Source organism: Ictidomys tridecemlineatus, chromosome 15, assembly GCF_052094955.1.
Source record: "Ictidomys tridecemlineatus isolate mIctTri1 chromosome 15, mIctTri1.hap1, whole genome shotgun sequence".
NCBI lineage: Eukaryota > Metazoa > Chordata > Mammalia > Rodentia > Sciuridae > Ictidomys > Ictidomys tridecemlineatus.
The window spans coordinates 54,340,069-54,462,225 of NC_135491.1; the positions used below are offsets into that span (position 1 = coordinate 54,340,069).

At 48.9% G+C, this 122,157-nt stretch overlaps 2 long non-coding RNA genes across 11 annotated transcripts; both read right to left on the reverse strand.

Moving 5' to 3' along the window:
- Positions 1-54,226: 54,226 nt before the first annotated feature.
- On the reverse strand, positions 54,227-62,638 carry LOC144370918 (uncharacterized). Its single transcript, XR_013431017.1, has 2 exons — positions 55,254-62,638; positions 54,227-54,831 (listed from the first exon to the last, which is right to left on the reverse strand). It is a non-coding gene; the product is annotated as an uncharacterized LOC144370918 (long non-coding RNA).
- An 80-nt stretch (positions 62,639-62,718) lies between these two features.
- LOC144370917 (uncharacterized) lies at positions 62,719-119,898 on the reverse strand. 10 transcript variants are annotated; one of them, XR_013431009.1, is made up of 7 exons: positions 114,812-119,898; positions 104,750-104,914; positions 94,954-95,178; positions 94,542-94,772; positions 88,425-88,607; positions 70,869-73,287; positions 62,719-70,199 (listed from the first exon to the last, which is right to left on the reverse strand). It is a non-coding gene; the product is annotated as an uncharacterized LOC144370917 (long non-coding RNA). The 10 variants fall into 10 exon arrangements; XR_013431012.1 differs by lacking the exon at positions 62,719-70,199 and adding an exon at positions 87,873-88,105 and having other exon boundaries at positions 70,431-73,287; positions 114,812-119,875; XR_013431015.1 differs by lacking the exon at positions 62,719-70,199 and adding an exon at positions 114,198-114,297 and having other exon boundaries at positions 70,431-73,287; positions 114,812-119,873.
- Positions 119,899-122,157: the final 2,259 nt, after the last annotated feature.

Below are 122,157 nucleotides of genomic sequence, written 5' to 3' on the forward strand. Positions count from 1 at the left end.
CCGTGGAAGCCCTAGAGTTCTTGTCAACACTGCACCACAGGAAGCAGATATGAGAGGACGGTGTTGGACACCTGAGAGGGAACCCATATTCCCTTTTAGTACAACCCAGAACTCTCCTCTCCTCCCAGTGACGTTGTGGATTGTTCAGTAAAACCCAGCCAGGACTCAGGCCCAGCAAGATAACCCAGGCCTAAAATTCTCTGCTCTGCATTATGCAAGACCACTTTGAAGCTCTTGAACAATACCCAGGTAGAGCACGTAAACTGGGAAACTAGTTAATCTGACTGTAGAGCAAAAAATAAATAAATAAATAATGAGGAGCTAGGTGAGCCCGAGGTGACACAGAACTAGAACCAACATCGTGTAAAGTCCTTTCTCCTTTTCCCTAGGTTGAGATGTGTCGACTGTAAGGGTCTGAGACCCCCAAGAACACCCACTTCTGCTCACCACACGTCATTACCTGTTGCTCCATATCAAACTACCCCAAATTTGGTGGCTTCAAATAAAAGACCAGTTTCTTCTGTTCCCAATTCCACGGATGGGGAATTCGGGATGGGTCAGCCGGTGGCCCACCTCGGATCTGGAGGGCCTCCCACCACCCTGGGCACTCAGTATCACTCCCCGGGGCTCCTTCCCTTACAATCTGGGAGCTCACTGACAGGGCTGCTTGTTGATGCTCCCGGTGACCTGGAGCCGCCCTGGGGTGCTCCACAGACCCCCTGCTCAAGGTCTCTCTGTGTCTTGCTGCTAGAGATCAGGGGCATTCCAAGAGCTCAGAGCTGAATTTGCAAGGCTTCGCACAACCTGACCTTAGGTGTCCCTGAATTCTCTGTCCCTGTCGATCTCTTGCCTTCTCTGGCTAAGCAAGTCTTTACGATCACTCAGCTCCGAGAGCAGGGAACACAGACCACCTCTCCACGGAAGGAACAGCAGAACATCGGCCGTCATCTTCCTTCTACACGACACACCCACGTGTGCCCAGGAATAAGACCATGGAGTCCAAGAAGAGGAGAAGGGGAGACCTCACATCCTGGGAACTGGACTGTGTGGGTTTCTAATGAGCTTTGACAACAGCACAAAAGCTGACAGGTTTATTCAGAAAGTTCCCCAAGGATTAAAACCAACAGAAGTCCCCGGACACTGGATACCTGGAGGCAAAATTTCACCCCAGATAATCGCAGGGCTTTCTCTTTCACCCCCATGTATTGATCGGAAGTAAAAGGGATGGTCAGCTGCCCTGGGTCCACCCACCAAGCCAAGGACAAAGGGTAGAGTTTGCAGGAGTCACTCGCAGGACAGTGAGCCAGAGAGTTCTGGCTACAACGTGGACCTTGAGTACAGAGCACATTTACAGGTTGCTCCATCATCCTGGGAAGAACTCGGGATTAAGAGCACACAGAAAAATACCAGAGGACACCACCATGTGGCTAAGATCACAAAACTCTGAGAGAGAGATCTTTAAAATGCAGTCGGAGAAAATAAACCCTGGGGCCATGTTTTTAAATCTCCTACTTACCCCAAGCAAGGGAAATTGAGGTGCCCAGGTCTTTGGGGCCCTCTAACAATGCCCCCACTGCTTCCTCTTTCCCTTTGCTCCCTGGTTTATAACGTAAGTGGCTTTGCTCCACCACACACTCCCACCACGATGTGCCACATTTCCATGGGCCCAAATCAATGGGTCCAATCAACCACATGCTAGAGTCTCCCAAACCATGAGTCCAAATAACCTTTCCTGTTTATGAGTTTTCTCAGGTGTTTCATTACAGTGATGAAAGCTGACTGACACATTTGGATAAATAAACACCACTGAAAACACACCACACCGAGACCCGGCCTTGCCTCCATAGTGCAGGAAGGAGGGATGGGATGCTGTAGGGTTGTCAAGCCGTCCCCCGCCTGTGGACTCAGCATAATGCCCTCCATGCTAAGCTGCCTCAGAGGAGGGGTCTGCTCTCCGCTTGCCCCCAGCAGTGAAAGAAAAGATACTGATGGCTCCAAGTCCCGCATGTAAGCAAGAGAAAAGGGGAGGGGATAATAACTGTCCCCTGGAAACATAGTCAAATTGGAGGTGACACGTGGGCCACAGGAAGGCTCCAGGCCCTGGCAGATGCGGTGGCACCAAGATGACAAGTTGCAAGACTGAATGATGTTGACAGGGGCAAGCGTCCTCCCTCCATGACCTACGCGAGTGGCCCTCCCGCACTCCCTGCAGCCACCGCCTCTGTCAGCCTCATCCTCACACTTCCACAGGCTTGAGTTAAAACTGTCCACCTCGACAGAACGCAAGAGAGCAGTGTGACTTCCCACCTCGGTGTCCGGTGACATCCAATGGCAGGACTAGGGGATGCCTTTCCTTCTTGTGTTTCATTGCCCTGGATCCTCGGCGTACCTAGTGATAGTTGAAGGAATAGACGAATCCAGCAGCTCGATAGTTAACACAGGAAGACTTCCTCTAAGTCTCCTTCCTTCTCTACCTCCTCCTGCCCGCCCTTCCCTCTTTCCTCCACTCCTTTCTGAGAAAGTTCTTGTTATGACCTTATGGTTAGACACACTGATTTATCCACAGCCCTTCTCAACCATGACCTCTGTGTCAAAGAGTCAGACCCTTGAAGGTCAAAGCCCTTTGCTGCTGGACCGAGAGGGGTCCTGAGTGCTGGGTAAGGAGGCCTGGGGTTCTGCCTTCTGTCCCACTCCTGGCCCAAGGCTCTCCCAGGTGTGTGCACAAGCCAGGATTTCTCAGGAAGGTCGAGGATTGGACAACAGATCCCCCAACACTCTGGAAAGCCCGGTCACGGTTTGGATAGGAGGTCTCCTCCAAAAGCTCCTGTTTGTACAGGAGGTGAAATGATCAGAGTATGAGGCCCGTGGCCCGATTGGTGAGTTGATCCATTTGTGCTTCCTGACTGCCGTGAAGCTGAGCTGCTCTCCTCCCCATGCCCTTCCCCACGACGCGCTGCCCCACTCCCACCCAGAGCAGTGGCGTGGCCCGACCATGGACCGTGGACCTCTAAAACCAAAATAAACATTTCCTCCTCTAAGTCGTTCTTATCAGGTGTTTGATCACAACAATAAAAAACCAGAGTACAGCTTGGGACTCCAAGAAGAAAGTGGAAGAATCTCTGTGTACGTTTAGGCAGTTCTGATTGGCTCAACACATGTCAGAGAAATATAGATCCCGGAGCCCTGTGTTCCAGTCCTGTATTCGTCACTTCCAAGTGTGGACCTAAAGCCCGTGACTTCCCCTGAAGCATGGGGAAGAGAGCAGTTACACTGTGGGGTGGAGGGGGCTTCCTGTGCAGGCTCAGCACATCACTGGACTCAGCAAACACTGTTTCCCATCCCAGTCATTTACACACACAGAGACGTGCCCCTGAGTCATCCAGGCCTGTCTCCCTCTCCAAAAACCCCACAGCCACACAGCAAGCTCCAACGTCCACTCTGCCTGCAACCTGGCTCGTCCCTTCTCTCCACCTCCCCTTCCTCTCTTCGTTCATATCTTCTTTTGTCAGCATCTATCAAACGCCGGTTCCATCCCAAGTCTCACTAAGGGAGGACAAGGGAGAGATCAGGAGCAAACGCTTGTTTTGCTCTTCTGGAGGAATCCGGATCTTCTGAGAGAGAGAGACAAGTGACTGAATTCTGCGGGGGGCGGGGGAGGGGGGTTCCTGGGACTCGCTGTCCCCTGTTATCACATGAGGTATTTGCTACTTTTCCACCATTACCTAACAGAGTTCTATAGTTGTGGCAGCCCGTAATCTGCTCTCACATTTCAGAAAAGCATAGCAAACCAGAGATTAAAGGTCCAACAAAGGGGACATCACAAGCTCATCTTGCTTTGTTTGGGGTCAGTGACCTGCACCAGGGGCAGGACAATAGGGCAGCCACAGGGGCAGTGCATTCTCTCCACAGAGAGCAGGGCAGAGCTTGGTGTTTGCTACAGAGTTCATTTGGGGCTTATGCATTTGCAACTATTTTGAACAGCGGGTTTTAGACTCTGCACCTTTCCCAGCTGGACCCACTAATTCAGCCATGCAAGTTCGGCCAGCCGGACACAAGCTCTGTTAGGTAATGTGCAAAGCTGAGACCTAGATTTTAGGTAGTGCACAGCCTGTATAACTGTACACACTGGCCAGTCCACCCCCACACCCCATCCCAATTCTTGGTTGATATGAACACTCCAAAGCCTAGGAAACAAACTGCTGAGCCCTCATGCCCCTCCATGAACACAGCTGATGTCAGGCATCAGTTTTAATGGGCTTGGTTTTTCTTCAATCAGCTAATCTCTCTATGACTTAGATTTCTCACCTGTAAAAGAGCTAAATATACTCAGTGGGCCTGAGGGGAATCCCCAAGACGGTGCTGGGGTTCAGTACATTGGGCACAAAGCATACCCAAGAGTCTCAGTGGGGCTGGTGAGAATGGAGAGAAAGGACCCTCTCTGAGGACAGAAACCTGCTTTTGAAGCCTTGATCCATTGGTCTGAGCTCTGCAGCCCATGCCTTTGGTTTTCTCATCTGTGAAATAGCTGTGTTACTCTCCTCAAAGGATTTTTGCAACAATTCAGAGCAGACTTAATGGAGACAGGATACAGTGTTGAATCCTACTTCCCTCCCCAACAACAGAAGTTAGAAGCTGGAGCAGGTGTTTGGGTCTTGATCAAAGCTCATGTCAGGTTCACCAACATTTATTGAGGCTCTGCTGTTTTTCAATTTTTTTCATGGGCTTCATGGATCCAAAGATAAAGGAGAAAAGGTTCTTTTGGAACCTGCACTTCCCAAATCACCTGGTAAATGAGCAATTTTCTTCTCTTTTTCCAGTTCATTATATTTCCAATTAATAAAAATTGCTCAAAAAGAATAGATCCAAAACAATGAAACACGAGATACAAATCCCGCTCCTTGCAGACTCCACACACATAAGAAGATGGCTCCAAATGCCAGAAAAGGTCTCTAGACACCTGCTCTCAGTTTCTGTGCTTTTCTGACCATGGGCAATAACCAGCAGTTTGCAGACAGGCACTGCCCAGAGAACCACACCTGCAGTCACTGTCACCAAAAGTTGGCAAGTGTGAGTGCACTGGCCGTCTGGTCTCCACTTGAATTTGAATGCTCACCTCCCTTCTTGTCACTCCCACAGCACGAGATCCCATGGCAGAGGCTGTATAGGCCAGGCCCGCCCAGAACAAATTCTCCTTAAGTTGCTTCCAGCAAATACAATAAAAGTCTGAGCGAAATGTGGGCATTCGAGGAGACAACTCACCCTGAGCCTTGACCCTGCACACTGCAGAGCTCTCTCTGGACAGTTGATATGGACTGAATCCCTCAAGGTGATCAAATGCCCACCCCGCTTCCCTGAACCCTCAGGCCCAGGTGTGCATCCCAGCAGAGGACTGCTACGCTCTTTCCAAAGTTCAGGTTCATCGTAGAGGTGGAGCCACAAGTCAGCATTGCTCAGGACAAAGGCTGTCGCCTGAAAACCAGCCCCTCCACCCGAGTCGGGAGTGCTTCTTTACAAAGAAATAATTGTGCTCTTCTGACTAGGGTGATAACAACCATCTACCTCTTTCTGAAAGGAAGCCGGTCACTGCTTTAATAAACTCTTTGGCTACAAAGATGAAACAGGCAGACAACAACAACAAAGAAGATATTATTAACATAATTTCATGTAATTGGAAACAGAGGTGATATTTATTTTAATATTACAGAGGAAATATCCCACAATGCAGACCCCGGATTAATTCTTTATATCTTTGGACTGCACTTATCAAATAAAATTGTACTTACGGAAAAAGCAAACACATAAATCTTGCCTCATTGTCAGCTGGCAACTCCCAGCAAGGGCTAATTGTATTATATATCTTCTGCAGCCCTGCTTCATGTTTGCCAGGTCCAAATGCATGATTATTTATTACATGAGCAAATGCAATTTTCTTCTTGGAATCTGAGTTTGGAATTCTATAAAGTCCTAAAATGTGCCTCTCTCTCTCTCATGCAGGAGGAAAAAGGAAGACCTCCACCCCAGTGAATCAGTTGCAGGATTCTTCTAGGAAGATAAACATCCATTTACCTTGAGAGACATTGAATTGGACCTAGAAGGAGTAGCCTTGGAAGGGTCCTAGGATGGAAGCCCTGGGAGGAAGAGCTCTTCTGACTTTCCCCTCATTGAAATGCCTCCGTCTTCCAGAAGAACACTTGGCTATGGATCTGCCAGAATATTTGACTTAACCTTGTTTGTTTGGGGCAATGTCACTGTGTACACAAGTTCCCCAATATTATGTACTGTTCCCCCTTATTTTGATTCTGCCTCTCTGCCTCTCCCCTCCACCCCATTTCTTCTGTCCTGCACATAATCCCAGGCTAACTCCCAAACTAAAGGCTGCCTGGCGCCATCTTATTCTTTCTTAGCCATTTGTCAACCTGCAGGCTAGAGCAAGCAGATCCTCTCCTGTTCTCGGTGAACATCCTCTGAGGACTGCTGGGTGTGTTCCATCGTTCTAGAACACGGTTAAGCCTAACCGCATTAGTGGAATGGATTTCTGTATGCTGTGTCTCACCCCTTTTCCCTGCACTGAGATGCAAATACCAGCTAGGATAATTTTGGGTTTCTTTGTTACAATTTCTTTTATACTCCTTCCTTTAGACAATTCACAGGGAGGTGGGAGGCAAGTTGAACAGAATCTGAACAACATTAGTTTCCTGGTTAAAGGACATATGACAAAGAGATAATTAACGTAGAGCTACAGTTCTCATCTGCATTAACTATACACAAATTGGACAGCTCTTGTGCCCTGCAGACTAGGTTGGGCAGTTCCACACCTTTTAGCCCATAGACAGATACCACAGAACCCTGGGATGCACAAACTTTACTCCAGCCCTTCTTGAGGATGGTGACAGTGAGACTCCAAAGTCAAGGGAGATATAGGAATCCTCAGCAAACCCAGAATGGTATTACCCTCAAGAATCCCAAGGCTACAGAACTCTGAGAGCTTCCAAGATCAGCTATTACTAACTTCCACAGAACAGAAGAGTTCCTTGGACTTTGTTCCCTTCCATTCATAAAAACATTATTATCAGTGAATGAGCCTCACCACCCAACGCAATTGTAAATTCCTTGGCACGTTAAGCTAAATAATTGTTCACCACAACTTTCCCCTTTGAACTCTGGGGAATTTTAAGTATCTTCCCAGCCTAGAGAGAGATGTCCATGTTCCTGACCCTTTGAGATGAGGAGGATAGAAAGTCCCATTTATTAACCAGCCACATTTGTTAGGCTAAAGATGTGCAAAGAAGAATGTTCAGAATCTTATCCTGAAATCAGGACCAGCTCTATTATTTGTGCAATCCAGTGCACAGTCAAAATGTGGGACCTCATGGTCAAAGATTATTAATACTTTCCCTGCGAGCACAGGGCCCCTGGCAACTGGTCAAGTCATGCACCCACAGAGCTGGCCCTGCTGAGAGGCATCCATTGATCATTGCCATGGATTTCTGATGACACATAAGAAAATATATGTTCTTTATGATCAGCTGGCTTTTCGGGGTCCTACATTGTTTTGGTTTGGATGTGAGGTTTCCCCAAAAAGCTCATGTGTGAGATAATGCAAGAAGGTTTAGAGGAGAAATAATTAGGTTATGAAAGCCTGAACCCAATTGGTGAATTAATCCCCTAACAGAGTTAACTGAATGGTAACTGAAGGCAGGTCGGGCGTGGCTGGAGAAGGTGGGCTTTGGGGGTGTGCCTTTGGATATATATCTGGTATTTGGCCAGTGGAGTCTCTCTCTACTTCCTGATCATCATGTGAGCTGCTTCCCTCCACCACACTCTCCTACCACGGTGTTTTGTCTCACTTCAAGGACTGAGGAATGGAGCCAGGTGTGTGTGAACTAAGACATCAAAAACCAAGAGCCCCCAAATAAACTTCCCCTCCCCTAAAATTGTTCTTGCCAGGTCTTTTAGACACAGTACAGTTTTAAAAAAAAAAAAAACTGGCTAAAACATGCATGTTTGGAAAGGCACCAGGATGGCCTTTGCAGCAAACAAAACCGGTCTCTCCAGATTCTAGATCATGGCCCTGGGGTTCTTTTTTCTTTCTGAGGTTAAAAGCAAGAAAAGAGTGGCGAGTGAAAGACCTCCAGTCCACAAAAGAAAGAGAGGATGTGTGGGTGGGAATCTGCAGGAACTAGGCAGCCTCCCACAGGGGCAAGAGCAGGCAGGGCTGGGCAGACAGACTGACTGACCAGTGTACCATGGAGACGCAAGGCAGAGGAGTGTAGAAAGAGACCCCTAATTCCACAAGAGGACAGGTCATGATATTAAAAATACCTCGGACATTCACAAGTCACACCGAAGTTCCACCAGCAACCTGGATCCAACACAGTTTGACCAGCACAGAGCCGCAGCAGTAGGGATTAAACCCTTAAGGAAAAAAAAAAAAAGTATGAGAGAAAGTCTAAGACCAAGACCCTGAAATCCACTCTTGCTTTGTGCATTTGGGAAAGACAACCATTCTTCCACTTTATTCACAGATCCATGCAGCAAGGCTGAAGAGGCAGCAAGGCCGGCAGCCCACTTGTGTTCTGACTGCGTCTATTTTTCCCATCTATATTTTATATAACTTTATGGCAAACTTTACGTAATAATAAACTGTCGTTATAAAGAGCAGAGTAATTGTCTCTGGGACTTTAACACCCAGACAAACAGAGCCAAAATGTACAGTTGTAAATACATCAAAGATTTCAAAAATAGCATGTACGATGATAAAAAAAAAAGAAATATCAGAATATTAGGAAATAAGGCTGAGGCACCAAAACAAGGCAGTCCATAACTGAGCCCAAGCCGTCCTTTCTTCTTTCGGGGCCAGATGGTAAAGACAGTGTTTTTCCAGAGGGTTTTCTCAACGGTCCCCTGAAGTTGGACTCCAGACTCAGATGTGCTGATATCCCATTGTCTCTTCTCCCAAGAGGGACATTGAGCTTAGGTACCGTCCACGCGGTTTCAGGCAGACGCTGAATACGATCGCCTTTGCATTTGCTGAGGAATAACAGCTCACCCTTGGATATTTCAAGGGGCCACGGGTGGAAGTGGTATTGCAGAAGCTTTCTTTTTTTCCCCCCCAAAAAATGTATACTTTGACATTTAACCAAATTAACAAACATTAATTGCACATAAAACCCACTTTGCTGAATTGCAATGAGCCATTTAACCCTGTGGACCAATCCACAGGAGGGTTTCTAGGAGGAAGCAGAGTTGGCAGTTCTCAAACATTAAGACACTCAGCTGCCTCCACTCAAGCTCCTTCGAGGTCAGAGAAAGCTATGTTGCAGAAAAAGAACGTGAGGCCAAATTAGCAATTTGGCAGCATTCTTCAAAAAGAAAAATGTAACCTCAGGACTTTCCCAGTACGCTCGATTCAGTCTCCCAGGACGTGCGGATGGATTGCAGTCCTATTTGTACCCAGGGCAAGGGAACTTGCTCCCCGCAGTTTCCCCAGGCCTTGCGTGCATAGAAGAATTAAAGAACTTCCCCCCCCCATCTCCAATTTTTTTGGGGGGTGGGATGGGGCACGTCTTTCTCTGGCTAATTGCTGATTTTCTCTTAGCCCAAGGCTATGACACTTCCTGTCATGTCACTCTCCTCACCAGCAGTTCCTCATCACAAAAATCATCTCTCCCTACTGTCTTCTCCCAGATGTGAGGGAATCCGAGGAATCCATCTCTCCTTCCCCTCCCCACCAAGTGTGTGATTCTTGGAAACACTTGACCGACAACTGCAGCTTTATATTTTTAATCTTCCAGGGGGACAAGCTATCTGTCCCAAGAGGGAGGGCATAGACTGTATCTGTTTTTGCCATCATTCTCATTTTAGGGATGGATTCCTCATCAATCTTATATTAAATGCTCAATAAAAGTTTTGGTGAACGAATAATGAGTGGTGAAGTGGGATGAAATCATTTCTTTTTTTCCAAAAATGTCTTCCAAGACACAGTGGGTTGCAAAGAAGTCACATATGGCCACCAGAGTCAGCTTGAACACATGTTGCCAACGCATTATATGCTTGTGCGGGTATTTTGCAGTATTTCCCTTTGGGTTGTGCACACCCCCGCAGCACAATACAGACCCACAGAATCCGCAGTGTAAGAAACTCCCTTTCAGAAGAGCAGGTACCGGCATTCATATGTCTCAGGAAGGGTTTCCTCAGAGATAATGCAGCAAGAGATGAACAGTCCATCTTGTGAAATACGGAAACCACTGGGGAGAGTTGCCTTGCCCTATTCCTTTGCTCCATTAGAGAGTCTCTAACCCTGGACACGGGGAGTTGGGAAGAGTGAGTGGAAAATCCCTCTCCTCCACCTGCAGGTTAGAGAACAGACGCATACCTGGCATCTTCAGGGAGTGCGGGCCAAGGGGTGAAATTCAATAGCAGAAATGTAGTATGTCATAAAATACAGAAAAAGTAGAATTAAAGACAAATGCACTAAGTTGGGGTGTAGGCAATTGTCTCATTTTGTATAGACAAAGCAATGCCCTAAAAGTAGTATATATAATAGCCATGTAGCTCTAGGAGAAAAGAAATGAATGCAAAATATATAAAATGAAAATTGTTAGAAGTGGAGACAAGAAAACTGGGAGATAAAACTTCACCCCCAATGATATTGGCCAAAACCCTAAAAACCTCCTAGGAACAAATCAAGGAGAATAACCAATTTATCTAATTAAGGACTTACCAAACACCTAACAAAATAAGCAACACAGACTAGGCTCTGGAACACCCAGGGAAGTGAAAATGTAACCAAGATACACAACACTTTAATTTCCATGTGATTGATTTAAAAGGGACATCATATTTCAACTTTCCCCAGCATATCTTTAAAAAAAAAAAAGGTCATCTAAATAAAATTCCAAAATGCAAGTCTGCCAAGCACCAAGATTTAATCAGGAAGTAATGAGATTAGAAACAGAGAGCAAGGGAAAAATAAAATTCACAGTCATTTTGAGTAAGCACACCTTTAAATACCTCATGGGTCAGAGAAAAACCAAAGTTAAATTTTGCACTTCTAAGTAAATAGGGATTATGCAATGTAAAAAAATGAAACGTGACAAATCCATACCCGATGTGTTGGATGTTATAATCAGAATCAAATTTATAGCTTTAAATATTTTACACATTTGTACATAAGTGAGTAAAGCAGTTTGAATATTGGAATTATGAAAACTTTTAAACTTTAAATGTTATATACATTCATACACACACATACAAATATATATTATATGTGTTTATGTGTATGTTATCCTTTTTCACTTAAGTTGAAAAATAAGGCCTATAAAAATCACAGTGAAGGCATGGTTAAAGGAAAATTATGGTAATTTAGTAAATTAAGAAAAAAAATCACATAACTAGTCAATACATTTAAGAGTTGATACTTCTGTGTGGTGGGGCAGAAAATAAAATGGGCTCTGGATAATTAAGTAATTACCCTCCAAAAAATGTGGAGGAAGGAAAGAAACACAAAACACCATGTATGTATAAGAAACAGGGGAGAGTTTGAGGAACAGAATGGTTTATGAAATTCTAGTAATTAATTTGGAAAATCGCAGTGAAATGTTAAAACAATTTCTAGGAGGCTATTAAAATTGATCCATCTGCCTAGATCAATAACTATTTATTTGAATAAGATTGAAAAAAAAAAGTTTCATATGATTACTTATATCAAATGGCCCCAGGTCCAAAGGATTAATAAGCAAGTACTTTCAAGGATTAACTAATGTTTACAAAATATATATCCTCACCCACAACATAAAAAAGGGATGAACAAGTCTCCAATTTGTTTTAAGAAATTAACCTGACCACAACCGAGTAGAAATACCATAAAGCACAAACTACAACTTGCTCTCATTTAGGAATAGAGATGTAAAAATCCTAAATAATGTATTATCAAACTGAATCCAGCAATGTGCTTAAATAATGCTCCACACTAAGGAAAGCTCAATACCATCATGAAAGTGCCATTTAACAACGGGGAAGCCGTGAATAGATGGGCCCTGTTCAATCTGTCAAAGAAGAAAAATACTTTCCATCTCAAAGAAGCCAAAAAGATACTTAATAATACTCAGCCACAAATGCCAATAGCATAAATACTTTCTTAATACCATAAATAATATCCATCTGCATTGGGTAGAATAGCTTCCACCAAAATTTGAAACCAGAAACCCCCACTAGGACCCCAGAATACAATCGTATTTGGAAGTTGGGTCTTTGCAGGTATAATTATGGGGAAAGCAGAGGTGAGATCATGCTGAATTGGGATAGGCCCTAAAGGCAGTGAGTGCATCCTTATAAGAGACAGAGATGGACACAGAGATGCAGAGGACGATCACAGAGATGTGACCACAAGGCAGTGACCGAAATGACACCTCTATAAGAAGTCTGGGAGAGGCCTGGGACAGATTCTCCCTCAGAGCACCAAGAGGGAACCGCCTTCGAGACGTCTGGATTCTGACCCTATGGCTCCAGAACTGTGAGAATGTACATGTGTGTTGTTCTAAGCCACCTTGGTTTGTGGTGCGGCTCATCTAGAAAACACCGTCTTAAATCCCAAGCCAGGGTCACGCTTCTCTGTGAAACACCAGAAGCACTCCGTTAAGCTCAGCAGCAGGACAAGGATTCCCCAAGGATGGCAGTAATGGTGTGGACACCTACTATGGATCAATCCTGGCTGGTGGCCAGGAGCGCCTTTGGTTCCACGAAGCAGCTTGTGCCGTGCCCGGTGCTCTGCACAGGAGAGGGAGGGCATTTAACAGGAAGTCCCCGGCAGCACTACTGCTCTGTGACTGTGGCTGCCTTTCCTGGCCACTCCTTCTGCCCGTGAGCAGACTGAGGCAGAGGGACACTGGGGTCTTCTCATGGTGCGCCTGGCCAGCTGCTGAGAGAGGAGCTAGAATCCAACTCAAGTCTGCCCCACTTGGGTGCCATGGTCTTCCCTCTACCCACAGCTCCCTCCCTCCCCCCCTGATTCAGGCTCTTTCCAAATTACCCATCAATCACTGTTCACTTCACACCCCCTTCAGGAGATGACCAGCTTCTCTCTCTACACCCATAGCACTTATCACAGCAAATGTGTTTTATTCAGCAGTGAAGGAACAGCAGGCTTTTGGAAGGAAAGAACCAAGGAAGGAGGGGAGGGAGGAAAGACAGGAGGAAGGGACACAGGAAGGGTGGGCAGAGCAAATCAGTGCACAAGGCATGTGAACCCACATTCCCAATACAGAGCAGCTCTCTCTTGGACCGGGCTGAAAGCTTTTTCTTTGTGTTGGGTCAGCACGTTCTGGGCTAGGCTGAATGATGATCCCAGTGATGTCCACATCCTGATCCCTGGAGCCTGGGGATGTGCCTACGTACACAGCAAAAGGGACTTTGCTGATGTGTTCAAGAGCCTTGAGGTCAGGAGAGCACCGGATTATCTGGGTGGGCCCAGTGGAACCACAGAAGTCCTTGTAAGAGGGAGGTGGAGGGAGATGTAAACACATAGAAGAGGAGAGGGCACTGTTACCATGGAGGAGAGATTACAGTGATATGGCCACAAGCCAAGGGATGCTGGGCACCACAGGGAGGAACAGGAAGAGGCAAAGAACAGGTATTCCCCAGAGCTTCCAGAGGGAGCTGGCCCTGCCGGCACCTCCGTTTCAGTCCAGTGACACATACTTCAAACATCTGACCTTCAGATCTGAAGACAGTGTATTAAGCCATTAAGTTTGTGGTCCTCTGTTACAGCAGCAATAAGAAACTAATACTTGCCCTAACTAATCAAGAAAAGTTCCAAATCCTAGTTGCAGATTGACTCAGAGCCTCTCAGACTTCTGAGCCACTGAGATTACAGGCATACAACTCTATATACACAAGTTTCTATGATAAATTCCATTTTCCAATTAGTAAATCGAGGCTGAAAAATCAAATTACAAGTTGAGTATTCCCAATGTAAAAGAATCAAAATGCTTCTAGATTTTGGAAATTTCAAAATTTTGGAGTGCTGACATGTATATAACGATATATCTTGGAACTGAGACTGAGTCTTAACCATAAATTTAGCTTTGATTTATGTATGCCTTATACACAGAGCCTGGAGGTAATTGTACACAATATTTTTAGTGCACCTGCATTGTGACTGTGACCTGTCACGTGAAGTCAGGTGTGGAATTTTCCACGTGTGGCCATATTGATGCTCAACAAGCTCCCGTTTCAGATTTTTGGATTGGGATGCTCCACCTGTACCTGCCTGAGATCCCTATCTGGTAACAAACAGGGGCCTCCTAATCACTAGGCCAGACTCATCCAAAAGCTAATGGCTTTGTGAACTGGTCCCAGAGCTGATCTTACCTGTTGATGCTCTTCCTGAAAGAACAGCTATCTCCTGAAGCAAAAAAAAAAAAAAAAAATCAGGCAGATACCAGTTTGAACTCTTGAATCCTGGAACTCCTACTTCTTGTGTAAACCTGGACAGGGTACGTAGCTCTCCGGAGTTGTCTTTCTCCACTCTTGTGATGGAGATAACACGACTTCTGCCACGGGATTAGCATGGAGATCAAATGATCATGGATCATTAGCTCAATATCTGGCACACAGTAGGTGCTCGATAAATATTGGTTTCTTTCTTTTCTGGAAATATTGACATATCATGGGCAAACCTCAGAGATGAGAATTAGATTTGGTCAATTAAGCTATTCATATTCTCCCCACTGTGGTAAAATTATAGATTTAAAAATCTCTTGGTCGATCAGTTCCTCTAAGTCCACTGAATTACACAGAAGCCACTCACCGAGCAAACAGGGAGGAGAATGTGGTGGGTGGGAGTGTTTTTAATTGGCCCATGAGGAAGAGCCATGGAGAGGTGGGCATGGTTTCACCGCCTCTTTCTCCCATTTATAAAGAGAGCTGTGGCCAAATGGAATAAACCCATAGGCACTGAGCGGGTAACTGAGCTTCACACACCAAGAGTGGTGGATCCCACAGGTTGCTCAATGCATAGACAGTTTTTAATTTAATATTTTCCCAGAGGCCTTTAAAAGTATTGGGTGCATTTTGCAAAGTCCAATAGATATTTGTCATTTTATAGAGGGCCATCATTGATTGTTTGTTTGTGGGGTTTCCTTCCCTCTTAGACACGAATCAAGTGAAATATTTAAGGTCTTGAGCCAAGCGCCCAGGAGCTTATTAAAAATGAGTCCCAATGAATTTGCTGGCAAATGCTGGGCGCATGGAGATGAGGCGACACTCAAGAATCCCCAGGGGGCCGGAGTAGGAGGCAGCACTTGATGCCCCTTGGGTGAGCCAGGGCTAGAAACCGAGAGCAGCCCAGGCCAGAGGGGCCTGGGAGAGGGACCCAGGGGCCAAAGGCCAGGGAGTGTAGAAGAGGGAGCAGGTGCCAACCCGGAGCTGGGACTCCAATAGGCACCACCTGTGACAGCTACACAGCAGTCAGGGAGCGCCAGGCCAGGAGCCCCAGTGGAGACTGACTGCTAGGCAAGCTCACTCCCTGGTTCTGCAGCCAGTTGTAGAATATTTATTTGTGCTTGTGATGTTCCCCAAATTAACTCCTACCAACCTTACTTTTCAACAACACAAAAACAGTTCTGTGACTTACTCAGCCTGCATGTGTTTATATGTGTGTGTGTGTGTGTGTGTGTGTGTATAATGCAATCTATCTATCTATCTATACATGTAAATATGTACATATCTATCTTATATATGCATAGAGAGACAGAAAGGGAATAAGAGAGAGCGCAAGTGAGCCGATATCCATCTTTCTAGACCACTATGTGACTAAACTACTATTGGTTCTGGAGAAAATGGTGAGAAAAACTGGCGTCGTCACCCCTGGTGGAACCTGTGTTTCATTGGTGTCTGCCCCCTGCTTCTCACTGCCTTCATCACAACAGAAGTGCTCGTCTCACACACCATCCCAACTCCCCCGGTCTTACTCCTCTCCCCATGACGCCATCCAGCCCCAGGAATGTATCACCGTCCCACTTACCATCAAGTCCCACGTGATCCCCTGCTGCCTACAGAGCAAGGACGCAGCTCTCTGGGGGATGAGGAGGCCGGAGTGTTCACTTGACCCCAGCCTCATCTCGCAGCTCTGCCTATACTTGAACTTCACGTCTGAGCAACTCTGAGTGATGCCCGCTGCCCACATGGGGCCATCCTGGAGAGCGCCCTCCTGCCTTGGTGCTTCCTCATGTTAGATTAGGCCAGATGGTTTTGTCAAACTGTGTTTCTGCCTGTTCCACGGGCCTCTGTCTGGTTGGTCCTACCTGTTGGATTCTCTGTTAGAATGAACTTTAATAGATTATCCCCTGTAGGAAACATTTCAAATGCAATCTGCCTGTCACAAAGTGTATTTTTCATTTGGGTGAATATTTACTGAGACTTGAAACATGACAGATTCTGTGCTCCACTTGGAGGCCACAGAGTCATTGTCCCCCACCAGCCCGAGGTGAACCACACTTCCACGAGGGCTCTCGGGATGCTGGATGAGGTAGGCCACGGGGCTCCTCTCCGTCAACTCACCTGGGAAGGTGAGGATGGTCATCGTCCTCCCCAGGACTAGGCCCCCCCACCCTCTCCTCTCTGCCTTTGCTCTCTTCCTACCTGGCAGTGAGTCCACAGTCTCTGTATGAGGGCCCCATCCAGTCTAGGTCAAGATTAACCCCTTTGTCCCCTTAAGAACTATGGAATTTATCTTTAATAATATTTAAGTGGCCTGCTTCCTGATTCACCTTAATCTCCCTCAGTTCTCTGAAGCTGGGTCTCCTGCCTCACCTTCACCCCAAGAGGCTCATCCTGGCTCACCCCACCCCAGTATTGGAGAGAAGGTGGCCTCAGTCGCTGACTCGTACCTATGGTCCAGGCTTGTCTGTGTCCGTTCTCTTTGCTTCTGGAACCCGGGCACTTCCTTCCTCAGGGACCTGCTCTATGGGGTTTGGGGAAGTGGGATGGAGTTACAACGCCCCATAAAAGAAAGGGTTGAGCAGGTGATTCAGCCTGATCAATAACCAATAATACTCTTTTCTGGTAGCTGAACAATGGGCTCTGAGGTCTGGAAACGGAGCCCAGATCCATGGGGGGCCTGGCCTGGCATTAAGCTAAAGCAAGATGGGTAAAGCATGGAGCAGAATAAGTGCACACTGGTGGTTTCTCTCCCACCACTTTACCCGTTCTCTCTGTGATGGAGTCAGATCTCCGAATGTCAATTCACCCCCGATCATTCTCCAAGCCCAACTGTGTAGACTCACCACCGGTTTTCCTAACATTTGATAGATCGGTATCCTCTGGTCTGCTTGGCTGAACTTTCTCAGGCCTTTGGGGGGCCATTCAACCCCTTGCTGAACCAAACTCCTACCAGCTTCCTCATCCTCCTCCTCAATCCCCAGGATGTGCCAGGCAACAGCTGCTGCCACCTGCCACGAAAGCATTTGTGCCACTATGTGCTAAAGGCACAGCCCACCCGCACCTCTGCACCTCCAGCAGCGTCTGTCCAGGGCCACCAGCAAAGGCAGAGGTAGAATGTGTCATTCACGCTGCGGTTAGTAAATTCCACCATCAGGGCCTCCGCACCACCCAGGAACAAAGGGCCAGTCCCTGCCTGCAGGAGGAGAGAGTCCAAAAGGCGACAACACCATTATGTGTGGAAAAATATAAGCTGCTGAACTCAGTCACGAAAGATCCAAATACCTCTCGTTGAATCTGAGGCGAGTGTATGCACAGTGGGAACAAAGTTATTAAAAATGTGTTTTCCACTGCTTATATATGGCCTATTGTCCAGCTCAGCACTTTATGGGAAAATGGAAGGAAGAGATAACCATGCCCTCTCACTTCCATGGGAGCAAGGAGGCCAAAGAAGGTGGCCGAGGTTCAACAGCACGTCTGCCGTTGACCCTGAAAGAGCCGGGGCCAGAGGCCTCTGGACATGTCCAGTGTGTCCACGGCTTCTGTCTGTCTGCAAGAGCTAGAGACCAGCAAGGGTCTCCATGAGCGGCCAAGTCAGGGCACCACGGCAATTCAGCTACCACGTGATCTGCTTATCAAAAATCGTTCTTTCCTGAATGAAATCACATCCGTCCCGTTAGGAGAGACACTGGCTTAGCGTCACACCTACCTTTGGGTCGTAGTTCTGCCTTGGCCCTGTCCTTGCTGTGTCATTGCAGGTCATTTCCTCAACCGCTCTGAGTGCTGATATCCTTGACTGTAAATCGGGAAGCGTGAGCAGGTGGGGTCCCCGTGAAGACGGCTGAGGGTGGCGCAGGTGAAGACGGCGAGGACAGCCCTCCAGACGGCACTTCCCCTCACTCTGTTTGCACATGACAGCTCCCTGAAACTGTCCCTGGTCAGGTCAGCTGACCAAAGGCCACCTAGGCCCAAGAGTGGGCACCGGGAAGCCTTCCGGTATCGGGGCAGATCTGGAGAAAAATCGACTCCCCCAGCAATGGTGACAAACAGAAGCAAGTGACCCTGGGAAGGGCTGGTGGCTCTCTTGAGCTCCTCAGCAGGAAGAGTGCAGCCGCTGACCTCCCAGACCTGCAAATGCTTCCCTGGGACTGCACATTTGACAGGAAATCCCTTGGGATGCGGCTCCCAGAGGATCTGGGCTTCTTCCTATTGTGGGTGACGCCAGAAATACCCCAGGTGCAGCTGACTTCCAGTAGGATGTCCCGGCAGCGGGCCACCGGTGGCATTAGGTATGGAGAATGGAGGATGGTGAGACCAAAGGGCAGAAACTGGGTGAACTTCTTTAAAGTTCAAACACTTAATTTTGTCCTGATTTTGTTCTGGGCTAAGGGGTCAACTCGTTTCTTATTTTATCCAAATCAGCTCAGCAACCTCCAGAGACAAGACAGGGTGCTGCTGTACTACTTCCAAAGCCTTTAGATAAATCAATGTCTTCACTCTGCCCTGAGATACCCAGAATGTCACCGGAAGTTAGAATCTAAGGAGCTTAAAATAAGAGCATTATAACTCCCTTGTTCAACCACAAACACAGAGGGGGAGACTCGGAGGTACGCGGTACACACGTCAGCCACTCTGATCCTTTTTCTTTGCTTTATGGAAAGATTGGGTTTGATGCAATTTTCCTTGGGACCCAGGATTTTCTGCAATACTTATTTTGACAGAAAAGTTCTGTCTCAAGAGCTTGCTTAGGGTTGTGTGCCTATCGAAGGCCTCCCGAACCTGCTCGGGGTTCTCATGGGTAGTCAGAGCAAGAGGTCTCTCTCTCTGGGAGCTTTCTCCCGTCTCATGAAGCAATGGAAAAGGAGCAAGAAGTCTCCTGAACTCTCAGAGGCTGTTCCTCTGGGACAAGGGTCCAGCTGTAGCTTCTGAGGAAGTGACATTTGAGTGGACATTTACTAGGCAGAGGGGCACACATCCTAGTAAAGAGCAGCAGGTGTTGAAGGACCCAGGAAGAGACCGTGGCAGAGACCTGGGTTCCCGGACTAACCGCGTGCATCTCTGCCAGCTCCGTGCTCAGTGTACTTGTGCCATAGAAGTTGACAAATGATACTAATCAGGCCTTCCCTTAGGCATCAGGACCTCTTCCTTGTGCTCATGTCTCCAGAAGTCTGCGGGTCAGCTGAGAGAAGCTAAGCAGATGTGGATTTTCTGGGAATCAACTTGGAGATGGCCATGAATCCCGTGATCCTCCTCCTCACCCATAGCTGAACCTGCATTGCAGGGAACGGGACAAGCACGGAGCTGATGGCTGGACACCTGTTTTCCTGATTGGTTCTCAGGGAAGCAGATTCCTACCTGCCTGAGGAGCAGCTCTTCGGCCCTAAGACCGTGAGTACCTGCACACCTGGGTCTCACTTCCTTCGCAGCCTTGACAATGGTCCTCAGTTACAAGTTTTGGCTGAAAGCATGCACATGGCTTCCCTTGTCCTGATGCCATCCGGAGACTCAGAGCACGCACAGCGTCACTGCTTTGTCTGCCTGCCCACTGGAAGAAGAGATCATCTATGTCTAGTCTTTTCTCCAGAAGCAATGATGTCTGTGGACGCACGTTATTAACAAGGACTTGCTTTTTAAAGTGAGAGCTCAGGAGTCAGTAACATTTAGATTCAAAATTCAAATCTCAACTTTGTCACTATTTTCCTGGCAGCAGACTTTCCTCTCCCTGCCGAGATGTCCTTATCTGCCAGGATCTTGGTCACACCGACCTCCTAAAATAGGGATAAAGGGTTCCCGAGACAATGCCAGTGCAAGTCCTAGAACAGGTGTTAATAAGCTCCCCAGAAATGGGTGGCAAAGGTTTTGAAACAATAAAATGGGGACCTAGAGATGACTCAGTCAAATGCTCTCATCATAGAGCCACCCGGCATTGGGAACAGCAGTGCTCCCAATTTGCTTTCTGGATGTTGCGGGTCACTTGTTATTTACAGTTCTTAAAGAGCCCTGCAAGCTGCATACGACCACTTTGTTTTCCTGACGAAGCACGTGGGGGTGAGGGTGGCCAGGGACCTGCTTAAGGCCACAGTTAATATGTGGCCCAAATAGAACCTTAACCTAGGTTTGCCTCTGTCTAAAATCTCGGCTATTTCTCCATACCATGGGCAGGAAAACCACAGAGCATGACTCGTTTACCCGCAGTGAAGAGGTAAGTGGGAGCCAGCTGCAATCCCAGCCTGTGTGTCCTGTGCTACAGTGGTTTCCACCAGCATCCCACCTGGACCTTAAAGGTGACATGAACCAGCTCCACTCCAGACACTTGTACGTCCAACAGCATCTTACTTTGGATAATGGGATCTGACATAGAGTCAGGGGACAGTGTATGCTTTTTTTGGCTTATGCAAAGCTGTGAATCGTGACTCTGTTTCCCCCTTGGGCCCCATGCCTGTTTCCCCGCGGCTGTCTGCTGTAACCGCGCCTCACTCTCTGTGTTTGGAGGAGAGTAATCCTAACATTTCCCGATGCCATTGTGAAAGTCAAGTCATCTGAAAGTACTGAGCGTAGTTTCACACGCACGCTGGACGGCCGGCCACATCTAGCTTCCTTCCTTCCCCTAAACACCACGGCTCGCCAAGCCGCATCCTAATCTCAGCCCGGGGAGGGCCTGATGTTCTGCAGGGTATGCCCTGAACTCTGAGTGACCCCAGCCCTTGTTTATGCCAGAAGAGATTCCTCTATCAGGGACTCTCCACCAGGGCTGGGCGGGGGTGACGCGGAATCAAAGTGCAGTCTTGGAACATTTGGCAAACATTAACCACTTCATTAGTGATGATGTCACGTCCAGCTCAACCGTCCTCCGGTTAATCTCTTACACAGCACCGTGGGTCTGGGCGCCAGCTCGGGAGCTTCCAGAGGGAGTGTGGGGCCAGGGGGACAGGGTGGGCACTGCGATCCTGAGATGAGTCTGGGCTCATATCTGGGTCTGTATTTGCTTTCAAAAAGGTACACAGAGATCCCCGAGTATCCACAGGGGGCTAGACCCAGGACTCCCCAAGGATGCCCAAATCCAAGACACTCAAGTCCCTTAGGCAAAATGGCATAGAATCAGCATATAAACCGCACACCTCCTCCCCAGATTTTAAATTCATTTCTAAATTACTGATAATGCTACACAAATAGCTGTTATCCTGCATTGCTTATAGAATGACATGTTCAGGACAGACAGACTTTTTTTTCCAAATATTCTTGATCTGTGCCTGATTGAATCTGTGAGCGTGGAGCCCACAGATACGGAGGGCTAACTGTCTAAGGAGACTGAGAACCAGGTTCCAGCCCAGCTCTGCTGGTAACTAGATGTGTGACCTTGAAAGAAGGTCATTTTGTGCAGAAGCAGGAGGCACATGGTCAGAGAGAACAGGGTCTGGATTCCAGCACGGCTCTTCCCGGCTCGCGGCCTTGGTCTCAAGGGTGGCTTCCCAAGCCATTACAGCCCTGACTGCTCCTCTGCGTTCCGCAGCAGGCTGTGTTTGTTCCAACGTCTATGATGGTATTCTGGTTACTTAGTCTGTCATGCAAGATCATTTGACCAATCCCCTGTACTAACTTTCAACTGCTACTGTAAAAAAAATAAATAAATAAAAGTGGCTTCAAACCTAGTGGCTAAATCCAGCACAAGATCAGCAGCTCAGAACTGAGGGTCTTTCAGCTCCTGAGGTCAGAAGTCCAAAGTGGGTCTTACTGGGCTGAACTTCCCAGTCTACAGGACTGGACTCCTCTGGGAGAATGCATTTCCTGGTCTTTCCCAGCTTCTAGAGGTAGATTTCCTCCATTCCTTGGCTCAGGCCTCTCGTTCTATCATTAATGCTCCCCTCCAATCTCTGCTATGTTGTCACGTCTCCTTCTGTTACTTCTAAAAGGCCCCTGGAGATCACCCTGGGTCCACCCATAAATCCAGCAGTGTCCCCAACTCAGGGTCCCTGGCTCCATCACATCGGCATGTTCCTTTCTGCCCATCAGGGAAGATATTCACAGGTCCTGGGGTTAGAACATGGGCCCCCCTGGGGGCAATTATCTTGCCTACCGCCCTCTTACGTTAGATTAAAATTAACAACCATCACCCAGCAGAAAACGTCTGCTCCCCACTATAGTGCAAAGGAAGGAGTGGAAGAAGCTGGGATCCAACGGGGCTAGCGTCAGCAAACTGAACCAACCTCTGCTCAGTTTCCAGGCACAAAGTAAGCATTATGATGTTACCTATCACGTAGATCTGTGGCGGAGATTACATTAGATACTACGCACAAAGTGTTTGGAACAGAATCCAGAACATCAATGGAGAGAGCCGGTGCACACCCGCTCTGCAATCACTACACCAACCATGCAGGACGAGAAGGACGGGTTGGCAAACACTCACGGGGGTCACTGTGACTTCCTGACATGACAGGCCTCTCCAATTAACTCAGAGAAGAACTTGCAGATTTCTCCTGTCAGACTTAATCATACTCTTCTAAGAGTTTAAAAGCAGTAAATAAGGTGGATGGCAATTTAGAATCCACCAGGCATTTTTCTCTCCTCATCTTTGCCATCTCTCTCTCCACCCAGATGTGTTAATTCTGGCTACTCAGAAGAGGACACGAAGGGTCAGAGTGGCTGAGCCCAAAATCAAGTTGCTAAGAGATGAGTCCTGCTTTTCCAACTGCAAACCCCGTGCCTTCTCCACTGAACCATGCTGTCTGCATATTTTTCACCAGGTGTCCACTCACCTATTATGCCTGGGAAAACAAGGACAAAAGAATACAACAGAAACTAACAAGTGATCCAACTTCAAAATAGCTAAGAATGATAAATATGAAATGACTGAGCATAAATTTTATCGATGACAATTTTTTTTTTCGAGTATGTTCCTTGAGCTCCCAATATTACAGCTGGACTGACTTGGGTTTGAATCCTGGTTCTGACCTTTACAGTGATGTCTGGCCAGTTAACCTTAACCTCTCTGAGTCTCAGTGCCAGCATCTGCTGGCACAAGCCCCCAGGTTACCATCATTTAGACATAGACGTGAAAACGAAGGTGACTGCTGTGTGTCCAGTGAGTAGGGCGAGGCTCTGCTTGTGGAAAGGATCCAAGGAAGGGTTGACTGGATGAATCCTTCTAGAACCCTTGCAACTAAATGGAAACAGTGTTCGAGGTGGCAGGCTTGAGCAGGATGAGCCTGGATTTCCTTCTACCCATCCCACTCACATTTTCTACAGGCACTTATTTAGAGAGATAAATACTTAGGTTTTTAAGAAATCATACTCTGGGCTTTCTCCCTTCAGCTGGGTATGAAAAGATTTAGAGTTGGGAGGTGTACCATAAATCCAGTGACAGCCATTCTGGAACTGATTGGAGATACTTTCCCACCTAATTAAAGTGGTTTCCCTTTTTGACTTTGTTCCAGGTATCCATTTATTGCCCAGGCTAGAAACTAATTTGTAGCAAGATTTGGGACCCAGACCCTTATTCTGGGAGGGTTGTTATATGTGATTAAGTTAAACCATTTAGTTTAATACGGGAGAAGTAATTTGAAATAAAAGAAATTGCATTCCATATTCAAGAGATAAATATGCTTCTAAGTAAAAACAGAATTAAACTGCATGAAATATATTTTCTGAAACCAAGTGCCTATTTCTGTTGCTATCAGAACACGGACTGAGGGATATTTGCCTCGGAATGATTTCTGCAACCGGGAGCCTGATTCCTCAGCACCCCTGCCCCTTTGCCTTTTCATTTCCTCCCCTTTCCAATCTCACGTGGTGGTGTTATGGTGAGGAACAGGGTGACCCAGCACAGCACTGCCACATAGAATCACCCGCAAAATCACAGGCAGCATCACCATCCGCCACCAACACGGTCATTACCGCCATTGTCCTCACCATGGACTTCATTTGTCTGAGAACCTCTTTTCGGATAAGGGAGGGTGGAATAAGGCCACAGTTTACCCAGAGGATGGAGGTTGAGGGATCCAGTCTGCACCTACACAAGCCTCCGTGGAGTTCCCTGCTCAACCTCTGCTATGGAGATCTGGCTACTCCACAGCCGGATGGAGGAACCAGGGCACGTTTCTGACAACGTTGCTCAGAAACCTCTGCTCGACTCTGCAAGCTGACTCATCACTTCCTGGGGGAACTTGCCCTGAACTCTGAAAATCTGGACCTCCCTGCATGTCCTGTCTCAGTGTCAACCTGTCCTCTCCACTGTGGTTCTTCCTCCAGGTTCATCTTTCTTTCTATTCTCATTCGCCCACCACACGCTGCACCCCCTGTGGCTCTGCTCACTGCACGCCCAGTCCCTAGAACACAGGCACACTCAATAATTATCAGGTGCATAAATGAAAGAAGTGAATGAATTGAAAAAGAGCCGCTACAACCAGGGCAGGTGAGGACACAGAGCCCTCCGAGAATTGTAAGGAGATGCAGCTGCTTTGGAAACCAGCTTAGGTGGGTCTTGAAAACATCGAACACAGAGTTACCGTAGGACCCGGCAATTCTACTCCTGGGTACACAGCCAAGACAAATGAAAACGTGTCTCCACAAAAAGTTTGCATGTTCATAGTTTAGCATCGTTGATAATGGCCCCCAAATGCAAATTCAACTAATGAATAGATAAAGAACATGTGTCATAGCCATGTAATGAAATAGCATTTAACAATGAAAAACCACAAAAAAGTGGATACATGCTGTAACATGCGTGAATCTCGAAAACATTATGTGAGATAAGCCAGTCACAAAGCACGCACATTGTGTGATCCCATCTGGATGAAAAGTCCAGGACAGGCAAATCCGTGCCCAGAAGGTAGATTGGCAGCTGTCAGGCATAGTGAGGGGAGAAGAGAGCCACTGCTAAGGGCTGTGGGGTTCTCTTTGGGGTGATAAAAAGCTTCTGGAGTTAGAGGGTGGAGATGGTGGCACAACCTGGCGAATATAAATAGATAGATAGATAGATAGTAGGTAGGTAGGTAGATAGATAGTAGGTAGGTAGATAGATAGGTAGGTAGGTAGATAGAACCACTGAACTGTCTATTTAAAGCAGGAAGCTGAGCACAGAGGGGCTTTAGGGCGGAGGAAATACCCTGCCCGACCACAAGGCAGTGGAAACCCACGCCTACTACCAGGAGTGGGTCTGATGTCCGCTGAGGACTGAGGGACTCTGGGACTGGGGGAGTGGGAGGTTCTTCGCATGTCAGGGCAGTGGGTATTTGGGAAATCTTTGTAGCTTCCACTCAACTTTGCTATGAACCTAAAATCACTGTACAAACAAACAAAAAGTAGTCGACTTTGACAAACGGTGAATTTTACGGTAGGTCAACAATACCTGGATAAAGCTATTATTTTCAAAAGAAAAAACACACCGTGACCTGGAGCTGCCTGCTGCCCCCGGTGGCTGGATTCCCTTCCAACATGGGGCTGCCACTACTAGGCAGTGGGGCCTCCCCGGGGCCACGCGCCCTTGGGGTACTCCCCCAGCCTTTCTCCTGGGATCTGGGAAGTCTGTGGGGACAAAGGGACCCCCCACCAATTCTTTTCACAGATTCACTCCAGGAAGTTCAGCTTGAATGCTTCCGCGATGATGCAGCCTGGGTGCTGGCCCCCGACACCACGGCCACGCACCCCCAGCAAGGCGCACTATAGCGCAGGGCGCTCCACTCACGTTAAATGATGGAGAGTGTCGCCCTAGTGGTCCTTGCCAGCGCCTAGTCTAGGCCAGAAGGCAGAGGCTATTTTCGACGGAAAAGGCCTATGGCCGACTTTGTCCAGCACCTCTGTCCTACCCTAGCCTACCTGCCCAGCGGCTCTGCACACCCAGAAATTCAGGGGCAGAGGACCTGCGACTGTCCGCAGAATCCTATCAAAGATGGGTTGAGGAAACCCGGGTTTGTTGAGAACTCAAGAGGAGGTTTGAGAGAGAGAGAGAGAGAGAGAGAGAGAGAGAGAGAGAGAATTAGCTATTTTTTTAAATTCCCTCTCGGATCTTTCTGTAGAATGTGCCATCAGAAGACAGGAGTCTGACTTTGAAAGCTTGGATGAATAAACTACTGGTTATTTAAGATTTTTTTTTTAAAGATGTGAAATAGACTTTTATAACAAACACAACTTCCTTTTTTCAGGAAAAAAAAAAGAATTCTTCAGATATTTCTACTTCAAGTTTCACAGCCGCCAGAATGTCCTAGGGACCCATCTCTCCACCTCTTGTCCCTGCTCATGTGCCCTCCCTCCATCCATAATCTGCCCTGGGAGATTCGGGAGCCTCCTCCTTTCTGAGCCACTCCCTGGATCAGTCTTTATTATGTATGTTCCTTACTTAACCTTCAGGAAAGATCCGTACTATACATATCACTCAGTTCTGTTCTGCAGACTGTGAAGCTGAACCTGAGAGTGGTGCAGGGCTTGCTGGGGACAGTTAAGAGGGGACAGTGAAGGGGTAGTACTTCCCCTGTGGTCTCCCAGGTCTCCTGGTACAATACTGTGCTTTCTTCTTACCACCCGACTTTGGCCCAAGTTCTTCCTTGTTTCACAGGATGGGGAAACTGGTCCTCCTTGACACTGTCCCAGGTTAAAATCTACAGGGTCACCCTGAAAACCCATGGGGGTAGGACGGACGCAAATCCAGAAACGTCTGTTCTGTAGCTAATGGTGGAAGGTGTTACCAGAGTGAGAGACCTCAACCCCTGGGCAGGAACAAAGGCCTGTTTAATCATTGTGAAATACAGATGACCTTTGCTGCCTGTTGAAAGGTCTGAAAGAGAAAGAGGGGATGTGAGATAGAGCAGCAGAAAACACTTCCAGGGAAGGGCTGCCAGTCTGAGTACTTGGGCTGCCCATGGGTGAACCCAACACTGAGACACCGAACTTTGAAACATCCACCCAGTACGTTTCCTTTCTCGTGGAAACTGTTGGTGGAGAGGTTAGGTTTCTGCTTCTCTCCGAGTAGAAGAGGTGGGCTCTTATGCCACTCTCATCTCCAATGGAGTGGTGTGGACAGAACCCTCTGCCCACCCCTGCCCCATGCTCTTGCCCATGGAGAATGACTTTCTAAGCTGGTTTTCCAGAGTAAAGGATATTCACTGGGCTGATTGCCACCAGGTCATATGTCCCCAAGGCAGGAATCAGGCTCTGTTCTTACAGTCCAACAATGAGGACTATTTTGCCCCCACATGACATTTGGTAATGCCTGGGAACGTTTTGAGTGGTGGCAACTTGTCCAGGGCTTTCTAGTGGCACGGGGTAGATAGAGGGCAGGGCCACTGCTAAGTGTCCTGCAATGTGTAGGACAGTCTCCCACGACAAGACTCTCTGGCCCAAAGAGGTGCTGAGGCTGAGAATCCTGCTCAGAAAGGATGTACTCTCAGTTCCTCCAGGCCAGTCACTATTGGCTGTGTGGGAGGAGAGTCGGCCTTCCTGTTTCTGTGACCCCTTCACCCTATCCCAGTTATCAGCTCAACGATTGACCGACCAAGGAACCTGGACCATCCACGACCAGGCTTCCAAAGCCAACTATCTGTTAGTGTCTGAGAGCACTGTGTTGGCTCTTGTCTTTATGTCCCTTTAGTATTAATTGGTGCACTTGGTTTTGGCTTTTTCTTGAATTATGCTCACAATATTCCTTTGGTCTGGAGACAGAATAAGCAAAGATTAGGGAGGCAGCCGGGAGCGGCCCTGAAGCCCCATCCCAATCCTCCATCATCAAAGAAGTGCATTTGGGGTGTACGAACTTCTGCCCAAGCCCTTCCTCACCGTTCTCCAGTTTTTTTCCCAGAGAACAATAGTAGGTGGGAGGATTTGGGCACCACAGCCTGACACAGAACTCCAAAATGCTAGCGTGGCGTTAAAGTCTGTCTTTCCAGCAAACCCATCACCTGTGAAATTGGGAATTGGGTGTCAGAGGAAATGGGGCAGAGATATGTCATTTGCAGTGAAAATTCCAGATCATCCCAAGCCCAATGGCCGAGACGCGTTTTCAGGAGGAACAGATGGGTGCCTGCGAGCATGGGGGGCCCGGATGCTCAAGGGAGGAAGACATTTTCGCCAAACCTCCTGGGGGAGTCCATCTGGTCCAGGCCATGACAACACACCCCAGGAGGAGGCTAGATGAGGCCTGAAGATGCCTGCCGCTCGGAGGGGGCGGGCTTGTGTCAGGGCCTGCATTCTCATTGGCTGCCTGTCAGTCAGGTCTGGATGATGACCAATGGGGAGAAAGAAGAGAGCCGAAGCTCTGTCTAAGGAGGTGACCCCAGGATTCCGATTCACTCCCAGGGCCGTGGGAGGACAGGGTGCAGTGCTCACCTGGCCAGCCCAGCTGCTGTGTCCTGGGAGGTGGACAGGTCCAGGTTCCATGAGTTCAGGGTGAAGGGCGGGCACGTCCAAGGGCAGCTCTCAGTGGGCATCTGATTCCCACAGCTGGGTGGTGTTATTTTTCACAGCAGGGCTTTCCATGCTGCAAGTCATTAAGCCTCCCAAATCCCAAATCCCCTAGCCTTGCAAAACCTTAGCTAATTGGGTAACATGAGCATACTCTGAAATGCAACCCGCTCTGGGGTGATGAACACCCACTAGGAAACCCAGAGTAGCTCATCTCTCTGAGCAGTGAAAATTGAAAAGTGAAAGATCAAAAAGGTGACATGATGAAGGTCTAGCATGGAGGTTCTCAAACTTTTGGTCTTGGTAACCATATACACTCATGATCTACTGAGAAGCCAAAGAGCTTTGGTAATGTGTGTTATATCTGTTGATATTTATACTGGTAGAAATTCCACCTAACATGAGTTTTAAATACTTATTTATCAGTGCATTGAATGTAACAACACAAAACAACCATTACATTTTGGCATAAATAACATAATTCTATTAAAAATAATCATGGTTTCCAAAACAAAAGCAAACAAACAAAAAAAAGCAATTTAGCACAATAGCAAACATTGTAAATTTTTCCCCCAGGTGCTGTGGATGGGACCCAGAACTTTATAAGTGCTAAGAAAACACTCTACCATTGAGCTACTTCTTCTGCTCTAAATCTTTAATGTCTGGTTTAAAGGAAGATGCCAGAATTCTCACCTCAACTCCTGCATTTAATTTGTCCTAATTTTGTTGTTGTTGTTAAAGGATTTGAAGAAAATCCAGACTCACATAGACTCATGTAGCTAGAAAGGGGGAATGTATTTTAATAGCTTTCTCAGGTAATTGGGGGTAGTATTCTTTGATACTACACCAAAACTCAACAAGGGGTACATTTTCTAAGATTAATTGCAATGTGGAATCTAAAACCATATCAACAGACTTTTGGGTATTCTATTCAATTAAATTTTATTGGTTCAGTTGCACACCGAATGGATCTTTTAATGCACAACACATTGGTCATTAGGGAAATATGGGCTCCTTGGCGTATACAGAATTTTTTCATATGTTTTCCCATTTCATCTATACTTCATTTTAAAAAATCACATTTGTTAATACCACCAATCTCATCTCCAAAGTAGTCAAATACTGGGAAGCTGTCAAGCTCACAATTGCAGATACAAATTTTCCCAAATTCTAATTTTCTCTTGAAAGTTGGACTTTGAGCACTGGCAACACATGCTGTCAGGATTTTTTCCCCCCCTGGAAGTGACAGTCTCATTTTATTCATTTTCAAGAAATTGTCTGCCAAAGGCCCCAGTCTGAATAGTCATAATTTGTCTGACAGTTGTTTTTCCCAGTGAAAATCATGTTCCCTGCAAACGTGGCTGGGTCAGCTCAGCTGGAGCTGGAGCAGGAGCAGGAGCACGGGTGGTCTTCTGGAACCATCCTGTGTGCAAGCGTTTGCATTTCCTGTTTTATGACACCAAACATTAAGAGTTGTAGGCTCAAGGGTTGAGATTTGATGAAATCGATCACTTTCATTATTTCATAGAGGGCATTCTTAAAGAGAATCGGCTCCGTTCTTTCTTTCTTCTTGCCAGCATGTGGGAGAGAGAAACATAGTGATGATGACTCCGTCCCCTGGATTCCCATTAAGCCACCAGCAATTGGATCCACCGCTGTTTCTACACCATGGGGGCAGCTCACAACACAGTATCAGGGTAAGCGGTGTCTTTATGTTACCGAGTTAAGTCATTTGACCTCAAAGACCCCTTGAAACAATCTTGGGAACTCTCTGGCATCCAGGACCACATTTGGAGGACCATAACAATCCAGGGAATGGTGGAGACCTCTCGGAAGCTCAGCGTCCCTCAGTCTGCCCAGTGATCCTCTCCTGCTTGGGAGGGCTGAAGCTGGAGAGGCAGCTGGAATCCAAGTGTTTTTTGTTTTGTTTTGCTTTGTTTTTAAGAAACAGTGTGCTTATTGAGAAAATGAAAGGAGTGTTGTGATAGCAAAACTCTATCTTGTACATAGTAAAATGCATCTATAATCATAGTCAAGATTTTGGATTTTGAAAGAGTTCTCCCAACTTGTTGTCTACGCCCATGAGGTGGTAGACGGACAGAAGGATATGAGACTACATAGATCGTGCATCATGCTGACCTGTTTGGCTGCCCTCATACAGCTGCATCACGTAACAGGCCTCCTAAACCCCAGTTCCTGATGGTACATGCAGTTTTACATATTGTCCTTTGATGGATCCAGAGTCATATTCCATGGGGGCAGAGACACAGATGCATTTGCCACAGTTGCAGCTCTCAAGAGCAGGGTGCTTGCCCCTCATTCCTGTAGGAGTTAGTAGGGAATGGCAGCCAGGCCCTGCTTGGGGTCCCCTCCAACTGCAGCCCGGCAGAGCCTGCTTTAGCACTGTCACTTGCGAGAGCCAGGAAGGAGCCCGAGAGGAGGACTTGCTGGGGGCCAGGGTCAGGAAGAGGAGGTCAGGAAAGGTTTCAGGAGCCAGGATGCTGAAGGTGGTTTTAGGGACCAGAAGAGGCTGGCAGCACAGCAGGGGAGGGGCAGCTGGGGGGCATGGACCAAGTGTGACTGACCGGCTGAGGGGAGGAAGGCAGAAGAGGAGGCAGGAGCTAAGGTGGAACAGGCAACGAGGAGCCATATAACCAAAGGTCACGGCAGCAGTGATAAGGCTTTTAGGCGAGAGCCGTGAGGTGCCATGAAGGTTTCTTCCAGGACGTGGTGATAAGCTGGATTTTGAGGACATGGCACTGGCCACAGCGTAGACAGAACATCAGGACAGTTAGGGGCTCCCCACAGCCACCTGGCTGAGGAGCCCTGAGGGTCTATGGTAGGGTGGGAGTGTGGGGGAGGGAAGGCCTGGGAGACCTGTCAGGGGTGACCACGCTGTGAATCCTCCGTCCAGATCACCATCCCTTCACCAGGCAGGTCATTAGATCTATAAATCACAAATTAATCTTAAGAAATAAAAAGGAGCAAGGGAGGAAGAGTGGTGCACGTGACTTCTCCCTCTGCCCTCCGCGTGTGTATTTGATGACTCGGGGTTTCCTTGGCAAAAGTCAATGAAACAATTAAGTCCCTGCCCATTTTTCCTCATCCTGATCGCAAACAGTGTGGAAAAGGCTTGCACTACACTTTTCACACGCGGGCTTGTTAATAATTCATGCACTCGCCTTTTCCGGGTCTTTTGTCTTGTGCTGCTTCTACCCAGGGCAATGTGGCTCTGCTCCCTTGGCGCTCCAAACGCCCATCCCTACAAACACACAGCTGGCCACCTTCTCAACGTCCATGATCTGGGGCTGGCGACATTCTTTTTATGTCCCATCAAAACCCCAATGGGGGATAAAAATGACCTTTGCATATTTCATCAACTCGCTACGTGACAAACTCTGTCTCGCTTGGATCATTTTGCCCAGGGTCCCTGTGGCCGAGCCACAGAAGGGGGTGTGGCTGCTACTCAGAGTGTGGTCCCTGGACCAGCAGCATCAGCTTCACCCTGGGAAAGGGTTTCTGAACCTCAGCACTATTGACATCTGTGGCCAGGAAACCCTTTGGTGGGAACCACCCCATGTATCAAATGTTGAGTAGCAGCCCAGATTCTGCCCAGCAGAGGCAAGAACGTCCAAACGTCCCTGGGCCCACAATCTCCCCAGTGAACGCCACTGCCTGAGACCTTGGTGGAGACGTGGGCTCCCCAGCCCTACCCAGTGCCAGTGAGTCAGAATCTGCATTTCAACAAGACCTGAGGTGATCCACAGGTGCTGGGTTCGAGGACTAGTTTCCCAATATAGGCTGCACATTGGACTCACCTTGGAGACTAAGAACATCTACTGTCACGGCACCACCTCCAGAGACTCTGGGTCGCTGTGGGTAGAACATGCCCACTAGGGCTGCCGTCAGGTGACTCACATGTAGCAACGTTTAAAGCCATCACTGCTCACGTTGTTTTCCCCTGATCCTCACCTTTTCAGATGAGGAAACGGAGGCACAGAAGGGCCCAGGAACTTCCCCACCTGGAAATCAATCCTACGGAGATTCACAGTGGAAACATCCATAGCGAGTATCCCTGTTAAGGCTCTCCCTGCCCTTTCCAGTGCCTCTGGCCAGGTGACCTTGACCAGGTGTTTTTATTGCTTCATCCCCTTCCTGACCAGAGGGTAAGGTCTCAAGGTCAAGGACGATGTCTACCTGCCTCAGCCAGGATATGTCTGCCAGGCACTTATACCACCACCTTGCCCATAGCAGAGAAGCCAACTGGAGCAAGTGAATGGACGGACAAGATGGACCGACATCAGAGTCCAGAACTGAACATGCTTGGGTGCCAAGGTCCAATCCGCTACACATCCCTGAGGAGTCAGAAATAGGTGGCAGGTGTTCTGGTGGTGGCTCAGTGCAGCCTGACATCATCGTGACCTGCTCACTGGCCAGTCTCTCGGCTCCGTGTCTGCTGGTTGAGGCTGACCGTGGGCAGAGGTCTAGGTCTAGGTCAGGCAGCCACCAGGCATCAGCATCTCCAAGGGCCTCCTTATCTTTCTCAGGAACACCAAACCCAGCACTCCACCTCCGGGCCACCAGACCCACTGTCTTCTTGTAGATAAGGACAACAAAGTTCAGAGCAGCAGGGAGCAACAGGGAGCTACCAGCTCCTAAGTGCTAAGAGTTAGCATCCAGAGGGACCCTTGAACCCAGCCCCACCCAGTCCTGATTTCAGGACTGAAATCAGACACAGCCAGGTGTCTTCAGGCGGAGATGGCGGCTCAGGGCTGCACAGGAAGGGCAGGCCTTCCAGGGCCCCCTTCTCTTCCTCCTATCCCTTCTTGTGGGGATAATTTTTTGAGGTGGAATTACATCACACGGTAGCAGCCATTGTAAAGGGGACGGTCCCGGGGCACTCAGTACTTTCAGAGTGTTAGGCGACTGCCCCTCCATCTAGTTCCAGAATGTTCCCATTGCTCCAAGGTAGAACCCAGTGCCCGTTGAGCCATCTGTCCCCTGTCCCCATGCCGCAGCCCTGGCCATCATTAATCCAATTTCCACCTCCACGGATGTGCTGCTCTGGGTAAAGTGTTTTGTATCAATGGAACTGGGCAACCTGTGGCCTCTGTGACGTCCTGTTTGGTGTCCTACGTCAGTCCTCCATTCCTTTTGTGGCAGATCCACGTGTGGACAACACAACTTGTGTACCTTCTCATCCTCGACGGACACTTGGGCCGTTTCCACCTTCTGACCGCCGTGAGCAGGGCTCCGTGTCGGACACCTGTTTGAGTCCCTGTTTTCAGTTCTTCTGGGTGTACTGCCTGGCCATGTGGTCATTCTAGGTTTCTGTCTGCGGGACACCTCAGTCTGTTTCCCACAGGGGCTGCACCTTTGCACACTGTCCCCAGCCATGCAGGACGGTTTCGATTTCTCCACTGCTGTCTTGTCAACAGCCCTGTCCTTCCCCTTCCTGCTCATCACCGGGCAGTCAGTCTAGGTGACCTTGAACCTGGCACTTGATTTACCCTGATTGGTCCACTGTGCGAATCAGCATTTCCTCTCATCTTGGCCAGCCAAGGCCACAGCCTCCGCTATGTTTTAACATTTTTGCCTTTAATCCCGAGAAACGTGAAACCCCATCACTCCACACACACCCCACCCCAGCCCTGCACCCCAGGAGGCCCCTAACTCCCCTGGACTCTTCTCTTAGATTCACTGGGCTCTCCCTTGTGAGGCTATCAAATAAGTTTCCTCTTATACACCAGGTCTCCCCCGGGGGTCCGGGCTGCCCAGATTCTGGACTGCTTCTGATGCTACAGAATGGTGAACAATTCATATGGATTTTGGAACTGGGAAGCTAGTGCACAGGCCCCACATTGGCGGTCCACGCCCACCTGTCCGTGCTGCTGGCCTGTATGTCTCAGCTCCTACCTGCTACCTGGCCGTCAGCACTCACAGCTCAGGGCTCTCCCTGGGGTCCTCTGCAACCACAGCTCTGTGCAAATTCTCCTCTTGCCTCTTAGAACACTCTTAGAGACTGCAAAATCCCCAAGACTGGCCCAAACTCCTCCTTTAGGGCACGATCTTGGCAAATAACAGCACGAGCTCTCCTGATGGGTACAACAGAATTAAGGACTAAGGCAGAGATGACCACTTGCCTCCCGTATCCTGTCCCCAAGGGTGGCCTCTGTACCGTGACACAGTGAGCAGGAAGAGGTGGCTGCCTGGGTGGAACAGATCCGAGGGGGTACACTGCTTTTCTCTCGATTCCCCGGCGCGTGGCAACCACCAGGCACTGAAATGAGAGGCCGAGTCTCTGGGTCTCGCTGCCTCCTAATTTTTTCCTGACGCAGAACTGTCAAGTGCTCACATTTCAAAAGCAGTCATTGTTTTGAAGGCCAACAATAAACTCTTGCTCTTTGACTCGCTCCGTGAACTCCACAGGGTTTTAGACTCTATTTTTTTTTTCCTTTCAGTTTTTGGGTTTAGAGCTTTTCAAAGCCAGCACTGCCTAAAGCAGAAGTGTGCAAGTGAACTCCCCGACCACAGCTCAGCGCACGGCCCCCCAGGGCTGTGGGGGCTGATTTGACAGTCGCTGGGTGGAACCAGCTGCATGTGGTCAGCGCGGGCTGGAGCTGCCAGGCCTTCCCTCTGCATCCAGCGGGGAGCAGAGGCGGGCTGAGAAGCGGAGCAGAGCTAGGAAGACAGGCAGCTAACATCCCTGCCTCTCCAGCTCCCACTCGGTCGACTCAGGGCCCCCCTCCAGCCCCACGCTGTTCTGCACAGCTCTCCCCATCACCAGCCTGAGGCTTTCCACGACTCCACGCTGCAGCCAGGGCCCTCATCCCCAAAGGGACCAACTGACCCCCTCACTGTCATCCCAAAAGCCTCGATGCGCTGTCTTCTCTGCAGCTGGGGTTAGCCTGGGCTGGGTGCTCTCTAGCCAGAACTGGCCAACTTTTCTATAAAGGGCCAGAAAGTTAACGCTGAGGCTCCTCAGTCCTCCGCACTATCTCTACCACAAACACTCAACTCTGCCCATGGGTAAGAAAGCACCCATAAACCATGTGTCAGCACATGGTTGTAGCTGGGTTTAAATAAAACTTTATTCACACACACACAAATGTGACCTCCAGGCTACATCGTGCTACCGACTCTAAATCTATGCAGAGTGATGCCCAGTTCTGCATTTCAAAACAAGGTTAACAGCTTTGGGAAGGTGGTCGAAAGGCTCTGTGGCTCAGGCATGGTCCCACTCAGCCTTCGGAGCCTTCACTGGGGGTGCTGAGGGGCTTTGGTTATGGATTCTCACTACTTGATTTTTTTTTCCTTATATAAAATGGTATAATACATACATCACATTTCTCTGCATTGCTTGAGAGAGCAAGCACATCAATAGTGTGAACCTTACTACTGGAGATTCCTTTGGTCATAAATCTTCTCATGTCTGTAATGATAGCAACAATGATTTTTTTGTTTGTTGTTTTTTTAAGACAACCAAAGGCCTCTCCCTAGGGCCCAAAAGGCCCTTCCCTAGGGCAGGACTAGTTCTATCTCTGGTAAGATAACTTAGGGTAGGGGCAGTGGACAGGAGGAGAGGCAGATATTTTGCGAGTGGTGGTGACCAAATCTGCTAGTGATGCCTATTCACTTAGTGAGGCATCTTCATGTGAGCCAGAATTAAATATTCTAGATTATTTGCACTTAAAAGGCCCACGATAACTGCATTTGCCCTGCTATGAATGGAGTACAATGAGCTGGCAAGTTATTATCTCTATGTTGAACCACATGGAACCGTCAGTTTTGTAACACAAATACCATCACGCCTGAGGCTCTTCATAGGGTTCAATTTACCCATGTTCAGTGCTGCAAAGGTTTAAACTTAGTTTACCTTGGATGCCCAAGTGATAGATTGAAAGAAGGCCTTTGTGTTGGTGGTATATGCCTGCGTTTAATCTGGGGATCCACTGCTTGGAGAGTCTTGGGACATATGCAAAGATTTTTCACTGAGTTGAATTAAATATGGATATTAGAAGTTAAAATGCTGTTTCCCTGAATCCTTCTCCCTTGACATAGTAGATGGGCTTCTGCAGTCTTAGCCTCAGGGAACATAAACTCCCGGGCACAGACACCCCCACTCTCCACCCCTCACCTGATTCTGTGGCGAATCAGGTGTAAAAATCCCCTGCACTCTCCTCCCACCTGCAGACCTGCTGAGCTGTGGAAACCAGCAGAGTGCGCTACAAGGTTGGAGTCTGTGATCCCATCCAGGCTCCTTGTCTTCTCTGCCCCATAACGCTCTGCAGAACTCAGAGAATGATCTTGGCACTAACAGAGGGAAAATAAACAGCCCTGAGACTGCTTAAGAAAAACAAGCCATTTTCTCAAAAATCAAGACATCAGAAGAACTAAGAAAAGGAAAGGAGAGATTGAAAGAAAAAAACGAAATAATGAAAGTTCAGTCTCAGATTCACCCTTGTTTTGAGTTGCGAGGTCTTGGACGAGTAAGGGACGAGTGCCAGGACTAAGCAAGGCCACTACATGCTTGCTGATGTCCACTGTGGCTTTTTCTTAGGAAATGTCACTGTGCTAACAATTTCCCTAGCCTCCCTTGCAGCTAGATGTAGCCAAAGGATTACTCATTGGAGCTTTAATCAGAAGTAGGATAGCAAATTTCAAAAAAAAAAAAAAAAACCGACCTTTGAGAATGACATGCTTTTCTACTTCTTACTCATGTCCTGGAATGCATCATAAGAACTAGAGCCTGAGCAGCCATCGTGGTCTATGAGGAAGCATGCTAAAATTAGGAGAGCAGTAAGGTAGCTAGAGCCTGTGTCCCTAAGGATTTCCAAAAGCCACCACATCCGCTTAGAATGCCTACCTCTGGTTATTCTTTCACTTGTGAACATAAAACCTAAAGTGTGTCTAAACTGCTATAGAAGAGTTTCTATTATATGAAAACAAACTCCATTATAACGCTACTAGCACCAAATGTCTAGGTTTGCTGTGTGCCTTGCATAGCTAATATGAGTGCTAAGTACCTTAAAGAAAACCAAGAATCTAAGACTCTCCTTGTCTTTAGCTCTTCCCCCACCACACACACACACACAAAACATTATTATCACAGGGAAGGCTTGTCCTGCAGCAGTGCCATTTTAACTAGCATCTAGCGTGAGTTTTCCTTTTTGACCTTGAAGTTACTTGCATAGAAATAGCAAATAGGCTAGAATGGTCTACACCATTCCCATGTGACTTTCTAACACTCATGGCCAAATGAAACTCCCAATTCCTTTTTAACCAGTTTCAGCCTTGGTGATTTTTGTCCCCGGAAGTGGCTTCACCATCTGCACCGTCCAGCATCACCCTGGCCCATCCCCAGGCCTGATTCCCCTGCTTTCCCTCCTGTCATCCGAATCATCAGCAAGTCCCCCAACTTCTCCTAACCCCTCCCACTGCCCCTCCATCTCTGGTGCCTGTGTTTCTCCTCTTGACAGCTGCCCCAGCTTCCCGGCTGGCACCAGGTCTGGCCTCGCTCCTCTAGAGCCAGAATGAGACTCGTGTGGATAAACCTCAGACCGTGCCATGCATCTGACCAACCTTCCAAAGCCTTCCCGGGAAACCCTGTACTAAGTCCTCGGCAGCACCGTCTCCCGGCCTCTCTCCACGGCTCCTTGGCTCAGTCAGGGGCTTCATTTCTGTTCTTTGCATCCACTAAGCTCATCCCTGCTTTGGGACTTCAGCACCTGCGGTCTCCTTTTGTGAAAAGCTCTTCTCTCCTGTCTGCTCATGGGTCGCTCTGAACACTCAGATTGCAGCTGGCTCTCATCCCCCATAACCCCCAGTTCCTACCATCAAAGCGCATGTGACTGTCTCTGGGGACTTGAGTTTGGGGATTTGTCTATTTGTTTGAGACTCCCACTTGACAGGAGCTCCATTAAAGCTCCATAGTGGGCTTACAGCTGTGTCATCTGTGATTGGCCCACAGTAGGTGCTCAAAATGTATTCCTTAAATGGGTGAGTGACTTAGCTATGGCTGGGTTGCTTTGACTTCACTCCTAAAGTTTTCATGACTATTATTAAATTCAAAGCTATTCCACACAGAATTGCCAACATCAACGCTCCATACAGTATGCTTCCGTGGACCCCCCACCTCACCTACTGTCCCCCTCACTGCAGCCCAGCCCACCCAAGGTCTTCCCTGGGAGCACACAGCCAGGCCTTCAGCTACACTAGCTAAGAAGGGGCTAAATTACTACTCGTATTAGGTAGAAGGTTTAGAGACTGATATAAATATTCCTGTTTATAGTCGCATCTTCTCCGTCTCTATTGGCAGATGATAAGGGTTGTTAAGAGATTACTGAACCATTTGAGCCATCTACAGTTTATGGGCAAAGCTTTTCTCTAATTAAACAAATCCTAGAGACACAAGTCAACTAGGGAAGATTTTTCATTTCGAATGTTAAGCCGCTGTAACTGAGATAAGCTGTTTTGCAGCTTTGGGGGGCGGGGGGCAGGGTTTGCCTAGGAAGGGGCCAGGCACACTCAGCCAACATATCTGCAGGGCACCCTGCCTGGAGCACACCACAGGTGCTGGGCCTTTTAAACAAATGGAAGCAGAGGGACAGCCCGACTCCCAGCTTGCCAAGGTAGAATCATCAAAATGTGCTAAGAATTTATTGAACAAGAAACCTGTGAGTTCAAGTGCAATGAAGTGAATAAACTAATTCTTCTTTTCTTCACCAAATCAAATGATCTCAGATTATAATTTTTCACAGGGAACACACTGCTAACTAATGCTTTGATACAAAGCAAGGCAGGCAGTGTGGTTTAGTAACTGGAAGACCTAGGAGCCATACAGATCGGGATTCTAATCTCAACTCAACCTCCTGTAACCCACTTGGCTTGAGGTAAGTAGCCACACTCCTTCACTTTGCATGTTCTCATCCCGGGAATCAACGCTGGCCTCACCTGCTGCTCAAAGTATTAGAATGAGACGTTTTGCTACAAGGGGAAGGTTCATGGCAAATATTATCCCCTTTCCTTTTATACCCAGATTTATTATTACATCACCCCTGAATCAAGCCTTTATGCACGATGATGATCATTTAGTGTAATCGCTACAGGTGTACCTGTGCGACAGTTATAGCCTAACAGTTTCAGATGGTGAGGTTCACCTGTGAATGGTCTGGTTTCTCCAGGTGCAGTTTAACTTGAGTTGTTGCCTCTTAAAATACAAGGGCTTCACACAGCTCATAGAGCCCGAATCATCCGGCTCCTGCCTTTCCAACCTTGACTCTCCCATCAAACCCCCATCACCCCCTCGAGCCCAACATTCCTAACTCAGCGTCCTCTTCCTTTCCATTCCTACAAAGCTTCATGGTCCCCTAGGCTGTGCATGTCTGCCCCTGCACGTCCTCCAGCCTCATCTCGGAGGTCACCAGATCACAGAAGGACACTCCATGACCATCTCATGGCTCTTGGCAAACACCCTGTTTATTTCCAGCAGGGTGCAGAGATCCCATCCAAAGCCATCCTGTTCACATCTGTTTGCTTGTTCAACATCTGTCTGCACACCAGGGCGTGCCCCCTGCAGGTCAGCCTCTTACCTGGCTCTCTCCTTCCAGCTCCAAACAGGTTTCCAACAAGAATAAACAAGCAAACAAACTCAGTGACATAGGGATTGCTTTGACTTGATCTCCTGCCAAAAGACAAAGAGACCAGGATTTGGTGTACCTGTGAGGTGAATTCACGGGGCAAGCAAAAGATAGGAAAATGAGAAGAGAAGGAAACTGGGACATGGGGAACTCTCAAGCTCATTACCACTGTGGGCAACTGGGGCTCTTGCAGGGGTAGGGAGCAGAAAGGAATCACCATGTGGTCATACACACTGCCACCCTGGGAGAGGCGTGCCTTCTCTACCCACCGTTCACGTGAGCTGTTGGCTGAGGGCTGTAATTCCTATAATTCCTAAACACTTCCAGGTCTCTCCAAAACACAGGGGCCAGAGAAAGCACCCGAAAGAATCACAAGGGATGGCAAGATAAAACCGAACTTCAGGCACACCGTCTGGCATTGGAAAGGATGCCCATTTCCTTGTGACCGTGAACCCTGGTGACTCACCTAGTACACAGAGAGGGGCACATACATGACACTGCCCTGGGATAGCTTCTCTCCTCTCCAGTGACCTCTGGAGCAAAGCATGAGCCAAGAAAATGAAACCCTGTGGTCCCTGTTATGAACGCGAGTCATGGCAGCCTTAGCTAAATGCTCCACACGCTAGGACCCTCCAACCACAGTTCTTGCTGGGGATTCGACATGATTTTGAAACAACCAATATCACATTAACAAGGTTTAGGCTGCAAATTATTTTCTACAAAGAGCCATTAAAAGTCAGTGATGAGTGGAAATAGCCTTCAAAATTTCATGTCAACATTGAAGCCCAAGATTGAGTTTCTCCTCTCCAGTTTCATTCAAATAATTACGTTCCCTGGGTTAAATGATTTTTTTTTAATTCGATTGCATCCCATAGCCATATGTTTATTTTATTTGGACGAGGGAGAAAGGTATCTTAATTTCTCATAATAAGAGCTTTCGTGAAAGCCGACGCTTCAGTGGCATGGTGGTAATCAAATCTGAATTCTATACAAGAGGAAAATTATATTGCCTTCCAAATTAATTTGCAAATGGTCACAATACTAATAAAATGCGGGCAAGATTGTGATTTCCCTTCTGCAAAAGTTTAGCTTCTCAATAACAAGCGGCAGCAGACTCGCCGAGGAGCACAATGTCACGAGTGTCTCCCGAGCCAGAAACCCTGAACCAAGCTGGAGCCGAGCAGAGGCGGAGGCAGGCACAGGACAGACTTAGAGGAGGCTTGCTTCTTGTCCTTGTTTTCCACTTGCTTATGGTCTGTGGGTGGTTGAGCCTGGAACCTGCCTGTAGCCAGCCCCGGACACTGGCATGGAGAAGGGACCTCCCAGGACCTGGCCCTACAGCTTTGCAAGCCCCCAGCCCCCTCTTCAGGAAGGGCTCTGGGCTTGACCCTGCTCCACTTGATTCCTAACACCTGCAGCACCAATGTTGCTCTGAAGCTCACTTCAGTGACGGATGGGTCTCTTTCCAGACCACAAGCTGCTTGATGACAAAAACTTAGTAAGTGCTCTGGTTTCCTGTGGCTAATGGAACAAATCGCCACGACCTAAGTTGCTTAAAGCAACACAAATTTATTCCTGGCTGTTCTGGAGGCCCCAAGAGAGCCTTTTCTCTTCCAGCTTCTAGAGGCCACTGCAGTCCTTGGCTTGTGGCCCCATCACGTCCGCTTCTGCTAGCCCATCTCTGTCCTTCTCTGACTTTCTTGCATCCATCTTGAAAGGAACATGGTCCTTGGGCCCATGCAGGTAATCCAAGATCATCTTGCTCTTCCAAGACCCATCATCACATCTGCCAGGTCCTTTGCCATGTAAGGTAAGAGTCATGGTTCTGGAGATGAGGACAAAGGACTCTGGAAGGCCATCTGCTGCCCATCTCACCATTCTGCCCAGGAGCCTAGCCTAGAAAAGTCACAGGCAGGCAGTGTGGCTTCAGGGTGAATGGCAGTATGGTGAGGGCATTTGGAGCAAGAGCTCTGGGTGTGAAACAGGCCCGGGCAGCTGTGAATTCTGGCCCTACAGCCAGCCTGAGCTGCCCCCTGTACCTCTCTGGGTCTGTTTCTTCACCTGTAGGACAGGGAAGGTAGGAGACCACCTAAGCTGTTGCCAGGAGTGTGGATGAGCCCCCTGAGAGTTCTGCTCAGGGCCGTTACACTCAGCTCAATAAGCAGCACCATGATGTGAGACTAAACCAAGAATCAGCAAATGGATTTTGCAAGGGGCCAGGTGGTAAGCATTTCAGCTCTGAAGGCCACATGGGCTCTGTCCTAGCTCTGGGGCTCTGTCAGGGTGGTGCAAAAGCAGCCGTGACGTAGACCACAGAAGAATGAATGAGCCAAGTTGTGTTCCAATACTTTATTTTTGGACATTCAAATTTGATTTTCACGTAGTTTTCATGCGTCATGAAACTTTTTTGCTGGTATTTTTCCCCATTTCAAAATGTGAAAACATTTGTTCTTAGCTTATTGACCACTCTAAAGCTGGTAGTAGGCTAGATTTAGCCCATGGATCATAGGCTTGCTAAACCCTAGACTAGATGACCCCATATTCCCTTCTAGCTAAGGGTCTATGGTCCTATCAACCAGACTATAGTCCTGGAGGGGAAAATGCTCAAACCTAAAGTCAAATATAAATTTCACTTCCTTAACAGCTGGATTATCTCCAGTAGATGGCTTATCCTCTCTAAGCATCTGCTTGCCCAATGACCACTGAGAAAGTCACACCACTTATGGAAATGGGGATTCAAATGAGCCAATCACACAACATTGTGTCAATCTATAGATGCTCAATAAACCATGGATCCCATCCACCACCATCTGTCCTGGAGAAAGGGTGCTTCTTCATTGGAAGATTCTTTCCTAGACCAACCTGCTCTTAAACAGGCAATCCCTAGATCCCTAGTAAAGAGGTAGCGTAGCCAAAGGCTTTCTGCCGTCTTAACAGCAGGTCAGACCTGGTGACTTACCCAAAGTCCTGGTGACTCAGGAACAGCAGGACTCTGGGTGATCTTGCACACTGCACTCCCTCCCCAGAACTGGGCTTGATGGAGGGAAGAACACCTCTGTTGCTGGGTCCCTCTGACGGCTTCCCTCCCCGCTGGAGGTTGAGCCTGGTGGGGAATCCCTCCCGAGTTTGAATCTCGGGATGAACGCAGTGGAATTAAGGGTCAGAAATAATTTCTCAACTCACTGGGAGTGAAAGAAGGAAGCCGGCAAACGTGCTCTGCCTTGCACACGCGACTGGATCTCCGGTCCCCACCCCACCCCGCCCCCACCCGGTATAACAGAACCCTTCTCCCAGCGACGTGACGGCGGGACAGAAGCCCGCAGTGATAAAACACAGCTAAGCGCTTACATCATTTTACAATCAAGCATCTCCAAATCTGTTTATCTGATCAGCCCCAAATTCTGTCAGAGCGTTGACATGTGCATTTCTAAATAATTTCAGGATGTCAACCTGAATAGACCCGCAGAATCGGAAAGTTAATTATCTTTGACAACTTTGCCAGCTAATTTCCTATTTATATGTAGCAAACCGGGGGCCTCTTTCATCCCCTCCTGTCACAAAGGATTTATCAATCAAATCAAGGCCTAAAATTGTCTGCCAAGGCATTCCGGCTTCCCAAAGGGGCGTTTATCTGTTTGAAATCTCGCCGACTATCCAATGACAGCGGGTTGACGGGCGGCAGAGAAGGGGCTGCTGCCTTCCTGCCCAGGCCCGGGCAGCGAGGCCCCGCTGGACACCCCCAGCCCGCGGCCAGCACCCGAACCCTTTCTCCCTCCTCCTGTCTTCATCTGGCTGCACTTGTCTTGCCCCCATTTCCAAGTGACACGAGCTTCACCTCCTGATGTCAGCTGACAGGCCCCATGAACACCAGAGCCCGCCTGTCCAGGCTCATCCGCTGACCTCACCCAGGCCAGCGCGACCTGGGAACCCAACAGGCCAGTGCTGACAGATGGTCTGAGGGTGGCAATCGGGGGCCCCGTCTCTGCCGCTTCCCTCTGACGGGTGGCTGTGTTCAACTTTAGAGGCCATTTCCGCAGCTGGGGTCCCTGGGAAGGGGCTGCCCTTGGCCAGCCTGGGCCGGGAGGTTCCTCGTGTGACACTCCCACCTGCCCGGGAGGCAATGCAGTCGCTGCAAGATGAGAAGGCTGACCAGACCTGCCCGGTCCCTGCCCACCTACCACTTCCTGCCCAGAAGGTTTTCCACCCTTTCGTTCATCTGTTCACCAGCGCCCACCTCGCATGTTCTAGGAGCCAGTGGCCATGTGTGCAAGGTTGTACCTCCCAGGAATTGAAAGCAGTTCATGCATTGCTCTGGTTTGGCAAGCCTCTCTCAGGTACCCATGTGAAGGGTATGTTCTGAGCACTAAGGTCAAAAACAAAACAAAACAAAACAAAATCAAAGGAAGAACAAATAGTCCTGCCTCACGGAGCTTCTAGCTGGGGCAAGGTCAGGACCGGGGCTGGAAGGCAGAACCTGGCCACCTCTTGTTTCCATAAAGTGTAGCTTTGTTGGACTTCAATGGTGTGCACTTGCCCATGTTGTCATCGGCTGCTTTGGTACCACGTAGCAGTGCCACGTTGTTGTAACAGAGACTCTATGGCCCACGGAGTCTACAAGACTTACTACCTGGCCCTTTACAGAACAAGTTTGCTGCCAGAGGTGATTTCAACCCAAGAAGTGGACACAACATAATTTTACCAACTTACGTATGAATATATTACAACAAATTATAATGCACCAGTGAAAATCATAATTAACTTTGAAACAGAGAACTGGAAAGAGAAGTTGGTCGGTCGTCTCCAGGGGAAGTCCCAATGGCAGTGGGCTCTGTGAGTCTGCCTCGTTTGCTGCTGTTGTCCCAAGGCCGGGGACAGTGCCTGGCACAGAACAGGTACTCACTGAAAAGGGCTCATTGGCTACCAAAGCTGAAAGATGAACGTTCTGACTGTGGAACAGGCAGGTGGGAAGGTTCCGGAGGTTGGATAAAGAAGATAACATGCAAGCCTGATGTTGAGAACTAAAAAGTATTCACCCAAAGAGGAAGAGGACAGAAAGGTTTTCTGGGCAAAGGACATTCACTGGTCAACTCCACAGCCCAGAAGCAGGGCAGTGCACTGAGGAGACAGAGATGGGGACCTCAGGGGCCCAGCTCAGGCCCAAGGGAAGAGGGGCACAGAGAAGAGGCCCACCATAGGAAGACCTCTATTCATGATCCTGTTGAGGTCAGGCAGTGCCACCTTTCTTGGAATGGACCTTGGTCCCCGTTTCTCCTCTTGGGAGTGGTCCCTTCTCAGTCCTTGGCCCTGAAGAGCTCCAGGATTCATGCCTGTCGGCTCATCCTAGTGACCCAAGGCTAGGACCCTGTTCAGAAGCCTAACTGAGCAAGCAGACCCCATGGTTGGTATTTATTTCATGGGAACGCATGGCACCGGGGTACCAGAATGTTCCCCATAGGTAAATTTTAGGGTAACTATCAGGTCCAACCATACTGGGATCAGGGCTCTGCTTTTTAGAAGTTCACTGCTGAGCAGGGGCCATGTTGAGTGGGCCCGTGAATCAACTCTCACTTATCCGTGTTCTGAGAGCAATGCCACCTGCAGGACATAGCATCCAAGGACAGCTGGGTGTTGGCAGATGTCCCTTATCCTGTGTTCCTCCCAGTCAGCTGCTGGCATCCAGGCTCCTTGGAGGGTGCACTTGACCATGCACGTCCACTCTGAGAGCCTGACAGTGCCAACTTGCCTGTCTGTCCACGTCCTCTCTTGTCTCTGCTCTTGTGATGACATTTCTGCATGGCCAGGTTAGAGTGAAGCCATGCTGGATGAGAAAGGGACAGTCCCTGGACACACTGACTGCTCCTCTTTCTCCGCCATGGCCCTGGCCTGACTTCCCCCATGCTTCCCCCCTGTGTGGAACTCCGGGTGCCATCAACAGGTGGCGTGCTTGGAGCACAGTGATTAGGACCTCAAGAGTTCAAAAATAGACACGGTCTATATTTCATGCTGATGTAATCAGATTCCAATTGGTAAATGTAACATGGCCAGGAAAACGCATTCTCATATCCATTTTGCTGCACACTCTTGGTAAGACTGCATTTGGGATCGTCATCCACGTAGCACACATTTTGAGAGCCATTGGAAGCCAGTACTCAAAGGTGGTGTGAAGGCCGGTGTATGTTCTGAGTAATGGTGGAAACAGCTCTAAATAAATTGCACTGGGAGCTGCAGAAGCAAGAAGCGCTATACTAGTTCAGTATAAATTGGTTACAAACACCATGGCGTTGTGAGTCATTAGTGCTATTATCTTTTGCCTTTGGTGGAAGATATGAAATGAGCCAAGAATGGTTCCTGGGATTAACAGGGTCTGGACCTCTCAACGGCTCTCGACTGGACAGGAACAGATTTATGTTCTCTGACCATCACTAGACTCATATGGACCTAGGAACTGTGTAATAATATTGTATAATTAAACTATTTTGTGGTGCTGGGGATTGAAGCCAGGGCCTTGTGCATGCGAGGCGGGCACTACCAACTGAGCCATATCCCCAGCCCCCAATTAAATTTTTATTCTCCTGTTAGAGAAAAAGCCAGCGAACAGCCCAAGACCCTTCACCCCCTCCACTTGAAGGACAGCTGGCACTGACCAGAAACTTCTCTTCAGTCTCCTCCCCTTTCCTCCTAGTTCTCCATGCTCTCCAGAACTTTCCATTCCATAAAGGGCCCTCAAAGCATACTTCTCTTCTCTCCCCAGTCTCTTCAGAATTCACTCTCTCCCTCCTGCCCACCACTTTGTTGTTTCTAAGTGACTCAGTTTGACCCATCCCCAGCTTGGCCCAGAACCCAGCCTCTGGAGGCTTCTCCATGCAACTCATTACCTGATTTCCCATCTCAAAAATCTAGAAGTGGCCCCAGAAGAGACAAACTCAGCGCTTTCGAGCACGGCTGCCTCTCCACGTTCCCCTGGGAGGGGATTCCCCCACCACCCTCCCGCCGCTGAGTCGCATTCCTCAAGTTTGCAGGACTCAACGTCCGGGTTTTCCCCAAAGGGCAGAGAAATCAAATAAGAATCAAGACCTAGGCTTGGTGCTTGCAAGAACACTGCTTTCCAGGTAAAATAAAGACTTAGGTGGTTGAGGGGATGATACTAAAGGCTGTGTCAAGCGACTCTTGAAATTATACAACAGGTGGAGAAGGCAGACGCCAAAGGACGGATGTGGCAGAAATGACGACACAGATCGGAACGTTAGCTATGTGATCTGTTATCCATTTCATCTTGGCCCTTTGTCACCTGGGTTTCTGCCTGTGCGATCGATCGGTTCACATGGGTAAAAACTCACATCATGGGAGATGTCAAATGGTGGAAGACGACCGGCAAAGTTGTTCTTGATAGCTTCTCTCTGTAGTCAGTGGAAACTCCTTAGTGTTGTGTGTGTGTGTGTGTGTGTGTGTGTGTGTGTGTGTGTGTGTGTGTCCTTGATCTCAATCCTGGAAAGTAGGTACGTGTCTTCGTTTTATAAAAGATAAAAAAGTGAAATGAGATTTCAGGAATTTTTTCCCTAATGAACAGACTTCAGTTTTTGAAATAATTTTAGGTTTGCAGAGGAGGCCCAGCGAGCTCCCTTACATGGGCCTTCCTCCCTCCTTCCCCCGACACCCCTGCTTTGAACACCGTGCACTAGTGAGATGGGTTTGTTATGACTCAAGGACGGATATTCATACACAAGTATGCATTAAAATCCAGAGTTTCCAGTGGAGTTCACACTTGGTAGTGCTGCTCACGTCTGAGGGTTGTGAGTTGGTTTGGATTTGGGCTTTTTTTTTTTTTTAACCTGTGCTTTCCAGCATCTAAGGGCTCCTTCAATTTTTCTTTACTGCACCAGGGCAACCACCTTTATAAGGCAAGGCAAGCGACTGCGCCTCTCACACTCCGTTTCCCTGACGGATAGGACTGAGCTCTTGGCGGCCGAGCTGGGTGACCCTGTATCGTGGCTGTCAGAGCCCAGTGAAGCCACCTCTGTCACTGTCTCCACTCATCCCGGCCGAAGGCAGCAGGCAGCCATCAAATGCTCCCCAGGACAGACGCTTGGACAGCGAGCCAGCGGGACATCCTGAGGACCATTCCCTCTGACAGTGCCTGCTGGGAGCAGTCTGCAAACAGCCTCCGTGCACACCGCAGTTTGTCAGGGCCGAGGGTGAGGGACGCGGTGATGACATGGCCTAACTCTGAATGGTCCTCCCAACCTTTGGGATTTGGAGGGGTTCACTGAGGGCACCATCCCCTCAGAGGTCACATGGCAAATGCAGATGTGCACCTGTCGCTTGCACTTACTTGGTTCCGTGAGACCATGGCTGTGTCATGCTGGTCGTCACCCACGTGTGGACAGGCGTCTTGACCCCTTAGGAGCTCGGTGAGCTTGGGCTCTGGGGCTCAGTTCACTCTCCTGTGTGAAGGAGCCAGCCCTCCCTGCTCTCCCAGAATGGCTGAGAGGACGCGGGGAAAGGCCTCGGGAAGAGTCAGCTGGAAGTAATCTGGGAGCTTCTTCTCAGGTACAGGCAGCCCCAGGGAAAAGAAACGCAGATCAGAGAACCTGCGGCCCACAGTCCTTTCTGGGCAAGCAGAAAATCAAGGCGCTCCTTAAGAGGCTCCAAGTCCCAAAGGGCAAGAGCCTTGGAAGAGCTACCACCAGATGCTTCCAGCCCAGTCAAGAAGCTGGCTCTAAGAGGTGACGCGAGTCCTGAGCTCCACTGCAGGACAAGCCTCCGACCTGGGCCTTCCGTCTCCGGGTCTCAGTCCTTTTCCCCTACAAGGAGCAGCCTTGTCCTGCTGGATCCTTGGACACCCTTGCCATAGCCATACTGCTGTAAAAACTGCAGGGTCCACCCAGTGGGGGCTGCACATGCCCCTGTCACCTGCTCTTGTTGGGGACCTGTGTTCAAGCCTTGGCATAGCTTTCTCTGTGACTGTTTCCTGGTTCACCACAAGCCCTGGGGCTTCTCCAGTTCCCCAGCAACCTTCACAGATACCCGGTACATCCGGGTTTTTTGTTGTTGTTGTTGTTTTTTCTGAAAATGAGAGCCTTTATAGCAACCCCAAATAGTCTCCCTCAACTAGCGTTCCTCAACCTTGATCCAACAGACTTTGGGGCCTGACATTTTTTGGGGACCCTCACGTGCAGAAAACAGGATGCTTAGTGGTTTCCCTGGGCTCTATGCACCGCATGCCAAGAGCACTCTGCTCTCCCCCTGCTCCAGTTGTGGCAATCACAATGTCCCCGTGTATTGTCTAATGTCACCAGGGAAAAGGACCTTGTCCCCTGGGTTAAGAACCAACCAGGATTGTATAGGTCAGAGTGCAGGAGCCACAGCTTTTCTGGGTAACCATCTCCTCTGTGGCCCACTCTGCCAGTTCTTGGGACTGGGCCTGAGCTCAGGTCCCGGGCCTTTTAGCCACCTCCACTCTGACCTTACTGGCTCAAAAATAAATAAATAGATAGATTCAAACAAGCCGACGTGCTCTGGAATCAACGGCTCCACGCTACTCTTTAGGCCCCATTCTGGCCGGCAGCTCTACAGGGTGTTCCTTTTTTCCCTTCCGAGTCACCAAAAGCAAGTTTGACATATGTTCTAGAATCTTCTCTGAACAACTTCCAAGTCATTTTTCCATTTTTGAACATTTATTTTTTAAATGATTCTTTCAAAAACAGAGGTATGGAAGACGGGGAGAGCAGGGCGAGTACCACTCAACCACGACTTGCTGGAAATGTTACTGATCCTTGTCACCATCACCATCATTTCTGTTTCCAGGCTGAATCAAGAGGCAATTCTCAGAAGCCTCAGAGCCGACGGCATCTAATGAGATGCCACCAGGATAGGCACCTCTCAGGACTTCATTCCTGGTTGTCAATCCAGTGGAAACGCCAAGATACCACTGAATAAAGGATTCTCAGCTCCACGCTGAAGAGCAAATCAAGATTTCCATTAAAAGAAAGAAAAGAACGCGGCGTGTTCCCGGGCTTTTTATTCATTTGTATACCTATAAGCAGCAGCTGCAACTTTGCATACAAGTGATTTCTTTTTACATAAATAAAATGTAGGGGTTTTTTGCCATTTTTAGTCACTGGAGCATTAAAAAAATAAATAAATAAAATGGAAGTCATTGAAAAGAACTGCTTTAAAAAAAAAAAAACAACTTTGTCGGCTTCCTGGATGACTCGCTCCAGGTTTTTTGAAAAGTTTGTCGTGCTTCCCGCCCCCAATTCAATTTACTCACACCCCTGTAGACCTCTGTGCTTTAAATTGCTGCTCCGATTTCTGATGCCAAGATTCCTTTCTCCTAAAGATGTGCTGCTGCCTAAGATAAATGATGTTCGTGGTTTTAAAAGTGCATTTAAGCACGGCGACGAGAAACCCAAACATGAAGACGGAACGTCGGAGGGAAAGGTGTCTGCAAGTCGCTGCCCGAGGAGGCTGGTCCCTCTACGGATGAGCCGCTTGTTACAAAAATGTGGAGCATAGCCTCAGGCTGTGGCTCGCGCCCACTCGGGACTCAGGACTCCATCCAGACCTTGAGCTGACCTTAGCCCGTCCGCCCAAGACATTCTCCGGTGGGACGCCACAATCCCCCCCCTTCCACGCTGTGCTCACCGGCTCTTCTTCCAGAGGTCGGAAAGGCTGGGGCCCCAATAAGTTCACAAAGTCCTGTTGAATGGGCTGAGGACCGACACCTATTCCGTTTGCCCTTCCTCGCTATTCAGTAATAGGTAAGCAGTGACAAGATGTCTCATGATGAGTGACCATCACCCTGACCTAGAAGATCAGAGCAATTGGTTCCACATACTGTCCACAGGGCTTTCCTTCTCATGGTCCTGTGGGTTGGTGGTATGTAATTGACCCAGGAGGGATGGTCTAGGGTGCCCTCATTCATGTGGCCAGTGGTGGGCTCCTTGTCAGATGGGGCGATAGAATGGGTAATGACTTAGCCATACGTGTCACCTCTCAGCAGGCTAGGCTGGGACCACTTGTGTGGTGGCTACAGGATTCCACAAACCACCAAGAGAACGAGCTCACCGCATACGTGTTTGGTAAACCCCCAGCTGCTTTACATTGGCTGATTGGCCAAAGCCTGCCCTGAGGCCAGCCAGCTCAACTCAGCATGAGAGGCCACTCCCGGGCCACACTCCAAAGAGGAGAATAAGGTATGGTCATTTGAATAACCTATCACATCTGTGCAAATACAATTGATCTCCATTATTGGCAGAGTCTGCATTTGCAAATTGACCTCCTTGCCCATTAATTTGTCACCCAAACCCCAACTCAGCTAGCACCCCGGTGGTCATCTGCAGACATGCAGAGAATGGTGGAAAAATCAAGGATCCCGGCCAGCATGCTCCCCACTGAGGTGGCACAAGAGAGGCTCTGTCTCCTGTTCAGCTAGGACCCTTCTCGCAGCCTCAGTGCTGCAGCAGTTGTCTCTGTGCTTTGTGCTGGTGATTTTGCTATTTGAAATGGCCCTGGAGAGGGGTGCTGAAGCACAGCGCGTGTTCATGGGCACAAGGGGCCTCATGCCAAGGTGGCTTGACCCAGGCACAGGTCACCGTGCTGCTGTCTGTGGGCTCCGTGCTATGGAATCAGTAATTAGATGAAATAAAAAAAAACACATGGAAATGAAACGCATAAACCAAGCGATGCACTGGTCACTTGGCCAAAGTGTTGTGACCAGGGCCTCCCGAGAGCAAAGCCCTGTGATCCCTGGGACTCGACCTCCGCGGCCATGTTGTGGATATGGTGGCGATATTCCAGGAAGTGCCGTGAACGATGAAACTGTGTCTAGTGAGCACCGTCTTCGTGCCCAGCATTAGGCCGCAGCTGGGTACTCAGTGAGGATGCTGCTTTCAAAGAGCTTCAGATTCGAGCGCAGGGAGATGCAGGACTCACCACGTTCATGACTGACGCTAATGTGGGCACAGTTCCAGGGAGTCAGAGAAGGTGCCCGAGGATGCCAAGCACGAGCAGGGACCTAACGGGGGACAGGAGGGCATCGCCTGGGTCCAGAGAAGTCCCTTCTGCCTGCAGAGCTTGTGTAGGGGTGCGCCATGGGGCCCTCCCAGGGGCACTATCTGAGTGAGGGAAGCCCTATCAGAGGACGCAAAGGAGCCGCCAAGGACTCGGGCAAGCCCACAGGCAGCCCTGGAGACGGCAAAAGTGTCCCCAGTGGAGGCCTGAGGCTCTCTCTCCCCCATCAACCAGTCATAACTCTGCAGGGAGCAACTCCCTTAGCAGAAGACAATGTGCAGGAAAGAGCTCTCCGCAGGCGACAGTCAAGGCGAGGAGGGGAAGGCAGCTTTAGATGGGCAACAGGAGCCACGCTCCCCAGTACTCCTAAGAGGAGGAAAGGAGGAAAAGGAGCCTGACAAACAGGAGACGGCACATGCAAAGACCCTGTGGCAGGAGGAGTGAACACCACCGTAAATCAGACCCAGGTAGGGCTAGAGCACGGCAGCAAGCGCGAGCATGCAGTGAGAGGCGGCTGGAGAGCAGGACAGCCTGAGAGCACCAGGGCCTCCTTTTGTCCTCATGCTGAGAGCAACGTGAAGTCACAGAGGCTTTGGAGCAAAGAAAGCAATAAGCTTCAGTGACAAGAACAGGCGAGGTCCAGTGGATGGGGAGACCAGACGTGTATGAAGCAGGAGCTAAGGAGAGCCTGAGAAGCGGTGGCGCTGGGCTGTCCAGGAGGACCTCAAGAGCACGTGATCCCCATACAGCTGTAGGGAGCCGGGGGGAGGAGCGCCGTGGAGACTGCTCAGTTCCTGGCTGCCCTAAACAAATGGATGAGCCCTCTGCTGGGGTGGGGACTTCAAGAAGACAGGTTGGCCAGAGGGCGATAGTCACCAGGTTAGAATTGGCCACATTGTGCCCCAAACAGTCAAGTGCGACCCATGGGCTGGCACTCAGGCCCGGGAGAAGTCACGGCATAGACATAGTGGAAGTCTCCAGTGGGGACTGACACTGGCCAGGGAGCAGAGAAGTGGACCTCAGACAACACTCATGGACAGGGAAAGGAGTCGGGGCAACGGAAGACCCTAAAGAACTGCTCGACAAGTGGGAGGAAGGAGGGGGAAGGAGCTAGAAACCCTGCTTCCAGAGGACGTGGGCCAGGGCACAGGAGCTGCGAAGGCCCATGAGGCCACACTTGCACCCGCCCCCCACACACACACACACTGGATTAATAACTCAAGACAGGTGAGGTCTCAAGTGTGGGAATTTAAATAGCTGATGTCCCACCCCCATTTGGGAAAAGGAAACTCTGTTTTATAGGGACAGACATGGTCATCTTGCTGGTTAACTCATTCCCCCTTGATTTTGTGTTTGGCTCGTGGAAGGAAAAGGTACGAGAATCCCTAGCACTTAGAGAAATGATCGTGCAAGTTTTAAGCCAAGGACACACTTTGCCTTTGATTAGCTTGGGAACGGCCAGGTCTCTGTTGCTAGAAAGAAGATCAAAAGCTTGGAGAGAAACCAAATAGATGGAAATTAGTCAAGAGTGAGATGCGCTCTGAAACCTAAATTTTTACAAAGTTCAACCCGGAATCCTGGTGAGTTTTCCGTGGGTCCTGTCATTCATTGTAAACTGACGCAACCACCCCGGAAACGAGGGTGGCGATAGGTGTCAAGATTCATGAAAACAGTCCTGCTCCTTAGGGTGATCATTCTGTTTCTGTCAATTTCATCCAAGGATATAATTCAATATAGACCAAAGAAAATAAAATTATATGCACGCATTTATTCAATGCAGATTTTCCCTAAAAGCTAATCTTTGGAAACCACATACATGTTCAATATTTGGCGACAGTTTTAATAAATATTTGTAAAGCAACAGGACGTAATACTGAAGAATCGTTAAAACGACTTTAAAGCACCACAGGGGAAAATGCTGGAGTGTGAATAAAAACAGAAGAGAGCTTGGCTATTGTCTTATCTGTGTAAATTACTTATGAATATGGAGATAAAAAGAAAACCTCGAGGTACACACTGGTATCACAGATCTTCAATTTTTAAAGCCATTAATATTTTTTGTGTTGCCTATTCATTTCAAATGTGCAGGAGGAATATCTGGTGGGAAAAAAAAAAAAGGACCAAAAGAACACCACCACCTTCCAAAAGGGGCTCCGAAGCGGACCAGAAGAGAAGCAGGACTGGGCTCTGGATGGGGCTGTCTTGGCTCTGGGCTGGGATGTTCCAGAAGAATTAAATGCCAGCGTCTTTCTCCTTTGTTCGCTCAGCGCTTGCTGATAGAAGGTAAAATGAAGTCTCCAATTTGCTAAGTGTTCAGAGTCTCTGAGTCTCGGCCCCATCCTTCACATCACCTCTGCAGAAGGAATCATTTGGCGTTAGCAGAGTCCTACATAATTAAGCAGATAGAGCCTGCTTCTCACATAATGAGACCTGGAGGGATTTGAGAGTCCAGCTCAGGAGACCAATAAGGAGGGCTACAACTCGAGTGTTGGCTGGTGGACCAAGTACCAGACCTGGAAGAATTTAACAACTCCCCGAGCACTTGGCCATACTGCCGCGTGGGGAGGTGTGTGGGGCCACCTGAGGGGGGCTTCTTTTGCCTCTGCTGCCCCTGGTCCTTCCTGAAGCTGTACTGGTTTGCAGAAGCCTTCCTGGCAGGCAGGTCTGACTGTAGATCCCATAAGAACTGGGGACAAGAGCCTGTGCTGGCTGGAGTGCAGGTGGCACACAGGGAGCCCCAGCAGCTACTCCATGAACCATCCCTCCATTCCTCACCAAACTGAATCCTTCCAGCTGGTGCCGTGGTCTTCCTGGGAAACAGTGGTCCTTAAGGCCTGGCCAGGGCACGTAGCTTCCGTCTGGGCTCGGGTTTGTGGTCAGGAAATGGGAAGTCATGACCTGAGAGTTGCTGCCTCTGATGGCTAAGTTGCTCCCAGGCATCTTGCTCCTTCTACCTGGACACCTTAGCTGGAAGTTGTCACTTGTCACTGACACTGTCCATGAGGGGAAAGTAAGCAAACCTGCACCACTCACTGCCCCGATTCTGCCACCGTCCCTTCAGCCTACGAATGGGTGATCTGGAGTTGGTTGACGCAAAGGTCATTGTATTCACAACCCAAGTGACCAGTTGGCCTCAGAGAATTATGACTTTTGAGGACCAAGCACACTCTTCAGGGACCAGAGGCATCTGGGGAGACCAGATGGCAAACCAATGGTTTCAGAACCCCTTTAAATTGTCTTCTTCTCAAATCTTTAAGATCATCCCCGTCCTGCCCCCAAAAAAGAAGCCATTTCCCAACATTGAGCCGCAGATATCAGCATCTTAAATCATGGCCCCAGACCCAGCCAAGGGAAGCGAAATCCAGTTTGCCAAAGTCTAGGTCTTGTTAAATAAATTCTTCCTTGATAGCAGAGAAAGGCCTGGCTAAGGAATTGGCTCCTTAAACATTTTAATTTAATTCAATAAGGATTTATCGTGCACCTGCTATCAGGAGCCAGACTCCAGGAGAGGTTTGGCTGGAGAAGAGGTAGCCAATTCCAGACCCTCAAAAAGCACACTCTGGGTGTACAGGCAGGTTGTTTTGGGTTTTTTTTCTTTAATTGCCAGTGTCTCTACCGTGTTCCTGGAATTTGTCTCTTTCGTTCTTTTGGCCAAGATTTTTGTCTCCTAGCCGTTCTGCCTTTCATAGACGCAGAATCTCTCCTATCTCACCCTGCAGAGAACCGCGCTCTCCTCCCCGGACCCTGCCTCGCTTGGCCTAAGATTTTGGCTACCACCTCCCCGATGGTCTCCTATTTAGATATCCTGCCACGCTGGATACCCACCCCACTCCCAACACCCCTGACATCGGGCATGTGCTGTGGGCGGGGCGGGGCTCAGGGCCTGTGGAGGTCTCCCAGACCCACATGCTCTTCTACCCAGGCAGAAATTCACCCCAGATGACGACACAGGCAGAAAGAGTTCTGCTGGTGTCCCATGAAAGCAGCCACGGGGACTGCAGGAACTGTGAGCATGCGTGTGTTCTGATAAAGCAGAAATAGGTGACAGATCTGGCCTGCTGGCCTCAGCTCACCAATCCCTGGTTTAAAACGAACATTCCCTGGGGCATTAAAACATATGCAGATGTAACATATAAGACAACTATAGCATAAAGGGTAGGATGGGAGTAAATGGTTTGAAGTTTTACACATTCTATTTTAAGTGGTCCAGTAGACTACACATAGTTATGAATACATATTCAAGTACCTGGCGAGATCACTCAAAATTAGGTTAGTCAAAAAAATCAATATATAAATTAATAGGAACTCATATATATGCTAATCTGATATATACCCAAATACCCCAAACAAGGCAGAAAAGGGGAAACACAGGAAGAAAAGTAAATAAAGGACAAACAGAAGACCATCAGTAAACTATGAGACCAAAATCTGATCACATTGACACTAACATTAAATACGAATGGGATAAACACTCTGATTCAAAAGGCAGAGATTGTCAGAATGGATTTTAAAGCATCAAGACCTAAGTATATACTGCCTAGAAGAGAGTTGAAGGTACACGGAAGTTGAAATTAAATAGACGCAAAAGAGTATATACCAGGCCTTTGGTGAGCATAAGGAAGTTGTTGCAAATATAGTGCTATCAATAAACAAAGAGAATTAGCAGAGATTGAAAGGGGCCTTTCTTAATTTCTTATTCTTTTTAAAATATTTTACTTTTTTATATATTTCTATTAGTTGTTAATGAACTTTTATTTTATTTATTTACATCCGGTGCTGAGACTCAAACCCAGGGCTTCACACATGCTAGGCAGGTGCTCTACCACTGAGCCACAACTCCAGCCCCTCAGTTTCTTATAATAATAATAATAATAATCCATCCGGGGGACATATGAATCACAAATGCCCTACGCACCTAATAGTAGCCTCAAAGTACATGGAGTGAAAAGTTGTTAGAAAATCCTTGCTCAAAAATTGTTGGTGACAATTGTCCACATGGTCTAGCCACACCTCCATCCAGGTGGTTCTGACCACAGCTGACTTCACATCTGGCTCCAGCTAGGCCTGACCCAGGCCTGGACAAGCAGCACCTGACCAATGCGGTCGATGAGATCCAACCTGGAACTTTTTCTTTTTTTGAACCATGGTGTGTTTTTCTGGGGTAACTGAGAAACTGGGCTGGGGCCATTGGCAGTCACCCTCCTTCTATGGGAAGAGGAACAAAATAAAGGAAAGCAGAACCAAGAAAAGGGCCTTAACACCATCATCTGAGACTCCAGAGCCCACCACGCCTGCAGTCATAATCCCTGGACTTTTCTGTCCCATTAGCTAAGAGACTTCCTCTGTGACTTAAGCTGATTTAAGTTGAGAACAGCGTCTTCTGCAGCACAGAGTCTCGATTGATACATCACACTCACCTCCTCCAGACACACGGACACAAACACCCTTTATGCTTGGTCTCCAAGGGTTGGTTCTTCAATTGAAAAAACTGAGTGACTCTGTTTGATGGATGAGAAGACAGGAGTCCACAGAGCGGGTTGGGAAGGACATTGAGAGGCCCTGCCCCATGTGAGGTGCCAGAACTGCATCCTGCTAAGAAGCCGTCCCTTGTTTCCCAGTCCCATCCCCTTCCATTGGGAAACAGTGAAATGAATGAGGAGGAGTTGAGGGTTGTGGAAAACCTGGGGACAGAGAGTGAGGTGGGGACCTGGGACTTAAGGAAGGCAGGATAAGAGTGAGGGGGTCGGGCCCACCTCCATGTCACAAGGTGGGTCAAGGCCGATGGGAGAATCTGCGTCTGCCACTATCAGAAAAGTCATCAGGGCAGGGATCTCAGAAAGCTGGGTGTGCCTTTGGCCTCCTGGGTGTAGCCTGGCACCATCAAGGTGACAAAGGCCACAGGAGGAGGGAGCTTTCCTGGGAAAGCCAAGGACACAAACCAGCTCAGGGCTGTCGCTGCTTGTTTGGGTGGGAGAGGGCAGAGATGAGGAACAATAAGGACAGGGGAGGGAAAAGAGGGTCACACAGAATGAGCGCCTGTTTCCTCTCCGAGCACAGACAGGAACGGCAGCCCTGGCAAACACCCCGGGGCCACCACTGGACTCTGTGGTGGACTTGAAGTCCACCCCTTCACTCCACTCCACGGTCTGCAAGATGCCCTCAGAAGGCACCTGCAGAAGGAAAGAGAAGGTGGGGGAAGGAGAGAGAAGAGAAGGGGGTGAGGAAGAGAAGAGAGAGGAGAGGAAATGAGCAGAACAAGAGACCAGGGTCTGCAAGCCACAACCTCCCCAGGCCATGGAGGCATGAACTTGCTCCCACATTCTTGCAATGACCTCGAATGCATGGAGTATTTTGTCTGCACCAAGCAGCCGAGGAGGAGGAGGAGGAGGAGGAGGAGGAGGAGGAGGAGGAGGAGGAGGATGATTATGGTGGCACAGTCTTTCCCTTGTCATCTTTCTAAATAGAACCCTTGCCTATAGGATGTGAAGCAGCCATTAACTAGGATCCTGCTGTCTGGGTTACATGCCCGGCATCGCCCCCTCCTGTAAAGGGGCAGTAGATGTCCTCTGGAGCAACAGAGAGGTGGTTCCTCGTGTGAGAGGGGTAAACAGCTGAGCAGGGACAGCCGGACATAAACCCACCCCCGGGCCATGGTGCTCCATCGATTCCCCTGGACAAGGCCAGCTGACTAGGAGTACCCGTTTTGGATTGTCTCCACAAGGCATCTGCACACATCTCCACCATTTCACCAAGTTTATTAGTTTAAAGGGGGAAAAGACCCTCAGTGGGTATCTGGGAGTGCAAATCTGAGTTTCAGTGAGAAGTTTGAGAATGTCAAGGGCCCCTGCAGGGGGCCAGGGATGGAAACCTTTGCTCCATGCTCACAAACGACAGCTGGCCTCTGTGCCTCAGCCTGCTTACCTGGGAAACGGGGTGATAAAAGCCCCCTGTCGTAGGGTGAGGAAGAGACCTGAGGAGGTGAGCCTGGAAGGTCCACAAGGCGTGCGGGACCCTCAGCCTTTGTCCTTATCGAGATCTGTACCAGCAGGGCACAGGGCACACTCACTCCACAAGATGGCTCATTGCACCACCTTCCTTGGAGAGGGCTAAAGACCCTGACCCACCTCCCTGGGGAGCGTGCCTCAGGCCCGGGCCCCTTCCATTCTGAAACTTTAGCTGGAGGTGACGTCAAGGTAGCAGTTGCCCTGTGGGGTGGAGGTGGCCACAGAGCAACCCTGGTCACCGCTGTCTCCAGAAAGAATGGTCCACCCACCAGGAGAGGACCCAGCTACCAGCCTCGTGGCTCTCCCTGGTGCCTCAGCAAATGGTTGGTGGCTGATATGGGAAAGGGGACCCCTGAGAGGCACCCCGAGACTGCCGACATCCTGCTAGAGCACCCAGAGCCCTCCATCCTCCACCTGCCACCACGCGCCCACGTGGGGCTCAGGTGCAGCCTCCCTGTGCCCCTCGGCTCAGCCCCGGGGTCTGCACAGCTCCTTTCCACGGGTGCCCACCTCAGGTTTTTAATAAACTCACCCAGCCAGGCTGTTCTCGTCCGTCTCCACCACAGACTTCACCTTCGAGGGCACACACAGAGTGTGTCACCTTGGACTCCCAGGCCCTCATCTTGCCTCCGCCGGGTGGCCCTGGGGAGGGTCCCTGTGCAGCTGCCACCTGGAACTCCGCACCAAGCTCGGGGCTTGGCCCCGCTGCACAAGTTCAATATCATTCTCCTCATTTCATAGACTGGGAGCCTGTAGCTCAGAGGAGCTAAGTACCTTGCCCCAAACCACACACTATTGAAAGGATGAGGTCGGAAGCCCGCCTGTCCAGATTCCCCACCGCGTTCCCGACCCTCTGGAAACCGAGCACCCAGGCTGTGTGATGGCGCCTCCTCGGCTGGGGACACAAAGGACCTCGAAGACCTGGACCTGCCCGACACCTCAGCGCGGGAACCCAACTGGTTAAATGGCTCTGATGTTTCTCTGGAAAGAAATAACCCTAATATCGAGGCTCTTCAATTACCCTGTGCAATTAAGTCCTGAGTGCTTGTTTGAACAATTAACCGAAATAATTATAAATGTATCTCTGTTACTACAATTGCATATTAACAAAGGCTCAGGGCCAATTAATCATTACTCCATCAATATCTAATTTGCATAAACCTATTCTCTTTAAAGACTCCATGTTTGGGGTGACAGGGCTCCCTCATCGATTATGGAAATATCCCCATCAAACCTCCCCGAGGCCGTCAAAAGGAATAAAAGGGGTTGTCTGTTGTGGGCTGCTTAGCACCCCTGCCCACCCTCCCGGGGACAGGCAGGGATTGAGAACAAAGGGGAAGAGACACAATTATCCTGCGGCCCTCCACCGGGAGCTGGGACTGACAGGCCTCAGGTTAGAGGCTGATGGGCAGAGAGGGGGCATCTGGCCCGAGGTCAGGGACCAGCGCCGGTGCCCCCTTGGGGTCACCCAAATCCACTCATTCACTCGTTCACCCCACAGACCCGCCTTGGCGTGGCTCTGCGGTGTGATCGGGTGCTGGGGAGACCACGATGGGTGGGACTCTTCTGCACTCCTGCTGGATCAGTGGACAGTGAACTCGGTGCCTCGGGACAGTTCACCCAGAGGGAGTTTGGTTGAGATGTTGCTCGGGTTCAACGCCAAGAGAGGAAGGGACGGAGAGCACAGGCAGAGGGAGGGGCGCACCGTGGGGATTTGGGCCACCTCGCAGAGCTGCCCTGCCCCAGGCCCCTGGCTCTGTCTTCACGTCATGGCTCTGCAGTCCCTGCCAGGGGGCTGTGCCAGCCGAGATGACTCAGCCCAGGGGGACTGGGCAGCCAGCCTGTTCTTGAAAGGGGAATCTCTAGGTCCACCACACAGGAGCTTGGCTACCGAGGATCAGGACACTCTGAGGATGAGGAGGAGGGGGCCATGCAACAGAGAAGGGACCCCTCATGCTGGTCCCCGGGCGGGGAATCAGGATGGACTTCATGGAGGAGGGGACATTGAAGAGAGATCTGAAAGAGAAGCCGAACTCCATCAGGCTAAGAGGACAGGGAGACTGCTTCAGGCTATGCTTAGGGGACTGTCCAGAACAAGAAGAGCTCTTTACCACTGTGGACACGGCGGGGGGGGGGTGGCAATTCCCTGCATCAGACTAGCCAGGCCAGCAGGAGGGCGGCTCCATGGCCAGGGCTCCCTCCCACTCTGTGACAGGTCTCTGTTCAAACGGGCTCCTCCATTTCTCTGGAGGGGGGCAAGCCTGGAGAGGCCTCTCCTCTAGATGTGAGCTGGGCTGCTTGGCTTGTCATCTCTAATTGTTTTAGTTTTGTCTTTTAATTTGCTATGCACAGATGACCACGCCCATAATACTAGGGGGGGTCACGATTCAGGGAGCCTCCCCCCCACCAGGGGCAGAGCATTCTTCCCCCTGCAAAGACACAGACTCCAGATCTCAAAGTTTAAGAATCTCTGAGAACAGGACATTATGGGAACATAAGTGAAATACTGAGCAGAAATTAATGATTGCTAAAAATATAAATAGCTAGAGAATAAGAAAGAGTGACCAGTGTAGAAGAGGCAGGTGACCATAAATACACACATCTCCTTTCTCTCCGTTATCTGCCCTTGTCTGTGAGTGGCAGCAAGAGGTGGACGGGTGGGAGAGGATTCCAGCCGTGTTTCCAGGTAAATGCCATAAGGTGGCCGCGAGGGGACAGCAGTTTCTGTCCCTGCAAGGAGAGCCACCACCAGAGCAGAGGCCTCATCTTAAACAGCCTCGACACCTCAGACACAAGGATAAAAATAAAAGCCCCAGAAGGATTTAGTGGAAATAAAATGAAGGTGAGAGCCCCAGAGGCAACCCTGAGTTTGCTGGAGAGGCCAAAAGGAGCCTTGGGATGGACCCCAAGGTCAAGGGCAGGAAGCATTATTGGCGGTGAGAGCTTAGGAAGGGGCAGGCTGAGCTGGCCTCAGGGTGCACAGAAGGAAGGGAGAACCCGATGACGGGGACAATCATGACAAGGATCAGCCTTCAGTCAATGCTCTCAGATGCTTCGAGAAACTCTGAGTCTTGCAAAACCATCAAACCTGCCTGAATCAGGAGAAAGAGGGAAAGGGGAAGGTTCCCGGTCTCCCAGCCCCCTCCCCAGGAAGTGCCTGGGAGAATTCCTAACAGGTGGCCCTGTGGCTTCAGAAAGCCTAGATCCCGCCGCCCCCGTCCCCCCACCCCCCGGAGAGCTTGCCTGCTGGAGCTCGGGTGCTGGTCAGCTCAGGCCCCCTTCTGCTCCCTTCCAGAGCCAGCTGGGGGGTCAATTCCCAGGCCCCGTCCTCAGATCCCTAGACCTGTCAAATCTCAATTTCTGGGAAGAGGCTACCAATCATTTAGAAGAGAAAGCTCTCCAGGTGGTGTTATTGATTGGCCGGGCTTAGGGGGAAAAAAAAAAAAAGAGAAAAACATTCCCGCCGTTAACACTTTTCTAGCAGAATACCTTTGGTATCTAACATGCAAACTTCATAGGATGCGCGTATTTCCTGATGCAACACCCTCCCGCAGAGTCCGTAGGGGGAGACAGATTTGTACGCCCAAGACATAGGACTCTATGTTTTAAGTCAATATGCAAGTAAGGAACCAAATGACCTTCCTACTGAAATCAGTGGGACGTCAGAACGACGTGTTGATATTTTGAAGCTGAGGGTCAACAGAAGGACTGGAGTCTCCGATGTGGCTGGTGCCAAGACGTCTGAGGGCGTCACCAGAACAGGATGGCCACAACGGACAGCATCCACAGGAACTGGCCCCTCCACAGACACCATTGTAAAAGCATTTTACAGTCCAACAAGAGAGCTTGCGACAAATGTAGGTCTCTTACCTCGTCTTAGTTATGACTTAGAAATCGATGAAAGATTTTGGGTCGATCTATAAGAACGCTTAATTTTTTCTATTAGAAAAAGAAAAAAACAGAATACAGTCCCCTGATTAACATGTGGGAGCAGAATGCCTGAAGCCTGGGAGCAGAACATGCATTTGAAGTGGGAGGAACCAGTGCAGACCCAGCTAGGGGCTTGCAGCTCTCAGAACCCTGTGCAACGGAGAGAGGGATGCGCTTTCCTGCGTGCACCTTGGAATGCACCTTAGAGCCAGTGACAATGGCCTGGGTGGGCCCTAGGGGACAGGAAGAAGTCTTAAAAGTGAAGGCAAGAGGAGGAGTGAGACTCCCACAAAAAGGCCAAGACTTCTGGAGGAGCGTGGTGTGATCTAGGGGGCAGGATGCTGTGAGTCGGGAGCACACTTGGTAAGCATCTACTACGTGCCCGGCACCGAGCAAAGCTCTGAGGATGCAGAAGGAAAGAAAGAAGGCAAGCCAAAATGATCACCATCAGGATGTATTCCTAAGAGTCCCGTCCAGTGGGGGAGAAGGATTCCACAAATAGACACAGGAGCACTTTAAAGGTGTACAGTGGAGGGAACGACCCCAGACTGAGTTTGGGAGTCGCAGCTGCCTTCCGTCCCCGGGGATCTCTTTTTCAGGTAGAATCCGACGGACAGGCCTGGCTAATTCCCCGTGGGATACTGAGTCAGCTGGAGGAGTTGGCTGAGCCTTGGCTGGTGCACAGGGAGGTGTGCCATTCACCACTTCCGGGCTCTCGGCATCCGGAAGGCAAGGAGGGACGGCAGAGCAGCCAGAAGAAGGGCAGGTGGCGAGGCGGGCCCGGGTGGCCAGGGGTGCCGCCCATGCAGGGCCGATCACAGAGGGGTCATTTCCCCAGCGCTGGCCTCTGTCCACTCAGCCCTGAGCACCCTGGCAGTGACCAGCCAAGACCTCCAGCAGCATGTGGTCTGAATCCGAGGACCAGCAATGAGGGCCACGATGTGCACACCACACCTAGGGAGCAGCTGGGGCAACACCATCTCCTCTTCTTCCCAGAGAGTTCATGTGGTTCCCGCTTGACCTTGGAGAACAGCAGAAGCAAACCACATGGTGTTCCCAGAGGCTGACCCCCCGCAAAAGCCCATCTGAGCAAAAGTCCATTTTAGATCGGCCTCATTCATTCAATCTTTATTCCGGTTATTTTTTGAGTTTCTGCTCTGTGCAAGGCCCCGCCTGGGAAAGGAGAGAAGGGAAGACCCCAGAGGATGTGGGTTCGTATGTCCAAAGGCCCTGAGGCTGCAGGGAGATGGCAAGTAGGCGAGCCCCAAAGCAGGCTGTGGCTCGGAGCAGAGAGATGTGGACAGTGAGCCTTGAGGAAGTATCATGAGAGGGCAGGGGCAGGGAGGCCATCCTGTGAACAGTAGGATGGCCTGCAGGGCTCTCAGCGGCCAGCAGTGGGGACATCAAAGACTGGCATCTCAGAGTTTCTCCGCTGTCCCATGTAGAGAGCGGAGGGTGACGGGGGACAGTGTAAGGCCAGTGAGGTGGGGGGTGAGCGCAGGAGCTGAGAGAGTTGGCCCTGGGCAGAGGTGTCCAGAGTCTGGTTTTCAGCCCAGCAGCCTCGTCCACCTCCGGGAGCTTTAGGATGCCGACTGCCAAGCCCACTAGACCTTCCGTGCCAGAAACGCCTGTGTTTTCACCAGGACCCCAAACGGCTCCTACAACTTTCCAACTCTGAAGACTGCTGGGCCTGGGGGTCGTAACAGGAGACAATGGGGATTTTGAAACAGTAGATGAGGGGACTCATAAAGAATGGTGACGAAGTTTCAACAAACCCAATGATGGGACTACTGAGAATCAGGTGAGGCAGAGAGGAAAAGGTACTTCTGGTGTACTATTAAATACGAAGGCAAAACGCCAGGTGGAATGTGACATCTCATTAAACTACGTGACGTGTCTGTCTCCGGGTACTTATTTCCATGTTTGAGAATATTTAGAAGCCAGCCAGGAGTGGTGGCCCTGCTGTCATCCTCCAAGCCACTCAGGGGAATCGCAAGTTCAAGGCCAGCCCTAGCATCTTAGGGGGACCCTGTCTCAAAACAAAAATGGAAAGGACTGGGAGTGTAGCTCAGTGCAGAGCACCCTTGGTTCACTCCCCAGTGCCTGAATAAGTAAATAAAATTGGAAGAGAAGCAGCTGTGGCCTGCCAAACACCAAGATGGCGGCCCTGCTCCTACCAGGGAGGAAAGTGGGGGGGGGGGGGGGCTTATGTTTTAATGACTAGCTTTCCTTTCTTATTTGTTTAAATAATCATTTTTACCGTTGTCTTCATAACTTACAACTGAAACAAAATTTCACAATGATGCAAGTACACAGAAAGACCCCCGGAACATCACAACCAGCCCATGCCAAAGTGCAGACGGGGTGGGGGGCCCAGGGTGGGGGGCCCAGGGTGCACCCCTGAGCCTCCTGGGGTGAGACTGTGCTGGAGCTATGCCTCCCAACGGCCCCTTGTCACCTTTTTATCAGTTTCTTTTTGTCCTTATGGGTCCCAGGTTGGGAGAGACCGGCACCCAACAGCTCATGTGTTCCCTTGGGTCCCTGCTCTCCAGGGCAGGAAGCTGTGAGTCTGCAGCGGGTCACAGGATATCAGAACTCACCCAGGCCTCCTGGTAGGGGAGCAATGGGCCAGAGGCTGCCCAGCGTCCCTTCCACCCTGATGCTGTGCTCTCCCCTAGCCCTGCCCACCAGGAGGGTGGCCGCGGGCGGGCGCAGGGAGATGAACCCTGGCCAGGCTTCCTGCTCTATGCTCATCTGGGTGTGACCCATGCCACAGAGGCCCACAGAGGCACTTAGCCGTCCCCAGAGCATGGGTGTCGGGGCCTGGGGAGGGGAGGGGGCCTTGGAGGGGAAGCAGCATTCTCTGCTCAAAAGAGCCAACTGTGCTGATTCAAAAAAAAAAAAAAAAACATTTTCAAAAACGCCTGTGGGTAAATTTGAGCTGCCCACAGCTCCCCAGGGGCATCTCGAAGTTGCTGTCGAGCCATTTCTGTGGATTTCAGTCAAATTCTAATTTTAGTGTTCATTAAACACGGGTAATTCCCCAGCCGGTCCTCGCCTCACCTCATACACAGGGAGCGTCGGCAATATAGGTCAGCGAGGCTTCCAGAACACTCCCACATCAAAGGGAGACCTTTTCATTATAAGTATTAACTTTATAAATAATGATGAACTTTAAAAGTTTCCCAGAGCTGCGTGCGGGGCCTGTGCGAGGGGAGCACCCTGGGCCTGGGGCTCATTAGGCAGGTGGCTGCAGACACAGCGCGTGCTCAGGGACACACTGTGGGACGGAGACCTGTGTCCGTCCTGCCACTCAGACATTTATTCAGACTGACAAAGCAGGACGCAACTGGCATATGTGATGTGGGAAACACACACACCCCACACACCCCAATACCTCATCACAGCCGTGACCATGTCTAAAGGTCACAAACTGCTTAAAACGTTTTAGCTCTTCCTGTGGTCCATCAGGACCAAATCCCTTGTCCTAGCTGTATCAATTAATCTCTTTCAAACGGAAAGTAATCCTAAAAGGGGGTTGGATTCTAAGAATATTTAATACTTGACCAAATCTCCCAAAGGTATTGATAATACTTGATAATATTGATAATCCTCTGGCTCACAGCCTCATGATCACAGGGTGGCTGCTGTAGCATCAAATATCACTCCCTCACTTCAGATCGACCATTTGATTTGATGAGCCTTAATCTTACCATGATCAGGTGTACATGCGGCAATACTCAGAAACGTTTCTCCCTTGTTCCTACCTACGCATATGCTGTTCTCCGTATTTGAACCACCACTTCTTTTCTCTGCACAGGTAACCTGCACTCATCCCTTAGGATCCTTTGCAGGATTCGCTCCTCAAAGACCTTCTCTGATGACTCTTGACCTCCCTAAAACCCTCTACTCAACCCCCCTTTTGTTTACTGTTACCAAAGCTGTCCGACTCCTCCGGAGGATTATTCTTGAATCCCTCCCCAGGAAGCTGGGCACTGGGTGAAGCAGGAGCTATGGCTTGATCATCCCGTGATTCCCTGAGCTGCACACGGGGCCTGGCAACTCTGCGCCTTGTTCATAGTGTGACAAAGAAGGAACAGAACTTCCCAGGTGCTGCGCTGCACCCCAAGACTCAACTTGCTCTCCGTGGGATGCTGACCCCATGGGCAGGGTCTGCCTCACTGAGGCTCAGCCAGGAAGGCCGGTCCCCAGGACACCGTCACCTGCCAAGACCCAGAGACCAGGGCACTCCTTAGGCCCCGGGGTCGAGGTGAGACCTCAAGGGGCTGTTAGGAAAGCCTGGCGTGTCTCCCTGAACTCTGGTGCCCATCGGGAGAGGTCTCTCCACCCCCCGTGGGCAGCCCCTCCTCGGTATCCAAGGGAGGACCTGGCTCTGCGCCGGAGCTAGGCACGTCCCTGGGTGGTGGCAGGCCAAGTGTTGGAGCTTTTCCCACCCGATGGCTGGCACAGGGCCTGGTAGCTCCTGGCAAGAAGAGTGTAGGGGGGGGTCCCTTCTCTCCCCCAACTCTGGTCCCCACAAGCTGCAAAGGCCACAACCAGGCAGGTGCACATAGCATGGCCGGGCCAACCTGGGTGGCCGTGGCCACAGAGCCAGGAGTCCCTGCAGTAGGAGAGATGGGGCTCCCGACCCTGTGCAGAAGGGAACAGGGAGTCCACCTCAGAAGGACCACATGTTCCCAGGCTCACGGTGGCGGCGGCAGCGGCAGGGTGGAGGGTCTGCACTGGAATCCCAGCGCTGCCTCCAGCTAGCTCCGACACCTGCGGGACTCACCGGCCTCTGCGCCTGGGTTTTCTACAACAGCAGCACCTGGCGCACTGGATGGTTATGAAGATTAAATGAGTTAATATCTTTAAGTGCTTAAAAGAATGCCTGGCTCGTAGGATGTGCTCTATAAAGAAGATATAAATAATGAAGTGAGATAATTCACTAAAGTGCCAGGGCAGAGAGAAACACGTCCAGCCCGTGGCTGTGAGGCCCTGTCCACGGGGCACCAGGGGCAGGGGGTTGGGAGCCACGAGCGGTTACCTCTGCTGATCAACCAGGTGAGCACTGCTGCAAGACGCACTGGGCACACGGAGCTGGGGTCTGAGCCTCCCCTGCCTTACCAAGCACCCACAGGCGGCTCTTCTAGGGCACAGCTGCAAACGGGTCCATCAGATCTTGTACACGAGCTGGATAGCCAAGTGTTTGCTGTGTGCCCTTGATTGCCACGGACAGGGCGGAGCTGAATTGGGGGCTGAATTGGGGGCTTAAAGAGGCGTGTCCTGGAAGGCATGCACGTGGCCAGACCCGAGACAGAGGAGGACTCCAGGCCGCCTGGACACCGACCACGCTCTGGCTGAACCCTGGGGGAAGACAGCTCCACCACCAGGCACCTCCAAAGGTGGTCTCCCCTCGAAAACTAAGATTGAACCATAACAGCCTTGATCTGTCAATCAGCACCTGTCACCCATCCAGAGAACTCTGCACTGGGGCTTTGTCCAAGTATCCAAAAGTGCATCTCCCCTAGTCCTGCAGCCCCTCCGCCCCTCCTGGAGTTAATGCTGGTCATGGGCGGCTGCTTTCCTTGCATTGTTTTGACATTCGGTGCCTATGAATCAGCAGATGGGCAGCACCTCTGAGCCAGGCTCACTGCCCGCAGGAGCTGACCTGCCTGGCTTTCCCTGCGGCAGGACTCAGCACCCAGGATGGCCCAGAGAGCCATGGTGAGTCTCCAGAGGGAGCAACTGTTGGACAACCATTGTGAGGAGGGAAGAGGACAGCCACAGCTCTCCCTGTCCCCACACCAGGCTGCTTCCTCAGCTCCTGCACCCTTCCTGACCCACTGTGCACACCTCAAGCTCTTCCCTCTGCCCATCTCCACCAAGAGAAGAGTCTTTTTTTTTTTTTTTTTTTTTAGTGCTAGGATTGAAGCCAGGGCCGCTTGCATGTTAGGCAAACACTCTACCACTAAGCTAAGCTACATCCCTAGTCAACAACAGTCACTCCCAAGACTCTTGCTCCAGTTGCACTTGGCCATGAAGCCTCTTCTGTTCCCTCTCTGCCCTGGAGAGTGCTCCAAGCTGGCCCCTGCTTTACCCCACACACAAAGCCTGCCCTCTGCCAGCACGTCCCTGCTCCCGAGATCTTTGGGACAGGAAGTCCTTCCTACCACTGTCTCTCCCAAGAGAAACTGAAAACACAATTTAAATGCAAGTGTGTAAAGCCGTCAACCATTACCAAGCCCGCCAGTTTCCTTTGGCTCTTGCAGCAAATGACCAACCCTGAACCTCGCAACTCAACAGGCATAAATGTACATGTCAGAGCTTACAGCTCTGCAGGTCAGAAGTCCACAGCGGTCTCAGGAGCGAAATCAGAGAAGTAGCCGAGCTGGCTCCTCTGGAGGATCAGGGGACAAGGTGCCTGCAGCCTCACGCCCCTCCCTCTGTGGAGAGCCCACGGTGCGTCCTCTCCTCTCTCCAGCTCCTGCATCCACCGCCTCCTCAGACCGGTGAGCCCATCAGCCCACCTGGGCAGCCCTCCTGAAAGTCCTTAACCACTGCTGCCAGCTCACTTCCCAGACCCGGGGATCAGGGTGTGGACAGCTTGCGGGGCGTTGCTCTGCCAGCCACAGGGAGAGAACCCAAGTCTGTGGAAGAGCCCTGGGGGAGTACTCGGGGACCTAGGCTTGGCCTAACTGTCGTTTCCTCCTGTGTGGTCCAAGACAAATCACTTCACCTCTCTGAGCACAACACTCCTCATCCATGGAATGTCAACAGGGTTAATCTGGGATTAAAAAAATAAAATAGACATATTTATTTATATTGTAAATAAAATATATTTATTTTATATTTATATAAAATATATTATAAATAATATAATTTTTATTATAAAATATATTTATATCATAAATAAAATAAATATATTTATTTATTTATAATATAAATAATTATATATATATATACATTTAAGAGGAAAGTACTTTTAAACATTAAGACACAAAACAAGTGCCAGGTCTACTTTCAACTTTGCTTTTCACTTTTTTTTCCTTTTAGGTGTCTGACAGCGGGGCAACCCTTCAAATGATTTTTAAAATCATTCCAAGTGACATGAAGATCACACATACCACTCTCACCCCACACTACTTTGAACATCACAGAAAACACTACATCATAAGATTGATAGAGCCAAAGCAGTAAGAAAAGGCAAATTCACAGCTGGAAAAAAAACAAAACAACAACAAAAAAAACCTGTACATTCAAGCATTCGTTAGATGTTAGGTACTACCACGTTTATATCATAATATGCCATATTTGCATCATAAAATGTCATCCAAAGTACCTACTGTCATACCTGACTTATTCTTGAGGAAACAGAGTTCTTAGAGCGGCTAAAAGATACAGCCAAGAACTGGCAAAAGTGGGTGGCATTTAAGGACAAGGTCAAAGCACACACCTGCCGCCATCAGTCACCGTCCACCCTGGTGGGCGTGGCTTTCTCCGGGCAGGATCCGGTCCTGGTGGTTTTCTTCTTATTGAATGTAGCCTCCTCTGATGGTCCCTCGGATCCCCTTAAACTTCCACAAAGACCCAGCTGATTTCCCAGGGCCAACACCTGTGGCTGCCCGAGCGCGACCCTCAGGTGGCCAGAACTCCACTTGCCAAAGTCCTGCTAAGCGCAGTTGCCTGAAATTGATGTCCCCTGCAGACAGCCCTCGGCCAGTGATTGACAAGGGCAGATTCCTCACATCTGAGGGGAGAAAGAGTGGCACGTTTGTTTACACCGTTCCCCAAGAGCCCGCTTGGAGGTTGGCTTTAGTTGCAAGCTGTGGTCACTGGCTACACAGCTGACCCCTTCCAGGCTCCATGCTATCCCGTCATGCAAGAGCTGCTTCCAGGATGAGGGACTCATAGAAGACATGCCAATAAGACAACTGGGGGATTATAAAAGTTCCTGACATAGGTAAGGGGGGACTCATAACCAAATTAAATAAAATAGCATCGTAACAGTGAAGACTAAAATCAGCATTTAAAAAACCCGTGGAGAAGTGGGTGAGCTTTTCCAGATCACTAAGTAAAGGAGCAAATAGGTGGAGAGAGAGAAGTTGATAGGTAAGTGGCAAAGACGCAGCTGCGGCACATGGATCATAGATACTGCAGGAAGCCCAGGCAAGAGAGCAGAAGGCAGAGCCGACCAAGAACCTGTTCTGCAAGGGAGAAGGCAGGTGAGTTAACACACAGGAAGCAACTCCCAGCAATAGCCTGGTTCATTGTTGTTGTTTGTTTGTTTTAAATTCAAGGATAGAAGACCATCCAGAGGATCCAGACAGAAAATCCTGGTTTCCCACAAGGGGAAAAAAAAAATAATCAGGCTGGCTTTCCAACAATATGTGCCAGAAGAAAACCTATAATGCCCATGTTAACAGTGGTTTAAAATGAGAAAAAATGACTACACAGAGAATATTATACCCAGCCCAATAACCAGGGACACCAGAAAGATGTCCTGCATTTGTAGACATTCTCTATTAAATTATAGAGAAGTAGTGGCATAAATTTTAACACTCATTTATGATTTTAAAGGAGAAAACTACTAAAATACAATACACATTATAAATCCCACAGTTCAAATAATTAAAATCAAATTTAAAACAATTTCACAGAAAACTTTGAGAGTATGACATTTTGAGAGGTTGATACAAAGCTGCGAGACTATGATGACTGAGTCAGCCCTTCCTTCCTGGCATGTAAATAAGGGGCCCGGCTGGAGAAGCCTCAAGCATTCAATACAAATATTAGTAGATATTGGCATAAAAGTCCTTCCCTATCAGAAGTGTCTGTTGTAAAGAAAAAATTGGATTCTAGCTAGTTTGCTTATTTAAATTTTTGATATAGCTGTTCATGGTTGAATAATGTTAAACCTGGGACAATAGTAACTTTTGAGGGAAATTTCTATGTATTTGCTGTGCTTTGTTTCTGGGAACTGAATTCTAGTGTATTCATCTAACGTGTACCACCATGAATGCACTAAAGTTGTTATGATTATCTCAGCCTATAGGAAAGCAGTCAATATTCTCATGGGGTTACATAACAAAGGAAATGACCACCAGAAAATACTTCTTTTCCACCTTGTACAAATTATGGTCCAAGTAGAAATAAATGGTGACTAGAAGAGACATTTTTAAATAACACTGTATCATGACTTTTTCTCTTTATGGGGCAAAATAACAGAAGGAGGAATAAATTAAAATAAGTTCAAATATTAGCACCTTGTATGGAATGATGGGTGGTGAACATGGAAAACTTCCATATGATTATAAAATACAAATACAATAATGTAAAATAACCATTGAAAGATAAAATACTTATAAAATCACAATCAGATACAGGGTTAAAAAAGAGGCAGATTCTGCACCACCTTTCTTCCTTTAAAAAATATGTATTATTTATCTTTTGCTACGCAGCAAACAACACCTAGTATTCCAACACCCGTGGTGTACTGTTCCTGACAACCAGGGTGCCAGGTCAGTGCTGCTGAGCAGAGCTGGCTAAGCCGCCCTCAGCCTGACTTGCTTCTGCAGTGGTGGTTAGCTGGCAGGTCATCTGACCTGGATGATTGTTAAGGACATCCTCACTGACCAGTGGAGCAGTTGGCTCACCTGCCCAGAAAATCACGTGGCGAGGCCAGAAGCCTGTCATCATCCAACAGGCTAGCTGGGTCTTGGTCACACTCCGGGGGCAGGCTTCCAGGAATGAGAGCGGGGTATGCAGAATCCCGTGGCACATGGTCCCATCCATCCTGTCCTGCTGGCCAAGCAAGTCCGGGAGCCAGCGTAGATTAAGACTTCATCACCAAGGGGCAGAGTTGCAGAGCCACACTGCCAAGGGCACAGAAGGAAAGGTGAAGAATTTGGGGGCTTCTTGACTAATTTTTGCAAACAACCAACCATAGTTTGGGAGTAAATCATGAGAGGGAGTATAATGGTGCTGTCTTCTTAATATAAAAATTATACGACTGGCATGAAATTATTAACCATACAGCCTAAATTGAGAAAACCTCACAAAACCCAACATAGTCTCATATTTATAAAGTGAAAATAAAGAAATCAAGTGAAGAATAAAAAAATCAATACTCTAATTTAAAAATTGGGCAAGTGATGGGATGAGGCAATTCTTAAAAGAAGAAATGTAATTAACCTGAAAAATGTCCAACCTCATTAGTAACCAAATAATTGCCATTTAAACAGGTATATAGGTACGCACAGGAACACAATGATATAGATGTGTATATGCACACCCACACGTGAATATAGATTTATTCACACTGTTTTGTAAGAATAAATAAAGTTGTAAATGCACTCTAAACACATTAAAAGGATAGTTTTGCCTTTCAAATTTGCAGAGATTCTGTCGAAACAATAACACTGCTACTCCAGAAGTGAAGTTACTCTTACATACCACCAGAGAGAATATAAATTGGAATACATTTTCTGGAGGCCAATTTGTGAACCTGCATCAAAAGCTTCAGAAGCTGGTTTGCTCTCTGGCAAAGCAAACTGGGAAATAGTACAACATCTATAATGACTGGGCTACAAATTTGTTCTTCCATGTGTTACATGGAAGAGTAAAATACCACAAAGAACCCAGGGACCAAAGGAAGTGAATCAAATAAATTAAGTCTGTCCTTGTAATTGAATACTATTTTATCACTACAATTATCTTGATATGAAGTTCAGGATATAATTATTGAAAAAAAAAACACAGTATACCAGGTGATCATTATGTATAAATGCATGCAGGTACATATAACCCCTAGGAAAACCACAAATACTGAGATGTAAATGAAGCTGTACTTTAAAATCTTTCTTTTACTTTTATTTACCCATTTATCTAAGATGGTTTTGTATTGCTGTTAGAAGACAAAAATTAATTAATAGTCAAACAGCTGGTTGGTGAAATATTTGCAGCAAATATGATAAATGAGTATTCAATACTCGTGTATAAGAACTTCTTAAGGAATATTTCGTAAGAAATATTTGGCAAATAACATAAGCACACAAAACAAGATGAATTTTAATGGAGAGGAAATAAATGTGAATTTGAACACTGGCTAAGGTATTGTTCAAACAATTCCAATAGTTTTTCTGGTGGAATTAGAAATGTGTACAGCCTGTCCAGAAAGCAATTTCATGTGAATCAGGAGCCCTTAAGTGTGAATCAGAAAGTTGTAAAATGTTATTACAGAGCAGTATTAATATTAATCATTACTATTAGAGGTCAGTTAAATAATGAGGTGCTGCAAGAAATCAAGCATGTGCTGGGCAGTGGGTGGGCAAGGCAAAACTTGACTTCTGCCAGAAGGGTGTGCCACCAGAACCTGCGAGCAAGTGCACCTGGGTGGCCAGTCTGCCTGTTCATAGACCTAATTCAGTGCCACCCTTCCCCCTGATTGGAGGACTCAGGGGTACAATCTACGTGATTGGCTAATTTTAGAATGAGGGTGGGGAAAAGGGAAGGGCTGTTATAAGGCTGAATACTATATTTTGAAAATGGACCACCATACTTTTTTAAAAAAAATTTAGCTTTATTTATTTATTTATTTATTTGTGTAGTCCTGAGGATTGAACCCAGTGCCTCACATGTGCTAGGTGAGCACTCTACCTCTGAGCCACCACCCCAGCCCTGGACACAGACTTTCTATTTCTCACAGGATGGAGTCTCCCTAAACAAGACAAAAGATATGCTTGGCATGAAAGAGATATCAACACACATGTCCACATGGAAATTAAAACTGTGATATGAAAGTAGACCTCACAGCTAAGTTAAAAGTCAGTCAAGAGATTGAGAGACAGGAGGAGCCCCCCAACTTTGGCTGAATAAGGAGATTAGCAAATCCTTTCCCCAAAAGCAATTCTAATGTTAGACCAAACAGACAACAACTATTCAGTGCTCTGAAAGTCGTCAAAGGCATACAGCAATCTGAGAAGTATATATGCTTGTAAAACTATAGAACTTTACATAAGAAAGAACAGTGGAACTGCAGAGTTCTGGCATGTAACTGCAACCATCATTCACCATCATCACCACCATCACCACCATCACCACCAATACACCACCATTACCACCACCCCATCAATATGCCACCACTACCACCATCAATATGCCACCATTACCACCACCATTACCACCACTACCATTAATATGCCAATACTACTACCACCATCAATACATCACCATTACCACCACCACCACCACACCAATATGCCACCATTACTACCACCATTACCACCATCATCATCAATACACCACCATTACCACCTCCACCATTAATACACCACCATTACCACCACCGCCAATACACCACCACTATCAATATGCCAATACTACCACCATCATCAATATAACACTATTATCACAACCAACACCACACCAATATGCCACCATTACTACCACCCCACCAATACACCACCATTACCACCACCACTATCAATACACCACCATTACCACCACCACCATTCATACACCACCATTACCACCGCCACTATCAATACACCACCATTACCACCACCACCATCATCAACACCACCATTATCACCAACATCACCACCAATACCACCCTTACCATTACTAATACCCCCATCACCTCACCATCACCATCACCACTGTTACCACCACCATGACTACCAGCAGCACTATCAGCCTCACCACCATCACAATCACCATGACTTCCACTGCCATCACCACCATCATCACCATCATCATCATCAAAATCGCCAGACTACTGTCCCTCTGCCAGCTAGGTTGGCAGAGGCTCTGCCCAGAGCGGGAGTGTGTACATGTGAGCACCGGAAGCTTCTGGGCTGTATTTAAAGGGGGCAAGGCCCAGGCTCAGTGGCATTATTGAAGGTGGGGAGGGCCAGTGGTTCTGCTTCCCCAGATGGTCACATCCGGGCAGTGGGCTTTCTGGCTGAGGCTGTAGGAGCACCATTGTGGGTACGGACGGGGAGGGCACACACATGGCCTGTCCCCACAGTGAAACACTACTCTTCAATGAAAAGCAGAGGATTCCTGACACGTGCTGGTGGATGGCTCCACAACCATCAGGCAGGGGGAAAGGAGCCACAGAAAGGCCCGCCTGCTGCACACCTGATGTGGAGCATCCAGAGAGGGCTCACCCGTGGAGACGGAAGCAGATCAGAGGCTGCCCACAGCCAGAGCCCGGAGCAGAAGCAACTCCAGGGGGCTAGGGGAACCTTGGGGTTGGCTGGAAAGTCTAAAGCTAGAGTATGGTGATGGCGAAAGGACTCTGCAAATCTGACAAAAACACTCCTTGAATTGTTTATTGACAACAGTTAAAGTTTGTGGTGGATAAACTATGTTACACAACGGATTTAAAAAGAGGGAGACAAGATGTGCACATAGGTGACAAAATGGTTGCTATCTGGACACCTTGGTCAACCGTTAGGAGGAGCCTGGAGTGGGCAGATGCAGGCAGCACCACACACACGGCAGCCAGCCAGCCCCGAGGGAAAGGCGTCCAGTCCACTGGCCCCGGGCCTGCAGGTGAGGACAGTCTCACCACGCCCACAGAGGGGTTGAAACACAGGGTCAGGGCTGAGGCCTGTGCCAGGCCAGCCCTCAGGCCCGAGGGAAGGGGCACCGCCGTCCACCTTCATCACCCTGCTCTTAACCCAGCTTGTAATTGAGACGTCGTGGTGCAGGGACTGGGCCCGCTTCGTTCAGGCCTGGCTCTGCTGGGCACCTGCCTTCTTCCTATTAACACCTAATGGCCCATCAGGGCCTGGTATGGATTTTTGTTTTTCTCCTCGTGGGTAGATATTGAGATTTCATTAATGCCAATTTATCACCAGAACCCTAAGTCTAGCTAGTGTCACATGGCTGGCTGACGTGTGTGAGTGCCTCGTTAGGTACAGTCCTTGGAGATCTCGCCCAGCCCAGGCCCGTAGCTCTGTGTATTCCACTACCTCTGGGAATCAAAATCCCTGGCCACAAACCCAGTCACCTTGAGCCCCTGAACAGTTTTCTGTAAAATGGTCCCCTCTAACCTTGTTGGGTTTAGAGAGCATCAGAAGAGAGAGGTGGACGGGCTGGGCTTAGGAAAATGTGACAGGCTTCTCTAGAGGCAGGGCCACCCTAACCGTCACCCTGACCCTAATTCTACCCCCACCATGACAGGCAGAGAGGAGAAACCCAGGGTTGGACTTTAAATGTCACAATAGACTAATTCATCTGGACGTCAAAAAGCATAACCAATGCAAAAGCCCCTCATAGCAAAAACACACTGTAATCAAATGAAAGACCAAGGCCTCCTTGGCTCCACAAAAGCCTGTCCTCAAATTTGGGGCATTTTGGGGTCTAACCAACAGCTGAATGGCACAGAAGGCAGAGAGAGGTGGGGTATTCAGGACTCCGAGCAAGGCACAGCCTGCCACCATCATGTGAGGTACAGCAGATAGGCACAGGAAGCCCGAGGTATGAGCCTGTTTCAAGATCACCTGGACTCCAGTGTGCTCTGAAGGTCAAAAGCTCCCCAAGGTGATTCTGACGCACTCAGTGTGAAGACTCTTGGAGCAGAGGGGCTCACTTTGGGGTGAAGCATCAGCACCTGGAGCTCAGGGTCCTTGAAGCAGGACACACCTGGGACTGTGTATGCTTGCCAGCTTCTCCAGATGACCTTGATCTATCCAGAGTTTGAGAACTGGTGGATTCAGAGTTGTCTGGAGATGTCTGGAGGTGTCCACCCTTCTGAAGAATGCGCCCCACAGGGTAAGTGGTGGCAGGCCGTTTCCCCGTGTGACACCTGGCATGCCACGAGGGTTGTATAAATGATGACTGGTTTGCCTCCCTAAATATTTTTCCAGCATCGTTCAGTTTTCTAACACTAGTGCTTTTGCAAAACAAATTCACCAATGAGCCCACTGGTGAGGGCCAACTTCCAAGATGGTGCCTGGGATACAGCTCAAATCTAAATTTGATTGGTGAGCCCATCAGTTACATTTGAAGCAAGCCAGTAAAAAAAAAAAAAAAAAAGAGTAAACACCCCTCTTGTCAACAAATTTCATCCTCCAGATTATGAAAAATGTGAACTATACATGAAATCTCAGAAGAAAATAAAAAATGTATATTGATAACAGGCCTCAAAAGGTGCATTTAAGAACCCAATGCAATCCACATTTCAACTGGGCTGTGAATAACCCCAGGAGCACATTAAATAATGTCATGGACTACACAGCCTTGAAAGATAACTGGGGACTCAGAATGTGAAATTCTTAAGGAATGTCGGACCAGGAACTTGAGCCCAGATGCCGGTGCCATTTTCCTTACAAAGAAAGTACGAATGAAAATACCACGAAAACAAAGCCAGGCCCCTCCATTCTGACTAGAAGCTACCTGAACAGTCAACCACCAACTCTCTCATCTGTCCATTTAAATAAAAAAATTCATAATGAGCATCTCCTGTCTGCAAGGCCCTGTTCCAGATCCCGGGAATACGGCAGCAAACCAGATGCGCAAGCTCGCCGCATTGGTGAAGCTTGTGTTTTCAAAGGGGAGACACAGTGAGCAAGGAGCTGTGTGACATTCTGGAGGGTGGAAAGCACTGTAGAGATAAAATAAAGTAGAGAAAAAACATGGAGAACACCAGAGGAGAGTTGGGATGGGGTAGACAGGGCCACCTGGCAGGAAAGGCAGCGTGTGACGGAGGGTGGAAGGAGGTGAGGGTCAGCTGCATGGGATTCTGGGTGGAGAACACCCAGGACTGAGCAGATCAAGTGTCCCAGGTGGGAAGGTGCGTGGTGTGCTAACAGATCAAGGGGCGGGGCTGCGGCAGGTGAGAGGAGGAGGGGAAGCAGGCACGGGCAGGTGGAGAGGTGCAGGCAGCAGGGGCCCGGAGCTCATCAGTGTCGGATGAAGACTGGACAGGGTGTTAAACAGAAGCCAACAAGAAGTCCAGAGACGTGAAAGACCAAAGCCAAAACCGGGCGTACTTCTCATGCACTCAGAAAGACGGTTCTAGGATGCTTCAGGAACAAGCATGGGACCCGTTATGCCCCGCCACCACAAGGCACTGACCCATACGTACAACTGAAGGCCACCTGACGTGACCTGGCATCCCAGCACGGGCTAGGCGTCCACAGCACAGCCCAAGGACATTGCTGCTTCCACTCTTCCCCTGAACTGAAAAGCGGGGAGTGGCCCATGGGGGAATATGCTTCTCTTCACCAGAAACGAAACTGACATTTCCAGAGAGTCCACGGGCGCCCTGTTATTTTCAGGACTTGGACAGCTGAAGTCCCTGACCGCAAAAGTGCTCCCTTGATCAAAGAGCCCTAAAAGGATTCCCCAACCCCGAGAGCTGTGTCTCTGATAGGATTATGCCTGAATTAAAAGACGGAACCACTTCTGACTTAGGGCACTCTCTAGCTTTGAAGTTCGCCTCAACAAATGATCCATTTTTATATAAACCAGAGCTGGCGAATGACAAGAAAACCTGCAACTATTCCCACACGGAGAGCTTTGTACCAGATAATCAGGGAGAAGAAACATGTGAACGAACACTGTATCTGCCTTTGAGCAAATGATGACATAAAAGAGAACCGTTTTTCTCTCCTGGAGCATTTGACGTGACAGGCCATTTTTTTTTTCATAAGCAGAGAGTGTCCAGCACCCTCAAAGCGTGTGTGTGTGTGCGTGTGCACACGTGTATGTGTGTGCAGCAGCTCACCAGCCGGTGCACATTCCCATGTGGTCAATGTCTGCCTGGTACCTGCACAGAGGCAGGTGGATGGAGGTTAAGGAAACAGGCTAACAGGCTCTTTTTCTCCTCAAATTACAACGAGAACAAGGGGAAGAAGAATCAGAAATGGAAGTCAGAGGAAGAAGGAGTGTAGAAAGGAGGACACGGGAGAAGGTGAAGCACCTTTTTTTCTTCGTCTCCTCGTGGAAGTCACCATGGCCTCTTCCTCACTAGTGCAGCGCTTGGGAAGCCTCAAATAAATGCTTCTTTTCTTTTTCTTTTCTTTTTTTTTTTTGGTACCAGGGATTGAACTCAGGGCCACTCAACCACTGAGCCACATCCCAGCCCCATTTGTATTTTATTTAGAGACAGGGTCTCACTGAGTTGCTTAGTGCCCCGCTTTTGCTGAGGCTGGCTTTGAACTCACAATCCTCCTGCCTCCCAAGCTGCTGGGATTACAGATGCATGCCTCGGCACGCAAATAAACGCTTCTTGTTCTCTGCCTCCTTGCTCTTCACCAAGCAAAGGCCAGCTCATCTTTCTGTCAATTCCATCATCACTCCCTCAGATAAGCCCCTCCCGACCCCCAGGCCATACCTGGGGTCCCCACTGCTCTGTGGTGGCGCGCCTGTGGGTCTTTGGTCCTACACTGAATGAGTTTCCTCCGCTGCAGCACCAGCCGCCATAGACGTGGTGACTTAAAAACAACCCAGACCTATTCCGTACAGACCTGGCGTCAGGAGTTTGAAGTGAGTCTCAAGGGGCTGAAGCAGACAGTGTGGCCGCGCTGGCTCCTTATAGAAGTCACCGAGGAGAATCCTTTCCTTGCCTTCTCCAGCCTTTGGTGGCCACCCAGGGTCCCCGGCTTGTGGCTGTGTCACTCTGGTCTCGTTTTCCAGCAGCACCTTGCCACTCCTCCCGATCATCAGCCTGCACCATAAAGGCACTGTGACAACTTTTGTGCCCCCTGCAAAATCCAGAATGAAGTCCCCACATCCAAATCCTTAGTTAGTCGTTCTGCAAAGTCCCCACTGCTACCCAAGGCAGTGCCCCTTGTTCTCATCCTAATTTGAGGAGAAGGAGAGCCCTGTTTCGTTCTGTGAAGGCTCTGGACGTGAGCACAGAGATGTCCTCGGGGGCCACAGGCAGCCTACTACCCTGGCACTCTGCGTTCTTCAGGAGTGTTTCACATGTGACAGGAAACCTGGCCAGCCCTGGTTAGCTTCTCCCGCATAAAAACGGATCTGAAGGTGGATAACGCTAGTTTTGAATAGCGATGCCAACACCAGCAACTCTAGCATTCTCTGGACCTCTTCTGGTCACAAGGTGGCACCTGTGACTATCGGAGGCTTGTCTGCCTTGCAGAGAGAACAGGTGACGCAGCAGTTGACACCAGCCACTTGCCACATATGTATGGGGAAAGCCAGGGCTATCCAGGAGCCTCCCAGGTTTGTGCCAAACACCCTGACCACCGGAACTCACTGCACCTTGGATACGTGGAAGTCCACTTCCTGTCCTTCCTCTCTCTCCCTCCCTCCCTCTCTCCCTTCCTCCCTCCATCTTTGTCTCCCATGCTTTCCCTGCTGGCTCCCATATTGAGTCACGAAGTCTGACATTCACATTGGGTTAAGAAGGAGGAAATTAGACTCCGCCTCCTGAATGGAGGGATATCAAAGAAGTTAGGAGCCTGTTTTAAGCCACCACACAGCAGACTGTTTTTATGCTTTGCTCGTGGCTTTGTCCCCTGTGGTCCTCAACTGCACTCACGGGGGAGCTGGCGCATACCTAGCCGTGGTACCCTGAAGGTGGAAGGACGTGGCTGCCCCTGCGTTGGCGCTCAGCACACGTCCGCTCATCCTCACAGCCCGCCAGCCTGGCACTTGCATTAGAACACGTAGGTTATGGCTCAGAAGGAAGCAAGGCCCAGGCAGCCAGGCCCTGGGAGCCAGGGTCACTCCCTGCCCCAGACTCTGTGCTTGGCCATGTGACCAGCAGGAGGGGCAGAAGGCCTCAGCCCTTGAGTGACTGGGCAGGGCTCTTGCCTCTCGGCCTTCCCCGGGAGGCCTCCCCTAGGCTGGCCTTGGAGCAGGGCAGGGGCCTGTGGAGCAGAGCTGCCCCAGGTGGGGCCCAGCCAGCTGCAGCCATGTGTGGCAGTCCAGCCCAGACCTCCTGAGCAGAGGAGCCTGACAGGCACAGGCCGCTTGTTCTGAGCCCCTGGACTCTGGGAAGATCTCATCCGGCCCTCCCAGGCATCTCTCCACAGAGGTGGATGCAGAGGCTGGGAGAAGGTAGCAGTTGGGTTAAGGTCACACAGCTGCCAGGTGGCAGGGTGAAGGCCCAAACCTGCGTGCACTCCAACCCCAGTCTCCTAACTCGCATGAAATTCTGCTAGTTGTTGAATCGATTCCTAAATATTAAGTCATTCTCCCCAAACTTCAGCTTTTTTCTTTATATGAGGGAACAAGAGCCCCCATGGCAGACTAACAAATCACAGGAAAAGTCAGTAAGGATCTTTTTGACCAAGGGAATAAGTTAAAACAGTCCCACAGCACAAGTCCCCTCTGCCAAACCCGTTGGTCTAATAGAGCAGACGCAGACTGGATCTAAATTCTAATTTAACACAGAATTTTCTTTGGTTCAAGAACAACTCATCTCCCTTTAATTTATCAGAAGCCCAGTAATAAAAAGAAAAAAAAAAACCTTCCAAGGTATAGAATGCATCTACTTTCTGAAGGTTTCCACCTCGCAGATGAGTTTGTGCAGAGGAGATGGACGGCTCACTCCAGCAGAGCCAAGGGGATTGTGGGGCAGGAGTCCCTGGGTGCACCAGGCAGCTGCCACCCTCTCCCCAGGCTTCTGGAGCCCTCTGTGCAGAGACAAAGATGCCAACACCAGCTCTGGTGACAATGCACCTTCTCCAGGGTCCCCAGGACTCCTCAGTGGCCTGGGAAGGAAGACCCCCCAGAGCTGCCGTCCAGTGTGTTCAGTGCTCCCGGGCACCAAGTCCTCTCACTTAATTCCCACAGTAACCCTGCGGGACACGTCACCTCATATTTACAGCTGACATTCTTAAGAAAAGTTAGGTAGAAGTTACTCAACTCATAGGTAAAAGAGTTAATATTTGAGAAGTTTTTCTCATTACCTTATGTGGCTTTTCATAACTCATTAGTGGAAAAAAATCATGATTTCTGAGTCAAATAATTCTATTATTTGACTATCATCTTCAATAATTCTATTGAAGATTTGGGATTAGTGAATAAAAGATTATCTAGGAAGATTTTAGCTGCAAGTAAGAAAACTATCTATCAAAAGTAGTTTACATGATGATACCTTGAAATCTCATATAACAGAGTCCAGAGTTGGGGTGGTTCTGGGGTTGATTTATTCAGGCATGGGGACTGAACAGCACAGAGATACTGCCACTCTTGTACCCTTGGCTGACATTATCTGTCAACCACAGTATTCCTTTTGTGAAGCCCAACTCATCCTCAGAATCTTTCTTAACTCAAATTTTCAAAAAAGCCATTGTCAATGAGCTGGAGTCAGAAAGTTAGATAAAAACCTATTATGTTCTGATTCCGACTCTTTCTTGCCAGTGAGAAAATCATGTGAGGCACCTGCCATACTCCCAGGTTCTGTGACAACCAGAATGGTGGGAAATATAAGACCAAGAGCGCGACTGGTCCTTGGCCTCAGCCGGAGATCTTGCTGGAAAAACAAATAGATACATGAAATAAGGAGGAAGTTACTTGAAAACATGAAAAGAACAGACTGTCTCCATCACTGTGAAGGAGACACACTGTGAGGAGCTGGTGTGAAGGGTAACAGGGTAGCTGCTGTTGACCTTGGCTTTGCAACATTCTTATTAGCAGCCCAGACCTGCCCATACAGAGGTACTGTGCATTGTTTTCACTTCTGTTTTCTATTTATAAAATATATTCTCAAAGCTAGGGAACTGCTAAAAAAAATACAGGCTTTTTTAAAATATAAAAATATAGGTTTTGTAGAATGAATCCTGTTTTGTTATTAATTGGGAAACAGAGCTGTTCATTCAGTTCTTTTTTTTAACCCCTCTGACTGTGATTAAAAAGATAATTTTAATTGTCTTGTATGTATGTTGTTGTTTATGTTTGGCCCTAAAGGTAATTATTTTAAAATATTTAACTTGGTTCAACTAATTTTTTTAAAACCCTGTCCCCACCCCTGCTGCTCCTTTCCTATGTTAGATAAAAACCTGACCCAAGATCTGGATTTCAGAGATGATGCATGTCGTATCAGGATCTCTTTAAAGAAATGACTTCTTGCATGGAAATTTGAAAACATCTCTGGCTGAAATTCCAACCTCGCTGCAGCATTTTCAGAGAGGGGCTGCATGCAGAGATGTTTAGCAAGAAAAGGACTTTGTTTCGGGGGACTTAGGAGTGATGATCATTTTCTTGGGTGACTGTGACAGCTGATTCTCAGTAAAGGATCTGAGCAGAAGCCCCCCACCTCCACCCCATAGAGAGACAGGGCACAAGTTTACCAGGAAAAGGCTTGGCTGAATGTGGACTCAGACACAAAGTCCAGAAAATCAAAATTGAAGGAAAGGGAGATCTCTGTTCATGTCTGGCCAGAGATCACTCCCGTGGCCATGCAGAGCCTCCTATGCTGTCTGCACCCCTGTTGTGACAATAGCATCACTTGTACTTGGGATTGCTCCCCAGCCTGCTGCTGGAGCCTCCCCACCAATCTCCCTCTCTGATGCTGACAACTAATACATGGCTCTGACTTATTGTGTAAACCATAAACTATGGCAAGCCGTTTATATTTCAATGTTTACAACTGGATCATTAGATTCTCTGGAGTGTCTATTATTTCTAAATTTAAAATTTTTACTTTTCTAATACCATTTTGTCTTAATTTGGCCGGTGAATGCCAGTAATGTAAAGAGCTTTCGGAAAAACTGATAGGATATCTATCATTTCATTAAAATGAATAAAACAGAACAGGTTGCAATTAACTTTTAAAAAATTAAAAGGATTTTTTTTCTTATTATAAAATCAAGAGATACTCACTGCAGTCAGTTCAGACTCACTGAAAGCAGAATAAGAAATTTCCAAGTCATTTTCTGACTCTCAGAATAACCACGTGTTGGATTATGTCAGTAAAGACCCCATCACTTTGACACGGGTATACCCAGCACATGTGCCACATTTGTGCACCTTTTCTACATTGTTGTCAGGCATATTTATTTGCTTGCTTTTACTCACTCAGTAATATACTGTGGGCATTTTTCCACGTCAAGCATAGATTTCAATAAGCACATTAAAAATGGCATAGGAGTCCACCTTATGGACCAAAGGTAGCAAGCTAAGCCAAGCTGGTGACCAGACAGGGCAGCTCCACCTTTCGGCACTCTCCGCCAGCCGGCACCCCCACCCTTACTAATCATGACCTAGTTGCTCTGCGCAAAAAGAGAACGGCGGTCCTGCTATTCTGCAGCTTTAGGAACCCCTCGTGGTCTGCAGCGTCCCTGTATTATGAGCTGTCGTGCCTGGGGTAGGGAGTGGGGGCGCAATCCTGCGCAAAAGGGGCACCGGAAGGGGCAGGGACACCTCAAGGATGCTTCAAGTGTGTGCCCCACGACACCCCCAAGGGCACCAGAAGCACCTGGGAGACCTGAAGTGAAGCTGGGGAGTTGGCAGGGGGAGCTCAGGGAGAGGTCCCTGGTCCCTGTGGTGGGGACAGGCTTCTTGGCCACCAGGAGGGAAGTCTTGTTCCAAAAAGAGCAAAGGAACAAACGTGTTCTGGAGGCACTGCTAACAAAGGGCTAGTTATTGTAAATTCTCCCAGAAGCAAACCAAAGGAGGAAGGAGTCTCAGGATCCTCGATGTCAGGGCCAGGGACCACACGGAAAAACCCCACTGACCGGCAAGGACTGCCGGGACTGCAGTTCAAAAGCCACCAGAACCGGGAGCGGCCGCCGCCCCAGAGCAGCTCTATCCATGATCCGATGCTGCCTCCTTCTGCCGGCCACTGGCAGGTGAGCCTCTCTCCTTTCCTGAGGAGCCGCTGCTTGGCTGGGTGCAGCCGGGGTTTCCAGAGCGTGGCTGCAGGGGCTGGCAGAGCTTGGCAGCAGGCCCACCCCGGCTAGCGGGGAGCTCCCTAGCCACCTTGCTGGCTCCTCCCCTCAAGACAGTGGGCAAGGTGGCAGTGCGTTTGCTATGCCACCAACATCGTAAAGGCTCACAAGTGCCACACTCTGCCTGAAGTCAGTCGCTTCTACAGTTAAGGGCCGATTCCACAGGGCACGCAGCATCCCCCGCAGCGGCCCACGGGCCGCGGCTATGGGAGTTCCCTGCAGTTCCAGGGTTCCCACACCACCTTCTGAAGGGTGAGCAGGGACTCGTGCCCAGAGGAAACCCACAAGGAAGATGGCCTTTCTGGGCATCTGCAGTCCCTCTGTAGGGTGGTGGATCTCGGCAAGATGCTTTTAGTGTCTCGGCTCCAGCCCGAAGCTTGGGGCCAGGTGGCCAAGAAGCCAGCGAGTGGAGCTGGAACAGAACTGGAGACTCACCCTGGCCCACCACGGCAATGGCCATCCCCTGCAGAGGGTGAGGTCAGGCCTACCACCAGGCTCCTGTGATAAGGGAAGGGAGGGCAGGCAGTCCATGGAGGGTGACCACAGAGGTTCAGATAATGGGTCAAGGGGGAAGTGACATCTGATAGTGGAAGGCCCAAGCTACTGCCCTTCCCCACCCTGGACTTGACGTTCACTAGAGCAGGCCGGGGGCTGTCTTCTGCCCAGCAAGGCATCCCCAGGCCAGAGGAGCACCTTCCGTGTGACGGTGATCATGAAATAATTGTCAATGAATGAAACACTAGCCATAGAGCAGGGTTCGAGGCAGGAGTAAGAATAGAGACCTGTTCAGAATAGAGGCCTGGGTCTTCCCAGACACTGAGGCTGACCCTTTGTTGGACAAGAGGCCAACAGGAGACCTAGAACAGGCTCCAGTCTCAGCACCTGCCTTCAAGGTCCAGCTTTCTAAAGGTTCCTCCCTTGGTCAAGATCAACTCGGACACTGGACAGGCCCAGGGAAGGCCCACACCAGGGCATCTCTGGGGCGAGGCCGGGGAGACGAGGGTTTTCTTCCCCAGACAGCACTCACCCTGTGATGGCCACAAGGCTCCTATTTTGGCTTCTACTCCTTTAGCTGCACTTCAAACTCTTCTTCCCTCTGCTTCCTACCATGCCTCCTCCTTTCTAGCTCTTCCTACAGGATTTTTCTCCCTTTGGGCCCTTCCACACTCACACTCTGTCCTCTCTGAAATCGAATGTGTCCCACTTTCCTTTTGGTCCAAGTGACCCCTACTCACCCCACAGGCCTACCTGCTCAGAGGAGCCTCCTCTGCACCAGAGACGCTGCCTGCCCAGGTGTCCCTTTGTGACACCGTTGCAGGCTGTCAGTGTCCTGTCCCTGGGCCATGCTGTCATCTGCGCTGAACCCTAGACCCCCACACACCACACGCACTGCACTCAGCATTGTTCGCCCAGCACCTAACCCAGTGCCTGGAATGCAGTGGGTTCCCAACGCATAGTTTCTAAGTGAATGAATGCAGATGAATGAGGCCCTTTATGTTGCGGGGGGGCGCGCAGATCAGAATAAATCAACCAGAGGAAAACAGGCCAAGTCCCCGGTAACAGGCTGTTCTCACAACACATACCTTTGAGGGCCCTCGGGTCAGAGAAACCGAGGAAACCGCAGTAAAGGACAAAGCCAATCGCGGCGGACAGGACGATTGCCTTCCTGTGTGCTTCCTTTGCCTTCTCCGGCTAAGAGAGCCCATCTCCTGGGAGGGCTTTACCGATGAACTCACCACTCTCGAGCATTTGACAAGGGTTGAACTTGTTCCCATCTAAGTTGACACCCCAATGCTGGGTCTCACGGGCCTCTTACCTTAAAACAGAAAATGAAAGACCCCAGAAACATCTCGAACCCTTAGTGACTTTAAGTTGGAATCCGTTGACCTAATCTCTGCGTCGGGCATTGTAAATCATTTTTAGGGTTAGTATATTTTGGTGTTTGTTTTTGTTTGTGCCTCTTAAAAATAGAAACAAGCAGCAATGTGCCCCGAGGGGAGGCTCAGGGCTGGCTGGGACCATTGGAGCTTTGTCATCGGAGGCTCCGCTCAGGGCTGAAGGGGCCGGGATTAGGGGGAGAAACCAGCAAATGAGCTCAGAAAGGCAGGAACAAAAGCCCAGGGAGATGATCTCACCTCATAGCGCCAGAGGCACCGAGCTCGCGGCCAGCCCACTCTGATGTGCTTCGGTTTGGTCCCGGCCTTTGTGACCACAGCTTAACAGTCCCGCGGGTGACGTGCAGAGAACTTTCACGTTCATTAACTCATTTGATCCTCGCAACTCCAGGGCAGGCAAGCAGGGCAGGACTCACTCAACCCCTTTTGCCAAAAGAGAAAGCAGAAGCTTAGCTTGCAAGTCACGGTGACCCAGCAGGGACACCCTCTCGCAAGCCTGTCACCAGCTTGCAGTGTCCAATGTAAATCGTCCCCCAGGTTCAAAATAAAATGATAATACTTGTTAATACTTATGCAAGGCTTACTGTGTAATACCAAGGACTCTGAGAAATGTTTTACATGCATTATCTCATTAAATTTCCCCAATAACACCACAGAGTATGCATCAGTTTCATGGTGCGGCTATAACAAGATACCACATACATGATAGATTCAAACAACAGAAATCTGTGACAGCCCCAGTCAGAAGTCCAATATCCATCTGAGTGGGATATAATGAAGGGGTCAACAGGGCTGGTTCTTTTTCGAATCTCTAGGGAGGATACACCACTTATTTCTGTTTCTGGTGGCTGCTGACATCCCTTGGCTCATGGCAGCATCACTCCAACCTCCAAAGCAAGTGTCTTCAGACCTCTCTGCATTGTCCCCATCTTCTCATTCTCTTCTTCACGTGGTCAATAAATCTCCCACTGAACCCTTCTTACCAGGTTCCTTGAGACGGAATTAACAGCCTACCTGGATAATCCAAGTAATCTCATGTCAAGGTCATTAAATTAATCACTCTGCAAAGACTGTTTTTCCAAGTAAGCTATCTTTTGCAGGTTCTAGGGATTAGGACGTGGATTTCTTTGGGGGCGGGAGCATTTTCAGCCTAACACAAGTAGGTAATAGTACTAACCCCATTTATCAGAAAGAGGAAACTGAGGGCAAATAGACATGGATCATACGCACAAGGTCTTGTGGCCAGCACAGGTGAAACTCAGGTTGAAATTGGTCACTCTGACACCAGATTCCGGCTAAACCAGATCGTCTTCCTAACTTGCCCACAGGCTGGGCAGTCTTGCTAAAGAGAAAAAATAAAGACAATACGGAAGAGAGGCTGATGATGTGGTCACCACATGTCACATCTGCAGTTAGCAGAGGCTGTCTCTGCCACCCAGTGGTGTCTAGGAAGATGACCCGAGTCCAAAAATATGGGTCTCTGTGCAGAGTCACTCACCCCCTCTCTGGGAGTAACTCAGCCGCATTTGCAGGATGTTCCTCTGGGGAACCACAGAATGGTTCTGAAGGCACAGACGCTGCTTCTCACCTTGTCGTATCTCAGCCAGGTGCTTTGCCCTAGAGGGGACCCCGGGCCAATCTGGATTCTGGCAGAACCAGAGGCTACAGGGTTACGAGACCCTCATAAAGGGAAATGGTTTTGCTTTGGAGCCATTTTCCTACAGAAAGGCATTACAGAGTAGATTAAAGTCTCATCACTACAAAAAACCAACACCACCCTATGTCCAAATGGTAACAGAAATACAAAGGACCCAATGTGCTACAGCTTCCAGGTATTTGTACCCAACTAAGAACTACGTGCGTGGACAGTGATGGGAGGAGGCAGAGAGAGAGAAAAAATTATTCACTTAGGATTGGCAGGAAACTCAACAGACTGCCCCCTTTGACACTGTCTCAGAAAGGAATTCATAGACTCAGGTTCAGCAGGCCCCAAAGCTGTAGGCCTTGTGAAAACCACGTGGACGTGGGTATCGACTCCACCTTGGGTCAGCAGCCAGTGTGTGCACGTAGGTCGCCGGCCTCAGCAGTTCAGACGGGTAGACAGGAAGCAGCACACTGGGAACAGGAAATGAGACAACCATGGGGAAGGGCTCAGAGCGAGTCGAGAGCATCCACGGTGAAGAAGAGAGAGGGTTATTTCCGAGTCCTTCTCTATCCAGGGCAGAGGACCAGGTGTTGGTGATTGGGATGCACATGACGCTGCCCAGGAATCAAAAGACCCAGCTTCAGAGTCTTGAGGCTCACACACAGCAAGGGTCACCCCGACTCTGCCTTGTGCCCTTCACAGGCACAGACCCCGCGATTGCTTTTCAGGACTGGAGCACCTCAGAGTCCTTCTGGTGAGCCAGAGGACCGACCCCCAAGCTCCATCCTCTGACTTCACAGGGCAGAGGCAGCACGGCAGGGTCACAGGGTCACCTCAGTGCTTTTGGAACGGAATCACATAGTTTCTCCAACATGCAGATGTGTCCATTGAAGCTGCAGCATCTCAGCCATGGGATGAAGGCCCAGAACCTCTGGGCAAGGAACCCCGCTGAATTGGGGATTAGGAGTCACAATCTGGGTTCAAGTCCTGGGTGACTCTGAATCCTCCTGCAGACCCTGGGAACCACCCCACACCTTCAGAGGAACCAGGAGAAGCTAGGAACAGAGTAAAACGAGCCACATCCCGCTTCGTGTCCAAGATATTTCCCACCTTCTCTTTCTCCCCACGAAATGGGCGTAAGAATCTCTGACCTGAATTAAGAAAGTCCCATGAGGAGCCCAAGTCTGAGAATGCCCTGTAAATACGTCAGGCCACAGCTTCCACCAAGGGAAGACTAAAGAACAGCAGAGGAAAAAAAAGATCATTTTCAAAACCAATTTTCACATGTGATAAAAAATTCTATGCTATTAAAGTATAGTTTCATTGGAGTTGAACAAGCGTTGCTTTTTCGTTTTTCTTCTTTCTCAATCAAGGCTTGGGGTCATTGCTGCAGCAGGAGGACAGTTCCACTTATGAAAGTGTGCCCTCACCTCAGCCAGAAGCTGACCTCCAGGTCAGGGTGAACCTCTGAGTATGAAATCTTCCCCCCCTTGTTGCTGCCCAACAAGAAAACATCAGCAACTCACAACCTTATGGTTGTGTCCATTTTGGATGGCCCCCCCCCATGCCATGATCTATGCAACTAAATTCCTGGTGTTCCTGCAGGACCCAGACACAGGCCAGCACAAGCTCTGCCTGTGTAGACGTGCAGGAGCAGATCCAGCCCCAGAGCCAGTGAGTGGGAGCCAACTCCTTCTCTCTCACCCCAGTAGGAATCCTGCCTTCTACCTAGCAGAGCACAAACAATACACAAGGTCCCTGTGAGGTTAGAAAGAGGCTCCCTCCAGGTTGAAAAATCAGAATAAGAAGCCCCACGCGCTGAGTGAACCCCGCACCAGGCCCGGCTTGGGTAAGATGCAAATCGTTTTCTTTGGTCTGCGAGGTTGCTGCCTTTGGGGTACCCAGGCGTCCAGGGAACGTCAAGGGGCTTCTGCCTGTCCCTTAGTCCTACTGGCCACTTGCACACTCTGCCTCTGAAGTCCCTCCGCCAAGGATGTCTTTCTCCCATTCTTACACACTCTTAAATGGAGACCCCTACTCATCCTTAAAGACCCCACAGCAGTATAGCCCCTTAGGTGCATCTCCCCCATAGGTCTTCTACCCCCGCTCTGTGTTAAGCCTGTGAAGGTGGGAACTGGTCTCTGTCTTCACCCTTGACGCCCCAAAGGCCAACCCAGGAACACGCAGGGGCTTCCACCAGTCGGTGGAATGAACGAACCCGTCTTTTCAGCCCCGTAGCACTCTGCACGTATCTCCATTGGCCTCCAGTGGCCCTCGCTGCAGCGTGGGTCACCTTGTCCCATAAAAGGGAGCTCTGGGGACCCAGAGGTCTCCACAGTGTGGATGGAAACCAGCGAGCTGCCTTAAACGCTTTACTCCTGGAGACCCCTCCCCGTCCCTCCTCAGCAGTCAGAATAGGAAAAGGAAAGTTGGTGCCACTCACTGGGCCGATGGCTTTCTGCAGGCACCAGCACCTGCCCTGGAGGTTTGCATCCCTCCCTCCTGAGCCACGTGCAGGTGACCTCATTGTGAGGGGCAGCCCCGCAGACCTGGGCCCCTGAAAGCAGGACAGTTGGGATGAGCTTCCCTGACTTTCCCCACTGTGCGCTCTGTTGACTGTAACTTTAAATATTCATGGCCAACACAGGAAGTTGGGCTGCAAAGAAGAGCCGTGGGGGCGTCTCTTCCCTCAAGGGGGGATTTGCAGAGAGCACTTTCAGCTCTGGCTGCTCCCCGCAGCCTGGGCGCCAAATGTCAGCCCCGTCCACGGTGGGCAGGGTGACCGCGGGGCCTTCAATGACGGTTTTGTTCTCTTCCATAAGCTATTTTTCTTATTTGGTGGGATGTACTATGGACCCAATCAGGGAACACAGACACAATGCATAAAATTGTCTCTGGAGCCACCCCTCTGCAGAGCGGCCCAGCCATTATACAAACAGGCACAAAAGGTTTAATTGGGGCCAAAAATTCCAAGTCACTGCCGAGTGGGCTGGGGAAGTAGGAAGTGGGATGGCTGCGAGAGATGATGGGCTCTCTGTCTTTTTAATTTCATCTATTTATTTTTGGGCAGAGAAGAGGAATCTTCCAGATATGATCTGCCCGAGAGCTCCCAACATTAACACTGTTGATACAGAATCTCTGGCAAATGGCGGGTTTTCAAAGGCGCATCATCCACCACAGTAGCGCCCCCAGCCCCCAGCCCCCAGCCCGCGGGCTCCCCACTACTGGGTTTTGTTGAGCGTCGTTTTCATGATTTGCACCCATTTTGTAAGCAACGTGGGGACCGACTCCAAAAGAAAAGCTAATCAGGACTCTACCCAGAGACCCTGCAATGGAAATCAGATGTGCTGGGGCAAAATTAATGGATGCACAGGAAGGGAAGAGCCCACTTGGTAGCAGAGGGGAGGAGCCCCCGGAAGGGCATCCGGGCAGGGCAGAGGGTCCACAGAGTTCCAGCTGTACACTCGCCCCTGCACTAACCCCTGCACTAACCAACGTCTGCATCAACCACTGACCATTCCTGGGACCCCAGCGTCAGGGTGAAGGCAGGGGTTTGGGGAAGGGAGGGAAAGTGAGAGATGGTTTGTGCTGGGAGATGACACCCAGTGGGTGAGCGGGGATGCTGCCTTTGCGGCTCTCAGGCAGTTGCGTGGAGCAGAGCAGAAGTGAGGACTAGCTCTGTCACAGGGTGGTGTCATCAAAGCCATGCAGTTGAACAGAGACCCTGCCCCATACCCCACCCTCAGAGGTCACCTGCCCTTGGGGCTCAGTCCCTGAGGGACCTTGTGGGTGAAATATGATTTGTGGTCTCCAGGCAGAGTCTCTAAGCTGTGAAGACTCAGGAGAAACGAGATCTGCCACAGGACAGAGGAGGGAGAGCCAGAGTGACTGGAAACTCCCAGTCACAGCCATCTTAGTCCACTTAGCAATTGTAAGTGTTAGAAAGGGACTTTTTAATCCCAAATCAGACATTGAAGAAACTCATTTGACCTACTGTGAATGGCACAATTGTTGCCAATCATGGTATCAAGTGAAACCTCTGACTCCAAGATAAACATTCCTTCCAAGATCAGCAAAACCTGCAGCGTCCTCAGACGAACACAGCTCTGATCCCGGTGGTCATTTTCCTTTCTGCTCAGTGACCTCTCTTCCCATTTTAGGACGGGTTAAAATGGCCCACTTAGTGATTTAGAAGTCTCGTGAGTGTAGCGGGCACTGCCGTGGTCTCCGGCACCTACCTGATGTCTCTGTCTGTGTATTTCTACACAAACTCTTTAAAGCCACTCACACGCGTGTGGATCAGATGCACCGTCTGACCTGCACACACGCTAATGGCTGCTGTTTTCCTTCACTCAAATCAGATTGCAGATAATTAGCACACTTAGCGGGTTCATTCAAAGCAACAAAGGTGCACTACAAAGGTGGCTTAATTAAGGGTTCATTTCCAAAAGAATCTCAAAAATACGTGCTTCATGTCACCCACTAAATGTCACATGCCTTATTCTATATAGCCTGTCTGCCTTTAAATACATATGTATGTGTGTGTGTGTGTGTGTGTGTGTATGTATATACACAGAGAGAGGGAAAGCTGTTTGATTTTAAAATTCAATTTATAAATTGCTCTGCTGTGTTCCGTAACCACCATTAATAAACGATAATTGGCTCCCCGTTCTGCAGCACCGTGGTTCCACCCGGGTTCCGTACTCAATTACCTGCAGTAACGACGTCTGCTCCGTGGCTGCTTCATTCCACGGGCCTGGGGTGGTTCCAGAGCAAGAGCGAGTGCAGGCAAAGATGGCAGGCCTCCCCTCTCATTTGGTGCAGCTTGATTTCAAAGTCGCCATGGGCGATGGTGAGAGGTGGTGGGAGAGGGGGTGGGCTGGGCACTTCTGTGGGAGGCCCCGGGTGGCGCGCAGGTGGGCACATCTGCCCGAGGACACACACTGCAAGGGAACAGTGACCACCCTGGCGACCACGCCGCTGGGGAATCCAGCGCTGGCCTGTCCCCAGCGCCCTTCTCTCCCCACCCAGACCTGCCTCTTGTCTCCCTCCAGCCCCTTCCACCCAGCACCTGGCCCCAGGCACCTGGGAAGCCCGGCCTGACTCGCTGAGCCCAGCCCTCACCTGAGTTGCCAGCCACTTCAGAGAGCTGAGACCAGTACTGTGTCCCGCGGCCCCCACACCACACACCAAATCCATAAGTGGGATGGTATTCAGAAAGGGGCCATCAGGAGGTGACAAGGCTTGGAGGAGGGTCCAGGTAGGTCCATGGCGGGATCAGTGCCCTGGAGCCGCTTTCCTCTCACCAGGAGGGGATCCCGCCAGGCCCTCCACCGTGAGGGATGACGCCTGTTGTTTAGTAAACACCACCAGTCAGCGGGACCCTGTCATAGCAGCCTGAGCAGACTGCAAGGACCGGGAGGTGGAACAGCAACCAGGAAACACCTAGACACTAAAGATTTAGTTAAAAAGGCCAACATCTGGTGCAGCTGTCACCGGCGTCCCTCAGGGGGTCCATTCCCACACCCCCAGCAGATGCTGGGACTTCAGATAGTACCCAATCATATATAAATTACGTTTCCCTCTAACTACACACCCATGATCAAGTTTAATCTATGCATTAGGCAGTAAGAGAGTAACAACAGCAATCAAATAGAACAATCAAACTAACGGATTGTAATCTAATGATGCAACTGTCTCAAAGTCAAAGTAGTGTGTGGGTGTGTGTGGGTGTGGGTGTGTGTGCGTGTGTGTGCGTGTGTGTGCACAGGGTGTGCATGTGAACAAAGGGGTGATTCACATCCTGGGTGCTATGGAGTGGGATGGTGTGAGAGTCATCCTGCTCCTCAGAACAGCACACAATTTAAAACTTATACATTGTTTGTTTCTGGAATTTTCCATGTAATACTTTCAGACTGCAGTTGACCGTGGATAACTGAAACCCAGGAAAGCCAATCAGCTTGGTTAAGGGGATTGCCAAGTGCTGTCCACGGGCACAGGCTGCTCCAGACAGAGCAAGCAGGCAGCAAGTGGCTTCTCCAGCTCTGTGTCCTCATCTGGAAAACACAAATGACCTTCCTAGTTTGAGGCCCACCCCAGAGGACTGTGGAGACAGGCTCCTGAGCATGTAGCTCAGCGCTGGGCTCAGAGTACATTCTCAATAAACAGCCAAGAGTCCGATGAGCTTGGAAGAAGAGCGCTGGAAAGAGCAAATGGTGGCACGGGCAGAGAAGACCATCCCTGGTGGCCAGAGGGGCACTGTACCTCCCAGGTGCACCCCAGCTCCAGCAGTACTGCGTCCACTCTGACCACACGTGTCCCAGGCGAGGCCAGACCCCAAGCCACCAGCAAGGCTGATGATCAGGATCTCTGAAGTCCAGATAGGAGCTCATCACCTTCCCAGCCCACACCGCACCCGCCATCTACCAGAGACCGTGTACCAGAGCCCGCTTCCCTCCGCATCAACAGCTGGCCCGCTAGCGATCGGCACCCAAACATATGGAGTGAACAACGAGACCCAGAGACGGGAACCATTATTTTTAAAAAACAAATCGGGTCCTAAATACCAATTGATTGTTAAAAGGGCACTTACTGAGGTTTATTAAGTACATAGAACATAAATCTGTTTGGCATGTAATTAATTCAAAATTACAGGAACACTAAATGTGTAATTAAATCTACACGGAATGTCTAGGCCCTTCGCTGGCATTTACAAAAGAAGCTACGGGAAATTTATTAGCTAGCAATTTATTGCTCAAAATATGGGCAAATCAGGAGCATGTTGACTGATATCTAGCTTGCTGTCAATCTGGTGCGACAGGCCAATTAGGGGTTCAAGGCCTTCCCAACCAGGGCCGAACTAGGAATGGAGCTTAAGGGTTGTGGCCATCTGCCCCTCTGCCCACCTCAACAAGTGCCCGTGCTCCCCAGTGGTAAGACATGACAGGTGTCCTCTCAACACACTCAGAGCTTAATTGACACATTAAAGCGTGGCCCGTGGGAGACCTGGTTGAGATCAAAGCGATGTCCCATGTGGAATCCGCACCAAGTGACAAATGTGACCACATTTAACCAGGATAAAGTCCTTTTCTGGCTCACTTTAAGTCAAAAAGACAATATGCAGAACGTCACTCCAGAAACTTTTCCATTCACTTCTGGACTTCATGGTCAGTCGGGGTTGGAGAGGCCCGTTCAGTGTCTAGAGCTGGCCCGTCCCCCACAGGTAATGGCTCGTTCCACTGATCTACCGGTCAGCCATGGGGACAGGTCCTCTGGAGCACCACCTCCACAGGCCCCTGGAAGGCTCTCGGATCTAAGTGAACAGATTGAGTGCCACTCGGGCTGACCCTGGAGAAAACTTCCCCAGAGCCTCGGGCCCCAGTGTGACAGTGTGTGACAGCATGCCCAGCGATGTCACCGCCCCCAGTTGCTCCATGATCAGCAGCTGGAGGCACCACCACCTGTGGCTTAGTGAAGAATCCTCTTTACCATGGGATTAGAGGACTGCGGTTTCCACCCGCTGTGTGTGTGATAACTGCACTCAGCTGCAAGTAAAATAAAACCCAACTGTTGATATTTTTAAAAGAAGCAGGGCACTTTTTCTTCATACAGCAAGAAATCTGGGGACATGCAGTCGAGGGCTGATACACAATCTCCACAACATTCTGCCCCGCCTTTCTGAATTACTTGCTCTGTCACGGTGGTATGTCTCCACTTATCACTCCATGCCACAAAACAGCTGCTGCAGTCCCAGCCAGCCACCAGACTACACTCTAGTATGGATGAGGAGGGAGGGGAACACCTTATTACCTAGTCAAAAGAAAGGAAGAAAAGGAAAGGCCACTGTGACCATACTAACACTGGGAAAGTAGGACTTCCAAGACCTTCATGGTAGACCCCCGCTTCCATCTCCTGCTGGGCATTGTGTTCTCTAGCTGGAAGCTGACGCTCAACAAGGGTGTCAAGGCCACAGACTACTGCTGTCCTCCTCACCACCCCTTTCTCCTTCAGTCCCAGTGACCAGACATGCAATATTTGGCCTAGAGTAGGAACTCAGTGTTTGTAAGTAAGTGAATAATGTAGTAAAGGCCCCAGGAGGATCCAGAAGCCACTTTCTCAGTTCACTTACCCAACCCAAAGCCACACCAGACCCAGTAACGTAGGGGCACAGGTGGAATCCAGGCTGCACAGGATGCTCTCCATGAGAAGCGGGTTTTAAATGAAGAGAAAAGACCCCCAAACTTGAAGAGCTGGTACCAGCACAGCCCACAGAACCTATTGCACTGTGCAATAAGTAGGCACCAGCCATGTGTGACTGACTGGCTATGCATTTGAAATATGGCTGGTGTGACCAGGGAACTGAACTTAGTAACGTGTTTGATTTTAATCAATTTGAATTTATAAATAACTGCACGTGCCTACTGGCTGCCCGATTGGCCAACCCAGGTCTGGCCGCCGTGCACAGTCATTAAAAAATCAGCAGGTGTCATTTACTAGAGGGGTGCCCGTATGTCATGGGAGCCTAGAGTTAGAAGCCAGTTGCTAAAGAGGGTGGTGGGGGGAAAAAAAGATGAGTTATTTATTCAAGGTCATGTGAGATGGATAGAAGTTTGCCACTGGATATAGGGAAGTTGAAAGAAAGCTTCCCAAGATAGATAAAATCAGACGCAGGAAATGAGGGTTAAGAGAGATCCTAAGGCAGAACCACGTAGTTGAGCCACCCTCGATTCCTGGCACAGGGAAACGGTCATCCATGCTCATTCCTGGGGGTGACGCATTCTACGGCCACAGGGAATGAACAGAGGAAAACGCTGTCTCCCGTGTGTGCCACCAACTTCATCGTGTGAGTCCTGGCGGGGGATGCAGAAACCCCCAGGTGATGCTGCGGCTCCGAAGCAAACACTGGAAGGCCGTGGAGGACACGTACCTGAGATGACCAGCTGCCAGATCGTCCAGCACCGCGCCACCCCGAGCCTGCCCAAGACCCCAGGCAGCGGCACCCCAAGCTTGACTGTCCAGGGGCCTTCTCAAAGCAACACCCCAGACAACCCGGAGTCGGCCTCCCTGAACTGCCCCCATGAGCCATGCCCTTTTTCTGTGCATAAGAAGCCAAGAGCAGTTTTAAGGGTAGAATTCATATTTTTAACCTCCACAGTGTCAAACCCATCGAAGGGTTTTATGCAAATACAGCAAAAAAATATACAGGCGACCCTCCCTCAAAAGTCATCATCATTAGGCTTATTTCAAACTCAGATCTAATATTAATCTCCAGGCACTAACACTGGAATGAAAAGACTTGATTACTCCACAGGGACCCAGTGAACGGCACTGCGCTCCCCACCCAACGTCCGCCTTCACCAGGCATTTAGAAAAATGTCTCTCTTTGTATCTTTCTTTTCATTCTAAAAAAAAAAAAAAAAGTGATATTATGTATGGAAGGGAAATATCAGATAGGAAACTTCCGGCTGTGGAGTCGGAAGATGCTGGCCCACGGGAGCCCCGGGAGAAGCAGAATGACACCAACTGACCCCAGAGGCCAGTGACTCTCTGCAGAATCCGGTCTAGCATGGGCAGGGGGTCTCAGGAGCAAGTAAATCCAGGGGGTCAAAAACATCAGCAGGGTGAAGAAAGAATAAGAGCAAACCCGAGGGAGGGAAGGAGGGAAGGAGGGAGGGAGGGAGGGAGGGAAGGAGGGAGGGAGGGAGGGAAGGAGGGAAGGAGGGAGGGTGGGGCCAAGGTCGAGCACTTGCCCAGCACCCATGGGGCCTGGCTTCCACCCCCTCACACACACACACATGCAAAGCAAGCACAGGGAAGGTGGAAACCCTACAATGGCCTGTCATTTAAATTATCTCGTATTTAAGACAAAAAAAATGGCCTGCCACACAGACCTAAGCAGTGGGCGTCTGTGGAACCACCTTGGTGCCCGGGGGCTCAGGGACGTTCCCTCTGCCTCTTCTCCGTGCCTTCACCAAGCTTCGCCAAACCCTCTGCTGAAGGGTTCTGGGTGGTGGGGCGTGAGCCTCCCTGTCACAGATGACCACCCTGAGTCCCCGCTGCGCACACTCTGGCTGAGTGGGGACGGGAGCTCAACGCTCCTGGGTTCAGCTCAGCTGCTTTCTGGGGATTCACAAGAATGAACCCAGAGCTCCCAGGACCCAGCCTGGGAGGGACTGCGAGGCCACCAAGGCTCTCCATCACTCAGGAGGTGGCCCGCCTGCGGCTTCTGCGTGGGGGTCTCAGGTTGAACTGAGAGGCCCTGGGAGGAGATCCACCTTTGTCTGCTACCCCGTGCCGTTTCGGATCCAGGAGCGGCAGACAGGTACTAAGCCCTTCAAATGAGGCTCAGTCAACGGTCCCCTGAGCTCAGCACTGAGGTGGCTCCACCAGCCACAGGACTGGGCGAGCCACAGGGGTGTGGAGCAAGGACAGGAAGGGCTCCTCCAGGCTACCCCTGTGCCACCTCCAGCCCTGCAGCCACCTCCCCGGGTTTGCTCTGCCATCAAGCAGAGATTTCCTCTGCTCCTCTTCTCCTTCTCCATTCGAAAAATGAAAACATACGTATAAGGAAATGTGACAACAGGGTACGCAAAGTAGGACTCCATCGCGCTCCTCGACCCCAGGCCCTACCTTCACACACACTTTGTGTGTCTCCATTTTCTCCACCAAGGGAACCGCCCACACTCCCAGGGTTGCCTGAGCCATTTCTCACTTGACTGACCACCTTCGAGATTGCTCCATGCCTCGGGGGAGAGGTGCACTTGGTCCTTCCTCCACCGCGTCAGAACGCCCTGCGGTTCACAGGTGCGACCCTTTCCTGACCAATCTCTTATTAACAAACACTTCAGCTGATTCTAGCCCTGGGTTTCCAAAGTCTTTGCTGAACAGTATTGGACCCAGGACTGAGGACTGGCCTCCCCGCGGCGGGCACGCTGCCTGGCAGAACACGTGGGTTTAAAAGTCAGCGACGGGATTCCAAGGAGCCTAGCTTCCATCCCAGGAAAGTGAACCTTTCCATCTCCGCGACCTCGAGGCCCCCAGCCCCTGGACCCTCCCGCCCGCCACCAGAGCATGCAGGTCCCATGTGTCTCCTCCACAGTCAGAAGCTCCTTTGAGGACAAAAGCCCTGACTCTGCCCCACCACAGACAGAACCAGGGTTCCTTCAGTGTTGGCAGAGGTGGTGTGAGTGGCAGGCCTCTGGCAGGGCCCGCAGTTTGCCCAGGGGACTGCACTCTGAACCTTTGAACAGGAATCACAAGACCCTTCATTCCTGAGGTCATACCTACATTCTTCAAGGTGACCCTGCTGGGTTTGAGGAGACAAAGAAGACCCGGGCCCTCACAGACCTATGTGTGTGTGTGTGTGTGTGTGTGTGTGTGTGTGTGTGTGTGTGTGTGTGTGAATGCGCGTGTGCACGCGCATGTGCATACCTAAGCACAGAGCAGGTCACTCCATAAACAGCAAAAGCAGCTGCCTTGACTCTGAGCAGCCTGTGTCCCCCCAGCAAGGCTGCCGGGGCCGGGTGGCCTGGTGCTCTTTTGTTCATGCTGATTGGAGCTGTCGCGGGCAGAGTGCGTCTCCCAGTGGCAGCTCGGTGTAACCCAGGCAAGCAGCACGCACGTGCCCAGGCCAGGAATTTGCTGTTGTGCAGATCCTGGGCCTTCCTCCTCCCAGGCAGGGACAGCTTGCAAGAGGTACAGAATCCCAGCAGCAAAACCACAACAGGAGCTTCCAGGGTGACTAAGTGCCCTGTGTATAGTGGCGTGTTTGGTCACCACCCACCTGGAGTGGGGCTCCCACAGTCAGTGACCTTGGAGGACGAAATCAAGGCTCAGAGCTTGTGGACACTCTCACAGCTAGCATGAGGCGGCACCAAGCAGGCACTCCCAGGCCCAGAGCGAGTGCCTGTGGCCTGGAAAGTCTGGGTCCCCACACTGTACACACTGTGCCGAGCCATCGCACCTGTCCAGGACTGTCTTCCCAGCAACCTGGCGAGCAGGGACCAGGAAAAACTCCATCTGCCTGGGGACACGGGAGGCCACCCAGGGGTCTGCAGAAGAGCCTGCCACTAAGGAACTGGAAGGCCCGGACCCTTGGGCTCCCAAGTCCACTGAGCTCAGAACTGAAGCTCTGTGCTGCCTCTGACCTCCTTCCAGCCGTAGCTGCCCCCACCCATGCCACAGCCTCAAGGGTCCCTGGACCTCTTCCTGGGACTATGGCAACATCACCAGCCTCCAAGGGCGGGCAAAACACTGGCTAAGAAATGCTCACTGGTTAGCTCTATGGCCATGCAAACAGGAAGGGGCCATAAAGAGTAAATGGAACTGAAGCCACCAGCTGACCCCCTGCTTCCTGGACATGGTGTTAACACCTACCACTTCAGGAGCACCTATTACCTGACGCTGTTCTAGGTATCGGACCACTTTTAAGCACCATTTAATCCTCACTCACAACTTTCCAAAGTAGGTGGCACTATTGTCCTTTTACAGGGGTGACAAGGCACAGAAAGGTTTAATATGTTGCCCAGGGCCACATTGCTTGAAGGGTAGGGGCCGGATTCAAGGCCCACCTGGCTGTCTCCAGAGCAGTGTTGCAGGATTTAACAACTGAAAGGTTCTCAGGTCAATTTAAATTTCAGATAAATAAATGTCTTTGCATAAGAACGTCCCCTGCGTATCTCTGTCCCCTGTGTATCTCTCTCCAGTGCCGTGGACTCACCCTCAGCCATGAGTTCTGAGTTGGGGACACACCCACAGCCTGTCCCGTCCTCTCTGGCCCCACAAAGGCCAGGGGATCTGCTCTGCGGCACATACCTCTTTCTGTTCAGGTACAAAGAATAAACCTGCATCACTGGCCCCAAAGGACGGAGCCCTCTCCAGCCTGTGACGCGAAGAGGGCAGCGTCTGTAGTCACCTCAGGACCCTGGGCTTGTTTGTGAGTCCAGAGCTTTGTTTGCCTCTGCCCCCAGAGGAGCCTGTGAGGCTGGGCCGGGGAGAGGGTAAGCAGGGGGGTTGTGTTGTCCTTTGGGGACCTTTTTGACAGGGGCACAGGAAGCATGAATTACCCTCAAAACGATCTCAAGCCAAAGCTAAGAGTGAAAGGCAGCTGGGCCCAACCTCTCTCTAGTTATCCGCAGGGTCTGGAGCACGTGGGCTGGACCCAGATGTGCCTTCCAAGCGTGCCATTTGGGGTGCTTCTGGGGGCTGAGCACCATGAAGACACGCGGGGCCCCCTGTGGTTTGACGACCGTGTTTAGCAATGAGTGATGCGCCCGGATCCACGCGTCAGCCCTGAAGGCTCTGAAGAGGAGGCCCAGGCCTGGCCTCCGCTGCCTCCCCCTCCCCAGGCAGGGCTGGAAGCAAGTACAGCCGCCTCCAGGTCCCCAGTGCTTCCTGTTTCCACAAAAGGGATTCTCAGCAAAACAGCATCCTGCGCTGCAGGTAATCGCGGGCCTCTTTCTCTTTAAATAGCTTCTTTGTAACCACAAACATGTATGTTTTTCATAAAGCTCTGAAAATTGTACTAGGCCCTGGGGAGGTACCAAGTGGAAACGCGGGTGCTGGGAGATTAGACTGCGCTACTCCAGGGGTACAATGTGCTGTTTGTAACAATTATAATAATACACCTGTACCACCATTGTCAATGCGGACCAGCCACACGGGGGCTCATTAGTATTGTATTAGGGCTGCATGGGGAAACAGATAATGGCCCATAATGAAAAATGCCAAATTTTCTATATAATAAAAATGAACTTGATTAATGAAAATCACTTTCAGGGAAAGAGTTACAGCGTTGTTAGAAATAAAAAATGATGTATTAATCCGACATTCTTACAGATGGTCCCAACCTCCTGACAACTGCTATTCATTTGAGATGCTATTAGCATGCATAATTATGCTAATTAAGTTGTAATTAAGCACCAATTCTTCAGAGGGCTTTTTTTGTCTATCATTTAATACAACTCGGTTGCAAAGAGTGCTCAAAGCTTTGTACCGTGTTTCATTCAAAAGGGGTTCCCAAATTTCTTAGCAAAGATTTAGCAGCTGAGCCATGGATAGGAGCTATAATCCTTGTTTTGGTTAAAGAAAAGTCGGTAAATACCAGCGGGGTCTGCCAGTTGTTGATAAAATAATGAACGCCTTCCGCTAAAATAAGCGCAGTTCAAACCAGGGCAATTACAAGGAGAACAAAATGTATAATTATCAGTGGTGATAGACCATTGTCCTAGGACATGGTCGGTTTTATTCTTTTTATTTGAAAAAGGGGGACTTAAGGAGTACATTCAATAAGAAATAATTAGGGAAAATGGCATTCAATATTTTATTAAAAGGAAAATAAATCAGAAAGCTAAAGATATCTCGGGGGAGGGGAGGGATGGCAAGGCAGAGAAGAGATCAGTGATTCTGTTCCCCACCCCAAATGCTCATGAGATCAACATTTTAAGAAGAGCATCGTAAAATGATAAAGTGCCCATAAAATGGTTTCTTCAACTCAACGATCAACGGAGGCAAAAGTAGATTTTTTTTTTTTTTTTTTTTAGGGAAGAAGTTAGTTAGACTGGCAATTTGGCAATTTGAGAATAAATGTTTACCCATCCGTTTGACTGAATTCTGTTTTTGTTCCCAAATAGTTACTGTGTAGGAGCGATAGAGATGTAAGCAGGATTCCGTTGTTTTCTCCCTGGCCAGGCTGGGAGGAAGCCAGAGAGCTTAGAACAAAGGAGGACTGACGGGGGCCTGGGCAGGTGTGTCCTGAGGACAGGGGCAGAGGCTCCCTGGGACACCACACCCACCGGCCAAGCAGAGGAGTGTCCAGCTGGAGAGTCAAGAAACAGACCCCAGACGCTCTGGTTCTCCCCGACATTGACTTTAAATGTCTTATTTAAATTTAAAAAATAAATAAATAAATAAAAATAATCACCTTGGGCCACTGCCACCCTGTCTCCTGCCCTGTCTCCGTTGGCCACATCACCAGGACCTGCCACACCGCCAGGACCTGCCGCAGTCAGAAAAACAGCTCTTCTGCGATGAAATCCTGCGATGGCGCATCTTGCATCTTGGCAGCGTTCTCCTCTCTCTCTTCTAACTGCAGCATAAAAAAAAAAAATTCTTTGAAATGAGCTTTTAGCTCTCTTTTCTGTTCCGATCTCCATTTAGACTTGGTCTTTGCATTTAACTTCTTTAAGTCTCTGGAACACTTAGTCCCCTGGTAGTGCGCTCCGCACAAGCCACTTATTTTGTTTAATCTTTGCTTTCCCTGCCTACAGCTCAGAGCAGGAGGGAGCGACTGCCAGACAAGCACTGCCCTGGAGTCAGAGGCACAAGCCAGCTGCCCCTCCCCTGCCTGCCCCACAGCTAAATGTAGCAGAAGAAAATGTAGGAACTTATGTACCAAAGTGTTGATCTGTAAAATGGAACCGCCGCAGCTGCTCTGGAGGGCTCACGTGGGCGACATGTGAGGGTGAGATAAGGCAATATGTGTGAAGGCCAGGTAAAGAAGCGGACCTTCACACAGCTGTGTGGGTCTCCACTCTGCAAGATGTTTGGGGCCACAGGGCCTCCTCAGGTGCTCAGTGTCCTGGGCTTGCTCGCCATGGACACACCCACACTTCTAATCCACATTCTGTTTCAACAAATATCATTATATTATACATCTACCAAATGCTTTACAGAGTTTTAGAAATCAGGGATACAGCTGTGACCAAGCCATTGCATTTAAATAAGATGTCAAACATAAGTGCTATACAGAAAATAAGGCTGAGTGACACAGTAGGGAGAGCTGGATTCGGGAGTGACTTAAAATAGGAAGGCCAGGAAAGTCCCCTTTGATATGCCGGCATCTGAGCAAAATCTGAAATAAGATGGAACCAGCATCAGAGAATCCCAGCAGCAACATCTTGGAGGTGGTGGTGGTGGTGGTGGTGGGAGGGGACTGCCTGCTCAGAGGCCCGGCAGGGGGAAGGAGGCTGGTTGGTTTGAGGGTGGGAAGAAGGAACGGATGGCTGGAGATGCTGAGATTGGGAGGCCAGCAGTCACAGAAATCCTTGCAAGGAGTTTGGATTTCTTCCTAGGTGCAGTGATAAGACACTGGGTTGTTTCTTATCAGGTGCTGAGGGAATTGAGTTGTGGGTGGACCATGTTGGAAGCTCTTGCAATAATGCAGGCAAGAGACATGGGTGTCTTGGACAAAGGACAGGGTGGTGGGAGCAGTGGATGGACAGAGGACACACTTTAGGTATGAAGCTGATGGGACCAGCCACAGGTGCACAGGACAGGCGCACCCCATCACATGATGGGAAATAGCCTCAAGAGCATTTGCTTTCTTTTTAACCATTTTTTTGTGACATCAGCGTTCTCTATTGCAACTGGAGGTGGACTCGCAGGCACAATGTCTAAGATTTGAAGGTAAATCTTAGATAGTAGGACTATCAGATCTCTCAGGAATGGTTCAGAGGAAGCTGGCAGGTGTCCTCAACACATCCAGGGGACTTGTCATTCCAGTGAAGTGACAGGGACCAGACTGACAAGGGGGGGGTGGGTGACATTCCCTGGGAGGTCTGAGGACTGGTGGGAAGGAAAGAACTTCAAAGGGGGAAAATAGTCACTCACTTTCTAGAAAGAACCACTTCAGAAGAAGAGGAACGAACTGGTTATCTTCAACTCGGAGAGGAGATGGTGCCCACGGTGGGCAAGAGCTAAAGGAATCCCTGCTCCCCGTGAGAAGAGGCCGGTGGTCTCCAGGCAGCAGCAGTCAAGGCGGCCACGCACAGCCACACTCGCCTCTCGCCACCTTGGTTCCCAGCGTGGCCTCTTGAGGAGGTGAGGATGTCTCACTGAGGTGCAGTGGCTCATTCCAGGCACACAGCCAGAGAGCAGGAGCACAGGGCATCAGGCCGCCCTGCTTTCCACAGTTCTGATAATCCCAGTGACCTGGATTCCCCAGAGCTCCCTTTCAGATACTCCTGAGAAAATCAACTTCTTCGTGGGCCTGAAGATTCTGGGCACAGAGAGACCCCCTCCTCAAGGCAATGCAGAGCTTCCTGCAGAAGTAGGCACTCAGCACTGGAGGAACGCCCCCTGCTGGTGACGGCGATTACTGCAGCAGAAGGAATCACTACCTCAGTCGCATAGAAAGGGGAGCAGAACAATTTAAAGACCAGATACCCATAGTGTGCTCTATAAATAAATGAAAAAAGTTACTATCAGCAAAGTAAGAAGCAATGAAAAGTAGGTAAAAATATTTGTAATCTATAGAACAAAGTTCATATCCTAAAAATCCTTCTAAAACAGTGAAAGAAAAGAACAAGAAATATAAACAGAAAAAAAGAACCAGAGATACAAAAGCTCACAGGAAAAAAAAAAAGACAATAACTCTTAAATATAGGAGAAGTGCTTATCCTTGTTAATAATGGAAAACTGAAAAGTAAAACTATATCACTAAAGAGCATTTAAAATCAGTATGTTATCAAAAGAAACTCTCCAAAGGTTCAAAAATACATACTCAACATACACAGATATGTATATTGAATATACAATGAATATACAAATACATGTATGATATTTCACACACACATACATATACACTGAACTGATGAGATAAAACCAGGCATTTTAATACTTATTAGTATAACTTTCAGATGGTACAATTCCTATGGTGAGAAATTTCTAAATGTCTACCAAAACTGTACATGCTTTATCCTTTTACATGAAAATTTCAAAGACACCCTGGGAAAAAATAAGATGATATGAACAAACTGGTTACTGAAGCTCTATTTGTAATAGTAAAAAGGTAGAAAGGATGCAAATGTCCACCACTAGGTGGTTACTTGGATAAACTGTGGTGTTCCATTCTAAGTGGAGTACCATGCAGCTATATAAAGAAATAAATGTGGCCATGTTGGGATCATCATAAAATGTCATTAATTTTTAAATCACAAAGAGTAGAAAGCACATATATTACCTTTAGCTAAAAAACAGACCAGTATTTGCTTATAATTACAAAAACACAGACATACAGTAGCAGGATAGAAAACTAGACTTCCTTAATTATACTTTGTTTTGCAGACATACCTTTGGAACCATGCAAATGCCTTAGCAAAATGTATTTTCAATGTAAGAAAAAGTATTTTCAAATAAAAACCTAATAAAGCAAATAAATATAACTGTAAAATATTCACATAATCAATGCTACAATGTGACTTTAAATCACAACAATATGATGATGAGAAACAAATTAATTCTTCTCAATGTCAAAATGAACCATGAATGTATATATATGTATATATAAAGAGAGAGAGAACCATATATAGATATAGATATAGATAGAAAGAGAGAACCATATATATATATATATATATGTATATATATATATATATATATAGAGAGAGAGAGAGAGAGAGAAGAGAATTCATATCACCTTATGTCATTTTTCTTAAAAAATAGGCTTTTCCTAGAGTCATTCACTGAAAAGACTTGTACATAGAGATGCCCAATAAAATCTAATACAAAGAGCATCCCCAATACCCAGTCTCTAGTCTAAAAATACCTTTTCTCACTTGAGAGTAAACACCTGCCTCTTGAGGGAATGGCTAGTTTCAGATATAGCCAGGAAATGACCCAGATGACCTTGAAGGAGCAGGAAAGTGGAAGTCACCAAGGCTCCTGTGCTGCATCACAAGGACTCAGGAGCCCACCTGCAGTCACTTCTGGTGGCCAAAGATTGGATGCCTTGACTCTGTCCTTGATTGAAACACTTCAATCATGTTAAAATCCATGGACTTATAAGACTACTTTTAAAAGTACTGGCCATTTCTGAAGATGCAAGGAAACAAACTCATTATTTTGAAAACTGAAAAATGAAGATTAAAACAGGCACTTGCCCTCCTTTTACTAAAGAGTTCTGCCCAAGGGGAAATTTAAATGAAAAAGAAGGAGAGGAAGGAGAAAATACAGGGAGAAAACAAAGAAATTTTTTTTCATGAGAACTCCAATTAAAAAAAAAATGACAAAGAAAATAATAAGCTTATAATATCACTATCTTGAACCCTTCCATAAAGTAATGAATCTGGGTGATGCCTGTTAACAGCTGACTAACCCCTGGGTGAGAGCTGGCGGAAACCTTCACAAAGGGAGGAAGTGGGTTGACCACATCTGATCGACTGATCACTTTTGGCATCACAGAAAAAGGTTTGAGGACACCTTACATACCCCGATGAATTATGGACCAAGTGTTGGAACCAGCCTTGGTGTCCGTCAGCAAATGAATAAGAAAAGAAAATACAGTATTTAAACCCAATGATGTTTTATCCAGCCATAAAGAACAAAAAAATTATGTCATTTGCAAGAAAATGGATGAAACTGGATACCATTATGTTAAGTAAAATAAGCTAGACTCAAAAAGTAAAGGGTAACATGTTTTGTCTCATATGTGCAAGCTGATAAGAAAAAAGAGCTTGTAAAATTAGAAGAGAGACCATTAGAATAGAGAGAGGTCAAAGGATGCTGGGGTTTAGCTCAGTGATAGAGAACTTGCCTAGCACTTGTGAGGCACAAGTATCAATCCTCAGCAATACATGAAAAAAAACAAATGAAATAAAGGAATTGTGTCCATCTACAACAACAAAAAATAGAAGAGGGAGGAGGGGAGGACACAGGGATATATTAGGGGTGAACATGATCATGTCATGTGCACATATGAACATGCCATGGGAAAACCAACTATTCTGTATTATTGATATGTAACAATAACAAAAGAAATCAACAATTATTGTGATCATTTCATCAAATGTTATATTCCTGCTAACTCAAATATTATAAACATATTGCTAGTCCTCTGACAGCATTCATGGCCCTCTACAGCACACACACACACACACACACACACACACACACACACACACACACACACAAATACTATGACCAAGCAGAGATTTAGCCTAGAAATGCAAGGATGGTTCAATAACAGTAAACAGTCATTTTAAATGATACAGTACAACATTTTACAATAAAATCAAATTCCTATCAATGAACAAAAATTTTAGGGGACTAGAAAGAAAAGGAATATTGTATTGTTGCTAGCAAACATGGTACCACTGAAGTACGTCTCCTGCTTGAAAAGGACTTTTTTTTTTTTTTAACTTGAGTATAATGTGATCTCTAAATACCGACTTCAGCATTCATACTCTGTTGTGAAATAACAGAAACATTGTTTTGAAAGTTAAGAAAAAGTCAAAAATGCCTATATAATCATTATTATTCCTTCATCCCAGAAGTCTGAGTTCATAAAGGAAGTTAGGAAGTGAGAGTAAGACTCAAAGTTGAGAGATGAATTGCTTCTACATACAAATTATATAATTATCCCAGAGTGTAGACAGGAAGGCAAAAGTAAAAGGATTATTTAGCCAAGTTCCTGTATATAAGTTCAAAATAAAAATAAATAAATGACAGTGCTATCAACCAGCACCAACAACTTAGAAAATGTTATATAAAAAGTTTGAGACACTTTACTGTTATTAAGAATTGAAGGGGCTGGGGATGTGGCTCAAGCGGTAGCGCGCTCGCCTAGCATGCGTGCTGCCCGGGTTCGATCCTCAGCAGCACCACATACCAACAAAGATGTTGTGTCTGCCGAGAACTAAGAAAAAAATAAATAAATGTTAAAATTCTCTCTCTCTCTCTCTCTGTCCCCCTCTCTCACTCTCTCTTTAAAAAAAAAAAAAGAATTGAAGTTATTAAAATGTGTAAGTCTTTGGGGGGAGTATACGAAAAATTATTGAATATACAAAAAATTATTGAAAAACCTAAAGTTATAAGTTGAAAAATGTATACTGCATTTATGAATAGGAAAAATAATACCACCAAGAATTTAAGTCTCTACAAATTAATCAATAAATTTATTATGCTTACAACTGAAGTCCCTACAAGTTCTTTATGGAAGTGTACAAATAAGTCCTAAAATTTGTAATGAAGGAGAAAGATCCAAAAATAGCCAAGACAATTGTGAAGATGAATAAGGAAGGGACACTGTTTCAATACCTTTTGCTGGATGACAAAACACTTCAAATCTAAGTTGCTTAACAACAGTGATTTATTTTGTTCATAAATCCACAGTCAGAGCAGTCCACAGTGGAAGCCTCACTTCTGCTTCCAGGGGAGGCTGGGGATGTCACTCAGGGCTAGAGCCACCTGGAGCCAGATCTCCCCCCCTGCAGTGGCTGATGCTGACTGCTGGCTGGGACCACAGCTGGGTCATGATCGACCCCTCTGATGGCTATTGGGCTTCCTCACAGCATGGTGGCTGAGTTCTAAAAGAAAATATCCCAAGAGAGCACCTGCCAGAAGCTGTATCACTTGTTAGGACTTGGCATTGGAAGTCATGGGATCATTTCTTTCACATTAATTAGAAATCATCACTGAAATCTTCCCAGAATCAATTGGTAGGGAATTAGGCCCCACTCGGTGATGAATGGCAAAGAATTTATAGATAAATTTAGAAACTACTAAGGATACATTCCCATGAAATACAATGCTTAAGCAACAGCAATAAAAATGACCCAGAATTAAGTAGATAAAACATGGAATTAATAGGATAGGGTGTCAAGGACAGAGACACTCAATAATAACAAAGGTGACATCACAATGGAGGAACTGGAGGAATAAAGGAAAACTTTATCACAATGTGCTACTACAAATCATCAGCATATAGGAAGAAAGTGAAATTAAATCTCCACACTATACCACAGAAAAACAAATTCTAGGTTTAATAAATACATAGCACCTAAAAATCAAGATCATAACTTTAACAAGAAGTAAATACAGAAGAATATATTAACAATTCAGTAATTCAGAATTTCTTGAAAAAGACATCAAAAGGCACCATAGAGAAACAATTTTGTGAATTTTGACTACAAACAATTTTTCATAAAATCATAGACATCAAAAAATGTGAAAGACAAGCTTCAGACCTGGAGAAGGCATCTAGCTGACTAGTGATTAGAAACAGAATATAAAGAATGCTTAGTGTTCCATAAGGAAGGGTCAAATAATGCCATGGAAAATTAGCAAAAGTCACATGCATTGACTCTTCGCAAAGGAAATATGAATGACCAAGAAACACACGAGAAGTTTCTCAAGTTTTCCATTTATCAAGGAGATGTCATTAACATACCCAAAATACCCAAAATGTCACTATACACCCAAAACATTGGTGTTCTTTGTAAGTGACAATACCAAATGTTGTTGGGCCCCTGCATGCACTGCTCATGGTGTGGATTTGGGTGATGTGGCGGTAAGGATAAAGATGCCCAAGCTCATCAGCTGTAACTCCTGTTCTCTAGAGGGTGTGTTCTAGTCCAATGCTCACACGGACCCAAGAAGAAACGCACAAACATGCTGATCACTTGTGAGCAAAAAACAAAACAAGTGTGTAAGTAAGAGAAAAGACCTCTGTGTTCATCAGGAGAGAAACAGATAAATTATGTCATATTTAAAAATAAAAAATGCCACACCTACAGTGGAAAAACTGGACTTATTCATGTGTTGATTGTTAAAACAAATTGCGGAATGTTAAGCTCTGCATAATACAGAGCTACTGCATTTCAAGACCTTATATTACCTACTGATACACGTGTGTGTGCAGTAAATGTATAAAATTGTGGGAATGAAGGCTGCTCACCAAGATAGTAGTTTTCTCTGGGAAAGCAGGAAGGGAGGCGGGGCTGAAGAATACCAAGGGGGCTCCAAGGGTATCTGTCACATTTTATGTCATAATAATTATTAGTAAATCCAAAGCCAAACTGTCCAAGTGTTAAACTTTGTTATTTCTAATTAACGGTCAGGAGTGTTTGTGATATTTCTTTCATGATTAATGCATTTATATTAAACATGCAGAGTACTCAATACATTTAGTTATTAGAGTCTTGATGGCAAGTTTCAGAAAGAGCTCAACCAGATCAGAAGAAAAGGGCACAGATTAACTCACAGGATCTAAGCAAGTTTAAAAGATCAAGCTCCAAGAAGGAGGGATTTGCAGCAGAACTTAGAGATGAACTTGAACAAGAAACATGAACACCACCAGGATTCTCTCACTCCCTGGAACTCTTGTCTTTCCACAAAAAAATAATACTACCCAGTTCCATGACTGCTCTGTTGCTGCAGCTGCTGTAGCACAATGAATATTTATAGAGCGCCCAGGGTGTGCACACCGGTGACCAGAGCACTTTACATTATTAACTGATTGAAGGCTAGAGCAATGCTATTTTAGGGATAAAGAAACCGGGGCACAGAGAGGTGTAATGACATGTCCAAGTCACTGCTGGTGAAGAGAAAACCAGGGATCAGACCCAGGCAGGTGCACGGATTCCATCTTGTGGAAAGCTGATTGTTCTCCGTACTAGGAGAAAGGCAGCTTTAGACCTCAAGCTTAAAAATCCAAGGGAGAGGCCACAAAGAGACTATGGTGGGTCTAGCTCCTCCTGGGCTGATCCCTTGGCCTGTGGCGAGGGCAGAGGGAGCAGTACAAGGGTCACAGAAGGAAACGGAAATTTCTATGAAAACCATAAAGTTAAAGCAGAGAAAGAAATTACCAGGAAAAAACACCATTTCCTCAGAGGGTGGGGCAGGAAAGGACGAGGGGCTACAGGCAAATAAGAGATGCCCGCTGCGTGTCAGGTGGCTCTGGAGGTGAGTCACGTCCCCCTTCTGTTCCTCTAGCAGGTGAACAGGGGACGCCTAGAACTGCCAACAGCTAAGGCCAGTTTCAGGTCCTGCCTCTGCGCATTCCCCTCCCTCGTTCTTGCTTCTCCCACTGGAAGCAGGTGTGGGCACGCTGTGTTAGAGGCTGAACGGAGCCAGGGTCTCCTCCAGGGTCCCCGGATTCTTCCTGGAAAGTCGAAAACCTTCTTTGTAAACATCCCATCATGGAGAGATGAGGGGTAATTCAAAGGTCATGTTGGCATGTTGTTTTAAACAACTAATTAAATGTCTTCTTTTCCTTATTTTGGAATCAGGGTCAGAGAATGGAAAGAAAGTGTGTGATAGCCATAGAGACCCAGGTGCGAATCATGCCTCTGACACTAAAAATAAAATAAAATAAAATAAAAATTGAACATGTTTCTTAATCCTCTATATCTCAAATTTATCACTTTAAAATGGGGTAAATAATAAAATAATAACAGTCTCATAGGAGGAGGAGGGTGGGGACAGAAGGATCTGGAAGGGAGTCTGTACCAGGTGGTCAGGTCTGCAGGAGAATTTGTCAGCTGTAGGGAAAAGCATCAGTGTCATGTCACTGCAGAGGCGATTCCAGGCTGCCTTTTGGTCACAGGAAAGGTGACACTATGGTGCTGAGAGAGTGCAAGGGGACAACTTACCTGCATCTGGGAGGACACGAGGAGGGGACTGAGCTTCAAGGGTAAGCAGGATCTGGAGTTACAGGGAATACTGGTGCCTACTGAACTCAGAAGAATATCACTGAAATTAAAGAGTGAAAGTCTAAGTGCACACCACCAGGTGTACAGCAGCCATTCACCAAACGAGTCTTCAATCTTGGTCTACATCTTAGCTCAGCAACTTGCAGGCAGAAGCATCCTGTCCCTCTCTTGCTCACATCCATACCTGAACATTTGCCTGGTGGTCTTACAGTTAACAAGGTCACAGTTTCTCAGTGTCGATTTATCTTGCATTGGGAGCTGGCTGTGTTTCTAATCCAGTAGCTCTTAGTTTGAGAAGGAACTAAGAGGTCACTCTACATGAAAAAACCAAAGCCTTTAGGATGCACTTGAGCCGGGTGCATTGGTCCAGATGAGCAAAGAGGAGGGGGGAAGGAAAGCTACCACTTCTGGGGGCCGCTTCTCTTCCTAAACAGAACCTGCCCACCAGTGTCTAGCACATTCCAAACCCTCAGCAGTTGTTGTTGATTGAGTAAAGGAACTAACAAGTACCCAACCACTGCAAAAGCAAAAGTCGAACTTTGTAAAAGACTCACCTTGCCTCCGTCACCACACACAACAATTTGCATTCCTCAATTCCTCTTCTGTCCTCTTTCCACACAGGACTGGCTGGGAACTCTGCTGACATCACATAGCTAGGAAGAGATGGAGCCAGGACACAAACCCATCATGGCAGCTTAGTCTCACTCTCATGCTGTGGCTAGACCACATTTTGCCCCAGATATTCATTCAGCAGGTGTATTGAGCACCTGGGCCAGTTATATTCTAGTCACTGGGGACAGAATGGTGAATCAGAAAGGCAGAGCCTCCTTCGTGGGACTTAAAGTGGCAGAAACAAAATAAATAGGCAGGAAAGTACTAAACACATCTAACTACTTCAGCTGTTGAGAGGTGCTGCAAGAGTAAAACACTGATCGATGACGGGGAGGGAGGGAGGAGAGGCAAACTTTTAATAGGCAGTCGGGAAAGGCATCTCTGTGGAGGTGATGCTTGAGTCAAGACCTCAGAGGAGTTTGTCCTGCGAAGCACCCGGAGGCAAAGGGATTTTTACATCCCCATGGTAACTTTCAATTTCCCAAGCATCTCTGCACCATTATCCCACTTCTCCCATTGGGCTAAGCCTCTGGAAATGATCCCCCATTGGGGTCCTTCCCACAGGCTGTCTCTACTTGGCCATCCCCCTCCCCCATCTCTATTTTGTGAGCAGGTTGGTTAATAATTGCAGGTCATCGGTACGGCTGGCAGAAAGGTCAGCCAACTCCAAGAGAAAGAAAATCATCCAATTAGTTAAAAATTAGTGAAGAGTGATGCCCAAAGCCAGGGTGAGGAGTATCCAAGGCACCCAAGGAAAAGGTGCCCGAACCATCGTCCAAAAGGCAACTGGTGGCTCCTTAGGGAAAGCTGAACTTGGCCTGTCTAATGAGCCTTGAAACTTGGAGCAAACAGATTCAGAGTCCACATTAGAGGCCAACGGAGGACAACAACATGGGGATCATTAAACACCCTGATTGGAATGTGGCCCCTCTCCATCCTGGAGTGCTGTGCAACCCTGGCCGGCCAGCCAGCGAGATGCAGTCAGAACAGGAGGGGAGAATGGCCCGGCGTCCCTTCCTGTTCTTTTTCCATTTGATTCCAGACGCCCTCATCCTTCACTCCACATTGGACAGCCAAGCCGCGTCCCTCGGCAGACCCAGGGACGGCCAGTGTACACGCGGGGATGGCTGCTGTGAAGAGGGCAGACACTGCAAAGCCGTCGTGGCGCCCTTTCTCTGAGCTGGCAGGCAGCCTCGGCATCCCCCTCAGCACAAATCCACAGGCAGTCGCGACTACAACAACAGGAATGGGAACACAGCAAGAAACCCACGTGGCCTTCCACATCTCTGATGTGGTCTCACCATCGCTCTCTGTGGGAGCGGGTGCATTTGCCATTGTCCCATGGAGTAGTAGCTGCCAGGCAGGGAGCGCCGCTGCACACCAGAGAGCTTACGGGTCTCTGCAGACTCCGCTTGCTCGTCCCCACAGCCGCTCACGAGGTAGAAGGTAACACTGACCCCACTTTACACAAAAGGGAACCTCGGCTCCAAGAGGTGACGTCGCTTCCCAAGCTGGGGAGTGAAGTGACGCTGGCAGGGGCCTGAGCCAGGGCACAGACCTGGGTTTTCTAAACTCAGGGTGCTCTGGAGGGCACCACGTCAGAGCTAACTTCTTAAGAAACCAACGCTCGTCATTTAAAGGATGAAAAATGAATCAGGTTCTACCAGGCACAGATCGAATGCCTGCAGTGACTATCTTGTAGCAGATGCGTTCTCATTTCTAAACTCCGCGAACAGCAGCAAGACCCACAAAAAACGCAACCAGGAGACAGATACTCTCCCCCACTGGGACCCGCTGATAAGCAAATCTATTTTTAAAAACCCCCAAACGTACAAGTTGGAGTGGACCCCAGGAGTGCTAAGTTCAAGTTTGGGCTTAGTGTTCCAGTGAAGAGCAGCTGGGGGTATCCTCTCATCTCAAACAACAGAGGGGTCCCGACTGCCCAGCAGGTCCCAAGTCCTGTGTGAGCAGCAGTGCTACGGAGATGAACAGAATCCCTCGGGTCCAAGGAGCTTACAGACCAGTAGAGGAGATGGACATTAAATACACAAGTACAGAGAGGGTCACTCATTTAGAGTTGTCAGCTCTCGAGGCCCTGAGAGAACCCAACAGTGGGCAGTTCCATGTGGGAGGAGGGAGGTCAGAAAACTTCAGACGGGCCTAGTGGAGCAGGTTTGGAGGACTAGTGGGCTGCCCGGGCTTCCGTGAGTCAATGAGGTGCTGAGAAAGGGGCGACGAACCAGAAAGGACACAGCCCAAGCTGGCCAGGGACGTGCGTTGACACCTGGGCCACGGGAGTGTGGCGACTGTTGATCCATCGCTCCTCCCACGACACCCTGCCGAGTCTTGGGCAGAGGAAAGAGCAGCGGCCAGATGCCCAGGCACAGTTCTGGGCCCAGCGGTGGCTGTCATTCTGTCCCTGGTGCAGTAATAAGTACGTCCAAGGCTGGGATTTCCCGGGACCCCAGGTGGGTCTGCCGTCTGCAGCAACAGGTCAACTGGAAACAGCAGAGATTAATAGAACCTTTAAAATGAGCCAGATACAGCATTTTTAATGGAGCCCATGAATTAGTCAAGTGCTATGAATTTTTTTTTTCAGCATTTTTCCCCTAGAAAGTAAATTTAACTTTTTAAGTACGTTGCTATCTATCCTGAGGCGGGATGTGCACAGCTGAGGCCGCTCCACTCCCCTGCTCCAGATCGGGGACGCACCACTAGGTCTCAGCATTTTCTGTTTCATGATTAGAAAGCAAGGATTTGAGGGCTGAGGCACCATGGACCCAAGTAAAATTGACAGATGATTGAGTGGAGGATATGCCCGAGGGAGAACGAAGGGCTTGGGCAGCCCCAAATGTCAGCCCTGGCTGCTTTCCTACGGAAGGAACAGGGACGTGCCCCGGATTTACCTGGACAGGGTCACCTTCCTGCAACATAAACTAACACACAGCATGGCTAATGTCACATGATGTTTAAAAATTGAATGAGTGAGGGCCACTTCTGTTCATATGGAGGTGATTAGTACTGGATTTTCTATTAAGCTTTAAGCAACTAGAAAATGACACACGTTAGGTGACATGACTGAGTCACCATTTAACAACAAGCACCAAGGACCGTTAAACCCTGAAAGAGTCTGAAAGTAACGAGGTAGACACTAGGTGACCCCAGGTCTCTGTCCCAAGGCCCTTTGGGGACTGTGTCTTAGGATGGGGAGCTGAAACAAAGCCCGCTGGCATCCCTAGTGAGGGGACAGGGACCAGAGCTCAGGAAGGGGAAGATAGCCTGGGTTCCCAGGGCGAGAGCAAGACAGAAGGAAGCCAGGCACAGAGAGAGAGCTCCAGGAACCCCCACAGGGCATGGTCCAGGCTGCTCCGAGGACTCAGCCAAGCCAGGTGCGAGACCAGGAAGCGGTGAGGGGACGTCCCCAGGGTTGGTGTGGGGGTAGAAGAGGACCCAATTCTGATCATGCAGAGGCTGGACATTCAGCAGGGACCTCAAGAGGGTGTGTCTCAGACACAGAAATAAAGCAGCCCTGGAGTAAAGGCTGTGCCGGGATCACCCCTCAAAGGTTAAAGAATCTCAAAAATGTCCAAGTCTATCTGCAACTAACTCCTGCCCAAACAAGCTTCAGCTTTGTTCAAAGGGAAGCAACAAAATCCAAACACCCAACCGCATAACATCACAAGGCCCAGAATCTAATAAAACCGGTAGACACGCAAAAAGGCAGGACCATGTGACCCACAGATAGAGAGATACCCAGAGAGATACTTTGGAAGAACCGATTAAAATTAAGATTATACATACCTTTTGATCCAGCAACCCCACTTTTTGGCAATTATAGAACAATAAAACTACCAGTACATGTTTATGCAAAAAAAAAAAAAATCAGTGTAGTCTTGCTTGTGATGATAAAAAAAGTGAAAACAACATGAATCTTTACTAAAGAAAGGAATAGGGAGTATAAAATATTTTTAGATCTTTATGAATATTATGCAGCCATTGAAAAGAATGGCTTAGAGCTGAGTGTGGATCTGGAAACACACCCCTCATGTACAGTTAGTAAGAAAAGATATTCCCCAGACAGTTTTTATAGTTGAATAATTCTACTTTATCAAATAAATAACAAAGCCCTGTTATCTGGTGTATGGAGATGGCCAGCCCCAGCTGGCCCCCTGCTACTCTGCCTGCTCTCCTAGTGGCCCTTTCTTTCTCCAGAAGGACTTCCTGACACCTCTGTTCCCAAGACTGGATGGAAAACCGCCCTGTGGATTCCAGTAGCACCTTCTCCCTGCACTAGCCGACCTGGCTTTCTGTTTAAATTTGCTGTTATGGTTTGGATAGGAGGTTTCGGTGAGACAATGCAAGAAGGTGTGCAGGAGAAATGATTGGGTCAGAGCCTTAACCTAATCACTGAATTAATACCTCTTGGGACTAACTGAGTGTAGTGGGGGGCAGGTGGAGTGTGGCTGGAGGAAGTGGTTCACTGGGGCCGTGGCTGTGGGGTTGATATTTTGTATCTGGAGAGTGGAGTCTCTCTATGCTTCCTGATCATCACGTGAGCCACTTCCCTCCACCACACTCTTCCACCATGATGTTCAGCCTCGTTGCCTCCAGCCCCAAGGAATGGAGCCGGCCTGCTATGGACTATGGACTAAGACCTCTGGAACCGTGAGCCCTCAAATAAACTTTTCTTCCCTTAAATTTGTTCTGGTCAGGTCTTTTAGTCGTAGCAGTCAAAAAACTTACTAAAATATTCACTGTATCTTCTACTAGGCTGTAGGTCATTAATTGGGGGACTCTATCTCAGGCCATCACAGATGCTCTGGAGGTACATGTTGAGTAACTGGCTGAGTAATGTGGATGGATGGATGGATGGATCAATGGGTGGAGAATGAGTGGATGGCAGGCAGGCAGGCAGGCAGATAGGAAGAGAGGTGAGATGATTTCCCAGGGTCACAAAGCCCTCAGATTCTAAGAAGAAAGTAAACATGTGAGCTCAAAAAGTAGAGGAAAGAAAAGAGGGTGATTTTTATCTGAGGTCTACTTTTTCCTTCTGGTGATGCCAGAGCACCTTTGACAGTTCATGAATCTGAAAATCCTTTAGACCAGGCTGGGAAACCAGGAATGTCCCTCTTAAAAGCCACACAGTGCTCATGGCATTGCAGCCTCTGCTGGAACCAGCGCACTCAGACAGGTGAGCGGGAGATCAGGAACGCGGCCACGTTTCCCTTTTCAACTCAGTCAGTCAGGACAAAACAAGTCTGCCAAGTGTTTCAGAGTCCTGCACCCTTGCATGTGTACACACACACACACATGCACAAACACACACGCACACTCTCAGGAAGTGGGTCAGTATGAGGCAGGAGAAGATGAAGGCCCGGGGTGCCGAGAAGCTGTTGCAGCTCATTTAACACCAAATCGCTGGTAATCGATCAGACCTGGCATTTCCTCTGCCCTTCCAGGGTGTCTTAATAAAGCTCTCCAAAACCCTATGGCTGCCGAGAAAGAGCAAGCACATAAAAATGCCTGCTTGCCCACTATTGTGAACCAGCTTTGCCGATGAGTAGGATGGGATGGTTTTGAGAGTTAAAGGGGTGCTCAGTGGACACCATGTCCCCAACAAACCAGGGTGTATGCTCCCCTTAGAAATGGGAGTCTCTGAAATCACTGGTCTTCTAGCTACCAGCATGTGTTTTCCAAAGTTTAATGGAACATAAACTGGTTTATTTTTCACATCACTAACGGAAGTCATAATTGATCCCTTGCACCTGTATTTCTAAATGTCTGGCATGGCACCTGACCCCTAATTGTCCACCGAATGAATGAACCACACCAGTAACCACCGCAAGTAGCACATGACACTAAGCCTCCTTGGTCTATGCCCCTGTGGACAGAACAAGAACTTCCACAGCATGGGCCCTGATTTACCCCACCCATGCCTCCTCTCTGCGTCCTCCTCTTCCTGATGGGAGTCTTAAAACACCTCCTTCCCTCCTGCTCTCAGCCCTTCAGCTCTTATGTCCACACATCCTGATTGGAGAAGTAGAAAACAGACTCCAAAGACTCTAAGAACCAAAGTGAGGTCTCATGACCTGCAGAATCTCTGTCTCTCTCTCACACACACACACACCCCATGCACACACCCCACATGCACACACACACACACACACACACACACACAGCCGGGCTATTCTTCCTGGGTATGGTCCTCCCTAACAATCTTTCTCAAGTGAGGAAGGAGAAGTCAGCTTTGGTTAACCATGGGAGGTTTCTTAAAGGAAAACCCACAAATGCCTCCCTGGGTCAGTTTGTTCTCTCCACTTTAGCTTCATCTCCAACCAGAGTTATAAACTCTTTGAAAGAAAAGATGGTGTCTTTAAAACTTGAGAGTCTACAATGAAGTACACCCCAGGGTTGAACCGTGGTTTTGCTTTGGTTCTGTTAACAGAAACTATATGAATTGCCATTTGTAGTCTCTTAATTTACTTTTCTCTCCTGATATTTTTTAGATCAAGGTACAAAGATTCCCAAGGGCTTTCATAAGTTGTCACTCACTTTGATCCCCAAACATTTCCCACTGGAAAGTCAGAATCCTCCACTCAGACTCTCCAACCAGGGGAGTGAATCATCCAGGGTGGAAGGCACTAGGGCAAGGAGACATCAGAGCTAAATGATTCTCAGTCCTGAGCTTGACCCAGGTGCACTGAAGGGTTGGTCAAAACACATTTCAGGGCCTCTCCCCACCTTCTGATTCCATTGATCAGGGATGCAGCCCGGAGCTGTTCCCAGTTGTTGCTGATCCTGCTGGTCCAGGGACCCCACTTTGAGACATGGATAGGGCTCAGGAACCAGGCTTCAAATTCCAGCTGTGCCATGACAGCTACGTGACCCCGGCATGTTACTGTGCTAAGCTTCCACTTCTTCCCCTCTGAAATTAGAATATTTCTATCAACCCAAGGTGTCAGTGAGGGGATGACCGGAGACCATGGTGACAGCATCCTTAATGGAAGGCTCACCATGCACTGTGTCCTAGTCAGGACCCTTATGCTCAAGCTCAGAATGGCCCTTCCAGGAAGGGACCGGTGCTGGTTTCTTTGACAGTTAAGAATCAGAGACACGTGATTTGTAGACAGCCTGGAAGGTGGCCACCCACGTCCTGCTTCCCAGTAGTCACATCACACTCACATGGTCCTTTCTCCTTGCCCATGGGATGGACTGATTGCAATGTCATCCCTTCCAGGATTAATTTACAGCAACACCAAGTCTTCCCTCCCGGATGCCCCTGGGCTCC